Source organism: Anthonomus grandis, chromosome 8 (genome assembly GCF_022605725.1).
Source record: "Anthonomus grandis grandis chromosome 8, icAntGran1.3, whole genome shotgun sequence".
Taxonomy (NCBI): domain Eukaryota; kingdom Metazoa; phylum Arthropoda; class Insecta; order Coleoptera; family Curculionidae; genus Anthonomus; species Anthonomus grandis.
In genome coordinates, this window is record NC_065553.1 from 24,805,287 (window position 1) to 24,949,465 (window position 144,179).

At 30.5% G+C, this 144,179-nt stretch overlaps 1 protein-coding gene across 1 annotated transcript; it reads left to right on the forward strand.

Annotated features, from left to right (window-relative positions):
* The first annotated feature begins 4,301 nt into the window (after positions 1 to 4,301).
* LOC126739193 (homeobox protein caupolican) lies at positions 4,302 to 108,739 on the forward strand. The gene is made up of 7 exons (XM_050444756.1): positions 4,302 to 5,014; positions 32,642 to 32,846; positions 38,416 to 38,531; positions 66,707 to 66,816; positions 95,194 to 95,350; positions 102,093 to 102,625; positions 104,867 to 108,739. Exons 1-7 carry the CDS (start codon positions 4,976 to 4,978, stop codon positions 105,195 to 105,197), a joined length of 1,491 nt encoding a protein of 496 aa, XP_050300713.1. The 5' UTR covers positions 4,302 to 4,975; the 3' UTR covers positions 105,198 to 108,739.
* The last annotated feature ends 35,440 nt before the right edge of the window (positions 108,740 to 144,179 follow it).

A 144,179-nucleotide genomic window follows, 5' to 3' on the forward strand; every position in this document is an offset into this window, starting at 1 on the left:
TGGCATCTATGTCAGGTCAATGTTTCAGTGCGAAATTGCAAATATTAATGGTAATAATGTAAACTTTGAATTTATACTCCCAAATGTTAAAATTGGTATACACAATATTGCAATACTTATAATATACAGACCCCCTAAATCGAAAGCGTTTGAATTTATAAATTTCCTGGAAGTTGTCCCACATCTTTTAGTGACCTATGATTATTCAGTACTTCTCCGAGATCTGAATATTGAGGGCATCATCAGACCTATCTGAATACAAGAAACTGCACAGTGACTCACACTAACATAAATAAAAATAAAATAAAATAAGTTTACACCATCGCGTGTATCGTTATTGACAATTTGTTGAGTCAATGATAAAGTTAATGATAAAGTCAATGATAAATTTTTCGGATCCTCCCGAGTCCAGAATTTTTTTCTGGATTTGAAACTAACACACTAACGTCTCGTTCATATTATATACATCACTAAAACAATAACAAATTCATACATTAATATAGGAAACAATGACAGCTAAATTATTCTAACTAGAATGCTTTATCAAGATTATTAAAAAGGTAAATACTTTTTAAATACTTTTTATATAAGATACTTAAGGCGTTGTTCTTAAATTTGTCTTACTATGTGTTGGTGTGATAGTTTACTAATAATAAAACAACAAAAATCCGAGCACTAGTAATAGTAACAACAATAAAAAAATGTGCAGAAATCATTTGCAACGGTCCGGAATAATCATTGTATTCTTGAACTTATTCAAGAACCCGGGCGACAAGCCTAATTTTTAATTATCTCTGGAAAATTAAAATCTTGTAAACATTTTTACATTTATTACCATTCATACTTACATTTTACATTCATAGCCATTGTTTCTTAATTTTGACATGTTATCTTAATATTCCAAGATTTTCTAACTGAAATCTAACCAAAAAATATCGGAAATGTATTGAATATTCAAGATATGATAACAAGAATATGATACAAAAGTTAATGTTTTGTGAAATTTTAAAATAAATTTATATCATATCTTAAAAGATTATGCTAAAAATTCATATATTGAGTAAAAGGAAAATAATAAATACATACAATTTTTTTATAAAATGTAGATCCCAGTATGTGTTTTATATCTATGATATACATATTTAGGTTTAAAATTAAAAAAATATGCAATTAGATAAAATAATTAACAAAAATTTTATTAAAACTTTTATGGATCCATCACGAAATTCAAGACAATTTGGAAAACGATGATACCTCGAAAACTGTAACACTTGATATAAAACTATATAGGGTTAAATATGTTTAAAATGATGTCACCTATCGCCCCTATCTTATATACGTCGGTGAACCAAACACCCTATATAGATAATTGGGTTAGATGAAATAACAGAGATCCAGACATCTGAATTTTGCGCGCTGAATCTCCAATACAATAATTTTTTAGAGTAGAATTCAAATTAGCCGTAGTGTTGTGTTTTTCGACAAAACCAAATGACGTTAATGAAAATGAGGTCGGAAATTTTAAAAATACGGAGGATATAGAAAGCTTTACAGATTCATATATCGTATATGAAAGCTTAAATTCAGAAGATTCCTATGATAGTGATCCCAGCTATCAATTAGAGTATGAAAATGTCGATATAGAAAATGCTGGTGAAAGAAGATCTAATAGAGTAAATAAAGGAAAGCACATAGCAAACCTAACAGAATCTCAAAAACTAGAGCCTAAAAACTTCAAAGGAGCTCTGAAAAGGAGTGACAGTAAAAATTGGAGTCAGGCTATGGAAAAAGAAATTACGTTATTGAAAACCAGTGAAATCTATGAAAACTGACCGGATATATTGGTAAATGTTACCATATTAAGTCAGTACAATAAAAATCCAAAAAAAGTAGATTGGAATCAAGCATTAAGATACTTGTTAAGGTACTTAAAGAAAAATAAATATAAAAAAAAATATGTTAGAACAAGAGGGAAACGATAGTATATTATATATTTATCCAGTATATTTATGCATATCATTAAGTTTTAAATAGAAAAACAAAAATTCTACTGTGTGATTCGCTGGTCCTATCACAGCTTAATTATTACGATGCAGTGTATGGTCCATGTTTGAGAACTGCTGAAGAGAGAAGAATTCAGAAACTTCAAAATGCGTGCCTTAGATTAATATATGGCATAAGGAAGCGCAACCCCATAAAATACAAGCTTAAGGAAATCAGATGGTTGACTATGCACAACAGAAGGATTTTTCACGCATCTTCATAATTTTTTAAAATAATTAATTTAAAATCTCCACGTTACTTATATAATAAAATAACATTTCACACATATGTTCACAATATTATTGCCCGGTATAAAGGAAGGCTAACACCTCAGCTTCACTCAACCGAAACTTATGAAAGATCATTTTCTTATCAAATTTCAAAATTATAAATAGCTGCCAATTTAATACCGAAAACATTTTTAGCTTAATTTCTTTAAAAAAATACATTTCTAAGAAACTACTGCAGGCACAATAAGGCATAATTTAGTGGGTGTTTTGTTTTTTTTACTTTCTTTTCTGTATTCCGATGATAATAACAAAAACAATTAATGCAATAGACTAAATATTATGATATACAAACATATAACAGACTGTATATTTTGCTTTATGATGAGTTTTGTTTGTGGGGTGGAATTTGTTTCTTTTTCCTTGTGTAGGCGTAATATGCTATCACATTTTCTTTTTTTTTTGCAGGTTGATGTTTTCTTTATAATTTATAGCGTTTATATTATTCCTATTTTGAAACTAAGTATAGTATAGATAATTAGGTTAGATGGAAGAACAGGCATTAAGATATCTAAATCTTTGTGAGTTTAATCTCGCCTTTCAACCGTGAACTTTGTAATTGTATTTTTCTCCTAAATAAAAAAGACCTTTATTATTATTATTATTATTATTATTTTTATTAATATTATTATTTTTATTATTATTATTATTATTATTAATATTATATGGTTATGCGGATGCTGGTGACTGGGTAGAAGACTAAAGGGATAGAATTTCACATAGCGGGTATATATCTATGTTGGGGTTGCATCAACTGAAGCGGAATATGCTATGGCTAAAAGATGTCAAAAAGCAATTTGGTTAAAGCAGGTAATAAGAGTATTTAGGGATTTAGAGCTGGAAATAATAATTATGTTCGAAGATAATCAAAGCTGTCTAAAATTTTTGCAAACCACAAATTTAGTAATCGGACATTGAGACAAAGTATCATTTCGTAAAGAAATTGCACAAAAACGGTGTTGTTAATTTTAAGCATTGTCCAACTGAACATATGATAGCTGATATGCTGACTAGGCCACTAAGGAGAGTTAAGTTAGAATACTTGAGTTCTAAGGGGGGTCTGTTTGACTTGTTAAAAAAATAATTTTATTGGCGAGGGGATGTTAGAATGAAATATTCAACAATAACTACTTTTAACTTGCTTAAATAAATAGTCTTCATGCGGCGTTGAAAAAAATAAACATAATAAATATTAGTTAAGGGTTCGGAGGGGTTTTACCTAAAGTAAAGCGTAAGCGTTTTTATATGTGTGTGATCCTGTGTTTCTTTGTTTTTAATGAGTTTATAACGCAGAGTACACATTATAATATTAAATTCTTATTTTTTATTATATTTATGACTTTTATTATCTCCTATTGCAAACACTTTAAACTACCAATTTGTGTAATTGTAATTTTTTTCCTAAATAAAAATTACAGTAACTAATTTAAAACTATTACATATTTAAATTATATTTTCAATTACAATAAAATAAATATAAGACAGCGTGCATCGTAAATCCAAAGGTTATGCCAAAACTTGCAGATCTATTAAATTCACAAATATGTAGCTATATGAATGCAGCGCCGCGACGCGTGTCCTAGCGTCGGTCGTGTCATCCCAAAAAGTCCGTTCGCTCAGCGATCGACAGCGACGGCAGCAGCGCGTCACCGAAGCCCAAACAACGAAAAGAGAGTCGACAGCTCGACGCGAAACGAAAACCAAGAACAAAACGAAAGCAGCGTGACAGCGACGGATACGTGTAGATGTGCGAGCTGACGCTTCGCTCTTCTTTCACTTTGAATTCGTATCTAACCATCCTTGTTCGCCATTGGGGCGCCACGAATAGGCGTGCCCCAGAGCAGTCTATCAATCGTCCCCGCGTGAGCGGTGGGGGATCAGAAAAATCCGCCCAAAAAGAAGTAGGGTTAGAATTTTTCGTACGGTAGTGGGGGCAATGAAACCGTAAGGGGAGTACGAGGCAAAAATGTGCTGTCGGGTTCAGCCAGTAGTCTCGTAAGACTTTTCTTGTTGTCGTGTGTACAACCCCGCTGCCGTCGCCGCATCGCGCGTTTTTCTATCGGGGCGCATCCACGACGCAATTTGTCCCGTCGAGTTAAAAGAATCCTACGACATCGGTTGTAGTAGTCAGCGAGCACCGAAGGCAAAAACAGGCGTTCGTTTAACCGCACGTCCTCGAATCTACAGTCTGTCCCTCTCTCTCCCTTCTTCCCCCCTTTGAATTTTACGAGAGAGACGAAAACGTCGACCCCCCCATAGCGGTGGTGGTGGTGGGTGGAGTCCGCGGCAATCATCGGTGGCAAAAATTTGCGGTTAGACGAAAGAACTAAGCTACCGGCGGTAATTTACCTGACGATCGGCTTCTGAATTTTACATCGGTCGCGACATAACATCATTTTAACGAACACACGTGAATTTTTTTTCTCAGCTCGAGATTTTCGAGGCTTTTAGTGACTTAAGTCGTATACAGTGTGGACCTTTTGGTGCTTGCTTAAGTCAGTTGACAATTTCTATGGTTTTCCTCTGTACAGTAAACTTACCAGTTCGGTTTTGAATTTGCAACCAATAGAAAGACAGTGTTGTGCGCGGTATTGCCATGTTTTACGGTGAAAACGGGCATTAAAGTAGTCGGAGGCTGGGACACTATGTCCCAGTTTGGATTTAGAGCTTCGCCTAGTACACAGGTAAGAAAATTTCACCAAGAAACGGATGTTTTTCCTAATAAAAGGAAAATCGTAACATACACTATAAGATTATGCACTAATTTAAAAACTCCAAACATAAGAAGCCTATAGAAAACTTCAATTATTATAATAAAAATATTAAAAATAATTAACATGCCTTTATTGAAAGAATTACATATTCTAGGTACTATTTATTAGATTAATGAGTTGTAAAAATCGTACCAGTAAAATTTGAAAAAAAAGAAAACCGGTCAAAAATTACCAAATAAAGTTACTCCTAATGCATAATTTTAATGGAAGCAACACTTTGAAAAACAAAAGATGTTATTAAAAAAATATATATTTTCTCTTTTATAATTGAACTATATAGAGAACCTATTACAACTTTTCATATTCAAATTATAGAGAATAGAAACTCATAGTTTGAATGAGCATAAAACAGTTAAAAACTTAAACATTATTAGTAATGTCTTAATTTACACTACAATAACTATTGGTCTTAATATTCTTATAAATAAAAATAAATATAAAAAATTATAGGAAAAGCATATTTTTTTAATAGCATATTAAATATAAATGACTTTTCTTTTAAGAGAGAAAACGAGTAGTTTAATTTATCGCTGAAAAAACCTGACAAAAAAAATTGCATTATTTAAATAAATACAGTACTTACCACAGATGCCAAATACTTAAAATTCATTTTATACTGGAATTTGTCTTTTTATAGCTACAAATCTAATAAGTTTCGTCTTAATGGGATTAAATCCACTTAAAACTATATTGCTTTCCTCGACATTTCTGCTTATAATACATCATTATCAGATCTCTACAATAACAAATTTCGTTTGTCGCATTTTTTCCTGTACATATTTCACAATAGTGCAATTATTTATAGGATAGAATTATTTATAAATCTAACTTAAATTATAAAAATAAGGTCTTTATTATTATTGTTATATTTGTTATTTATTATTTAAATTAAAATCCTATTACTCGTGTTAAAATTTACCAAGAATACAAAATTGTGAGCACCTTTTTGTATATCTTCTAATTCTGTATATAATTACATATAAACATTTTGGTCTTTTTATATTCTTTTCCTTATTATTTTATTTTTTTGGCATTGCCAAATTATAAATCAATACTTCTTACAAGAAACATTTTTGGTTCCTGAAGATAGACTTTTATAGATCGAAACCATTATTTAAAACAAAATCCACCACACTTTTACCGCTTTAATAACAAAAAAGAAATACACGTTATATCTCTTTATATTATGCATTTGTTCACTATAAAAATACACACAATTTTAAAATAAAAATTATTATTGCTTTTTTCTAAAAGTTGTTAACATATGCCTTACTTTATACCTGCGTTAATTTTTTTAACAAAATATAATCAATTTTTACAATTATTTTAAGGGCATTCCTGTGAGACTGAATAGTTAGTTTAGGAATTATGGCTTTATAGGAGAAGTCTACAGCAAATACTTACAAGAACTATTGAAGCGTTTTCTTGAAAAGAAAAAGGCTTATTATCAACAATTTATTATCCCAGAACATAAGGAGGCTATACGAAACTTCAATTATATTAATATTAAGCAACATGGATATTCTTTTTAATTTTTTCCTTTTAACGTTAATTAAATAATAAAAATGATTCTTTAATATATACAAATAATTTGTTTGTATAAACAGCTTTTGTTTTATTTTAATTTTTAGCTTTTATTTCATGAAAATTGTCAAATAAAATTTTTCATGCATAACTTAAATGGATACGTTACTGTGAAAAATACGTAATTTAAAAAAATATATTTTTTTTTCTTTTTTTTATGATTACAAATTTTAGACAGCTTGAAATAGGTGCTAAGAAAAATTTAAAGGTATGAAGCTTTTTAGTTTTTTTCGTAAGTATTGGATCCATAACTTAAATGGGTAAGACACAATCAAAGGTAAAATCAGACGTCTTTAAATAATTCCTGAGAATAAAAATTTATATATTTTCTTAGGAGCATAGTAAAACTCATTTTTTTTTTCTTTGAGAGACAAAAAAAGAGCAATTTTAATTTTCTTTTCCGAGAGAGGATAAACAGATGCAGACAAGTTATGTTAAAGTTACATCTATAAATCGTGCACAACAAAAGCGGATATGACACTAAAAAAATAAAGGAAACTTACCGAAAACATAAAAAATATGCTTTAATATAATAAGCATAATTTTAATAGATACGACACTTTTAAAACTTATAAAATTTCCCTATAAGCTCTTTATTTAGTATTCTGCAATTTTTTGATCTTAAATCTTCAGTATTTTTTTTATAAAGAAAATAATTTAAAAAAAATAGCCAGTTTCATTACAAAACAAAATCATAATTTAATTTTAGCTACACTCACCTGACAAATAATATAAATTCACTTTATATGATGAATTTTGTTTTAATAGTGTACAGTCTTTTCCTTAAAGTGTCAACTTTTTGTATAAAATTACTTACAAACCACTTCCGATTCTTTTATTTTTTTCCGTATCAATTACCCTTTTTGGCTTTATAAAATTACAAACCATAGTTTCTTACAAGGAACTAATTCTGTTTCTAAGAATAGACTATTATAGATCAACCCAACCCATCCCAACCCAACTTTTGATCCAGACGTCATATCTCCTTAAATTGTGCATTTATTTATTCTAAAAATACACACACAGTTCAAATAATATATTTACTTTTACTTACACTTAGTTTCCTAAACTAAATTAAATAATTTTTTCTAAAAAAATTAAAAAAAGCAAAAAAACAATACACGATTCTACCCTTGACTTAAATCATATAATGTTGTTTTCTTGCATTTTTCATTTTTATTAGTGAATGCGCAGGCCATGAAGTTATTCGTTTTTAATTTTAATATACATTAGCTTTATATAATAAGTGTTCGTAAAGGTTATTATTCCTGTTTCTTTCTTACAGTAGATCTGATGAGGCCTAGTAGATAGAAACACGTGTAATCCTTTAACCTTATATTCCAATATATTTGAGACCCGTGCCTTGGAGTATGATTTTTTAGTATTTAATTTAAGGCGGTCTCTTTGAGAAGAAAAAAATAACTATTTCTTGGAGATAAATTTAATGAATACAACACTTGTAATTTGACAAAGCAAAAAAACAGGATAATTAATATAGAAAAAAGATATTAGAATAGCAAAAGTTTCATTTAAGTTGGTCTTTATATATAATTGTTAATATATTAATATATAGATCAAAATTTCTATATAAATATAATATAAAAATTAAGAAATATGCAAAAAAGTTCCCACTGGCTCAAATTTGTTGTATTGGTGTTCTTGATAAATTTTAATAGTATATTAATAGATGTACAGGAAAAATATATTACACAGAAATATCGTTATTCTAGAGATCTGATAATGGCCAAATTTTCTCTTTTAATAAATAATTAAGAAATAGAGAGAACTTATTAAAAATATTTTCGTACCTATTAGGCGCTTAATTTAAATAAGCATGAAACAATCAAGGATTAATGAAGGCATTATTGAAGTATTCATTTATTTATTCTTTGAAAATTTTTTTCTTGTACATAATAAATCTAAAATATATAAGAATCATTTAACAGTATTAACATATTTAAATTTTATACTTTTATTCCATGATGGTTTTGCAATAAAACACCAGAAAAAACCAGTAAAATAAAATTATTCTTAGTGCAGAACTGAAGTAGATGCGATACTATGAAAAATAAGTCATGCCATTAAAAAAATACATATACAATATAATATAATATACAAGATAATTTTAAGCCATATAATTTTTTTTTAAAGCAGAGTAAAGAAATATTTTTCCACCTATGAGAGAGAGGGAGTAATTTTAGTTTTATTTCAAAGATAGGATAAATAGATGGAAAGAAAAAGTGTAAGAAATTAAATTTACACGCACATATTTTATTGACATCAATAATAATATGACCTAACAATAATTAATATGACACTAAAAATAATAAGGAAAACCTGCCAATAATGCCTTAAGATAAAATGCATAATTTAAATTGATATGACACTTTCAAAACTAAAACTATAATAGTCAGTTTTTATAGCTATATATATGAAGCTTTCAATTTTTTTTTTGTAACTATAAAATGCATAACTTAAATGGGTATGACAATTATAATCAAAAATAAATTAAGACGTTTATTAGTTTATTTGATATATCTATAAAATTGAATTTCATAAAAAGTATATATTTTTTTTCAAAGAAAATCAATTTTGATTTTCTGATTAAAGAGATGATAAATAGATAAATAAAAATAGTATTAATGTGTGCAAAATTAATTAAATGTATACGTACATACTTTGTATAAAAAAAATTATGTGACCCTTAAAAATAAAAAAAACCTTCCAAAAATTTACTATGACAAGATGCATAAGTAAAGCTTTTTTTGTGTGAGAGATCACAACAGATAGCAATTTTAATATTTTTTTAAAAATATTATGAACTAAATAGATAAAAAGAAAGTGTTCAAACTTACCAAAATAAATATTTATCCCATGCATAGATTATGACAAAAGATAGAACAAAATTGAATATGAGCCCTAGAAAAATTTGAAAAATTACCAAAAATATTTAAAAAAGTGTCTCAATATATTTTGCGTAATTTTAATAGATGCAACACTTTTAACTTTTAACAAGTTTACTTTTACAGTTTTTACTCGTGAATTTTCCTTATATTTTTTGTTTTTTAATATGCCGCATTTTTTTATTTTTATAATATTTTTCTCAAAAAAATAAACATAACATTTTATTAAAATATACTTTTATACAAAATATTTTCGTTAAGTAACAAGTTGTGTTAAAGCATAACTTTTTTATAGAAAACTTATAAAAATGCCCAGTTTTACTGCCAAAATAATGTTTTTCTAATGCAATAGCCATATCTGATAAATAATAGAATTTTTTTTAGGTTTGTCTTTTATTAGCCAAAAGTCTAATACTAATGGGATTAAATCCTCTCTAATTACATTACTTCAGCCAATGTTTCTGCTTATATGCCAACATTAGATCTCTATAATAATAAAATTTGTTTATGGTATTTAGGTTCTTGTATATTAGTTAATTTTCTATTAATGTTCATCAAAAACACGCAATTCTAAAAAAGTTTTTTTTTTATATTTCTGTTTTTGCATAGTAATATTCAATACAAACTTTAAATTACTTAAAAATGTATTAGAAAGTGTATACAAGGATAATATGATTAACTTAAATGGAGCTTTTATTATTTTTACATTTTATTTCTTTATCTTCTAATAATATGTATTTATTACCTTGATTTTTAGCTTTGTCAAATAACAAACCAATGCTTCTTATAAAAATTGTTGCTTCTTATTTTTTTTCCTGAGGATAGACTAATATAAACCATATTTAAAAAAATATATCCAGCCCACTTCCACCGCTTTAATTCTAAAAGAGTATTATGCGCCATACCTATTTAAATTATGCATGTAGTTACTCCAAAAATACAAAAATATTCTAAATAAAATTAATTGTTCCTATGATAATAATTTTTTACATACGCCTCGTTAACGAAACAATATTAACTGAATTTTTCAAATATTTATAACGCATTTTCATTAGAATATATAGCTAATTTTATAGAAATATTCTATAATGATAACTTAAGAATACATGAAGGAACTTTCTTTAAAAAACTAGAATTTTTCCTCAAAAATGAAAGGAGTAATTAACACTTTTAGATATCACTAATTTAGAATCCTACAACGTAAGTGGCCTATAGGAAACTTTATAATTATTATATTTATGATTATTAAAAATAAGCAAAATGAATTTCCGCTAAAATTTATTTAATTAATGATAACGTTTAAAAATAAATTAACAGTATAAATTATTTTATTTATTTAATTCTTATTTAAATTATATACTTTTATTTTATAATAGTCATATACAATTTATTGAAATAAGCGCTGTTAAGTTTGTATAATTTAAAAAAAATTAAAGAAAACTAATCAAAAATTTCCAAAGGAAATTAATCCTAATAATTTTAGTAATATAGTGGTATACATTTAAATTAGTATACATTTTCTCTCATAATTAAAAAATACAGAGACGCAAAAAAGTGTTTAGAAAAAGCAAAGATATAAAATTTTTTATTTTTTTTTTTCACAAATATATTATGCATAACTTAAATGAGTATGACACAATCATAGATAAAATAGGACGTTTTTAAATTATGAGCTTATTAAATAATCGTAAAGTATTTTTTTTTACATAATAAAAAATAATGTTTGAGTGAAAAAGAGAAAAAAAGGAGCTATTTTGCTTTTCTTTTAAAAGGGGTAAATAATTAACACCAAACCTAATTAACAGTTACATAATTTGCATAACAAAAATTAATGACACTAAAAACATTAAGAAAACCTTGAAAATTGTCTCAATATAATATGCATAATTTTAGTCGATATAAGACTTTAGAAACTTAAACAAAGCAAGTTTAACTATATAAACTCTTAAATTTTTCTTATAAACTCTTTTGTATTTTTGTTGTAACATTTTTTGTTTAATTTTTAATAAAAAAATAACCCTTATATCTTTTTAAATTATGCATTTTTACAAAAATAATACTTTTGGTATAGATAATATATGTAGGGCATAAACTTTTTCTAGGAAGATATTAAAAATATTCAGTTATATTAGCAAAATAGAGTTTTTTTGATGTAATTATAGCCGCACTTGCCAAATAATAAAACTTCATTTAATTATATCATCAATAAATTTCTGGGTGAGGGTAGATTTTTTTGAATGTACAAACTTTATTTTATTTAATAAGATATTAGAAATTATATGCAAGCTTAATACGACCAACCTAAATGAAACTTTTACTATTTGCTAATATAGAGCGAAACCTTACTTAAAGAAGAGAATTTAAGTCATAAGAAAGGAACCTAAAATAATACATTTATTTATGGAATATTGTGTCTATTTGTGAAATAGTTGTATTATATTATTATCATTGTGATTTTTTAATAGTAAAATGTTTTTAGTATGTGTGTTTGGTAAATAATTTGATCATTTAGACAATATTTAGGCGTTTATTAAAATCATAGTGTTTTTGTAAAATTTTAGGAAAATTTTCTTCTCATGCACCTTTGGCATGATTTTTTTAATTAAGTTTTATATCAATTTTTTGGTTAAAAAATTGTATATACAATAGTATAAACTAGGTCAAAATTACATAAAAAACTAAATTCCTATAATTTATATCCAAAACTGATTAAAAGTAAATAATCGTATGTATATTTTTGTCAAATTCTTGTACGATAGTCATTAAATAAACTATTCTATACTTTTTTTATAGTAAAATTTATTATAAAAATACCTATAGGATATTATATTCCATAATACTTAGATTTTAAAAACAAAATTAATAAAAATTTAATGCCGCATAAAAAGAGCAATAGACAAATAAACCATTCAAGTATTAAGGAAAATAGCAGTTTTCAATTAAGTTTTATATATCCCTTTATACTGCATTTATTAAGGGTTATTTAATAATAACAACCAAAATATCAAAAAATATAAGTTTACTTTACAATCGAATTTGACTAGAAACTCCTCTCAGGTAATCAAAAATTGCCAAAAAAAATAACAAAAATAATACTAATATACTCTTAAAATAAAACTAACTAAAAAAAATCAAAGTTACAATTACTAATCAAAAAAAATTCAGAGTTTTTAATAATATAAATATATATACCTAATACTTAATTAGGTACTTAATTAACTAATTTAGAATATTTTGAGTTATCGGTTTTTTCAATTTGCAAATAACTTTTAAACCCTACATAATTAACAGCAATTAAATAAAAAAATTAAATGTTAATTGATACAATCTAAAAAAATAAAAATTAAATAATATTTTCGGTTTTAAATGTCTATATTTTTGTATGTGTATGTATAATTAATTATCTCTTAATTTAAATGCATTTTTATAACTTTGCAAAATTTTATATTTTTCTTTCTAATTTTATATTTAATTTAAATAAATATTATACAGGATTTCTGCTTCTTTTCTCAATTTAATATAATACAAAGACTCTAAGTTAATTTTCAAATATTTTAAATATGACCAGAGATTTGCTAAAACATTTGCATAAATTTTACGAATTATACCTAAATAATTTTTATTTGTAATTTAATCATCCGGTCGGCAAAACCTGCATGTATATACTTACAAGATAAGGAAATAAACAAAACACCTTCATTCGCAAATAAGTTGCTTATTTCCTTTTTGTATTAAATTACAAATATGAATAAAATGTTGCACGTTTACATTGTTTTAAACTAAAATTTAATAGTTGGCATTTCAGTATCCGGGCAAATAAAAGAATTTAATAAATAATATTAACAACAAACAAACCTCAAGACAATCAATCTAATAACTTGCAGCCACATCACTTAATAATCCAGGGGGGCGGCACTAAACTAGTCAAAGATAATAAAGCGATTTTATGGACAATATTCCGCCTATTATGAAAGGATTTTTATGACGAATTTATGATCCATTTCCAGATTACGGCGGTATTAAAACAGATTTTTTTTTTGGGTAAATATGGGACATACGTTTAGCAGGGTTAAAGTTGTGTGTGTGTGCCAGTTTTATGATAGGCTGTACGCTTAACGCGGTTCTTTTTATGGATTTTGATACGCATTAAGAATTATTATATCCAGAAGATTCCTATAAAGAAATCAGTGAAAGCTTTGAATCTTTTAGAAAACATAAAGGATCTTCTGAATCTTCATGATTGCCAACTCGTAAACCCAGTCTAGCCTTAAGGATTATTAAATATGTAATTCCTGGACATATTTTTTAGGATCTTCCAGAAATGTTAATCAAGAATCGAAGGAAAAACTAAGATAAGGATTCTCATTAAAAGAAAAGAGTCTTCCTTAGATTTTAAAGTATAGACATCACGTATCTTTAAATTATGCATCAAATTGGAACAAAATTGAGTATATTTTACATACACCATTAGTCCATTTCACTGCTATAAAAAATTGGTGTTTACTAAATAATTAACGGTTAAACAGCAATTACCATTAGGGTAATTCAAACACGTGTTAATTTATAGAAAATATAATTGCACATAAGTGGTTATCGAACATTTATAATTAACTAAACGCTCATTATTGTTAATAACTATTACATCTTCAAAAGTAAAAACTATTTATGTGTTTCTATTTTTAATTACTATACCGATTATTAATGTTATCATTAAGGCGACTTGTGTGTTCGTTAATTGTTTAAACAATAATAGTTTTATTTAAAAAAAAAAAGCTACGTTTCTTTGTATGTGTTGAATGATAAACTTGACATAGCGAGAAGGCGATTTATTAGGATTTTAGTGGAGGGCATATTCACTTATAAATTTGTTAACAAATTAACCTTTAATTTAAACAAATTTGTCAGAAATGCTTAAAAACTCATAACAAGATGAAAATGCAATGAAAAGCTCTAAAAGAATAATAATTTATTTGATCAAGATCCCTAGTTTACATGTAAATATACAAATGATTCCTGCTCATCTATATGCTCGCTTAGCAATACCCAGATCAGGATTGTTTAATAGATAATATAATTAATAATATCTGGAAGAACAAAGGCAATTGAACACCCAAGTCGACGTCAATTATTATTAATAATTCTTGTAAGTATTTGTTATAGATTTTTTCTATAAAATTAATTATTGGATTATACCACCCCCAAGAAAGTTGTTATGATAATGTGAAAAATTATGATAATAACACAGATGTTAAATGAGGCCTATAACAATTTTTATAATAAATAAACACAAATAATTTTTATTTTAAAACACATTATTTTATCGTTAAAAAAAACAAATATAATAAAAACTATAATGAATTTTTCTTAACAATTAAGTTTTCAGAATAAACTTTCTTGCTAATCTTATAAAACAATCCTATTATTTTTGGTTTTTTTCTCATATTTTTTACCTTTTTTGAATTTTTAACTTAAGAAACATTCTAGGCTTTTACAGGCATCGTTTTGTTCATCTTCTCCGTCTTCTTCTTGTTTGCTTTAGGACTTTGTAAAAATCCTTATTTCTTAGTGGAATCCCTTTTCTTCTTCTCCTCATCCCTAATTTCTATCTTTCTTCTCCTTCTTTCTTCTAATATGTCTATCTCGAATTAGTTCTCACCAGTTTCCCTCTTTACCTTCCACTGCTTTAAAAAATGTCAAAACTGAACATCTGATCTGGTTTCGTAATAAAAGTGGCATCCAGAATTTGCATACGAATTGACCTAGACACAATCTATACTTTCGTAATTTTCCACCAAAGTGAAAATCCGGATCCTAAAATATACCTCGATGGCCATTTAACTTTACTTCGCACAGCATGCGGAACCTGGACAGTTCTATTTGAGAAAGTGACATGAAGACTCCTTACCATTATAACCATTTTTAATACCCTTCTTCATCATCTCTTGAGCAAATGTCTACATTCTATCATCTCTGTCCTATCTGCGGTACGTCCGATATGTTGCTCTCGATCTGGAACTTAGGAACTGGAGTTTTAGGATCACCGGTTTCTTAGTATATGTTCCTAGGTAAAATGCAACTTTAAAGGCTTCTGAAAGCTGTTTAGGTCTGCTTATACAACCGCAAAAACTTCTTAAAATAATATTTTTTTATGAATATTTTAGGTACGAAATCCGAATCATGTTCACTTAAGTTATGCCTTATTTTTGTTTCATTTACGAACAGAAATGTGTCCTATTAAATATACTTGCTATTATAAATTTACTTCTCATTTATCTTGTAAATTTCTTGCAAGTGATATTTTCCTGCTTTATTTATTTCTAATATTTTTGGAACTTTTTAGTTGGTGTTTTTGTAGCTTATTGAAAAACCCTGAGGGTCTAAAAGCCCTTTTAATAGCACTTTAAAAATTAACTAAGACAATGAGCTATTAAGGATATTTAATACCAATCATCAATAGAGCCATATAGAGTTATGCATAATTTTTCGACTCAAATATTAGATTCCAAAAAACACTTCTTAATCTTGTAACTTTACTTTTAAATAGATAAATATTAAAACTGGATACATTTCCTTAAAACCATTAAAATCTTTATACTTCTCCCATAAGAATTATAACATAAATCACCCATTCCGCAACATTAACCTTACGTTTAGAGACATCGTTTCGCCAAAAGGTAAACGGCTCATTACAACCTAATACGGTGTCATTCTTGAGCGATTTTCCATAGTAGGGAACGATATAAAATTTATCAAGTAGCAAACACTCAACTTTGTTACCGTGTTAACACGCCCATACGAGTCGAAAGTATTACATAAATGTTTACATGCTTGTAAATATCGTGGAAAAAAATTGGGGGTTATAACACATAATCCGTATTTAATAAATGTATTTATAATCTACCGATGCCTGTATATCGTTTTAGTTTAAGGGTGTGATTTACGCTTTTCACTCCCCACTCATTATCTATATAATATATATAGTATTCTCGCTAAAATCTTGCTTTCGCATTACTGGCAATTTTCCCTGATTTTCTACCCTAAACGGGGTTGACATAAGGACCACCGTTTCCTAAACTGAGCAGTTTTCACGGTGGCTGCTTTCAGTTCGTTCTTCCGTTAAATCAGATTATTTATTTAGTTTACTCTTGCGAATATTTTGGGGGGAGACGGCAGCCATTATTAAAAACGAATTTGACATTTTTATTTAGATTTATTCGAATTTATACGCTTTTAGAATTGATTTAGACTTCAGTGGTGTAGCATAAAAGTTACAAGGTTTGCAACGTAAGAAACGTACATAGTTTGTAAAATTACACGAAAGTTACATATTATCTCTCAATTTTTTTATTTGTTTGCTCAAACTTTATTGTGTATTGCTTTGTTACAAATTTACTTTAAGTGCATATTGAATAGATATGAAAAAAATACTCATTAGGAGAAAAACAAATATTATATCAATATTATATTAAGATATGCATGGTGCTGATTCAGGAATTTTGGTCACTCGAATTTATGACGGTTTTATCAGTCCAATTTATTGAATTTTTAAATATTTTTGTATTGGATTAAATAATTATTGGTTGTCTGTTACTTTTGTCAAAGCTTACTTCTTGTACGACAGTGAATGAAATATAAAGAAGAACCAAGGTAAGGAAAAACAGAAAAAAGCTAAGAAAATATTTATATGAAAAAATCCCATTTTTACAAATATTTATTCAAGATATACATGATTCTTTGCATGCATTTAATTAATTTTTTAAGCATTTTTCAATCAAATATGTCTTTATTTTGTGGCTCATTAATGTACTTCCAACTGCATAGAAAAGAAGACTTAACGTGTGATACTCAGCAGAAAAAATCTAAAAAAGACTTACAAGGCAAATCTGATTTTTAAAAATTGAAAAATATTGAAATTGTATCCACTTGAATTATGCATAGCTCTGACTTTAGATTCTTATTCTTGTCATAATGTATTGTTTTCTTTTCGAACTTTTTCAACTGTTACTACTAAATTTATTAATTTTTTTTATGATTTTTAAATGTAGTAGAGCCTTGATAGTCCGGACATGCGTTACTCCGGATGCTTCAGTAGTCACGAATTTTGCCGCTATTATGTACATTATAGTCCGGATTCGCTCGTACGCGATAATGCGGATCGCGCTGTTTTCAGCCGTTTTGCAGGCTTTGACAAGTTTAAATTGATTGGTAGTTTGCAAAAGTTTAGTTTTTAACGTTACATAGGTATTACAGTCGACACTTATTGCTTCCTGGTCTTCCTACACCAATTCTGGGGAATATGGCTCCAAGACAAAAGCATAAAACATTATCTTTAAAACAAAAGCTTGATATACTGAACAGAGTAGAACGTGGTGTGAGTGGAAAAGCCTTAGCTAGTGAATACAATGTAGGCACATCCACAATTTCGGCTATTAAAAGGAACAAATTGAGCATTAAAAGGTATGTGCCGAGGTTTATAAAGACGTTTTATTTTTACTAATGTTTTGTATTTTATTTTTAGTTTTATTAGTGGTTGTAATAGCGTACCACAAGCTAGGAAAACACTAAGAAAACCTGAACATCGCAGAATGGAAAAGTGATTGTTCGAATGGTTTTGCAGGCAACGTTCCAGACACATTCCCATATCATATGAAATTTTAGCAGCTAATGGATGTTTATGGAAATGAGAATTTTGCAGCCAGTCGAGGTTGGATCGTAAATTTCAGAAAAAGACATGGTCTGAGAGCTTTAAAAATTTGTGGTTTAAAATTATCCAATGACGAAACTGCTGTTAATGAATCAGCGTTGTACTGGAAAATGTTACCGAAAAAAAACAATTGTTCGTTCTTAAGAAAAGACAGCACCGAGACGAAAAATAAGTAAGGAGCGGGTTACTTTCCTGGCATGTGTAAATGGAGATGGCTCTCACAAATTGAGAATTCTCGTCATTGGAAAAGCAAAAAATCCCAGAGCATTTAAAAATGTACCCATACCCGTAGAGTACAAAAATTCCTGCAATGCTTGGATGACATCTGCAATATTTAAAGAGTGGTTTCATAATTCGTTTATTAGGCAAGTAAAAGAGTATTTAAGAAGCCAAAATCTAACTGAACGTGCTCTTTTAATTATTGACAATGCCTCAAGCCATGGATCGCCAGAAGAACTGAGAAGTGAGGATTGCAATTTCCAAACAATCTTTCTTCCGCCAAATTGCACAGCATTGCTGCAACCCATGGATTAAAATAAAACGCCATAAGGTTGACTAAAATGATTTACCGTAAGAGCCTTTTGGCGCACATTTCATCGCAAAATGAAGAAAATGTTATCTAGGTATTAAAGACCTTACTGTAGAGGTTTTACAAAAATGTTGGGAAAAAGTAATTCCAAAAGGAACGGTTTTTGGTAATGATTTAGAATACGAAGCCGATGATCTGATTTCGCTAAAGCAATTACAGGAAAAGCTACTAGCCTTAACGGATGTTTCGGCTATGCTCCAAACACTAACTGAAAATGAGATAAATCCTAATGAAGTGAATAACTGGATTGAAAATGATAACAACTTGGTATTAGATGAGATAGAAAGCAACAAAATGCATTATAGCAGCAGCGAAGAATGTGAAGATGATGACGAAAATCAAGGGAGAGAGAAAGGAGTCAAAAATGATGAAGCAGTGAAGGCTTCAATTTATGCTTAAAGTGGGCTGAAGAAAATCGAGTGCCATTACATGATATTCTTGTTCTTCAAAGACTTAAAGAAATGGCTTTTATGAAAAACCAAGAAAAAGTAAAGCAAGCAAAAATTACAGACAGTTTTTCTTGTTTATTACATATTTGTAGGCAATTTTTTAGTTATATACATATAATATTCCCTAATAAAAAACATATATGCATGTAAAAAGACATCATGTTTCAGTAATCCGAATTTTTTGTTAATCCGGATCACCGTCGTTTTTATTAGCCCGGACTAGCGAGGCTTTACTGTAATTTTTAAATAAGATAATTATTACTTTGTCATTTATTACTTACATAAAGACCTTTTTTAGACCTTTAATAAATTAAATTTAAAAAGATTTAATAATCGATCTTTAAAGATAATAATAAATATAATAACATCTATCGAAAGAATTCAAAGGAAATAACATCTAGAAGAAAAATTATGTTTTTGCAAATTAAAAGTAATGTAATCATACCTCTTTAATTTATGTTTATTGAACTTTTTAAATATTTATTATCGTTTCAATATATCGATTTTAGAGTATTTTTTAATTATATTATTATATTGTCATTTAAACATACATATCAAACAGTAGGATAGAAAAATAGACTAATTATAAAGAAAAGCATCAGAGAATGTCAAGCAAATTACTTTTTTTGACGAAAAATGCGATTTTTACAAATTAGAAAATAATAAAATCTTTTCCATTTACGTTATGCATATTTCTGCCCTAAAAATCCTTACTATCGTTTCACTTTGTTTCTTGTATTTAAATTTGTCTGAATGTCTCAAAATAAAAGTGAAGAAATAATTTAGAGAATCTTCATTCAAAAACAACAAAAAATCCATCTTATAGAAATAAAAAATAATTAAATCATATCCGTTTAAATTATGCATAGCTCTGATTTAAAATGCTTGTTATCGTTCTAATTTTTTTTGTTGTATTTTTTAATAAATTTCTTTATCGTCGTGAAAGCTTATTTCTTATACGCCATTGAATGGGATATAAGAAAGACTCAAGGTGCGAAATACCAGAAAAAAAAAACAAATTACATCTACAAGGAAAAATCATACTTTTACAAATTAAAAAAAATATTACAATTTTATTCACTTAAGAAATACCTGTTATTTCTTTTAAATATTTGATATCGTTCTATTTTATTAATGTTTTAAGTCTTTTTTTTAGTTAAATTTGTTATTATTTTATCGCTCAATAATACACGTCCAATAGGGTAGAAGAGAAGACTAAATGTTGCATGTAATGATAAATGTACAATAACTCACAAATACAACTTTTGCAAGTAAATCAGATTTTACCAATTAAAAAATAATAATACTGTATCCACTTAAGCTGTGAATGGTTTTATCTCAAGACCTTTGTTCTTGTCCTAACGTATTTGTTTCTTTCCTGAAACTGAAAAATAACAATATTTAAATCATGTCCATTTAAGTTATGCATGGTACTGACTTAGGATTCTTGTTATCATACTAATTTATAAATATCTTAAATATTTTTCAATTGGAAATCATTCTTCTTATATTAACCGTTAGCCGTTAAATGGAATATAAGGAAGACGTAAGGTTAATAGTGTCAGAAAAAAAGGGAAATTACATTTACAAAAAAAAAATCCCACTTCTACAAATTAAAAAATTTTATGCAATTTTATTCACTTAATTATGATAAATATGACATTATGACTTAAGATTAAGAAGGATAAAAATTTTTCGGGGAAATCAATGGTTTTTTGAGAAAAACCTTATTTTCTGATTTTTGCCCTTTAAGTTCTTAATAACTTTGTTGCTTTTAAATCTGGTATTGTAAATTAAAGATTAGTGTACAACCTATAAAACACAGTACACGTTCTTATAGAATAGTTCCTTGACAAATTATTGACTTTAAATTTTTAGTCGTTCTAGTAGCCATATGTCTTCTTTGGTAAATGACAACCAATGGATTTTTCAACTGTTACTACTTTCAAGTTCAATAATGCATATCTAGTACAGCACCCAATAAAATAAAGAACAATACTCAATTTAAGAAAACACAGTAAATAATCTTAAAAAAAAAACCTTTTATAACAAAAAATTTAATTAAAATAATTTGCTACTTTGTTTTTCTTTTAATGCAGTATCCATCAAAATAAAAGTGAAAATTCAATATGGGGAAACTTAGTAAGGAAGCTCAAAAATTTACTTTATACCCCAAAAATTTAATATCCCTATTATTGTCCCCTTTTATTGACTTCTTCAGGATTTTTTGAATAAGTTTGTAATTACTTAATTGTAATTACAAACTTATTCAAAAATTTGTATATATTATAATTACTAGCATTCATCAACACATACCCAATAGGAAAAAAGACACTCAATTTGAGGTTAAAACAATTACTGTTTACTATGAAATATCCTCTTTACAAATTAAAAATTTAATAGTATCCCTTTAAGTTATGCATGGTACGAGTATTTTTTATTTAATTTTGTTACATTTTTGTCGTTTATTATTTTCTTAAAATTTTACTTTTAAAACAGCATTAAATAGAGTAAAAAAACAGCAAAAAAACTCAAAAAATAAACCTAAAAGTTATACATCATACTGATGGAAAAACTGCTTTTTCTAACCTTATTAATTTTCTTTTTTTTCTTAGTTGTATAAAGTATTTCCTACTTGTATAAAAAATATATAGTAAATAGTAGTTAATAAATTTAATAATTTTTTTAAATTTCATGTACAGGTATGCACAAATAATATATCGACTGATAACCAATACCCATGCAAATTAATTAAATAAATTTATTGCGAACGCTGTAAACATTTATTCCGCGTTCTCATATACTCCCGAATACAAAAAAAAACAAAAAGTGCACGCGCATAAAACCGTAAAATAAATCAATTATTTGCAAAATAGAACAAAACGGACCCCTCTCATATAAATTCCTGTATTTATATTATATTTGCGCATTTTCCCGGCAATGTTTATGATCGTAAATAAATTTTATTTTTATTCGCGTTTTTCTATGCGAACAAAATATAATTTGGCCCGTCAAATACAAATTCATTTAAAATAAAATATTATATCGTTATCCTGTACGTGTTGTCACAGGATAGACGGGACCGCTTTTTATTCGATATATTATATGTTTTTGACATGCGCTTAAAATTTTTATATATTTATTTTTTTTCTGTTATTAAATTTTATATATATGGCCGCTGTAATATTAAATCCCAAACAAATTGGTAGTTTTTTTGTTTTGAATTTTATTAAAATTTTGTCGTTAAAGCTTTTAAGCTTTTTTAATTTAGAAGTTTTATAGTTTGTTTATTATTGAAACTAAACGAATTAAATATTAAAAAAAGCAATCACTTCTAATTGTATTTGATTATATGATTTTTTATAAAATACGATTAAAATGTCAATGTATTCTGAGATTTTTAAATGATTAGTCTGTTTTTTCCTTGAATGATGCTCTTAGCTTAAAAAATATAAATAATATGCATAACTCTTAGGTTGATTCCTTGAGTTTCGTTACTGTTTTTCGTTAATCTAAATTATATTTTTACTTGATTTTCTTTTATTTAGTCTTCTCTCCAATTAGATGTTGTATTTGTATGGCATTAATGAAAGCCAAGTAATTAGAAATAACCATAATCAAAAAATCTTTAAAAAGTCAATACACAAGAATGATATTAAGGTTTCTTAATCTTAACTTAAGGTGATATGATTTATATATACAGGGTGTCCTAAAAGTCAACGATAATAATGAAGGGGCTGATGGAGCAACTCATAAGTACCCAGAAAAATATAAAATGACCTTAGTAAAAAATCAATGGTTTTCGAGATATTGGCACTTTAGTGGAAGTCACCAAAATCCTACTCTTGAATCAGATTTTCGATTGTCACGCCTTAAAAATAGATATTATTTAGAATCTCTTTTTAGCTATGCAACACTGAATAGCCATTTTACTGATCAAAGACAAATATTAAACTAAACGGCCAAAAAATTTAATAAGATAAAAATAAGGATGTTAAGCTAAAACTATGAAGAATTTAAATCAATACCTTTACTCTCAATTCATTTACACTGATTCATCAAATTAAGTATTGTTTTTCATTCTATTGGTTGCTATACTAGATGCATAATAATAAATAAGGAAGTCGTGATAGTTAAGTAATTCAGAAAAGAAAATAATACATTAGAACGATATCTTTATGACTGTCGATCATTTGTAATTTGCCGGAGAAAATGTCCACCAGAACAACTGAAAAATTAAAAAAGGTATTAATTTGTTTAGAAAGTATTCTTTAAGAAAGTGTAGTCTAATATAGTATTTTATTAGAAACTGTATTCAATATTATTCTTTACACGGTTTTATTTTATACGAAAGGAACTATAAAAATTTGACAATATTTTAAGTCGTGGACAAAAATTAGCAAATTAAATTTTTCTTAAAAACCATTGATTACCCCAAGAATTTCTTACCCTAATCTTAAGTCATAATTATATCTTTATTATTTGTGTCTTATCTCATGATTTTTTCCTTATAGAAGTTTTTTTTAAGTTTCTTCACATTTAGTTTCCTTTTCTATCCTATTGGAAGTAAATTTAATAAATAAGCGACAAATTAATTGAACTATATCACAGATTTAAGAAAACATACATATTATTTTAATTTTTAAATTTGTATTTTAAGAATATTTTTAAAATTGTAAAAATAGGATTTTTCGTTGTAGCTGTTAATCCTCTTCATCTGGTTTTCTTCTCACCGTAAGTCATTCTTATAATCCATTTAATGACGTATAAGAAATAAGCTTTGACGTAAATAAACCTAATACTATTAAAAGTAATAAATGACAAAGTTTTAACCAATTTAACCCAAACATCTTATTATTACAAGAATCCTAAATTAGCTCTATGCATAATTTAAATGGTTATTGTTTTATTATTTTTTAAGTTGCAAATGTTTTTTTTTTCTAATAGAAATTTTCTTGAGTTATTCTACTGTTTTTCATCAAATTGAATATTGTCTTTTAATCTATTGGAAACTGTATAAGATGACTTTTATTTTGACTCTTAGCTGATATATTAGACGCCAGTACTAATTTTGTGTATTTATTAATATTCCTTTTAGCCTCAGTTATTATTTTTTAAAGTTTCTAATTTTCCAGTACACAAATTTATTGTAGTTTTTAAAGACAACTAAACTAGTTTTTCTTTTGCATTCTTGAAATATTTATAATAATTTTTTATATGTATAAATGTAACTTTTGAAAAGATATTTAAACATATAATCTTGTTTATTAAACCCCTGGAATATTGGATGTTAATTTTTTTTTGCAAACACCTTTGTAGTATAATTTTTTAGGGACATTTACGGTTTTTGTCTTGGCTCTCAAATCTTTAATATACTAGATTCTGTTACTATTTTTTTAAAATTTTATATTATTTCTTGAAGCCTCATTTACTATTTATTTTATGTCCTTATTTTCTGGATTTGTTGGGTTTTTTAAGGATATATAAAGTTATAGTTTTTATATTTGCTTCTCAATCCTTATAATATAAGGCCTCACCTTTTTTTCATGTGTATATCTTACTTAAAGCTTAAAACTTTTTAGGCTTAAACTTTTTAAAGGACTTTTAGTATTCGCTCTCATTTCTTTCGTTTCTTAAGATCTGGAATATTGGATGCCATTGCAATTTTTTTTAACGTGTAAGAACTTCTTGAAGTCCAAAACTTTAAAGGATATTTAGACTTTTAGTCTTGGCTCTCAAATTTTTCATATTATGGATGCCAGTACTAATTTTGTGTATTTATTAATATTCCTTAGAGGCTCATTTCGTTATATTCTAGACCAAAATTTTACTGTGTTTTTAAAAATATTAAAAACTATAGTCTTAGCTCTTAAAATCTTGGAACATTGGATGCTAATAATACTTGTTTTATGTGCAAATCCTTTTTAAAGCTTAATGTTTCAAATGATACTTCAGACTTTTAGTATTTTCCAAAAAGAAAGAAATGCAGTGACAGGTTGCTAAACGATTGTCCTTTGTTGACTGCATTTACAAATACATGTAAGAAAAATTGCTTTACAAAATTAGACTAAGAACAAAGGCATTAGTTTAGGAACTGCAACTCATCCTGTAAAAAAGACATATTTTTGTGAACCAAAACAACTTAGAAGGCTTTTTTTTTGCATTTCTTCTTGATCTTTCAATCCCTAAAATATTCAAGTCAAGACCAATATTTGTAATTATAAAGTCTTTTAATATTACAAGCAAATTCTTTACGGATTTTTAATCTTGGCCCTTAAGTCCCTAGAAATTAAATTTCAATAGACTTAATATGAAAAGATGCCAAAATCTCATACAAACAATAAACTTGTTAATCTAACAAAAAAAGTGATTTTTCACGCATTTATATAAATCAGCACGCCTCCTCTTGCCACTCATCCCCTTAGGGCATCCAAAATGCCTTTTTCGCTTTCTCTCCTCTCTCGCTCTTCTCGGGAAATTTATACCGATTTAATATTTATTTTGATGGGTTTAACTCGGCGTCACAAACACCCTAAAAATAGGGGTTGAAACCATCTGCCTCTCTGCGTCGTTCGTTATATTTAATACCTTTTAAAAGAGAGTATGTCTTTTTCGCTGCTGCCACTCACGCTTTTGTATTATTTTGACGTAGAAAACAATCTGTGATGCGCTGCTATTGGTTGGAATTAAGTCTATAAGAAAGATGAGTGTTAATTACGTAAATCCTCACTCCTAAATATCTTCTCCTCTACAGATTCTTATAAGAATATTCTTAATAAGTTCCATGAACAATCATATCACATGCCAACCAGAAGAATTTTACACAATATCTATAAATAAATTATTGAAATTCCATTTCTCATATAAAACCGTTAAATAATCAATTCCTTGAGAATGGTATCATTCCCAATAGCAGCATGCGAGGAGCAAACCGCGACTCATCTTTTATTCATGTACGAACGTATTAAAATAAAACAAAACAACAACGTTCGAAATCTCTGTTTGAGCACTGCAGTTATATATATACATACGTGTATATATATATCGAGTATATATAAAACATTAACCTGTCAACTGGCAGTCATAAATAACGTACTGAAAATAAAAATCCTCGCCAAGTCGATTGGTAATTAATTTTTTAATTCGACGGTAATGCTTGTTAATTGTTTATTTATACGTTTAAGGATTTAATTAATACGGTTTTGTTGGTGTGTGTCGAGTCGTTTGTTCTTGAGACGTGAAGTAGACTGTACGGATTGATTGATACATGGTTTTTTTTTCATTGGATGTTTGCTACAATTTTACTTATTTTCTTAGTGTTTAAGCACTAATAGAAAATAATTAAATATGGGTTATTAAAGGCCGAGTTTTTTTTTTAAGAGGGCATATTTGTTTGCTATAAGATGCTTTGATGGTAAAAAAGCTATAATCCTCGGTTTTTAATTACTCTTATTTTAAAGTTTTTTTTAAAATTTTTTATTCATTTTGAAGCTTTGTTATATTTTTTAAATGAAGAATTCACTATTTATTGAAAAAATGAGTCATATCCATTTAAGTTATGCACAACATAGAGGTAAAATCAATTTTATGGTAATTGGAAAATGAGAAACAAGTAAATTGGTTGCCAAAATAAAATACCATGAATTTATAATAAATAGTCAGATTGGATAAAAGCATTGGATTTTTGTCGAGCTTAAGATACAAACTTTCTTCACAAACAAAGAATTTGATTTTTAATAGCTTAATAAGACCACATTTTGACTACTGTGGGTCACTACTTTATTTCGTAAAGAAAGAAATAATATAAACTAGTTGCAAGCAGTGCCAAATAGAGCTGTGCGAAATATTTTAAAATTTAGTAAATACGAACCAAAAACAAGTATGTTAAAACCTTTAAATTAGCTCGATATAGAGCAAAGACTTATATAAGTATCAAGTTCTTTTATTTATTAATAAAATAGAGCATGGTCTTCTACCTCTATCTTTGAAGCAGTTCCTAAAAAGAAATATTTAAATTTATATTAATCCATTAAGGCAACAACACATTTTTTATGTAAATACTATAACAAGGTCTTTAAGCTCTTTTGGTCTCTTCGACAAGGGTCTGTCATTGTTTAATATGTTGCCAAATGACCCAATGTTAAGATAATATCTTAAAAATGAAAAAAATACGTCATTAAATTTATATTAATTATTAACTTTGTTGCAATACACATCTGTAGACATTTATTATTGTTAATATTTAGGATTCATTAGTTTCTTTGTGTAGGCTTTACTATGCTAAGTTTGTTAGTTTTAACTAGAAGTTTTTATGATTGATTTTTATGAATTGAAATTCTCTGAAACTCATATCATAATTTACCTAGGCCTTAAGATATTAGAATATAAGCAACTATTAAAATTTAAATTGATTTTGTGTAGAAACCTTTTAGTATTTTTTTAATGTTTTATAAGTTAAGGTTTGGTTTAATTTAGAACGAATTTTCTTGCTATCAACTTTTTTTATTAATTTTTTTTAAATGAATATTTACATTAAAAAATACATAGAGTTTCTCACACATTAATCGCAGTGTATTATAATTTAATAATTTATGTTCCTCTGAATTACTTATTTATTTTGGTGTCCTATAAGGAGTCTTAAGTACTCTACTATTCTGAATATTGCCTCGATTGTCTAGTCGAGGAAGTCTGGAAAAATTGTGTAGTTCCAATAGTCTCTTGCTCTATATTTCCAAAACCAACGTTTTGAACATTAAGTGCGACTTAGGTCTAATATCTTTGAATAATAAAACAATGATTTTAGGCCTGTAAATTGATGATTCTTTAAATATTCAGAGCCACATAATTTAGCTAAATAGGAAACTCTTTTCTAATTGCTATGCTTCGTATCATATCATTCAACCTGGAATTGGTAGTGACACGTATTGCATATTTCTCTCTAATTAAATCACATCTTCGTTACCGTATTCCATTCTGGGGACCCTGTTTAAAATGCTTGTTTTCTTATTACTATTGTTTCATTCAGTATTCTTATTACAAAAACGGGCACTACGTGAGATGTAATGCATATGTAATGCTAAAATGCGATAGTTGTATAGACTAATATTCCTTATTATAATTCAGGAGACTGTGTCCCTTCTTCACAGACAGATCAGAATTCTTAAAATTCAAAACATATTATTCCTTGCAGGAATATTTTAATGACTTTCTCAAATAGCTAATAGGTTTAAATGCACGTATGCAGCTTGTTTTGTAATTTTGTTTGAATGTTTTCTGTGTTAATTGGTTAAACTTTTATATGTTCCATATTAGTTTGAATTAATTTTACTGTCTATTATTTTATATGCAACTTAAAAGTAAAAAAAAAGTGACTGTGCATTACATATTGACTAACTTAGAAATTAAGATCTAAGGTTTTTACACTACATTATTTTGATATTTACAAATACAGCAACTTTTTGACTTTGACTTTGAATTAATTAATTATTTGTAATTTTATTTATAGTCTTTTTATTATACCCGATAATAGAGTACATAACAATTAGGAAAAACAAATAAAAGATCTAGAAAAACTATTTAATAACAAAATAATAAATTGTCTATGGATTAACAGATAAGAAAACTATATCCATTTAAGTTATGCACAAGTATCTATACAATTAATAAGATTGATAGCCCATTTTTGGAATGAAATATTTTTCTCGTCTACAGTAATAGGCGAAAATAATCTCAGGTTATATATTTTAGAAAATTTGAAAGGTTTGATAAGTCTTCAGTATCCAGTAAAATCTTGGGACTTAATATATAATTTTCAATTTGCTCCTATACAAAGTTGAGAGTGACACTCGGAATAGGTTTGAATATAAATAAGAAAAGCTTTCTTTTTTCATAATGAGTTAGTTCCTTGGCGACAAAGGTAATAAACGTATTTTTGTAGTGAAAGAGGTTTCTTACAAAAAAAATAATTAAAAAGCCAAGTCTAGTAAATAAAAAATGCAAAAAAATCTTTCATTTAAAAATTTTCTATTAATTTTTGTGGTTTTTGAAATATGATTTTTCTCTTAATTCCCTTTCAAACGAATTAATTTTTATAGAGTTAATGTTTTTTACTTATGAATGGTCAATTGTAAAAGATAACTACAAAATTACTAACAAGATCAATATTTTTTTGTTTCTAAGTTAATAAGGCAAAAAATCCAATAAAATCACTACTGTGATAAATATTTTTGTGATTTCAAGAAATTCAATAAAAACCACTATTTTAGCGATTCCACCACGAATCCTGAATAAACTCTTAAAAATTAATAATTACCGCAAAAAGACACACTAAAGTACACCCTTAATATTTACACCTCACCCGACCAATACCTCCCCACCCCACGAAACGACCCATTTATAAATTCCATAAAAACCGACACCATTATACTCGAATTACCTTCCACCCCTGGGGCACATAAGGGTGGTCCCTATACTAAATCGGTCCGCCACCTTTTGTTTGCGCCACGTAAGCCTATTAAACGCATCAAAAGCATATAAGTGAGAACCCGGCGATTTTGTTTGCCGAAGGTATTAGGAGATTTACACAACTGTAACCTAAGTTGACAGATGTATGTATATGTGTATATAGTCGGGTGGAAGAAAAAGGAATAAAATATGATTTGTTTAGGATTTTTGGTTGTATGGGAATAACCGGATTTGGTCGAACTGGTATTGTATGATGGTTTGGTATGAGTGGCTTGGGTAAGGACTTCTGGGCCTTTGAGAGCTAAGGTATTTTGCAGATGATACAACTCTTATAAGAATTAAGTCTTATCCAGTTAAATCCTGGGATGTTAGTTAAGCAATATTTTAGGATTTATGTCCTCAGGCAATCTTTTAAGAGGAATTTGTTTGTCTTTAATTCTTTAGATTAGTTTCTAGAGTTTCTTTAGAAGAACTCTACCATCACTATTTCTTTTAATTTTTTTTTTGTATTAGTATTTTTTAGTTCAAGAAATTATTCTTTTATTAATTTTGTCTAGACTTCTTACATTATTCTTTGTTAGATTCTTTTATATTTGTAAAAGAATTACGATTACTAACAAATTATGCATATTTCTTATGCCTTGACTTTTGTATTCCTCACTTATTGGATTCCAAGACTTTTCTTTAAGTTCCCTTTCTACTAACTACAAATTTATTATATTTGACTCTTGACTTGAGTGCCAAGACAATTTTTCATCTTTATTCTACTTTAGAATTTCATTTTCTATTTATTGGATTTTCTATTTCTATGGACTTCAAACTTATCGTGTTTTTTAACATTACGAGTATTTAAACGAATAGTATGGATTTTAAAACTCTTGGTATATTGGATGCCAAATATTTTTTGACTCAAATTTTTTTTAAAGGATATAGATTTTTAAGTTCTGGCTCTTTAATTTTCGATGTATTAGATGCCAATTTTATTTTTGTTGCATTTATGTTATATTCCTTGGATCTCGTTTATTATAAATTAGATTTCCTAATTCTCTAGTGTAGAAATTATTTCTTTTTTTATATTTAAATTTATAGTATCGGCCTTTTAACAATTATTCATGTTGATTTATTAATATTAATCTCTATGATGATTTAAACGGAAATCGGAAAGAACGATTTTTTTTCTTATAGGCATGTTCAAATATTTCAATATTTTGACATGCAATATGAAGTTTTTTGGCATGAACCCTGTAGAAAAGTATGTTGAACTCATCTGTGATTTTATTGGTTCACTCACTAAGAATAGGTCTGGGTTTTTTCCCTTCTCAGTCCGTTTAATAAAAACTAATCTCAACAGTGATTTCCGGCATGAAACATAAACTTAAGTTGTTTCTATTAACTTGGGTATAACAAAATATATATCTTGGCAGTGATTTCTTAAAGGTTATAGATGAGAACCTTTTACACGTATGTAAGACTTACAAGCAAACAAGAATATTTATTTCAAAAGTAATTTCATTGTGTCTGTTAACTTATTAACTTGAAAATAATAAAATATTGTCAGTGATTTTGTAGTGTTGAATTACGAAAAATGTACGATTGTAGATTTTTTTATTTTTTATAACTGTAAAAAAATATTTTTTTGCCTATTGGACTACACAAACACAAATATTGATCTCGTCATTTTGTTGATTCATCTACTCAAAATAAGTTTACGATTTTTCTCTTACCGGTGTGAAGACATTTAAGTATTATTCTCAAGAGTAATTTTTAAGGAGGTTTCGGCACAGAACTTGTCAAGAAGATATTTCTATTTTCAACTCTTAATGACTTGTATATAATTAAATATTTATCATGACTTTGATGTGATAAAGCTCATAAATAAGAAGTTTTACGAAAACATAAAGTATTCTTCTCGCCTATCTAAATATTAATCTTAACAGTGATTTTAAGTATTTTCAGCGCGAAACTAGTGGAAACATTGTTCCAATTAATGATCTTTTATTATTGACTAAAATATTGATCTCGGTATTTAATAATGAGGTTTTATATCGTGCAAAACTTAAAAGTGAGTTATTAATTTAAAAAACCTCAAAAATACTTATTACATTAATGTTTTTCTAGTTAACCCACGTAGAACCTTAACATTCTTATTAAATTACTTTTTCTTTTTTATGAGAGCTTGGAAAAATGATAATGTTATAATCCTAACAGTGATTTTCAACTTGTTTTTATTGTTAATGTTCTTATATGTTCACATGAATAAAAAATATTTGTTCCGTTAATAATTTGAAGAAATAAGTGAGATCAGTTGAATTTCTGAAAAATCTGTTTTCTCTTGTAAGTATTCGCAATAATGAAGTATTTATCTTTGTTGTGATTTCTAAGGTTTTTCAGCATGGAAATTTTAAAGCAAATTGTTCTTGTTTTAATTTACTTGGTTATATTACAATTTTAAAAAATTTACACAGTAGGGATTTTTAGGATTCAATAACGTAAAATTCGTAATAATATTTAGTACTTCTTCGCCCATCAAAAAAATCGTGATCTTAGCAGTGATTTTTAGTATTCAGCAACATCGAATTAGTAAGAATTAATTGTTTATCTTAAAGGCTTTCAAGTTTAAAATATTTATTACAAAAGTGATTTTTGAGGTTTTTTTTGCATAACTACATAGAAAATAATATTTTTTTAGAAATTTAATGATATTTATTACAGCAGTGATTTTAAGGTTTTAAAAAAGATTAATAAAACTGGTAGCGAATCTCCTTGAAATACATTAATTTTACACTAACCAATCTCGTTGTTTTATGGATTTTTTCTAAAAAAAAAACTGATTTTCCTTTCCAGAGCGCGGTTTCGTCTGGCCCGTCACAGACATCCCCACCACCCAGCGGCATGGCCGTGACGTCATCGGCCCCGACCGCCGCCGGCACACCGCCCGCGTCTGCGCAACGGTGTTGCGATACCGGACGTCCCATTTTCACCGACCCGATTACCGGCCAGACCGTTTGTTCTTGCCAGTACGAATTACTTGGATACCAACGATTAGCTGGTAAGTTTTATAATATATATAACCATTATTTATTTCTCTATTTACTTCTCTATTAACAGACAGGCGCAGTTGTCCAATTGCTGAATGGCATATACAAGGAAAAATAGTCTTAGGATTAATAGTCTAGAAAGTACTTACCTAAACTAACAAAAGCGGTAGAACGAATAAGCGATGAATGTTTGCTTGCGATCTTGGAAAACTAAAAATTAGCGGGCATACTAAATTTCACATTATTATTGCATGTACAAAAATGTATAAAGAAAATGTATAAACTGTCTTTGTAAAGTCTCTATCCATGTTATATATACTTGAAAAAAAGGAGTCCAATTAATAGTGTCATACTTTAATATGAGTCTAACTCAGGAATTATACAATGTTAATAACGGAGAAGCTTTGGTAAAACCTACAGAGGGTTTTAATCAAATAATAAATTCTATTTTTTTATAGCTCTTAGAATATAGCTAGACAAATTATTTCTAGATGGTAATTTGCTAGCAAGGGTCACACTTAGATCTATGATAGTATTAACACATTTAAGTTTAGAGTTCAAGAGATGCAGGATATGTTAAGGTAGCTTAACACTTTTTCTTGAATTTTTTTTTGATGGCATTTATCTAAATTAATAAAGAGCCTATTATTGCTGTAATATAATCAAAAAATATATTTAAGTCGTTTTGCAACTGGATGTTCTTCCACGTGTTTTAAAAAATTATTTAGGAGTAAGGGATCGAGATGTGGGTCTTGAGGTACTCCTGATGTAAAATCCATGTCTTTAGATCTTATGCCATTAATTCCACACCCAGCAACAGTTATAGCTCTTAATTTGGGAATTTTCAACGACAATAAAGTTTTTTTCTAAATTTGAAATAATATTCATGGCAAAAATTAAAAGAATTCTTAAAAGTTTAAAAAACGTAGGAGGTGGTAAGATTCGAATATCGAAACAGGTTCTATGTGATGTCGCCTATAGTATTGGTGATCGTCTCTTAGATGTGATTAATACATCTCTTAGTACTCGCATCTTTCCTGAATCATGGAAGTTATCAACAGTAATTCCTGTTCCCAAGGTGTCAAACACAAAAAAATCACGATCAGTTTCGACCAATAAACACAGTACCCATTTATGAAAAATTGCTAGAATCATGTGCAGCAAAGGAGGAGCTTCTTGATTTTTACACTAAGAATAAATTGATAACACCAAATCAATCAGGTTTTCGGGACTCTCACTCATCTGAGTCCGTTATTGTTGGTTTGAATAATAATTTTCTTAGGACCATTGATACTAGTGAAATAGTTTTGACGGTTTTCCTAGATTTTAGAAGAGCCTTTGAAACTATGGATCTAGATATTTTGATTAATAAGTTGAAACAGTTAGGATTTAAGGGCAGTGTTTAAAACTGGTTAAAATGCTATTTGTGTAATAGGGCCCAATGCGTAAAATATAAAAATGTTATGTCAAAAATTCTTAATGTTGCATATGCTGTTCCCCATGGAACAGTCTTAGGTGGACTATTGTTCATTCTTTATATCAACGATATGGTACATGCAATAAAAAAGTGTAAAATGAGTTTATTTGCAGATGACACTATTTTGTATATAATAGGAAGGAACCTACATCAGATGCAAGCAAACATGAGTGGTGATCTTTGTAATTTATTCGAATAGCTCTGTATAAATAAATTAAGCTTAATTACAGACAAGTCTAAATTTTGACATGTGCGGATTATTGTGAATGGGGACAAAATTTTATATTAAAAAAGAGATTAAGTATCTAGGAGTGATTTTAGATGCTCACCTAAATTTCCAAGCCCATGCAGACTACATTGTAAGATAATTTTTGAAAAAAGTAGGATTTCTGACACGAATCTGTAAAAATGTTTCTAACCGAACAGCTTTTTAAAAAGCCATATTGATTATGATCAATTGTAACTTTAATGTCAAAGAAAAGCTGTTTGAAAATAAGCAGTTCAAACGATATGGATCTGTAATTGCAAATATTTATTTTTTCGACAGATTTTTGTACTGGAGCGATTTCAGCAATTTTTCAAGTTTTAGAGTAAGTATGTGTGCCTATCAAAATACATCTATTATATATGATAAAAAGGCGTCGATTAAAGTTTGGATATAGTTCTAAAGATAAGGCAAGGAGTCCGCCAGGACCAGGATCTTTAATTAAGGCTAGTTGAGATAAAGCCTTTATTCTGCTAATATAAGAAATAATTGATTCTTCTTAAAAAGCATAATGGATACTTCGATTCGTTTACATACATTTTCGAATGTTATTTAGCAATCTATTATTTATGGTGGTATAATCAGCTTATTAAAATTGTATTTTCTCATAAGAATTACATTCACAACAAGATTTCTGACTAAATTCAGGTTTATTGTGATGTCTATTGGCATGTGATAAAGGTCCTTAGTTACAAGTAAAATAATACACTTATTTATCTAAATTTTATGCGGCAGGAACAGTACTAGGTCCAGAATCTTAGTTCTTTGATTTTTGACAGAATTAAACTGTATAAGTTTATTACAAGTTACAAAATTGACAAAATGCTGACCAATGGGATCAAGACAGCAGTTTGTTTCTATTATGGTTTTGAATGCGGTTGATATTAGGTAGAAAAAAATCTCTTGTCCAAACTTAAGGAAAATTTTATTTAAACTCATATCTTTGTCTCGTTTTCTATAAATTCCAGATACTTGAAATAATTTCTGATTAATTCCAGGATACAAAGCCATGTTTTATTACTTTAAGGTATTTGAAGTACTTTCTTATTTTAATTCCAGATTGTTTCAGCCTATCTAACCTACTACCTCTTCCAGGCAATGTAAGTCATTACTTGAATATCTGGAATAAGTGAGAAATGGAATTATTTAATAAAAACTTCTACTATATGCAGTTATTACGAAATTTATTTAGAAGGTTGAAAATGTCTAAAAGAAATATAAAGTAACTTTAAGTCCTTCGAATAGTCAGAAGTTTTATCTAAATGCCCGTAATAACAGAGAAATTGCCTAAAGAGCCTAAAACTAATAAGAAATATTATTTAAATTAAATTCTAATATCTTATTTAAATTAAATTTTAATGTTTTTTATAAATTCCTCGTAAAAAACGCTATTTGCAGATTATCCAGGTACTATTAATAAAATTAAACCATGATATATTAAAAATAAGGGAAAAGGATGAATTGTCATTAACTCTCTAGAATTAGTCACAAATTTATTTAAATTGCCTGTAATAAAGGAGAAGTTACTAAAAGAGCTTAAAATTAATGAGAAATTTCAATAAAACCCAAGTCTTTAAAGTTTCCTATGAATTTCAGGCACTTAAAACTATTTCTTATAAATTCCAGGCTGTTATAGCCATTTACAATTTCTTTCAGGCAGGTGGAGTCTTCATTCGTATGTGAGACTTCATTCGGTGCAGAATTCTTTCAACGACTCGAATAAGTAAACAAATAAGTAAAGTTCTTTCAACAACTCGAATAAGTCAGTTGCCTGAAATACATAAGAAAATACGTCAAATTATTGGAATAAGTTAATAAAAACTTTACTTATATGCAACTGTTAAGAAATTCGATTAGATGGTTTCAAGTGACTTTGACTTTGACTCCCTGGAATTTAATCCAAATGCCTGCAATAAGAAAGAAATAAACTTAAAGGACCTACAATTAACGAAAAATTAATTTAAGCTCAATTATTTTTTTATGAATTCCAGGCACTTTACAAATCATTTTTCAATAATTCCAGGCATACGAAGTCATGCCACATTTCCTTCAGGCATTTGAAATAATTTGTTATTTTAATTCCAGGTTGTTAAAGCTATCTACAATTTCTTCCAGATAGTTGAAGTCGTTCATCGAAGTCGAAAATGGTATCACTTGCCTGGAATAAATTAGAAATTTTATGAAATGCCTGGAATAAAAGAAGAAATACTTAAACTATATGCAATTGTTAAAAATTTCGATTAAAAGATCTAATATATTTGAAAGAAATAAGAAGTAACTTTAATTCCATGAAACTAGTCAGAAATTTAATCCAAATGCTTGTAATAAGAGGGAAATTACTTAAAGAGCCTACAATTAATGAAAAAATTTATTTGAACTCAATTCTTGGAGGTTTCCTATGAATTCCAGGGACTTGAAACTATTTCTTCATAATTCCTGGCATAGAAAGCGAGGTTTTATTTCTTTCAGGCATTTGAAGCCGTTTCTTTAACGTCAAGCTATTTTTTTGAAGTTTGGCAATAATATTTTCTGTTTAAGTACAAAAAGCAATTTATTTAGTTATGGTAGCATGAGGCGGAATATTTACAACTTTAATAATAAGTTTTCTATATACTTCCAACATCACATGACCCATAAGACATCTATTACACAACTAGTATCACACCATTTAGACAGACAAACAATTTGTAAAAAAACATTACGAATAGTAATCACTACTTCGCCATCATCCTATCACCCACCAATGGATCTCTATCAAGCCGGAAAAACGTTATAGATGGGCAGAAACAGTTCAAATATGAGCACTTCAGTGAGTTATGCAATGAGAGTCATATGGATTAATAGAAGGCAGCAGATCTTAGTTCTTAGCTCTCTAGTATTTTCATAGTAAAAAAATCACTTTTCATAAAGTTTAGATAAGATACCTTCATTTTGAATATGAACAGGCCAAGCTGTGTCATCCTTTTTAATAAATATTCTTAATTCTTAAATTCAACAGAATTTATATTTAGATGTTTGTCAGATATCGCGGGATTTTTTGAAAAGCATCTTATAAATTGGTGATAAGTGCTCATTCACAAAAATAGTTGCATCCTGTCCAAACTACGAGTCTTTTGTGCTTTAGCCTGGATTTCTACGTGCTTAAGCAGCAATAAGAGACTGGTTTCTCAAAATAGGAGAACTAAACTTGACAATAATACTTTTTAGTTGAGTGATTCTAGAGTGAATTTGTAAAAAACGAGCAACACGGTGACGTGTAACAATATCATTATTATTTACAGAAATATTGAATGTAAGGGAAATTTTTTTATAACATTTTATGAATTCCTATAATTTCCACTCTATATTGTTGGGCAGCTGTTGATTCAGAAACTCTATTTCGGTATGCTCATGAGTACAGTTCTTCTGGACTTTGTTTTATGTCTATAACTGTCTTAAACTCTATGGAAATTTTCTAGATAAGCATTAAAGTCGTCAATTTTATCACAACAAAATTTCACAGAATAAGACAAATTAACTTGCTCGGTCTTTAGACTGGTGACTTCGTTCACTAAAGTGACAAAATTTGACAAAAGACCGCATTTAACGTAAAATCTTTGCATTTTTAAAAATGTTTTTCATGCAAACTTCATAAATTTTCTTATTAAATCTCCCCTTCTCTTGCTTCCATCCTGTATTTCCTCACTTTTTTATTCATTATTTCTCGAGACCAACCAACCCTCAAGTAATTAGTCGAAAAAAAAATAAATTCTTCAAGATTGAAAGGATATATAATAATTATTTATCGTTTTTTTTAGTAATATAGTTGCATAATTATTTTCTTGATCAATTGTTTCAGGTGCTGGAGTAGCTGGCTTACCAGCCCTAAGTATGTATAGTGCCCCTTACCCCGAAGGTATGGCCGCTTACTTTCCGGCCCTAGGGGCTGACCAAGCCCCATTTTACACCTCAACGGTAAGTTATAACTATAATGAACCATTATAAATACTATAGTAGAGTATTACCTTAAAAGCATTTACGTAACTATTAAAACAGTCGTGCCGTTATCAATGAAAACAACAATAATAATTGTAAAACATTTTCAAATGGTGTTACTTAAAAAGCACTTACATTCAATAAAGTGCGGGTATCGCTAACAGCAGTTTATAGATAATAAAAGTTGTCATTAAAATGACAGATATACGAGTCTGGTAGCACGTTTGCTACAAAGTAATAATATATCTTTTAGATAGCCGGGGCAATTTAGTGGCGGTAGTAGAGAGTCTTAGTCTGCTATTTATTGCATTAGAAATATTATTAATGGTATCAATGCTTTTGCCATTTTTTACGGAATGTTGTTAAAAAGTGAACTTGTTAAGTGCTAAAGGAATAAATATTCTTATTCAGGGCAGACAATAGTGCGGTTTGCCCCGACTCAACTCAGCCATCACGTGTTTCTTTGATTGTTTATAGGCTCATAAGTTCTAATTAAAATTTCACAAGAAGTTAATACACATATAAACTATTGGCAACTAAAAATGCAAATAGTACAATAACTGATTAAACATCAATTAGTTTGACTATGTCTTTTGGAGACTTTGACTTTTCAGGCCAACATTACACTTCTACAGAGGGGCCGCCTAAATTAATTTACTTATTTTTGACTTTAATATAGCGGCCTGGCATTTTTTTTTAATCTGCACTCAAGATTTATGTTGGGTACTATACAGGTTTTTGGCCTGAGCCCAACATTGTTTTTAATGTATATTAATTGAGCCCACAAAGATCTTTCTTCAGATTAGTTCTCTCTTAGACCCTCTGATTTTTTTCTTTATATAAGGTGATTAAATATTGGCTGCAGTTGCTGATGATGAAACAATTAAAGGTCAAAAGAATCCCAACAAAATTTCCGATAGTTAAGTTCATAGGAATATTAATCCTTTAAGAGAAATTTCATAAGATTTAGAGAAGATGATTCACTCTGAAGCTTTTTGGAAATATTCCTTGGGGAATAGCCATTAAGTTAAGTTAATTTTTACTAACCCTTTGGCAGAATAAACTTTCTTATTCTGATGGTTAAACTAGATGGTACAAACTGTTTTGCACCTTCTATAATAATTTAATTTGTACATGATAGTAAGTGGTGCAGTTTATCTCAATCCAACTTAATTATACTTTGCGAGTAAAACGTTTTCATGCTAAAAGATCGTAAATTAAATGCAATTAAGACTCGTATTGAGAACAGCCAGTAGTTCAGTTTGTCCGTAGCCAACTATCTTGCATTCGTGAAACTTTTTGCTTGGTAGTCTTGTGACTGAAGGATCACAAGTTACTTAGAATTTTACTGCGAGTTAATGCAGATATCGAGAATATAAAGTTAGGAAAAAGTTTTCCATGATAGCTTTCATGTAGTTTTTTTGTTAAAGGATCGCAAGATAACAATTAAGTATAATGCATTTTGCAATTTTTGTTAAATGCTAAACCATTAAGGAATTTCAGGGCAGAAGATTGAGTTTGTCCTAGCCCAATTCAGCCGTCATATATTTCCTTGATAGCTCATAAGTTAATACGCACGTAAACTGCTTATTAGTGGTGCAGTTTGTCTGACCCCAACCCAATTATCCTATGCTAGTAAAAAGTTGTTAGTGAGAGTTACAAGACACATATTAAAAACAGAAAGTAGTCCAGTTTTTTTAACCCAACCCTATTATTCTTTTCTAATAAAAAGTTTTTTCTTGTTAGTTTTCCTGCTAGAGCATCGCAAGTTAAGTTAAAATTATACAGGCAGTTTTTACTAATATTGATACAGTAATGCAGTTTGTCCGAACCCAACTATCCTGTATTGGTAAAAAGTTTTTCTTTGATAATTGTTATGCTAAAGGTATCAAAAGTTAATAACAAACTTACTGGAAATTAACGCATAACATCAATATGCGATGAAAGGGAGCTGTGCAGTTTGTCCCCGCCTAACGAAATATGTTGTATTATGAAAATAATTATTTTTTAACGTAAATCAAAATTTTATGGGCAGTTTTTACTCATTTGTTGGATTTCTTATACCTAGGATCTAATCTTAGACCTTAAAGTGAGAAGTCAGTTTAAAGAAAAAATATGCTTTTTGCAACCCACTGAACCCAAAATTTTGAACCACTAACTAGAAAAGATCAAACATGCTGTTTGCAACTCACTAGACCAAAAACCTTAATACTTTTAAAATTATAGCTTAGATTACCTGGGACCCTCAACAGCAATTGTAGAGAATGCTTTGCTGAATATCATGCTTGTTGTTTCATTTTTCTGAGATCCAGGACTTTAAAGTTCAAACATGATCTTTGCAACCCACTTCATCAAAAACCCCCTTTTTCTTTGATATTCTTTTGTGACCTGGTGAAATACACTCAATTCCGTAGATCAAATAAAAATATTTTTCCAGACAATTATTGAAGTTAGACCCCGATGTTCTACTATGTCAGCTGATTTCAACTGTTTGCAAGAAATAAAACTAGATTCTCTTAGACAGTTGATTGGGGATCTGATATTCTTCTATGAGCTACTGGAATGCACTCAACTGCTTGAAAGAAATAAAAATATTTGTCCAGTAAGAACACGATGCTCTAAGTCAGCTGATAGAACAATGTCAACTGTTTAGAAAGAACATACTTCTAGACAGTTGCGTTACACTGTAATACTCTTTTTTTTTATTGAATAATTTTATAGTTCATAATAGCTAGTTATTTGGGTTGAAGGTCTTGAGAGAAATAACTTTTTACCTTAGTGCAAATTGTCTTATTCCAACCCAACTATTTTATGCTAGTCAAAGGTTTTTCTTTGGCAGATTTCGTGCTAAAGCATCGCAAGTTAAATTAGAATATTTTAAGCAGCTTTTACTCATTTTAAGACAGTAATGTAATTTGTCAGAACCCAACTATCTTGCCTTTATATAAAGTTTTTCCTTAATAAGTTTGATGCTAAAGGATCAAAAAGTTAATTACAATCTTTCTGGTAATGAACGCCTAACATTAATACATAATGAAAGGAAGCTGTACTGTTCGTCTGAGCCCAAGCATTTGATCAGCATTTTGACAATAGTCATTAGTGCACTCGTCAGCGGGTCTCAATTGTTCGAAAGAAATAACAGTATTTTTCGGTTAAATAGGGATCTTGAGACCTAGGATTTGATTTTAGACCTTAAAATGGGAGGTCTATTTAAAGAACAGACATGCTTTATGCAACCCACAGAATCAAAACCTTCATATCTCTAAAACTAAGACTAGGATTGCCTGGGACACTTAACAACATTTGTCGAGAATGCTTTCCTGAATATGATGCTTATTGTTTCATGAAATTTCTCTTATTTATTTTTGAGATCTGAGGACTTTAAAGGTCAAAGATGCTTTTTGTAACCTGCTTTTTAAAAACCCTACTTAATTAAAAATCCCATTTTTTCTTGATATTTTTCTATGAGCTATTAAAATGCACTCAACTGCCTGGACGAAATTAAAATACTCTTACGAGCAATTGAGTTAGAATCTGTTTCGCTATAAACTCTATATCAGCTGGTATAATACCATCAACTGCCTGAAAGAAATAAAAATATTAGTCTAGACAGTTGAGTAGGTAACCTAATACTCTAAGTCACCTAGTAGAACAAAGTCAACTGAACAAAAATAGGAAAATAGTCCCAGACTTTTGATTAGAACTGGGTAATTTATGTTAGCTGGAAAATTTTTCAACTGCCTGGCAGAATAAATACTTTCTAAAACTTTATTTGGGTTAGAACCTAGTAATCTCTGTATTTTAGTGAAGAATTGTATAGTCCATTTTAGTTAATAATTTTAATTAATTAAAATCAATAAATAATTTTATATTTCTTCGTGTTTGAGGTCTTGAGAGAAATAAGTCTTTCCTTATCTTACTTTACCTTATGGAATTACTAGATAAGCTTAATCCAACCATCTGTTTATAAAAAGTTTTTACTTGATAATTTTGATGCTAAAAAATGGCAAGTAAATTAGAATTTTAATCGAATTTAAGACATGCATTCGAAATAAAAAATTGTGCAATTTGTCCTGACCCAACCTTGCTAGTTAAACGTGTTTCCTTGCTAGGTTTTCGAGTTAAATAAGAATTTAAAATAGTTGCTTATATTAAGACAGGCAGCAGTTTATTCCAAATCAATCCAATTAACCTATGCTAGCTAAAAGTTTTTCATGTCAAAGCATTGCAAGTTAAGTTAGAATTTGATAGGCAGTTATTATTCTTATTACGGACAACAAGTAGTGCAGCTTGGTCCAGACTAAACCCAATTATCTTTTGTTTGTAAAATGATAGTATATGGGTACAGTATCACAAGTTAGTTAGAATCTTACTGGTACTTAACGTATCTATTGACAATAGGAAGTTTTGCAACTATCTTGTGGTTGTTATAAACTTTTGCTTTATAATTTTGATGCTGAAGAATTACAATCTTACTTGGAATTAAGTTGTGCAATTTGTCCTAACCCAAGCCAATTATCCTATGCAAATAAAAAGTTTTTCCTAGGTAGTTCTCATGCTAAAGTATCGGAAGGTAAACTAGAATTTTAAAAGTTATTACTCATTTTGAAGACAGGCAATAGATAGTGCAGTTTGTCCCAATCCAACCTAATTATCTTATGCTATTTGAAATTGGTAGCTTTCGTTATAAGCAGCTATTACTTATATTAAGGACAGTCAGTAGTGCAGTTTACCCTAACCCGACTTAGCCCAAATATGTGGTGTATGGCAGTAGTATCACAAGTTAATTAGAACCTTAGGAAAAAAAAAAGGAAGTTATGCAGTTTGTCCCAGCCCAACTAACTATGTTGTATCAAGGTAAATTTTTTTAAATAAATTATAGGCAGATACTTATATTAATAACAGCGAGTAGTGCAGTTTGTCCCTATCTATCTCAACTATCTTCTAGTAGTAAAAAATGTTTTCTTCATAATTTTGATGCTGAAGAATCGCAAATTAATTAGTGTTATTAGGTGTTTTTTTTTTACAAATTTATTTTATATTTATACATTTCTTTCTACAATATTGTTATGCTAATAATATTAATAAGGTTCTTATGTAAGGTAGCATACTCTGTGTTTAAGACCCTACCAAATATTTTAACATTTGCACAGCAATATACTATTTACCTATATTTTTAACAAAAATAAGGAAAAATAATTAAATTTTACTCAAATACAATTAATACAAAGGAAAAAAGTAGAATAGAGACCAGAACAAAAGCCGTATAAGCAGGACTATCAAAACCAAAGGCGAATCTAGCTTATCACGGTGTAAAAGAGTAAATAATTTAAATATACCTGTTTTTACAATTTTTTTATTAATTTGGCGTTTTACATCAGAAAGGGATTATAAAATTCGGGAGCAAGGTAACAAATATTTTTATGCAAATGAGATTTTATAAACAATGGAGTGAGACAGCAGTGCAGTTTGTCCTAACCCGATTCACCATCTTGATCGTTTATGGCCAAATGACCACAAGAAAACTAGAACCTTACTGTGAGTGAAAGTTGTGCAGTTTGTCCCAACCTATTTCAATTATCTTGTGTTAGTAAATGGCTTTCCCTTAGAAGTTTTAAAACTAATAAATTGCAAGGCTATAAGGATTTTAAAGACAATAATGCTCTTGACCGAAATATAAAATAGCGCTTGCAACTTAAGAGCTCACTCACTGGAGTTAGATGTAATTTTTCAAAAAAGTAAATTTATTTCTTATTCCAGGCAGGACTCTTAAGTATTTAAGGCATTTTTCAAAATTTTCCGGCAGTTCTTAATAATTTTTTTGGATTTGTGCCATTGCCTGGTTAACAGAACTCAGAAATGAACAAAAGTCTATTTTCGTCAGAATAATCTAATGGTAAAATGTTAAAAACGAAACGCTCTAAAAAAACCTTTGAACGTTTCTATTAGGAAATTTCGAAAAATTCTTACTCTATGCCATTCTGACAAGTATTTGATCAATTTTTGCCTTTTTGAGATTTCGTTGCATCACTTTTTTCTTGGTTTCACTGTTTCGCATGCATGAAACAAATTTTATGCTTAGATGCCTAATTCAGTGGCGGAATGCCAATCCTTGCATCAAAAAAAATTACCAGTTGTTTCATCTAAATGATCTAACTTTAACCTAATTTTTAGGAACAAGCCTAGTGTGGTCTTTGTTACCTCCTCTCTTTCCTTTGCTAAGAAATCTCCTTAAACTGTAATTTCTTAATTCAGGTAATATTTAAAGCTTTTTTTAATATTATCTAGAAGCATTATTACTGTTTCTCAAAATTTTCGAAAAGTCATCTATTTCCTAATTTTTCAAGGCATTTATAGTGTCTTTATTATCATTGCTTTCAGGTATTTAAAGTTATATAGCTTTGGTTTTTTTTAAGGAAATTAAATTATTTTTTATTCTAAGCAGTATTTAAACAATTTTTTGGAAATTCTTAAGGCACATTAGTTAGGCAGTTAAGGCCATTTTCAGTCTCATCCAGGAAATTGTAATAAAATTTTTCCAGGCACTTAAAATCCTATTGAGCAATTTTCTAGACAGCAAATTTAATTTCTTCCAGAAAAGTTTTGTAGTTAGATTTTTTATTATTCTTCCATGCTAAAACCATCACATATTAAAGAGCTAATGGTTAAAATCACTCCTTATTTGTTTTTCCTTACTAACTCAACCTAAAGCTTTAGAACTTTGAACTTTGCCTCTATAGCATAGAGCATTAAAGCCTAAAACAGTCTTAGGTTTAAATCATCCTAATTTAATTATTTTATTATTTTAACATATATACCTAATCCGTACCTGTGAAACCTACCTACTTCCATTTTTCTAACATACTAGTAATGAGAACTGAAACAATAGTCGCATTTAAATATTAAAACCGTAAGAAAAATCTAAATATTATATTTCTCTTAACTGACCTACGGTTTTTTTTTTGAAGGAGAACAATGGAAGTATCGTGTAAACGGAGGTGTCTCTAACGATTCTCGACTACTGTATTTTAATTAAACATGCTAGACAATTAGTTAATTGCCTACAATGGGTTTTAATTGCTTTGTTTAAGAGCATTGAGATGTTTTTGTTATAAATCTGCTTTCAATCATTCAAGAGAAAATATTAAGAGATCAAGTTTCTTTAAAAAAAAAAAGAAGGTTCTTTGTTATTGACCTTTTGATGATAAAAAAAAAATCTGGAGGCAGCCAGTGTATCGCAATGATAAATTCTGCTTACCTTGAAATTGCCATTAATAATATTGTTTTAGATAGATTCATGTAACGCAAAGGACAGCCTGCAGTGGAAAGTGCTAAAGCTCTCTTTAAGTTATTTCTTTTTGAGCGATTTAAAAGAAGTTGACATAATTTCTTGGTTCACATAGGTGATTTTTACATATTCTTCGTAATTTTTTCAGGCATTTTTGTTTTTTTAACAGTTATTATGATTGTTTTTTTCATTTTTCTTACAATAGGCATTCCTATTTTTTAATTATTTCTTTATTTTGTACAGGCAATTAAGGTCAATTTTTTTAAAGATATTCGTAACCACTTAGTATTTCTTCTAGAAATCAGTTAAATTTAGGCGGTTTTTTTAATAAATATTTACAAGCAACCAACGACATGAATTAATACTTTTTTATTGGTGTAAATTTTCTGTGTTATTTTACGAATTTCCAATTTTCTCAGATAGTTAAGGCAATTTTTGGAAAATCAGTTGACTTAGACAGGCAGCTCTTTGATTATTTCTCACATGCAATTATACTCTTCTATTTTCTTTTCCAGGCATTTGGTGATAACCAATATTTTTTTCAGGTAACTGAAGTAATTTCCTATTTCTTCCAAGCAATTCTTGCTATTTTTTATCTTATATCTAAAATCAGGTTTAAGATAGTTATTTTATAAGTTTTAAAGTGATTTATCAACACGTAGCACGTAAATTAATTAGATTCTTACTAGGAGTTGAGACACGAATTAAAAACAGAAAGTAGTGCAGTTTATCACAAGCCAAACCAATTATCCTTTTTTAGTAAGAAGCTTTTGCTTGACTAAATGATCGCAAGTTGAATTAAAATTTTGTAGGCCTCCTATGAAGGACAGCCAGTAGCGCAGTTTGCCTACACCCAACTCAAATATCTAGTTTCTTTAAAAATATTTTTCCTTTTTAGTCTACTGGATGGTAATGCATATATATGGAGAATAGAAATTGGTGCAGTTTGTCCCAACCCATTCATAAAGGAAAGTTACATATTTTTTTCATTTTTCCAGATATTTCCTTTACTTAGAACTCCCTGGAATAAAGGCAAATCTTTCCAGGCAGTTCCTGATTTTTTGTATTTATTTTTCGTTTTTGACTTAACCAGAATTTGTTTATATGTTATAGTGCTTTGGATAGCTAGTGGTACAATTTGTCCCAATCCAAAAATCTTGTGTTTTAAATTTTTTATTTATTTTTTAATAATTTTGCCGCTAAAAGATCGCAATATAATAAGAATCTTACTGAGAGTTAAGACATAAATTAAAAGTAGAAAGTAGTGTAGTTTGTCACAACCCAAACCAGTTATCCTTCTCTAGTTAAAAGTTTTTACTTAATAGTTTTCTGGGTAAAGGATCGTAAATGAAATTAAAATGTTATAGGTCTCCTATGAAGGATAGCCAGTAGTGCAGTTTGTCTGCTCCCGACCTAAATATCTAGTTTTTATCAGTTTTTTTATAGTTTTTCTCATTTTTGACTTAACCAGAATTTCTTTATATTTTGTAGTGCTTTAAAGAAATTTGTTTTTTTTTTCAAGTTATTAACAATATTTTTCACTTTATTTAATTCATGCTTGCAAAACAATTGTTTTCCTCTTCCGTGCACTTACAGGTATAAGCTAAAGTGTTCGGAATTATAGTTCTAATAATTTCTTATTTATTTCTGCTAAGAAAAGCGTCTTAGTAACATAATAAAATTACAGTGGGTGTAGACAATCTACACTATCTTGTGTACTTCATTGCCTAGTAAGCTTAGAAAGGTCTCTAAATGCCTGAAAAAAAATCAATAAGTGAAACTCAAAATTAAGTCAACTCTTTCAAAAACATTTGTAAAATTCCTTAAATATTCGAATATATAAAATTATTTGGTCAATTACTATATAATTAATACTTATATTGACGACAGCTAGTAGTGCAGTTTGTCCCAACCCAACCACCTTGTGGTCGTATTTTTTTTGGTAATTTTGTATTTGAAGGATCGCAAATTAATTAGAATTTTATAGGCCTTCTATGAAGGACAGCTAATAGTGCAGTTTATCTGTATCCAACCCAAATATCTAGTTTTGTAAAATAAATTATTTATTGAATAGAAGATTGTGCAGTTTGTCTCAAATCGTTCGTACAGAGGAAATAAAATTATTTTTGTACTTCTTATATGTATCTTGTGTACTGCGTACTCCCTGGAATAAAAGGAAATATTTTCAGGTAGTTGATTGAGTTTTTTTTTCTATTTATTTAAATTTTTAGCATAACCAGAATTTGTTTATTTCTTGTAGTGTTTTGACGTAATTTGGTGCTTTTTCCACATAATTGACAATATTTTTTTTAGTTTATTGAAGCATTTAGAATAATTGTTTACCTCTTCCAGGCATTTATATGTATTTTCCAAAATGCTTGAAATTGCAGTTGAAGTAACTTGATATTTATTTAGCCAAGAAAAGCGACTTACAAATATGAGAAGGTTAGAGTTGATGTGGACAATCTGCATGATCCTATGTATTTCATTGCCCGAAAAACATAAAAATGTCTTCAAATGCCTAAAAAAAATCACTAAGTAAAACCAAAAATTAACTGCTTTGAAAACAGCTGTGAAATTAGTAAAATATTCAAATGTAGAAAAATATTTATTCAATTACTATACAGTTAATAGTCATATTGAGGACAGCTAGTGGCGCAGTTTGTCCTAACCCAACCATCTTGTGTTCGTAAGTTTTTTTTTTTATAATTTTGGAGCTGAGAGATCTCAAATTTATTAGAATTTTACTGGAAGTAAAGACATAAATTAAAAAAATTAAGTAGTACAGTTTGTCGCAACCCAAACTTGTTCTAGTAAAAAGTTTTTGTTTGATATTTTTCTGGCTAAAGGATCGCAAGTTAAATTAGAATTTTCTAGGTCTCCTTTGAAGGGTAGCCAGTAGTGCAGTTTGTCTACACCCAACCCAAATATCTAGTTTTTGTGAACATAGTTTTCCTTTTTAGTCAACTAGGAGTTAATGCATATAAGGGTGACCACGGTAACTTTGGTAAAAATTGTAGGGTAGATAGGGACGCCATAGGCAAGTATTTTGAGCATAGGAACCCATGACCCGAAAAGCCCCTTATTCGGAGATGGGGCTGTTTTAAAATTGGACTCTTTGCGGCAGGTGGGTAGGCAACCCAACGTACACGAAAAGTTTTTTTTTACTTTTTCTGAATACCATGTATAGTTTGTCAAATGTCAGGTTGACTTTGAAATCGCCTATTTGGCGGTTAAAGAAGTAATCGCAGTAATCCGCACAGACCGCACTAGTCGGATCTGTCAGAAATGTTGTGAATTGAGCGGTTGTTTTAAAATTGAAATTTTTGCGCCAGATGGGAAAGCAATAAGGCAATCCTGGCAACCTATCGTAAACGAGCCACAAATTAAACGCTTTAGTTTAAAAACAAAAAGATGTAATAATTGCAATAAAGCTCTCCACAAAAAATATCGGAGATAACTCATAAAACTAAAATTATTAAAGTAAAAGTAGTCTTAAATTAACAGGATTAAAATAAAACGAAGAAAATAAAACAAAAACAAAGTGATGGACAGGGGCACTACAACAGATGCTCGAAGTGCTGCCCGTTCTCCTGGATGCATTTATCGATCCGTTGGTGCCATGAAGTTCGCATTCGAGCCAAAACAGGAAGGAGAGCGAAAAAACGAAGGAGACCTCGGTGGCTACGCTATAGGACCCCCACGTCCTATCCAATGATTGGGAAAAATTTCATCTAAATAGTCCCGGATCGGCCTTGGCCAGTGCGCAGGACAACCATCGTGCTGCCACCACATGTTATTAATAATCTGTAGGGGCAAATCTTCAAAATATTCCTGTAACTGGCCTTGGAGAAATATCAAATAATTTTCTGCATTCAAGCCGGCGGGTAGAACGTATGGACCAAGCAAGTGGTCGCCGATAATGCTGGCCCAAACATTAACAAAAAACTTCTTTTGATATCCTCGGACATGCATGTGGGTTCTCTTCCGATTAGAAGTGGTTATTGTGGGCGTTGAACATACCTTCTCTAGAAAAGCCCTTTTCGTCGGTGGAACAAACGTACCGCAGGAAATCAGGATTTTCCCCAATGCGTTGGTTTAACCACTGGCAGTAGTGAAGGCGCCGAGGGGAACCGTCAGGAAAGAGAAGTTGAACTTTCTTCAATTTAAATGGGTGTAAATTGTTGTTGTGAAAGATATTCCATACCGTCCCGTGGCTGCAACCCACTTCGGAAGCGACCTGACGAATGCTATTTTGGGGATTGTCGGCAATACGTGCCATTACAGCATTTTCAAGTCCATCACGTGCTAGACGCAGTCGTCCTCGCTCCTGCTGTACCTAATTAACAGTCCCGTATGAAGGACTTACAATAAATTTATACAAAAAAAATACTTTTAAAGAACAAGACTTACTTGAAATGATCCCGTTTCCCGTAGTGTGCGGTCGACATTTACAAACACGCTGCGGTGTACCTGGTCACGCTGTGGAAATCGCTGAGCGTACAAGCGCTGAGCCGCCAATGCATTGCTGCCTGTAGCTCTTAAACTAGATGCACATACACAACATTTAGTGGAAAGTTAGCCGGTTCATCGTCTACTTTTTCTTATACAAACGTGCAAGAAACAGATTTTTTTTCCTGTCAGTCAGGTTGAAGTTTCCCTCAAAAATTTATCGTTGTCATTGACAAAAAAAATACATGGTATTCAGAAAACTTAAAAAAAACTTTTCGTGTACGTTGGGTTGCCTACCCACCTGCCGCGAAGGGTCCAATTTTAAAACAGCCTCATCTCCGAATGAGGGCTTTTCCGGACATTGGTTCCTATGCTCAAAATACTTGCCTATGGAGCCCCTACCTACCCTATAATTTTTGCCAAAATTACCGTGGTCACCCTGTATATTGAGGATAGAAATTGGTATAGTTTATCCCAACCCGTTCATACAGGGAACTGAAATAATTTGTTTAGTTATTCAGTTCTTCCTTACTTCGAACTCCCTAGAATAAAGGCAAATATTTCCAGGCAGTTAATGATTTTTTGTATTTATTTTTCATTTTTGACTTAGCCAGAATTTGTTACTTTTTCTAGGTAGTTGACGATATTTTTAACTTTATTTTATTTATATATTTAAAATAATTGTTTAGCTCTTCCAAGCACTTATATGTATTTCCCAAAATGCTTGGAATTGCAGTTGAAATAATTATTTCTTTCGAGAAAAGCGTCCTACTAACATAAGAAGGTTAGAGTGGGTGTGGACAATCTGCACCATCTTATGTGCTTTATTGACTTAAAAATTTAGAAATGTTTTTTAATGCCTGAAAAGAAATCAATAAGTGAAACCAAAAATGACGTCAACTGCTTCAAAAACAGCTGTGAAATTCGTCAAATATTTAAATATATAAAAATATTTAGTCAATTACTATTTAGTTAATACTCGTATTGGGGACAGTTAGTGGTGCATTTTGTCCCAACCCAACCACCTTGTGTTCATAAAATTTTAATTTTTTGTTAATTTTATAGCTGAAGATTCGCCAATTAATTAGAATCGTACTGGCAATTAAAATACGAATTAAAGACAGAAAATCGTGCAGTTTGTCAGAACTCGAACCAATTATCTTTTTCTAGTAAGAAGTTTTTGCTTGGTAGTTTTCTCGCTAAAGGATTACAAGTTTTTATAAACAGCTTTTATTTCTACGAAGGACAGCCAGTAGTGCAGTTTGTCTCCACCCCATCCAAATATCTAGTTTTTTTAAAAATATTTTTCCTTTATAGTTTACTGGGTGTTAATCCATATATTGAGTATAAAAAGTGCTGCAGTTTGTCGTAACTCGTTTATACAGTGAACTAAAATAATTTGTCCACTACTTCCAGGTACTTTGTGTACTTAAAATTCCCTGAAATAAACGCAAATACTTTTAGACAGTTAATGATTTTTTTGTATTCATTTTTCATTTTTGACTTAACCAGAATTTGTTCATTTCTTGTATTGCTTTGACGTTATTTGTTACTTTTTTCAGACAGTTAGGAATATTTTTTACTTTATTGAAGAATTTAAAATAACTTTTTACCTCTTCCAGGCATTTACAGATATTTCCTAAAGTACTTGAAATTGCAGTTTAAATAAATTCTTATTTATTAATGTCAAGAAAAGAGTCTTACTAACATAATAAAGTTAGATTGGGTGTGTAAAATTTGCATTATCTTATGTACTTCATTGCCTAAAAAAAGGACAAGTAGTGAAATTAATAATGACGTCAACTACTGAAATTCGTGTTATACTTCCTAAAAACATTAAGACATGACTGTAATGTTCTTTAAAGGAAATAGTTGTTTAAAAACGAAAGTGGAAGTCATGTACCTGAGTGAAACATAAAATAGTTTAAAAGACTTTTACAAAAATAAAAAGTTAAAAAAATAGCAATGAAATAATAAATTGAAATTATTTTTAATATAAAAAAGTGCGTAACATCAATATCTAAAATAAAAAAGACAGAATTAAATTCTTACGGAAAGTGTGCCTCTGTATTTTCTCCCTTACATGGTAAGTCCATTACTGGTGATCAAAGAAAACCAAGGAAACAAGTGAACCTTTCTAACCATATACGCGGTCTCGAACACGCAACATTTGAATATGAATAAGAATAAATTTGAAAAAATTAACAGAGAAACGACCGCATGGGATCCGACACTTGAGCAAAAAACACATGTATTGTATAAAAGAAAGCTATAGGCATTATAAAAAAATGAGTATATTGTGGTTTAGTTGAGTAAAATTAATTAATATTATGTAGCTGGGGATAATTTATTAATTAATTAATTTTATTATTTTATATTGGGTCGAAAAAACATAAACTTATGCTGTTTAAAGTAGATTATGTAAGGAACAGATGTTTCAGTTTATAAAGAAGGAAAAAAAAGTTTTTTTTCGGTTTCCAGATCTTCACTCGGTTTTCAGAAAATCCATGAATTTTCGTCAAACTTTAAAAAAAAAACTCTGGTGTATCATCGGAATAATTTATTATTCAATTCTGGATCTTCCTGACCCAGTGACTCAAAATCCGTGCAAAAATTGAAAAATCTGTTTAAATATCACTTGCAAAAATTCAATATAAACTGGAATGCCTGGGAAATGTAGCAAGGATAGTTTACATGGATATTTCTTTGTGACTTATTGAATAATAAAATTTCTAGTAAAGTTAAAGAATCATGTTACAGATTTTCAAATTTCTTTCTACCTTTTTGGTTTCTACGGCTTTTTAGTACAATCACAATCTGAAATATCCTATATTTCAAGCTTCTGATATACCCAGATTTAAACCAACTAATTGCCAAAATTCAAACTTGATAAATCACTATAGTATTCTTCCATGTTTTAACTCGACAAAACAAAAATCTACCTGTCAAACGAAAGTTATAAGTATTGAATTCCCGAACAATACGAGTGATTAATGCATTACCTAAGCTAATGAAGTTAAACAAGCCGTAGCTACGCTAAAGTCCTGATTTATTATCTGCCGTTGAGCATAAAACATTTTGTTTGTAAGAGTTTTAAAAGATCGTGTCTCGCCGTCTTAGCGTGGGCGATTTCTACAACGCATTGTATGATTTAAATTTGAATTTTAGATGTTTTAATTATGCCAACACGTTTGTGGTTAATAATATCTGAGAAAAAGGGATCTAAAAAGGAAGTGGAAATTTATAAGGTATTTTTTAAAAGAGTGAATTCTTAGTAAGAGCTGCAAATTCTATATTTTGTTAATTATTGAAAAGCTTTTGGGAGTAATTCTATTTTAATTTTTTATGGCCAACTTAGAAACATGCGTATATTACAGACAGTGATTATATTTCCTCAAGGTGTTGTTGCCGAATATTGAGCCGTATAACTTAAACTCTTAAAAATAAACGAAAAAATTTAATGAATATTCAATAAATAAGTTTCCCAATAGATAGATAGGGTACAATGGACCCAATCTTAGCCTCCTTGCTCTCCAGATTTAACGCCTTACGATTTTTTTCTGTGAAGCTATTTGAAAGAGTTGGTGTATAGTGTAGGAGCAGTAAATACTTCGATTTAATTTGTGAATATCAGGATTTTATTTTCGATTTATTTTAGCGTGTCATAGATCTGCCGAGTAATTTTTGTAAGAACGTAACCATTTAACTTGTAAGGATTTCTTTAAAAATATTTCTGTGAGTGTGAAGTAACTCTCTTATTATGCAACTTTTATATAGTCGAGATTTAGTATATAAGCTTCTTTTAACAAGTTCTACACGATGTTAAAATAAAAGACTCAACTTTCAAAACACTTTGTATAATTAGTAGACTTTATTAAGGGATTTTCTGTACAAAGAAATCAAGGTATTCAGAGAAAAATATCATATAGGAAAACTAAGCATAATAAAATTGCTTAGAAGGGTTTAAGGTTTAAGGCTTTTTCTAGTTATTTAGGGTTATTTTTTTTATTTAAATTTTTTATAATATTTTTTGCAAATAATTTCATTTTTACTCTAACAGTTAAAAATATTCTTTAAGTAATTTAAGAATAATAAAAATACCTGGCTATAGAATTCTATAATTAATAAGGAATAATTTTCTTTGCGTGGAGTAATTAACATATAACCTAAGTTTAAGCAAAAAAAAATTATATTGGAAAAAAATTGTGTATTCAGAAAAATTATTACGTAGAAAATCATATCGGAAAATTTACAATCATTGCTAAAAAGCCCATCAAGATTTAATCATTAAAGGCATTTAAGATCCCTGGAATTTCTTTCATCAATTAATTTTATTTCTTTTAAATCTTTTAGGTAATTTAGAAAACTGCCTTCTCAACTCTATAATTAAATAAATAAATAAATAAATAATGGCTTTATTTGTACTTTTCAATAGTGTACATAGGCGAAGTCTAGCCAAAGGCTAATCTACTTAACCTATTTAAAAAAAGTAAGCAAAATTATTTTAGATAGCACAACAGAAAGAAAAAAATTAACATTTGTAATGGTAACACTAATATTAATATAAAAATAAACAGATATACACCCATTGGTCCATAAAAATCAAAAAAATATAAAATAGGAAATACCTACTGACAATTTAGCTATTTTGTTTTGTTAAAAAATGCAGCTTTAGTTTTTTCTTGAAACCCGCTACTGACATTTCTTTTATAGGATTCGGAACAAGGTCATTGTAAATTGCCACAGCATTATACAGAAAACTACGACGAAAGAAGGCTGTTTAATATCTAGGAATTGACAACTTATTTATAAATCTTAGATTTGCTTCATGTAAATTTTTCCAAAAAGTAAGTTTTTTGCGGAGGTAGGGAGGAGTAGACGACGCTAGCAGTCTATGCACAAAAACCGCCAATTGCAAAGAGAATAGATTTTCCACACGCAGCCAACTAAGTTCACATAGCCTTGCAGAGACTCTATCATACTTTCTCAGTCCATAAATAAATCTGCAGCATTGATTTTGCAGCTTTTGCAAACGGTACGCAGTGATTTTGTCTAAACATGGAAAAAAAATAATATTGCAGTAATTCATAATAGGTAATACTAAAGACTCACCCAGTTTTTTCCTTACCTTAAAATTAATTATATTTCTGTCTGCATATAATGGCTTTAAAGAATAGTATGACTTTTTAATAACATTAGAAACGTGTAACTTAAAGCGCAATTCATCATCCAAAAGCAATACAAGATTTTTTGCATATTCAACCATACTTAGCTGATTACCTCCCACAAAAAGCTTTAAACCGTCCAATGCTATTCTTTTTTTGTTCTTAGAAGTAAAGCACATAACACAACACTTTGAAGGATTGAGTTTTAAATTATTTTGAGAGGAAAAGAGGGAAATTCTAGAAAGATCGTCGTTTATTTTATTTGATGCCTCCAATACAGATTCAGCTTTAAAAGAATGATACATTTGCATATCATCCGCGAACCCCTGGATCTGGCAGTATTTCACAACTTTAAACAAACAGAAACATACATCAGAAATAAGAGAGGTCCCAAAACAGATCCCTGAGGTACTTCAGATGTTATATATTTGATATTTGAAAAAGTCTGATCTGCCAAGACCACCATTTGCCTTCTGTTGGATAACTAGGATTTAAAAAACATTTGGGAAACATTATCAAAGCCATAATAAGCCAATTTTGCCAAAAGCAAATGATGATCCAATGTGTCAAATGCTTTGGAAAAATCAAGCATTATAAGTGCTGTGCTGAGTCACCTTTATCCATTGCAGAAATTATCTCTTGGGTAACGTTTAGTAAGACAGACGTCGTGCTATGTTGTTTTCTAAATCCAGATTGCTTATGCGGAATAATATTATTGGAGGTGAGAAAGTCATAAATTTGCGGCTGTATAAACTTTTCCAAAACTTTAGCGATGACCGGGATAATTGAAATTGGTCTAAGGTCGCTGAAATTAGTTGGATTATTAATTTTAGCCAAAGGTGTTAAGAGAGAAATTTTCCACATACCCGGGAAATACCCAGCTTCTAGGCAACAGTTTATAATATGTGGAGATAGCTTTGGAATAGAGTGTTGCAAAATTAACGCTGATATTGAATCACAACCGTGTGCATTTGATTTTAGGCTTAAGACTATTTTAGAAATTTCCTCAACGTTGGCTAATCGAAATGAAAAATTTGGATCATGCTTAAACTGTTTGTTCTGAAAATTAGCAACTTCTTCGAGGCAACTACGTAACAGGCTATAAATTAAAGCAAAATAGTCATAATTTTATTTGGATCTCGGAGATTTAAAGAATAGAACGATTAGAGACATTTTTTAGACTTAGATTATTAATAGCTCTCCATAACTGTTTACTATCTCTGATGATCCGACAAAATTGCAGATAATTTCTTTTTTCTCGCCTAATCTTTCCCACCACAAGATTACGCATCTGTCTATAATATGCCCAATCAGTCAAATTTTTAGATGTTTTAAAACTTGATAATGCCTTATTTTTTTCTTTTATAAAAAGCTGCACATTTGCAGTTATCCACGGGGTATAAGGCTTAGAAATTTTTGACGTCGCAAAGGGTGCATGTCTATCAAATAATGAGCTAAATTACTAGTAAGATACTGAATTTTTTCATCTAGATTATTAATATCTACAAGAGATTATTAAGATCTGCAAGAGGAGCTCTAGATATATTTAGAATGCAAAAGCGTATCATTCGTTGTTTATTGGGCATGACCTATAGAACTTCCTGTAGACCTTACTTCTGCAAACTAAAAATACTCACCCTTCCCTCCTTATACTTTTCTTCCTTGGTGTTATTTGTGAAGAGACACAATCATTTGTTTGTTAAGAATAGGGCAATGTACGCTGAGGATGTGAATATGATTACACGACATAGAAGCGATCTCCGCATTCCATTGCATAATTCAGCTTACTATGAAAGAGGTTCTCATTATATGGCCATCAGGGCTTATAGAATGCTACCTGCTGATATTAGAAGCATTGAATCTACAGTTTACAATTTAAAAAAGCTGTTTACCACTGGTTGCAGATTAAATGTTTTTATAATTTTACTTTTGGATAATAATTTTAACTTGTGTTAGATATTTAGAATATTTATTTTAAATTTTGTTATTTTGTTTATATAAGTATATTGCCTCTATGAATTCTAGATAAGAAAAATTAATGTACACTATGGGAGCTAGATCCTCCTTTGTATGACGTTGCTTTGTCGTCCTGTATACGATTTTGTTGGCAAATGAAGGATATTATTATTATTATTATTATTATTATTATTATTATTATTATTATTATTATAATATAGTACACATTATCCCACACAATTTTATTCAGGTCCTTATAAAAATCATTTTTATTAAAATGTTTAAAATTACGATAGAGTTTCGTTTTTATCTCCCTACTCCGTGCCGCAATCTCGATACTGCAGAATATAGCTTGATGGTCACTAATTAGATCAGCGTTAAGTACTGCTGTACTTGTAACATTTGAGGGTTTATTAAAATAGATAACATCAATGAGTGTTTGTGCCATAGCAGAAATACGAGTAGGCTCATTTATTAACTGAGTAAAATCATAAGCTGTAAGACAATCAAGTAAAATATTATTTGTAAAATGATTAACATTAACATCACCCAGGATGATGATATTCTCATACTGTAGACATGCATGTGATAATATATCATCAAAATATTTAACACAAGGCCCTAAATCTGACCTTGGCGGTCTATAGACTGTTCCAACAAGAAAAATTGTTTTGACTGTATTTACTTTAATAAAAAAACACTCTAAATCATCAGGAAAGTCAATGTCAGCAAAAACTAAAGAGCTTTCAAAAATCTGTCGTACATAGACAGCCACGCCCCCACCCCTACCAAGTCTATTCTTTTAACCTGTAAACAGTGATCGGACATTTAGATGCTCAAAATTAACATTTTTAACCGTATTAGCTTCCATATCAGTTTACCAAAAATACACAGCAGACCAACAAATTATAACAAAATAAAAGAAAAACAAATCAAATTAAAAAAAAAAGGAAAAAAACTTCTAAATTAGGTTTACAAAGGTAGGTAACAAATTATTTTTATTGCATGGGCTAAGTAGTTAATTCAAAACAGTAGCATTTAGGAAAAATATCGTATCCGTCTTAAGAGAAAATTAACGAATTAAAAAATTTAAAAAACTGGGCTTTGGTCAGAAAAAAATATATTTAAAAATTAACAATAATTGCTAAAAAATTCATTAAGATTTTTCAAGCATTTAAAACCTTTACTTTTAATTAATTTTTTTCTATGATTTTCTTTAATTATTTTGTCCAAATATTTAATTTTCACAGTTGGTAATTCTTTTTTAATTCGGTTGGTAATTTAAAAAATAATAAATTTTGTTGACTTCAATAAATAAGACCCAAAATAGTATATGAGAAAAATATCTAAAATTAAAAGGAATGTGTGTATACAGAAAAAATTGTATATGGAATATTAAGGACAATTGCTAGGACCCTCATAAGACCTGATGATTAATTTTTTACGGGCATTTATTTGCTTACTTACTTTTTATTTGAACGTTGTTTTCTAAGCAATTTTCTACTTTTTTCCAGGCAATTGATATAAGTTGTTTATTTCTTCCAGGTTCTTATTTTATTATTTTTTATGAGTATTTGTTACATATTTTTAATTGCGTATTTTAAATTCAATTTTCCCATTTATTTTTTTATAAAAAGTTGTTATAACTTTCGTTTTGCTTCTTTTTCACTAATTTTATGTCAAGATTATTTAAAAAAATTCCGAATCGGTGAGGTCATGCTTCATTTGTTTGAGTTTCATTTAGAAATTTAAATTAAAAGTAAACGCAAAAATAAGTTTTTCCTGTTTAGTTGTCGAGGTAAAACCTGAGTTAAGTTACAAAAATATACAATCCTCTAGAAAATAGATACAATTGCTATTAAATTATTTTATTTTATTTTCGAAAATTCTTACATTTTTATTATTGAATTAAATATTCCAGGTAGTCAATATAACTTTTTTACTTTAAAAAATTATTCCAGGCATTTTGTCTCTAATGTTTTTTTCATGCTGTTAAAGCTATTATTTAGTTTATATAATAAAAAGTAATTTTGTCTGAAATATATTCAATAAGGCCTAAAATACTTTAAAACATATGTGCAAAATTGCAAGAAATTTGGATACTCAAAAGAAAATATCACAATAAATTGTTACAGGATTAATTACGCTTTAGACGGGATCTGGAGAATCCTATTCATTTGGTTAAAATATTTAAAAATGACTTTGTTCTAAATTTTTATTTCAAAACAAACGTACGAGTACCTGCTGACTGAGACACCCACCATAATTACAATTGCCTTCGACTCTTAATGGAATTCGCCAATATTTTTCATTGAACCACTATCAATATTATCATTATTTTAATTCTTTGTTATAGTTTACAATATGCTGTGCATGGAGAAGATTTCACGGCAATTGAATTGGTCTACCGGTTTACTAAAGCGGACACCAGTGGCGCCGCGTGTCGAATTATTACGATTTGGCCCGTATTTATACTTTCTACAAGGCACTCTATGGTTTGCTTATTAGTGATCTACGTATGGGTTTTGGTTGGGCCCATAGCAGCTAAGTCCATAAAGTAACAAGCGAAGTTCTTCAATCTCCGGTCTTGCGCCCAGACGTCTTTTGGTCTACTACTTAAGCAGTTCCGCGACGCATTTGGGGGGTCTTTCCAGCTCCTGCGTCTGTCAAAGGTGAATCGTGCTGTCCGCTGTGACGGAGAGAGATTAATGGTGTAGTGAAATAAATCTAGTATCATCTCTCTCCGCCAGCACATTTTTATCTAAATTAATACTAAAAACTAAAATTCATTAGTGTTTCTTCATTTTCAACCAAATATTTTTTGAAGCAGGATGGTTTTTGGTGGTTTGATGCCTCTCGAAACTTCGTAAGTTGTTTTCACCATTGGTGACATTTTATTTGGTGTTCCATGTTTCCATTGAGAAATCTCTCTTAGTGATTAATGGGACAACAAACTCAAGTTTTGGCCAATAATAACGACGCTTCAATCGTTCGTATGTCTTCATGACACCACCATGACCAGCCAAAGGTTGATCATGATTTTCTTCCAAAATCATACGTCTTCGATCCTTGGGTATTACTTCCTTCCAGAAATCTTCATCATCTCGAAGAGACGGGTAAGAACACTTCACTTACTTGTAAAGTAAATTTCCTTTAATTCGCCATTGGGGATAATTATATATTTAATTATGGATTCTATACGACCTGATTGAAAACTCTTCGATACCACTTATCTGCAACTTCTGGTTCCTGGCTTACAGTTAATTTAGCAATCTCTGGCACAGCTCTCCTGAGAACATCCGGCACAACATGATCTTGGCCCTTTCTAGGAATAACCTCAAAATCGAATTGTTGCAACCGTAATACCCATCTGGCAAGCCTTCCTGTTTGTTCCTTCAGACTATGAATCCATTTCAGACTATGATGATCTGTTATCACTTTAAAGGAGTATCCCTCTAAGTAGGGTCGTAATTTCTCGCAAGCATAAATAATGGCCAACAGTTCTCTCTCTGTGGTGGAAAAATTCTTCTCTGCTTTAGACAGAGATCGAGATATGTAACAGATAACATGTTCACCATCATCAAACTCTTGAGATAATACAGCACCGATCCTATACGTTGAGGTATCAGTCTGACCCAAAAAGGGTTTAGAGAAATCAGGACAAGTAAGTACAGGTAACATTCTGGGATCCTTGTTGATTGATCACTTGTTGTGTTTACAAAGAAGAGCGGTAAGGGGAGAAATAACGTTAATAAGATCGGTGCTGTATTATCTCAAGAGTTTGCTATTATTTATGCTTGCGAGAAATTACGACCCTACTTAGAGGATCGGAAAATTGAGAATTATTGCTGAAAAATCCATCAAGGTTCAATAATTAGAAACATTTTTCTATTTGAGGTTTTTTTTTTTAATTTAATTTTTCGAAATTATTTTTTTTCTGTTTTCCCAGGTACTTAATTTGCAAATACTTTCTAGCCTTATTCTTTTGGTGATTCCATTAAGTTTTTATGGATTTAATTTAAGTTAGCTAAAAGTTAAAAACTACTGATCAAAGACATTTTAAATAGTTAGCACCGAAATTATATAATATTATATCAAATTCATACAAGATAAATAACATTTTAAATGTTAAATTAGACAGTAAATTAAGTAGACAGATGTGAGAATGTTTCAGGATTTGGTGAATAATATTTAAGGTAGAAACAGCGGAAATAATATTAATTCTTTATTGTTTTTATATTTTACGAATCGAACCGTAAGTTTTATCATTTTCTAATTTTAAAACTTTAAAGCGTGTTTATTTTATGTATTTATTTATTGAAAAATATTCTATATTCTGTATTTAATTACGTCATTTGAGAAAATATATCTTAAACTATAATTATGCCAACCATATAAAATTTATTCATCGGTTTGATGCTGATTATTTGGTTGCAGTCCTCAGAAAGGCATTAATCACATATTACAGATTTCTATTAAATTAATACACTACCAGAAAAGATTATTAGAACCTAACCCTAAATCTTGAAATATCTAGTACATCTAAAACAATAAATAGGAGAACGTGTTAAAATAACTAGAGGTTTGTGAAGTTATAGCAGTCGGGTATCCATTAGATGCTGCTTATTTGACCGCCGTATCCTACTTTTTTATCATGTACTTTTTTCCTGTTCTTTTGTGACATCTTATAGGCATTTATTGCATATTTCCAGTTTTTATTTAAAAAATAATTATTCCAAATGTACCTTTAATATTGACTTTATTTAGGTCATAATTATTTTAATTTTCTAATTAATTTAAAAGTTTTAATAAGAAATTTAAACTCAAGGCAATCGTCTATATGTATATATATTTCTTATTTTTGACTTTCGACTCCTAAAATTAAATAATTATTCACAAGCAATCTGAGATAATTTAAGAAATTATTGAAAAAAAGTCATAAATGTATAAGAAAAATTAAAAACGAAGAGTAACATTTTTAAAAAACCCTGTAAAAAAGGGCTGTGAATGTTTCCGCAATATGAGCAACCCTGTATTAAATTATATAAGAAAAGTATACAGCATAAGTAAAACAGTATGTTAATAATTATCCATATGAAACTCTTATGGGTGTCGAGTAATAAAGTGAAGAAATATGAGCGATTACAGCTGCTAATTGCCCGACGGGAGTCAATTATAAAAAAAAGTAAAAGTATGCGAACTATGTAGAACACCGTGTTATTTGGGAATTTTAATTGACCGACACAGGTTTTATTCGCGTATTAGTTTGTATTGACAAGATGTTGCACAAACAGGTTATACGATTATTTATTTCTATGTCGGTCAAATTGTTTTTTTTTACTTGTTAATGATTCTGTCTGCCTTTTAAAGAATCCAAATTAAGGTTAAACTTAATTTTCATAAATATTTTAAGATACTGGGTGTCCTAGGATATCATGTGAGCGATTCGGTACCTCATAATTTTGCTTTATATTTTTCTCGAATACACTTATTTTATGTAGAATCTAAGAATCTATATATGAGGATGCTTTATTGCATTAGTTGTTACAAAAAGAACATTTTCCCCAAGCCATTGTTGCGTCTACAGTGAGGGACAAAAGTATTGGTACACCATAATTTTATAAAGTAATTTATTAATGTTTACTAAATTTATGTAACCCAATAATAACTATCTAATTAAAAACATATAAAACATTTAGTACAATAATAATAATGAAAAATAAAACAGATTTCCTTAAGCATAATGAGAGCATAACAAAAAAATAAAAATTACATTCTATTTAAAATGGACATAACTATTGGCACACCAAATAAAAATAAAATTTAATTTCAGTTCTAATATTTTGTAGGACCTCCTTTTCTTTTTATGATATGAGTGAGCCTCTTTTTCATTGAATGGACCAGCTTTTGCATATAGGAAGGCTCAAAACTATTCCATTCTTGCAGCAAAACACGTTTAAGCTCTTCCTTACTGGAAATATGGTGTTTTCCTATTCGTTTTCCTAGCTCACTCCAAAGATTTTCGATCGGGTTGACATCTAAAGATTGAGGAGGTGTATTTAAAGTATGAGGGACATTAAACGCAATCCACTGCTTGACTATATAGGCTGTATATTTCGGATCGTTGTCCTGTTAAAAGTAATAATCATTTGCCAAATTAAGTTTTTCCGCACTAGCTCTTAGGTTTTTTTTTTAGAATATTTAAGTATACATTTTTGTCCATAATAACATTTATAAAAACCAGATTTTCGACCCCTCCCGATGACATACAGCCCCTTACTAGTTCACTACCACCACCATGTTTCACAGTCTTATGCAGATTTTGTGCATCTTGTTCACAATTGGGCTTCCTCCACACAGTCGCTTTCCCATCTGAAAGAAAAATGTTGAATTTACTTTCATCAGAGAATATTACTTTGTCTCAAAATGTATTATTTTGATGAAAGTGTGCATTCGCAAATTCAAGACGCTTTTTTTGGTTAACCTTATTAATAAATGGTTTATTTCGAGCTACTCTGGCACTATATCCAGCCCTATGAAGAACTCTTCGTACTGTTTTTGAGCTCACGTTGATGCTATCTACTTCTGTCAATATAGCCGCAATTTTAAAAGCGCTAACCTAAAGAAATATTTTACTTCATATAAACATTCTCTTAAAGAATGTAAAAAAACTGCTTCAAAATTCTCACATACAAGGCACCTATTTTTAAACACTTTGTAAACATGTTTGCCAATACTTTTGTCCATGGGATTTTTGATAGAATTTTAATATGGGTTCTTTTGTAAAGCCTTAATTTATTAAATTTGTATTAAATATTAAGAAACGAATGCTTTTGGGTATACACTTTAAATTAAAAAAATATTTAAATGTAATAGGTCTAGTAGCTTAAGAGGACAGATACGAATTTTAATAAAAATCAATATATAAGAGAACCTATATGACATAAAAAAGAGAGAAAACTAAAATGCACAAGTTAGCCGAAAGATAAAAACTATTAATTAAAGAGATTTTAAATAGTTAGAATGGAAATTTAATAGTTAGAATGGAATTTAATTTTTATATTATTTTTTTTGTTTTAACGAATAATATGTCAGCGAATAATAATGTTATTACAATAAATTAAGTTATTTGAGCAAATATATACTAAACTTTATTTATGTTGTCTACACTGGACCTGAGTATTAAGCTAAAACGCCTAGAAGTTTATAATATCAATATAATAAAATATAAATAAATTATATTATATAAAAGTTTTCATCGGTTTGAAGCTGCTTACGTGACGGCCGTCTTTTATTTGATTATTTTTGATGAAATTAATTATTAATGAAAATTAAAAAACAATAAATAGGAGAATCCACAAAAATAACTAGAGGTTTCTAAGTTAAAGCAATAAAATCTGGAATTACTTTTATGAAAACAAAAATCAATAAGTAGAGGAGCGTACCAATATAACTGAGTTGCTGCTTATTTGACCGCTGTCTTAATGTGCAATAAATTAATTTTTTTTTATCGCATATGTATCTTAGATTATGAAAAAAAATTTAATGTATAAGCAAATATTATTAGAACTTAACCTTAAGTCCTTAAATTACCCAGTACATTTAAGAAAATAAATAGGAGAAATTTCAACAAACTACTTTTAAAAGATTGTATTAAAAGATTCAAAGATTTTGCAAATTTATAGCAATAAACCGAACGTATTTTTAAAAAATATAAATTAATTAATAAATAGGAAGCGTACGAATTGCTGAATGGATCGTGCTCGAATAAGTAATAAATATATATAAGTAAATCAAAAAAGTAGTCGTTTTTTATTTCTATGTATATTGTAATATTATTAATAATAATTATTATTAATATTATGTCATGCGTCTAAACCTTTTGTATAATTTATAGATAGTTTATTTAATTCCTTATTCTTTTCTCGTTAATTATTTGCATATTTTATTATATTTGACGCAGCGACCTTGACGAAGAGTATTTGAGAAGTTAAAAAGTCAATAAGAAAACTAATTTTTTCATGTATTACAAGTAGTTTCCTGGAAAACAACTATCAATAGGCTTTCTCTCTTTGCACCTCGAATTACTGTCATCTAATAATAATAAAAAAAATATGCATTTTATGGGATGTTTGTGGAAAATTGATCAAAAAAGCCTTTCTTGTCCAACATTAAATAGGTTCATAGTTCATAATATTTCAAAGCATATTTTAATTGGAAAGAACAAGGAATATGCCCCTTTTTTAAAAACAAAAACTGGACGAAAATTGACCTTTCACCCACATTTTCATGCTCTAGTACTATTTTTTTAGGTTATTGGTTAAAATCCATAAAAAGTCTGTTAGTTAAGGATATTTTTGGTTAAAAAATTATGATATATGTATATGTAATTTTTTTTAAATTTTCGTCGAAAAAATTACAGAATTGACCTTTGTTACCCATTATTTTCCTAATGATAGTTATACAACTTTTGAGGTTACTTTAATAAATCTAAAAAAAACTGTCAGAAAAAAGATGATAAATCACGCTTTATTTAAGAAATTATTATTGGTTTAATTAGAAATCTAATTAGAGAAACATGATCTTGTGTATGCTACTTCAGGCTATAACTAAAAACCTGTAAAACCTAGAATTTTGGTTAATAGTCTAAGAATATCATAGGAAAATGACAAGAAAGTGACTTCTTTAAAAAAAATCTTAAAAGATATTCACATAGGCCTTTCTCGATTATGACCACTTTGTTCTAGGTTTGTGCTAAAAATATCAGAATCTAGTCAATCTTTAGTAACTATTACATTTGTCATAATTGTAATAAAGAAAATTAAATATTTACGTGTTATTGAAAAAAAAACCTAGAAAAAATTATGAAATTTGCCTTATTTTATTCACATCTGCATGGTCTTATTTATACCTCTTGTATAGAATACAAAAAAAATAAGATACTAAAGACATTTTCACTAAGAAATTTATTATAAAAAAAAATTAAGATTTTCCTGGAAAATGTAACCAAATATGGTATACCATACACCTCTATGATCCTAATATATGGAATATACCTCTTTGGGCTATTAGTAGACATTTATAAGATCCAGAAAAATGGATTAATTATAATAATATTAATTGAAAAAAATTGACGGCTTTTAGGCTTTATTTTAAATTGAAGTAAAACTGTAATAAATAAATCGTTTAATATATCTGTATAAATTAAATAAAAAGAATGTAGACTTTAAAAAACAATTTTCTTCTATAAACCCGTATTACAATTAATTCCAAACCCTTATTTTACTTTTCAGGCTGCAGGGTTAGACCTTAAGGAAAACCTAGCGGCAGGAGCTGCAGGTTGGCCCTACCCTTCTGTCTACCACCCTTACGATACCGCTTTCGCCGGCTATCCCTTTAACGGGTAAGTTTACTTTATAATTTATCATTCAAAATCACCGAACACTATACACACGCTAATCTATACCCATAATAGCCGGGGTATTTTATTCGAACTTGTGGCCACGTGATCGGAAGTCATAAATACTGCGGGTTTTTTATGGCGTACTGCTTGAAATTTGTCAACTATAAATATTACACTTTATGGTTCGATTGTTTTTTAACACAGAAGTATATTAAAAAATAAATATAGTGAAACACTTAGTAGTCCATATATTATGTTTCAATGGAGTCTAAGATAACCTTTAGATTAGCCCTCTTTTAAGAATTTATAAAGCAATTTACTGATTTATTATTTTCAATTAGTTGCTAGTAATTCGAGCGATAAACATTAACGTGTTTAGACTTAAGGATAAATAAATCTTATGGCGGCCAAACATCTGTCGAAAGCGGACTGTAAAGGATATTATGTGATATGCTACACCGATAAATAAATAGTGAATCGAGCTTAAGAAATTATTTTTTTCTCTTTTCGGTTTTTTAAAAAAATATTCTTTTTTACTTTATAAAACTTTGTTACATTTTTTAGATTTTGTTTTTAATTCAAGAATTATTTTAAAATTAGGTTCTTTAATTTTGCAAAAATTTTATTATTGCTTTTGCAAGTTCCTTTATTTTTAGTAAATTTTTTTCTATAACTAAATTCATATTTTGATATATTTTTGGTTAGATAATTGATAAAAATCATAGTTTTCTTAAATAACATATATTAATTCATTGTTTGCATTTTAATATTTTATCGATTTATTCTTAAATTTAATTTATGAATTTTTTCATTTTAAAATTGAAGACTCTTTAAAAATTTACTAGTCTGCTTTTTTCAATATTTTATATCTTTTAATTCATCTTCCGAATTTACACTTCTTCTTCAGCTATCTTAAAATTTTAATTATTTCAATTGTGTTGTTTTTTAAACTGATCTTATTAATATTGATAATAACTTAATTTAGCACAGTATATATAATAAGAAAAATCTTTTAAAATTTGTAAATTTTCCTAAATTCAAATTTATGAGAAAAATATATATTTCCTAAATATTTTTTTTATAAAGTTTAATTGAAATGAAAATGAGAAGAAAATTAAATATATAGTTGTTATACAATACAGTTATAGTGGCATGATAAAAAAATTTTAATAGATATGTTAAGATACATAAAATAAAGACTTAAGTGATACAATTAGAAAATAAAACGTAAGCTTTAAGATTAAAAGGTAAGATTGATTTAAAATTGATTCATTAAAATTAGAGAGCCTTCTTTTTAGAATTTAATTATTTCTGTATTTTGCAAACATTTTTTTTATTTTAGTATAAAATAATATTCCAAAATAAAGCATTTTTTAATTAAAATGTCTATTTTTTTAAATCTTAGTAATTTTTTGAACTAAAATTTTTGTTTATGACTTTTAAAATTATTGGTTTGCGTAATAAAAAAAAATAAAAAGAATAAGTTTCTATTTTCCCCACTGGCTGTCAACTTCTGTTGAATAATACATCAGATTATATAGTTATAATTGAAACGGCGACCTCTGGGAGTGAAGTGCCATTATTCCCATTTACACTCATCGCGAAAAGGGGGATCAGCTCCCCACAGGGATTAGAGCTATACGGGATCCGCTGCTGCTACTGCCTGGGATCTTTATGCCGGACTAACTTTTAATAAAGATTTGGTTTAAATTAGGTTTTATCTGCTAAGAGTGCTTTTAATAAGTAGCGGGGAGTTAAAAGGGATTTTTGGAGCTAGAGTTGGGTATTTCAAAAATTTATTTAAATATTTCTTCAGCTCAGCAAAATTAGCAAAAAGAAAAAGGTACAAACTAATTTTCTTATAACTTTAAGGTTTATTTTTTTGTAATTTTTTACTTATTTTATTAACGATTTAGCAACACCATTTTTATTTTCTATAATCAATACGAAATCTTGAAAATTTAGTTTTCTTAATATCAACTTCTCTTTTATGAATAATAAAAATTCCTTTTCATTAAAGAGACTAGTTTCATAACCATTAAAATTATGCATTTTTTAAAAGTCCAGGCTCATGCAGACCGATTCTTTTTTGGAAAAAGGTAAAATATGACTATGATGTATTTTTTGTGCCTTTTTATTTTATATGTTGTTTTGCATATTAATGTAATATTGCTAAAACTCAATTTTTCCTATGGCTTCTTCTTCTTGTTCTTCTTCTTAAGGTGCCATCTCTATCAATAAAGGTTGGCAACAATTTCGGCTAAATTGTTTATTTCAATTCCATCACGATGTTCGAAGTATAAATTAAATAACATTGGGGACAAAATACAGTCCTGTCGGACACCTTTTTGTTCAGTTGCTGGTCCAGTTACTTTTACTACTGCTGTCTGATCCCATTACAATTTGTTGACAATTGCAATGTCGTTTCTATTTACGCTCCCTAATTCTAATATCCCTAAGAGTTCAACATAATCTACTCTATCGAACTGTTGGTAATCTATAAAACCTTCTTTCCTTTGCTAGTCTCTATACTTTTGAAACGAGACGTTTAGGCCAAACACTGCTTCTCAGGTTCCCAGTCCCTCTTGAAACCGAAACTGTGACTTGCTAATATCCTGTTCGCACTTTTTAAATATCCTCGTATGGATGATTTTGACGAACAACTTGAGCTGACTCGTTAAGCCATAAGTCTATATTCATCGCATTTCTTTGCATTTGTCTTTTTTAAGATCACAGGAAACTCTCAGGAAATCTTGCCTGTGGATTAAATTCTGTTAAAAAGAACAATCAGTGTATCTATATTTTTTCTTCTAAAAGTGTCATTATCTCTATGTGCACTTGGTCTAATCCAGAAGATTTTTTGTTTTTGCGGTTCTTTATTGCATTTATAACTTGTGAGGTAAGAAGTAAGGCAGTTCCAGGCTCTTGAATAACTGCTCTATATATGATTTTCAATGTGTGTTGAGATCCTTGGTATCTCCAACAGCCATGTTAATATCGTCAAGCAAGGCACATATGTTAGATTTTTTGTTTCTTTCTACCACTGCTTTTATCTTTTTATACATAGCCAACAGATCATATTATTCATTCACTGTCCTTTGACTTTTCTAACTTTTCTCTGGATGTCTCTGTTAATTTATCTGTGTCCTTATTTTTATTTCTTTCATCATTTGCAGTATGTCATCCGTCATCATATTATACGATATAAACGGCGTTTGTAAAGCAGTGTAGAAGGCCAGGAGAGAAAACTATACTAAGTTTAATCCCGAGACAAACAATCTTAATAACGCTCCAAAAAAATTAAATTAAATTATTTTCCATATATATTTCTGTATTTGATTTAAGATGCATTAAATTCATAATATTAAATCTTAAGAAACACTCTACAAATTACACTTTGATTATTTTAATATTTCCTTATAAACCATCCGCTATATATGAAATAAAACGTTTTAATGAACAAATGAAAACTCCTTTACTATTCTTAAAAACATTAAAAAAAAAGTCGTAACATAGCCATTTAAATTATGCATTGATACTAAATACTAATTTTTTTTCAAATAATTTTTACTTTAATCGGGAAGATAGTTTTTTGTAATAAATAAAATGCCCATTTTGTGTCAAAAGTAATGCATATCATTAAGATAATTAAATAATAAACATCATCGGATTTTAAAATATATTTATATTAAAAATAGTACCCGATTTAAAAAGTCTGTATAAAGGCCAAGTTCGTAATTAAAGGACTAAAACTACCAATAAATTTTAATAAACTTACTATTACTTGGTTTCACTGATTACAAACATAAATATTAAAATAGCCCAGAGGGTGATGTCATGTTATAACTTATATTAAAACTAGCTACTTTTATATACAATTAAGGTAGAAAGGTTCCTTCAGAAGAACAGCAGTGAACTATGTCTGAGAAAGTGATAATAGTCCAAGATATACTTAATAAATGTAAGCTACATAGGTGCTTGTATTTACAATGTAATACCTGTTAAAAACAAAAATAACTGAAACAATAATAAAGACGTTTTTTTACTTAATAGATAACTTAATATGAGCTTTTTAAAAATTAAGAAAAAGCCATCTTATTATCAATATGTTTGACTAATGTCATAAAGTAACGGGAACAATTAATTGATATATTTACCTACCACAATAAAGCTCTCTCTTATTAATCATCAGTACAAATACTATTTGTATTTAGACATTTGTTGGTATTAAGGGAGGTGTGGGTTCAGTTGATATATGTATATATTGCTTTTACCTCAGGCATATATAATTTCTTTAATATAATTAAAAAACAAGTAACTTTCGATTTTAGTTTGTTCTTTAATACGATCATAATCAGGCGATTTTATTCCCTTAATTATTTTCAGAAGGTCCAACACCTTTCAACACACATGCAGCACCTTAGTATACCATTCAGGTTTAATGCTTTCTTTTTACAAAAAATTAAATTCTTCTTTCACTTTGACACATTACAGTCTAGATAAGAACATTTCAGTACATAAGCTTCAGATCTGTAAGTGACAAAATCTTGTCCTTGGTACAGACTTTGAGAAACGACTGCCTTGTAACAAAGTATCTTCCTTAATAATCATTTACTCTACTTATAAAAATCAACTTCCCTAATTTAATAATTTTACTTTATTAAATGCCATGTATATCTAAAAATTAATACCAGAAACTAAGAAAAAGGTTCTTTATTAACAATTAATAAAAAAAGTTAGAATACATTCGCTTTAGTTATGCATTTAAAAATCATTTTCAATAATTTATAAAAGAAAAACTTATTTTTTTTTTAATTTAAATCTTAACGATGACTAACATGTGTGTGTTGAAACATTGGTAGTTTCAACAAAATATAAGTTATTACACGTTTTTTTACGGAAAAACATATGTTTATTATAAAGAAGCAGTAGACTGACTGATATTTATTTGCAATTTTAAAAAATTGCAAATAAATATCTCTCATTTTACACTGTTTATACTTTTTAAATGTAATAACAATGCCTAGACAATGCAGTAAGTAGATAACCACATCAGGAATGACATTTTGGAGAAAGTGTCTCTATATTCGTATTAACATGCCTATAGAGCCAGTAGATCTACAGAAACCCTAGTATATCAACTTATAAAAATCATCGATAAAAGCCTTAATGATAAAAAGATAGATAGTAATCTGCGCCTTTCTAGATATATCTGGATCATGAGAACTAGAGGAGAGAAATTGGAACAAAATCATAATTTAATGGATTTGTCAAATGCTTGCCACACATAATGCTAAGACAACTGTGGGTGAACAGATCACAAGGATCAGAACTCATCGTGGCACGCCACAAGAAGTGGTAATCCTACACTTACTATAGAGTCTAGTAGTCGATGAGCTACTTCAAATATTGACAAACCATGGAATGACCTGCATAGGATATGCTGATGATATCGTCATTACAGTCAAAGGCAGGTACGATGCATGACCTCATACAAAGAAGCCTAAGCATTATGAAAAAATGGTGTACATCAGTAAGGGTAAGAATCGATTTGGCGAAAATTACTATGGTACCATCCACTCGTAAATTCAAATCATTAGAGATATCTACCTGAACGTACAATATGTGCTTACATCGAATGAAGTAAAATATGTGGCAGTGTTCAGACAAGAGACCATAGCAGCACTGACCTCATATGTCATCAGTTCTAAAATAGTAAGAGACTGTTTAGGGAAACTTAATGAGCTCGGAAAGAAAAATAAGTTATAATATTTTGAACGTCTGGCCACACAGGCATGCAGAATAACGAAGAAGCCAATATTTTGAAAAGAATGTCTTCCGGCCTGTGGGACTGGAACCTTTCTGCGGCATAGACAAGAGTACTTAGCTATATGACGTTTTCAAAAATGAAGAAACACCTCTAAAAACGTCTTTGGGATGATCATTCGTAGTTGAGATAATCCAAAATGTTTCTTAGAGCGATTGACCCAAAAAAATCTAAAGCTCTAGTAAGTTTAACTACAACTAAATTAAGTATTCTTTCAGGTTTTTAAACATTAGATATTGACACCTTCAAGAACACCGCAGGAAATTAAAACTACAACAGATAAGTGAATACAGATTCAGCGAGGAGAAGGAAGATACCCCAGTACATTTACAAGTATTTTTATGCAAAAATTACCGTTGCTGAAAATCGTAACAATTACTATTGTATAAAGTAATTTAACTTGAGACTAACATAAAGCAGTAATTAGAAAGGAGCACACAATAGATTATAAGACACAGTGTAACGTATTGCAAAATACTTCTTCTTGAAAAAGTATGGATTCCTATTTTATTTTTAAATTTCCTAATAATAAATAAAGTGTTATCGTATCCTTTAAAGTTATGCACTAATACAACACTGTTATATAAATTAAAGATTTTTGCTCAATCATTTGCTAATTAGGTTTCATAGAAATGTTCTGGCACCAAGAGTATATAACATTTCAAGTACATGCAAAGATGTTCGATGTGAAATAAGAAAATATTTACTAAAACAGTAAATATTACATTAACGATGACGTAACCAAGGAACAAGTTTAACAAAGGGCGCGTTTTCATTTTCCCGGAGCGCTATAATTTAACCGTGTCCCCATTGGAAGGCAACGACGCGAAAGCAATTCGTTCGAGGGCTGATTCCCTCCTTTTCCCTCCCGCGTGCACAACTCGTGATGCCGAATTTTCGGAATTAGCAATCTCTATGGTAACACCGCATCGAATCGCGCTTAAATCTCGATTGGGAAGGGTTGATGGAAGTTATTATTTCCGCCGCCGGGATTTTGATTTAATGAAGACATTCTCGATTTTGATGGCTGTTTGATTAAGCCGTATTTTTGGGATGGGAGCGGTGGGAAGGGGGGAAAATCTGATAGAGGTATTATTTTGGGGGGACGCTATATTAATGAGAGCATTTAAACTTGAACAATATATCGTAAGAACTAAAATTGTTCTGTACTTTTGTCATCAAAAGAATTACTTTTTTTAGCACAAGTACAAAGCTTTGGGCTTGCATCAAAATACCCTTTAATTAAAGCATGCGCTTCATCTGTAGCGAATATAGTAACAGAAGTAAGAAGTAAACTATTCTAGCAATAACTAAAGAATAAAAGGTAGTAGAACCCTGGTAGCAAAACATGGAAAATTTTAGTCGTAAGTAATATTTTTTTGATATCTTAACCTATCTTGGGCTCAGGAAATTAAGTAAGTCGTAATAAGATTATACTCGTCGTAAAAAAAAGAAGAAAATTATAATAAGTTAAACAAAAATTGAAAAATGAGGTGCGGGAAAAATGCGAGACAAACAAGAAAAATTTATGTTTTACCGATTTTTTGGGCTTTTTTATCCATAAGAATAAATATGTCCACAATATTATGTATTTTATATTTTAGTTTAATATACAAGAATATTTAGGTACTAAAAATTAAATTTTAAAACTATTGCAATAATGAATAAAATATGCGAGGCAGTAGAATTTGGAAAAAACTGTTAGAATTAGGATTTACTTTTTTAAGGGTATTGATTATTATAATACTACGATGTTTCGATTAAAAAAATTTAAATTTTGCAAAAACCATTTCTACCTATTTTTTGGCATTAGAAACTACTTAAAATTTAATTTAAAAAGTCCCACGTAATAAAAGTAATAAATTTTTAATTTAAATCATTTTATTGCTAATTCAATAAAGTATTGTTGAGTTTTTTTCCAGTTGCTTAAATAAGGCCTTTGAAATATTTTTGTTTTCCACTTCAATTTTTCTCCAAAGAATAAATGGTAAAGAAACTCTACGCCTCATCTGTAGCGAGCATACTTATGTTTGAAAAAATTATATTTTAGGACTAATTAGTCAATAATTAAAAAAATGAGAGATATAAAATAGAAATTAAAAAAAAAGCAAAATTTTATTTTTTGTAAATTGTTTTGACATTTTTACTAACTTCAGACCTTAACAGAATTGTTATCTATATTAAATAGAAAAAACAGGACTTAACCACAAATATGCACCGTTTTAAAATTTTAACCTAGTTAGCAAGTTACGCTCATATGAATTTGCTCCGTTTTTAATGCACCGTACTTCGATTTTGTAATCTGGATAAGAGATTTGGAAACGCTGATTCAACCCTGTCACTTGTCAAAAAAACTTTATCAAAATATTCAAACAACTTTAAGTCAATTACTCGCAATATTTGTAAGAAAAATATATTTTTTTTCTAATGTAATTTAACTTTTAAATTTTCTAATTAACTTTCAAAATAAAAATTGATAATAAGAACACCTAACTTCTCGCCGGCAGAAAATAATAAATAAAAAAGAGTCCTAAATAATAATTGTCTTGAAGTATGCTAAAATATTGTAGGATAAAAAACATAAACTGAATGTGACTTCCTTAAGAGTCTAACAAAAACAGTTAAAATTAAAAAAAATCGTGTCAGAAGTTGTGATTACATCAAATGTTCCTCAGTATAAACATCTCTCTGTGTTTCCTTTTAATTCTTTTACCAGTGTTATTAAATTTGACTTTTCTGCCACATCATTTCTGATTTTTGCAGATGACGTAAAAATGTTTAGAACCATAGAGTTACCTTTAGAAGTTTCTGCAAAATGATCTTAATGGCTTTTTGCGGTGCAATGAAAGTAGATTAATTTTGAATACTTATAAATGTAGAATAATATTCTTCAGTTGTAAAAAGCATCAATTTACTTTTAGTTTGGTTTGGTGCTTTTTCATAGAACAATGTCATTATGAGTTTTTTTTTGAACCGTATAGGGACTTATAGGAAAAATTTCTGTATTTTAATTTAAAAAAATGGTTTTTCCAAGGAAATTCCAAACAAAAATGTTTTGGCCTCTAATAACCTGGATGAGGGGCAATAAATCCATGAGATTCCTTATGTAAACTTCTTATTCTCGTATGTTCTTCCAATAAACAGAATTTATTTAATTATAAGTCGTTTTTCGAGAATGAACTCTGAGTTTCCTATCTTGCCTCTCAGGATCTTATTCATGTCCACGAATCTCAGCTTCAATTAGAATCTCCTTAGAAAAGTTTAAATATTTTGCAAGAAAATTCTTTATTTAATTAAAAAAAGGATAAAATGTGCTAACACCTTTACACCTAATCTACAAACATTGAATCAGAGCTGATATCTCCAAGTTCTTTGGATTTTGATAACTCCTGGTAAGACTGCAGAAAACCATCAAAATTCTGAAGTGAAATTCTTGCTCTATCAGTAGTTCCAATTCATGACTACGAATTCCTAAAATTCTATCCATGCTTACAAATATCACCTGCAGTTCGATAATTTTTATAGAAAACTTAAATATTCTGTAAGAAAATTCTTCATTAAATTAGGCAAAAAAAAAGACAAGCTCAAACTCTTTAGATCTAGTTCAAGACGTAAAACCAAGATGACTTATTACTATTTCCAAGTTCTTTGGCCTCTAATAACTCTAGGTGAGGCTACAGAAATCTAGGATCTTTATGTAAACTTCTGAATGATGCCGGTAACTCAGAATCTACTTAAGCTTTACATCTTGCTTCAAAACTTAAAGTAAAAGGTAATAAAAATATACAAAATAATAAAATGCCTGAAATAAGATAAAAATTGGCCTCAATTGCCTAAACTAAGGTTTCAACTGCCTGGAAGAAAGAAAAAAAGAATTTTAATGCTCTAGAAAATCATGCTTTTTGCAGTTCCATTTACAAATAAGACTATTTCAATGTTTAGTGATATTAGTAATATATTTAATAGTAAATATACTTCAAATCTGCTGATAATACTGCGAATCTATTATCACGAGGACTGCTATCTTAAGATCTCTTTGCAATGGTCCTTAGCTAAAGTAGTAAAATTAATATCAGGTACATTATTGTAAGAATAAATCAGGAACCTCGAGCATCCATGAGACAAGGACACTTTACTGGCTTTTTCATATCTCTTTTAAGCTCTGATCAATGATATATCTGATGTAAGATGTCTTTAGATTTTGGTCCTAAGAGTACTGAATTTTTGATTTTATTTTTTTTACACCTGAAAATTGCAACATATCCAAGATATCCAGGAATTCTTTATAATTCAGCTGGTTTCATTCGGATATTCCACTGTTTTTGCTTAGGTGCAATTTTCCAATTTATGAAATTCATTAACGAATTAATCGGTTGTGACATTGAATTATGAGGTTCTGTCTTGTCATATGTAAGCCAACATAGAACTTGCAGGAAATGGTTTTAATTTGTTTACTCGAAAACCTTAGATCATACCAAAAAAAGGCAAGAAATCAAATTTACTTTAAACTAAAGTTAAAATTTGAACACTGCAATTTGAGACACACGCGATACTGGCGTTAAAAAAAAGTCTTGAATTAAAATATATGTAACTGGAGGAGAACCAGCACTCACATATATAGTTCTTCATAAAGTAGTACTATCACAGATTCTGAACAAGAATACAGTTAAAGGATTCCATTCTGGTTTGACATAGATAATATAAATAGCCAGCTACAATCTACTTTCGTTAGCAAAATATTAAACTCCTCATCATTTCTACGCGGAAATATATAATTGACGATGAATAACCATAGACTACAGCCTCAAATAAAAATCTCAATAAAAGCAAAGAATAAAACAAAAAAAAACTTTATAATTATAATTCTATAAATAAATACCAAAGCAATTAGGTCTTTATTCACAAAGCAATAAAACACAACTTTATCTTAAACTCAAAAAAAATTTGGTTTGAAATTCATCTTCTGGTGCGATTCAACTCTGTTTTTTGATACAATGTAGAATCAAATGAATAAACCACAATGGTGCACCACACATTTTCGAATTACGCTAATCGAGATTAGGTTCATATGGTGCATATGGACATTTTGGCTGTATTACTACGGGACAAAGCTAAAATCAGAAAAAGGAGAAAACTCGTCTTTTCTTTACTATTTTTTCGTGATTTATAAGCCTTTTATTTAAAATCATTCAAAGTCTTTTAATATTTTATTTTTATTTTGCCCAGCAATTTTCAATTTTATCAATATTTTTAAGACCTTAACTTATTTATCGCTATAACTACGCGATTAAGAATTTTTACTAGCATTCAAATTTTTTTTAGTACAATACATCCTTCATGCTTAAGCGTTTTGAAATTGTCACTTATAGATCGAAACTTAATCCGGTATTAACAGATTGAGTTGACTTTTTCATAAACAGCCGTCAGACAGCTCTTTTTAATATTAACGATCCCCAGAGCGTGGAAATCAGTCGCATCTGTTGCCCGGGGCTTGTCAAAATTGTCACTTGTTTTTTTCTGGTTTACGCTTCTTTATAGGGGAAGAGAGAGAGAGGGTTGATCGACTTACGATACTTATAATTTTTATTAAATTAAAACCAATCTATGCGAAGTATTTGATCATAGAAAAGAACTTACTTAATCTAGTTTCTATGTCTTTGTAATAGAATACAGGAGGGTCTCACAGTTACTTAACAGTTTATGTTAAGTCTTGAATGGTTTTCTTTTTTAATTAATATTCATCACGGAAGATGTACAAAGCGGAAGAAGTACGTCACGTTTAGGAGTCGGTAACCCATATTTCCTGTGCCTATGTGGAAATTTAATTTATTTTATATTGGCGAGACAAGGAGGTAACAAGTATAACATATTATTTTTTAAGAAATTATAATTAGTAAAGATTTTTTTAATCTGCAATGCATAACTTTAATGGTGGCGATGCCCAATTTTGTTTAAAATTTCCTAAAAATTATTTTTTTATATGTGATAAAAATACTGTTAATACACAAAAAATATGTTTTTGACATCATATCCATTTAACTTATGCACATCAAAGTTCACAATCGTTGAATCACGGTTTACCGTGGGACTTTATGTATTTATTCAAACAAATAAATAAAGTAATTTTATTTCTAAGTTGTTATTTTATTTCCTACACCTCATAACTATGTAAATAGTTTGAAGAAGCTTACCTATGTATATATAATTAGATTACAACGATATCCCGCAAATGACAATGACAAAATCAATAATACAGTCTCTGCTCACTTATAAGGATTATTCTAAATTAGAAAAATTTATATTAAAGCCAAATATGAATTGAAAAATAGGCAATAAATTTCCCGGTTAAGCGACCTTCTCATTAAAATCGTGCCACGATAATAGCGAGGTAAATCCAAAATGTATGCAGTACCTGAGTCCGTATAATCCCCCGGACTAGAGCTGATGCTTGTTCGGACATCAATCAAAGGTGCAATAACAGTAAATCTGCATACAAACATACACAAGTACCAGAGGATCGAATGTGAATTTTCCCAATAAGTCGTGAGTTTACGGTATATACTGGTAATTTGACGGCCGCTTGTTTATGGCCTTTTATGATTTAAGTACGCACTTTATGATGTACAGGGTTTATTATAAGACATCTTTATTTAAGTTAACACCCGAAACAATGAACTTAATAATAATTCATAATTCAACATTGAAAAATCTCATTTATTTTTCGCTCACCCACTTCAGATCCAGTGATTGATCCTTATCCCGAGATCTCCACGGGATATTCCCCAAGTGCGGTAAAGTCCGTTACTTAGGACAGTATATCATTTATTATTTAAGCGATAATGGACTTACACTCCTCTTGTATTAGGGTGCCAAAGATGTGGGAAATTGTGAGGTTTTCCCAGTAGATTGATACTATGTATTTATAGTAGCAGTTAATACTTTTATGGAGATTTTTGTGATTTGGACAATTAATAATATTAAATGACTTTATTAGTACTAAACAAGGCTACATAGGTAGAGTTTACCCATAGGCTCTCCTTTACCTAAGATAAACATTATATGAACTTAGAAACTGTACTTAGGACCTAAAAAAATTGAGAACGATAAACAAAAAAAAAAGATATTTAAAAGCAAACAATTTATCAATACATTTAATTGATTATTGAAACAATATTCTCTACATTTTTAATGAAATTTACTTTCTTCCAAAAGCTTTATACTTGCAGGAATCTTGACTTAAATAATGTTAGGATTGTATAAAAAACTACTCCTAATATATGTTAATTAGTACCGAGGAATACTTAGCCTAACTCTAAAAATCTGACGTTTACATTATTTACTTTATCTCTACATGCCAGTTTTTTTAACTCAAAGAGTGAAGATCTAAGATAACTCTATAGACAAGAGCATTGAGGTTACACTGAAATAAATTTTCTATTTGGATTTGTATTCCAATTCATCCAATTTAATCATATTTTCTAAGGTTAAATATAAATCTGCAATATAAATTTTGAAATTTTTGCAATCTACAAGTCGGAAACTTGAAGAGCAAACTCTAATTATCTAGACTGCCTCCTAGAAATTAATTTGTATAAATCTGAGTTCTAATTAAAATTAAGAAGTTCGGATGTATTACAAGAAAATTCTTCACTCAATTCGTATAAGGATGAGAAAATCTCAAGCTCTGTACACCTAGTCCAGAACGTCAAATCAAGGCGATTTCTTTGGCCTTTAATAACTCTTGGTGACGCTCAAAAAATGCATCAAGATCCTTGTGTGATCTTCTGATTCTTGTCAGTACCTCCAATCGGCCGAATTCATTCATTAATCAGTTGTTTTACTGAAAGTGAAAGTTTCCTAGATTACCTCCTAGTTCATCGACTCAGATTTCCTATGATAATTTTTAAGCTTCAGATAAGTCAATTCAGCAATTAATTTAAATTAATGCCCTGACATTCCAAGAACTGATTAAATTGTCATAGATATGATTCTATAAAATTGATTCATCGTAAGAATTTACAATAAATTTCGAGATTCTAGCTCATTTTTCTTCTTGGAATTGATGAATCGATCGTCATAATTGTGAATATAAATTAACTTTTATTCTGAATTGATTTATATTATTATAAACATAATCTTTTATTTGAGAATTGATTAAATTATCATGGACCTTTGAAATAATTATCGGGTATATAATAAAAACCGTAATCTTGTAGGAATTGATTAAAGCATGATTACACATCATTAAAGCAGAAATTATGGTTTAAATTATCCAGAAGTATCGATAAAATCATTATCATTGTGATTTTGAAGATTCTTTATTTTGCATCAACAGTAATATTAAATATTTGTTCTTGTATACAAGCCATGAACTGATCAGAAACTGAAGAAATTACTAGAAATCTGTCCTTTAAATTCTGGAATTGATTATGGTGATTATTATAATAATTCAGATGAAATAATCAACATTTCATCACATCAGAATCAATAAAATCAATCAAATAGACCAAACATTTATTTTCATTGTGATTCTCAGGGGTCATCAACATAATCATTTAATTGTTATGATTCAATTTAACTTAATTCAAAAATTTGTTTATTTGGATTTCAAAATATCATGTATGCGCACGAATATCAGATCCAGTTTTCCTGTGAGAAGTTTGAATATTCTACTAAAAAATTATTTATTTAAATCATAAAGGTATGAGATGAATTGAAGCTCTTTAGACTTAATCCAAGAAAACCTCTTGCTATTTTCAAGTTACTTGGTCTCTGATAACTGATAATGAGTGAAGCTCCAAAAATTTATAAGGATTCTTTATAAACTTTTAATTCATGTCAATCCTTTGACCTCTGGAAACTTTCTGTAAAATTCCCCAAAGATCCAGCATGAGTCTTATAAAGGTGTTTCAGAGTTTGGTTCTAAGATTACCTAACCCTTGATTTTCTTTTTCTTACTAATGATTTAGGACTTGAAATAGAACTGAAGATTCCAACATATTCAGATATTTTCAGAATTTAGCTGGGCTTAATAAAATTATACTAATCGTTATTCGATCACTCATCATCATTAATAATGAGTTTCTGTCTCATGCTCTTATTACTGAAAATTATTACGATTCCGATTGATTTTATTTTACGATTCCGTAATAATTTTCTTTTAGTATTGCGGATATTCTGCAAGCAAGCTCTTCATTTTCATGTAAACTGACCTAGAACTTGTTCAAAAACTAAGCGTTTCTCGTTATATGTTTATAAAGAAAATTGGGGCTTATTTTTGAATACAAAAAAATAAAATAAAATTATGTTTGAATACAGCAATTTGGGACGTCTTGTATATTTAATATCATAGTTATTAAATTTATGCATCTATAAAATATTTTAACGCAAATATAAAGCTTTCACATAGAATTTTATGTTTTTTTGGCGTTATATACAATATAACTTAGCAATTTCTTAAAAAATAATCATTTAATGCTATATGGAGCAAATAACATTTAATAATTTACACCTTTATCACAGGCTAATCATTCATAATTTTTTTAGATTTCAAATTAATCCAGCCCCTTTAACCGGCGATTCTGAACCCTATCAAACTCACATTAAATCAATAAATATATTTTTTTAAATCTGCATAATCCGATTTTAATACGACATCGCGTTAACATATAAAGGGACCTCTGCCCACTTGTCTCAATCCATCATGGCGTGTATTGATACCTTTTTGTTTAAAACACATGCAAAACTGGTCGGGGCTTATTCGAGCTGAAAACCCTGAGAGCCAGCTGTTGTCGCACATTAGAATGTTGATGATGCAGAATACTCAGGTAAAACAAAAAAAGACGGAATAAGTTGAATCGCGTTGTTTCTAATTAAAAAATTGTATTTTTTTCTTGTATATCCCTAAAAAATATAGCAAGCTTTTATTTAATATAGAAAGTTGAATCGCAATGAAAATTATGCATTTACAAGACGTTTTAAAATAAGCCTAAGTCTTTTTAAAATATTTCTTGACAATTTTATACTTGTGTCAAAAAGTGAACCTTTTGATGGTTAAAGTACAGAACATTTCTAGTGTTTTTAAGGATTTTTTAAATTTTAAGACTCTCTTTTCTCTTGTATCTCCAAAAATATGGCAAACGTCAAAAAATCAATATATAAAATAGTGTCATAACCATTAAAATTATGCATTAACAAGATATTTTGAGGCTTTTAACCTAAAGCTTTTTAAAATACATTTTGACAATTTCATTTTTGTAATAAAGAGTTAATCTTTTGATAATTAAAGTACGTAATATTATTATTAATTTAATTTATCCTATATCCCTAATAATGAAGCATGCTTTTACAAAATATAAATATTCGGGTAAAATGTTTTTTTTCTTTTTCTCTATTTTTTTTTTGGGTTCTACCTCCCCTGATTTTTTAACTATTTCTAAAGTAATCTGAAAAAACAATTCTTTTTTCTTTAATATAGTTACTGTAGCTAAGATGACCAATTTTATTCAGTTTTTTTTTAATTTTTTATTCTCATAGGTTTACACTCAGAAAAGAACTCATACATTTAGTATTTTATTAGCATTACAAACATTTTAATTAAAAATCGATTTTTAGTTATATTTAGTTAATATCGAATTGTTTTGCCTCTCATTGCTAGAATATCACTCAGATGTTCATGAAGGGCAGAATTTTATTATGATTTATTTTGATTATTGGACCTAAAGTGGGTTTATTTGCCACAAAATAGGTTTTAGGGAAATTTTTGTTACTTAATTATACTCTCTGCCCGTGAAGTGCCTAATGGTATGATCTCTCACAGGAAGACCCTAATAAAGTATGCAGAAAATTATTTGATTGTAAATATAGGCAAATGTTCTTTCACGGGTCCTAAATATACCTAAATATTAACCGAATTTGTTGAAATATTTTCATTGATTTTTTTTTCTTATTTGTATTATATTGATCAAAATGCCAAAAAATAAGTTTAAAATCAATTTTATTCTCACCAATTCTACCACTTTTTATGCCAAAATTAACCCAAAATACCCCTTTTTTTTCACATAATTATACTTCCTTTAAGAAATAAAAATAAATCATTATTTCATTATGACTGCCGTTTGGTGTACTAATTGGATTCAAATTAACGGCAGCAGCCACTTAATGGAAAAAAGCTTAATTACAACAAATAGAATACAACTAACAGACCGAACATTATTGTGTGTTACTAAATCTATAAGGCCATAAATAATATAATTATAAAGTTAGCTCTACGGCCGCTATATATATGCATAGTTTTTTTAAAGTAAAAACTGTTGCAAAACATACATCAGACGTTATTAAGTTCTCACGAAGGGGATCAGTGTCTAATTAAAACTAAATAAAAGATGAGTTTACGTGTGATAAATTAAGGTTTAAACACGACTCGAGGGAAAACATTAGAAAAATGCCCGTTTTAGTCAAAACATAATATATTATGGAATTTATTTAGAAAAGAGAGTGTTTGAGAAAGACTTAAGTTCATAGTGGGCTCTCATGCAAATCCAATATTACAATATATAAATAATCAAATCGTAATTGTCTATATACTGTTTTAAATTTATGGTAGTTAATAAATATTAATACTTTCTTTAATCCTTAATAAATTATAATTTGCGAACTATTATTTAAACTAATTTAGTACTAATAGCTTCAACTGACCACTATATAGTAATTTTTCCATGTCGAGTTCTTAAACAGGTGACCGACATTTTAACTATTGCTCTTTAAAATAAGGCAATTTTTACTGTTAATTTAATAAACGAGTCGTATTTAAATTAAGTCAGGTCCTGTAAATGTGTACAGTTTTAAGCACCTATATCGCAATAAATAATCGATAAACAACTGCCGTCGCGTTAGTCAAATACAATATTTATGCTCGTTGTTATGCAACCTGACAAATCGGAAGTGTCGGTCGTTTCCTTCTTCGATTCGGTCAATAGACCTCTTCGACTGGCAGATGGCATCTTTTGGCCGTTATATTTTAATCAAAAAATATTCCGTCTATTGTTTTCTGAAGTTATGTTGTGCAAGAAAACACTAAAGAGTCCAATCAATCATTGTTATGCAGTTTTCTTTGAGCTCGGGCCGACACTGGGCGTTCTTCCAACTTTCTGGCTAATTAACCCTGGTTTATTTTCGAAAACATTGGTAGAACACAATGGAGGACAGTAGTACAGCTTATGAATGATTGTACACCACGGGAAGCACCACGTAATTTATTTCGTTTTATACTTGTGTGGATTACTTAAAAGGGGTTTCTGTTTATTAATGTTTTGCTCTTAATTTAATTTTTTTCCAGTTAGTTTAAACTTTTTCTGTCCTGAATGTTTGGCTAATGTTTCTAAATAGATCTCAGTTTGGGTTGCCGTAAAAACTTATTTAACTCCTATTAAAATTTTTAAAATCTACAAAAAAAAAACGCTCGCATAGTACCTCTCCAAAAAAATCGAAAAAAAGCATCAAAGACAACCTCTTTCGTATAGACTACTGTAATTAGTCTTTTGAATAATGCCGCCGCCGATGATGACATTGTTCATCTATTTCTGTGAACCTTCAATTTTTCATTTAGTTTACAAAACACGTAAGTTCGTTCAAGCAGACAATAATATCTTACACCTGTGCAGTTTAGCGTTTCTTTTTTTCGAAATTAGTATCAGCTGGGCTCATGTTTATTGTCGCTTTCAATTCGTATCTGTCTAAGTGGTGCATGCGGTTTTTGATTGGTGAAAATAAGCAGGGCAGTATTTAGTATCGTAGCCATTTAAGTTATGCATCTGCAAAATTATTGACACTCGCAAAACTTAAAAAAATTGGTAATTATTAAATCGATTCTTATATATGTTGCTCTATTTCGGACACAAAAGTCATGGAAATTCATACAAAATGCTATATAGATGCATTGTTGGATTTCTGATAGAAGCCCAGGCGTATAAGCTAAATAGATACACAGAACCGTATTTTTTTTCAATATTATATATAAGATGACTATTGGGTCCATTATGCATTCGCAAAACAAACTTTATAGGCAACAGTTCCTGGATTTTTGATAAAATACCCGATTTGCTTTACTGAAATCATAGAAAAACTTGAGGAAGTTAATAAATCGTTTAGTAATAATATTACCAATAGTTTGGCTCTTAGATATCCAAGTGAATTTGAATATAGTGACCTATCTATGGTGGTATTATTTTATCTGTATAAGTAAAGTCTTGCCTTTAAAAATCTTGTGGGATATCTATAGAGAATTTACCTCTACTTTCTTAAAATCTAATTTTTCAATGAATCTGAACTTGGGTTAGATGTAACTAGTTTCCGGGGGCAGATATCTAGAAGTTGCCAATTCATTTTTTTTTAAATAATTCATTTGAATTGCTTATTATCTCTAATTAAATTGCATAGCAGTTTTATTATTAACCAAAACTTTTTAATTTATTGTCAATAGTTGTTTTATTATGGATGTTAGCATCTTTGGGAGAAGATTAAAACTCTTTCGAGTTTTTTTATTTTTATGGTTAATATTGATCGAATCGAGCAAATAAATGCACTGTTTTCAATACATAGGCCAAAATTGTACTTATTTCTCAAATATTTAGAGAGGTGACTTAGAAGCCATTTAAGTTATGCATCCGAAGAACAATTTTTCTTTGCAAGTCCAAAACATCGTGAATTTATCAATTTTTAAATTGCTTACCTGAGATCAAAAATTAATAGAAACCCAGATTCCTGATCCAGACTACTTTAGGTTTTTTTATAGGTATCCAGATCTATATCCCAAAGCATTTTTAAAATAAATAATATATATCTATAGTTTCCATTGGATCTCTGCTAAAAGTATTTAGGCCTCTTATGCCATATAGATACCCAGAAGCTTATTCGGTTTTCCAACATTATATATAAGATCACCATCATTGTATGCATTTTAGTTATGTAAAACAAATTTTACTGGCAAAAGTCCAGATGCAGTTCCATAGAAATAGTTGAAGAGGTATCTGAGTCGTTTAATTATATTACCCAGAACCAGTTTGGCTTTCAGACATAGAAGTGAATCAAAATAAACGCCACCTATGAGTGGCGTTCTTCTTTGATCTGTCCAAGGCATTCAATTTTGTAGACTGTCGAATATTACTCTCTAAACTTGAAAGTTGTAGCTTTAGGATAGGCAAATCACTAATTATTTTAGTGATATAATTTAGAACCTAAGTTGACATTCTTTTAGCTGCAGACATAGGTGATAATTTGAGTTTGGTGTTGTTGGTCTTTACCAAGGCCTTCGATATCCTGGCCATGGATAAAATAGATCCTATATTTTTAATCATTTTTACTGCTGATATGTCGGAGTACTTTCGTGATATAAACAGTCATATAGATACGCTAATGATATATAGATTCAGCTTTCTTTGGCTAGGTCCAATGCAACTGAAGCAGCTAGAAGACTTAATGAATATTTGGAGTGAGTTTTTAAAAATTCTTTTAATCATTGGCTGAAATTGAGTCCTAAAAAGTCAGTTATAATCGACTTTGGACCAGATAAATATCGGGCATTTTAAAATTTGGTAATAATAATACACGCTGTAATATCCCGGTTGTTAATAAATATAAAAAACTTACGTGTGATTTTTAATACCCAGCTTAGATTCCCAAGTCATGTATCTAAGATTCTTGAAAATGCTTACTATAATCTTCGCAATATTTACGAGAGTCAATAAGTTCTTAACTTTAAGGTAAAAAAAGGTTCTCTGCAAAGCACTGGTTTTGTCATTTTAACTATTGTAACTTTGGTATTGTGCTTGCCTAGATGTATTTACTAAAAATCAACTTTAAAAAGTTCAGTTCTTATTTACGTTGCCGCCATGATTATGTCAACGATAAACTCTCTGAACTGAAATGTTATAATTCATTATTTATTATTTTTATTTAATGTAAAATAAAACAACTGCTTCTGTGGAGTAGAGCTTTGTAAATTTAAAACTTGTTTTCTTTATGAACTATTTAATTTTTTTTGTGTATTATTTTAAAGTTTTGCAAAGTAAAACTTATTATTTTAGCCAATATTATGAGAAAACGGATGATCTGAAAAATAGTGATAATTTTTTAAATCTGAGCAAATTTCGCACTGTTGGGTTTATCTGTGATGTAACTAGTTTCCAGGCATATATCCAGAAGCTGCAGATTCGTCAATTAAGACAATTTTTATCTGTCATAGTGATTGAATCCATATAAAGGCCAGAACTGTACTTACTTCTCAAATATTAAGATGATGGATTGAGAAGCCATTTAAGTTATGCATCCTAAAATAATTTTTACAAGCAAAGCTCCGAAAAAGTCGTAATTTTATTAATTTTTATGTAAGTGTCTATTTGAAATAGAAAATTGTCAAAAATCATATACCTCCTGTAAAATTTAAAATAATTTATAAGAATTGGCGAAAGGGTTGGGTACATTTCAAATCTACGGGTTTCACGACTATATAAAAATACATCAAAACACAAATAAAATCATCCATTCTGATATAGTTCCATATGCTATGTATGCTCAAAAGTAAAACTATAAATAACTGTGGAATAAAATTGGTTAGTACTTTACCAAATAACACTTATAGCTTTTTTCTTAAATCAAATTTAAATAGGCTTACAGCGCAATGAATCAGTCAACAAAACAATGATTCTGATTTTAAAACAAAATGGTTTATCAATCTTACAAATACTACTTTTCTTAGTAAGGCACAATGATTGTTGACTTTGCGTAATAAGTTTAATTTTTCTTATAAAATAATATTAGTATTCGTTAAATACCTCGAAAATAGATTTTATCAGATCAAAACACCTATTTATAACTAAATAAAAATCCTATAGTCAGTACACAGAATGAAATAGACAAAATCTTAAATAAACTTATTCCGTCATCAGATCTAAAAAAAGAAGAGGGAAAAAATTTAATATTGGTATTTCTCCAACACTATTATTGCTTACCAAAACTTCATAAGCAAGATGCTCCATTGAGACCCATAATAAACTTTATCGGTTTCTCAACTTATTAATTAACATAGTTTTTAGCCAGTTTAATTAATGGTGCTTTTAAGGGAGATAATCACTATACACACACAAAATTTCTTTGAAGTCGCCTACTGCAAGTAGGAACAAAATTATCAATAAATTGAAGAAAAAGAAATGGTAATGTATTTACGCGACAATGATGAATTGCACATGATGCAAAAGTGAAAAGTCACTAGTTTACCATAATATTCTGTTGAAACCTCGTATGGACGTCACTGGTGATAATTAATAAAACCTTTTACCCTTAAATGATTAAATTACCTTTAATGATTAAAAGAAGTAAACAAAATTTTATAAAGGTATCTAAGAGCTAAAAAAAATTTTTTTTTCTTATTCCTAAATTCTAAAAACGCCCTAAAACTAAAAAATTGAAAAGCCTTTAAAAATATGTCATTATTTTTAAAGAATTCACCCCTCGTATCATTAGAACTCAATGAATAAACACCCTGTATACAAACGTATAAAACAAAGCTTCTGGAAAGTTTTAGCTTTTATATATAAAGTTACCGTGTTTCGTCTATCCGGTCATAGCAAAAGCTCTCCGAAAATCGCGGCGTTCTATTATCCGGGCGAATATAGCAAACGTGTCGTTGTGTGAGGCCAAAACGAAACCAATAAAACAAGTTTACATAATAGAGTAGATGTGTGCATCGGGTAGAAAAGTACCCGGGAATGAATATAATTGCTAATTCATTGCGGCGGCCGCCGTTTCAATTGCCATTTTGGATCGCCATCCAGTCGAGCCGGCTATAACGCTTGAATTTTAGGCGTTTCTGTTAAACTGGACGGGGGTAGGGCGTTTATGGAATAATAGATGGCCCGCACGTTTTATTCCCTTATTATTTTATTTATTTCGGGATATTTTCGGGTTTTAGTTGGTTTTTATAGAGGTTGTTTGTCAATTACCTCCGTTCTAAATAACTCTTAACTATATTTAAATCAAAGATCATCACCTGTATCATATTATTAAATAGCGTGCTTAAACTTTATCTGATATAAAACTAAGCAGAAAACTGCCTCTTAGTCCCTTCATGCATAACTTTTTAAAGAACTTTTAATAATCTTTAAACAGCATATAAAATACATGATGGATGGATGCATAATTTAAATGGATATAACGCCAATAAAAACGCAATTGTTAGCTGTGGATTGTATTGATTAGTAATTATTTACTACTGATTAGTAACTATCGAGCAGTAGCCCGGTGAGCAACGTGCTTTTGTGATTAAATCGTACTACAAAAATATTAACTGCTTAGACGCTATCTAATCTGTAGAGCACAGTTTAAAACGTTCAACTCGAAAGCAAGCTCAGACATTAAACATATTAATATGAAAATATAAATATGGTATTTATTCTCCCAGTTTTTACACTATTTTATTCGTATTCTGTAGTTAAAGTTGATTCGTAGTATTTATTTAGGGTTCTACTTACGTTTACGTTTACGTCAAGCCCTTGCTTGAACCAAGAACCCGAACAAGAGAAAACATGATGCAGTTTCTTATTGGTGCATCCTTTGAACGAATTGCTATAGACGTAGCAGAACCCTTTCCTACTAGTAGCTCCAAAATCCGATATCCTCTTATTGCAATGGATAACTTTTGGTAAAAGGCCCGAGGTTTATCCAATTCCAAACCAAGAAGCAGGGACAGTAGCTGAACTGTTGTTCCAGGACTGGATTTTTCGATTTGGTGTCCCCAGAAAGATATATTCAGACCAAGAAAGAAATTTTGAGTTGAAAGATTTAACCGCACATTTGAAATCTATTAGGATAATATATAGCAAACCAACTAGGATACCTGTATACAACCATTCCTATTGGCATATCGTTCTTTTATTCACTGTCAACTGGAAAAAGCCCATAATTTGTATACTTGCTTGCCTTGACTGTCAGTTTTCTCCTAAAATTATTGGTCTTTTTCGGCAAAAACAATGAAAAAATTCTAAATATTTTTAAAGTGTTCCATCGGGCTTTAAAAAGGATTTTCATTTTATTCAGTTTTAATTGTTTAGTCAGTTTTGACCCTGAAAACAAATAAACAACAGTCAAGGTGAGTTATGTAAGTGGTTTCCGAATTTCGTTACAATATGAAAGACTTTTTTACTTTGAATATTGCACAAAGATCTCAATTTTCATACATAAAATTTAACATTCCACAAAACCACCAAGCACTAAAACCAACAGACATCCCAAATCGTCTACGTTTTGCTGAAACTTTCCTTGAGGATGAGATCGATATTCACAATTTGTGGATGTCTGACGAGGCGCACTTCCATTTATGCGACTACATCAACAAATTTATCATTACTGAAGTTAACAAAATCCGTAAGAAACTATTGACGAAATTGCTTATATATCGGTTAATATGTTACATAGGGTAAGTAGAAGTCTATTTTTGAAGTGCAGTGGCTATAATATAGCGGGTTGGGAAGGACTTTCCTCCACAAATGAAAATGCTAATATTTTGTCACGAGTTATGCATTTCGATGACTTTACTCATCATCTTACACTACATAGGTATAGTATGTTTCCCACTCCCAAGAGCTAACTTGTATTTATGGTCATTTAAAATTAGTTGTATTGATTAATAATCATTTGCAAGTCGCACACGCTTACTTACTTTAACTGTAATCCTGTTTGTCGGCCATTAGTACCGTGTCATCAGCATATCCTATGCTGCTGATGGTTTCCCCATTTATTTTGATGTTATCTGAAATATTATTTAGAACGGATTTTAACAGCTCATCCCTAAAATCATTAAAAATGACAAATGACACTATGCATCTCTGTCGCACTCCTTTACAAACAAACTTCTATATCAGCAGGTTTAGTATTCTTTGTTTGTATTTCTGCTATTTGATGCCAATAAAGTTTCCTTGTGAATTGAATACCTGTTCTATCGATTCTCACGTGCAAAAGGAAATTTAGGAGACCTATATATGGAACTCAATCGAATGTTCTTTTGGCCTCAACAAAGCCCTGGTTCATGCGTTTTTGACTCTAAAGAAATTTTAGGCTAAACTGTGCTTCATGAGTGCCCATGCCTCTCCTGAATCTGTTTTCTTAAGATCACCTATTCTGAGAAGGATTTTTAGGTTGCTTATCAGACTAACCAACGTAAAGTCATTGTATTGATTACGATTTGGCTTTTTAGGAATGGAAATTAATTTAGACTCTTGCCATTTACCTTTCAGTTAATATCAATTTTGTAACTTTTGGATAAATAGTATTAAGTTCTAGGCTCCTTTTATTCTTTAGTTGGCTAAAAGCACGTTCAAGCTTACATTTAATTTCGGTAGGACCTTCGTTATTATTTCTAGTAAGTAGCACTAAACTGGCAAATAAATATCGGATGTAATTTTCCCATATGACTATCTTCTTGGAGATGTCTTTTGTTTTTGGTTAATATCAATCAGTTCATATAGCGCTTGTCAGTTCATATGGTGATTTGCTAGAGATATTTTCTTCATTTTTTTATTTAGGTTGGAATTGAGTCTTCCAGTGTCCCACACCTTTCTCTCATCCAGTCCTATTTTACTTTTGATAATAAGTTTCTTCAATAACAAAAAATCTTCTAAAAATAATCTGTTTTGCATCTAGCAAATATCCTTATCTCTATTTTTATACTCAAGTTCCAATTTTAAGATTTTCCAACTGAAATACGATGCCTATGATATTATGATTTGCTCAAAAATAAGACACAATAAATATTAATCTATTTACGCCATTGTTATGCCTCACTAACATTAAAATTATCATAACGAAAAAATCCGTGCTATACCAAATGGTAAACAACTTAATTAAAACGGTTTACACTGGCCATTGACAACAACAGAAACCATTCATAAACGCTTTTAGGATTGTCAATTAATGATTATCCAATTGAAAATATGCATCGCAATAAGCATTGATATTAATTACGCAATTTATTGCCTGTTTATTAAATTGCGAATGGGGTTTTCGTAAAGGAGATGCCGCACACGACGAAGATTTTATGGGATGTTTTTTTAGGGAAAAAAGACAGTAGATGGGGTAGTAAATATAATTTTAATTGAATAGTGGTCAAAAATAAAATGTACCGGCTTTTTTTAATAGAAAACCCATAGTTTATTTATTATGAAGATAACCTTACTAGTATTTTTTCCAGAAATCCCTAGTTTCTGTCTTCATACACTTTGAACTATAACCCACTAGTAACTTTTTATAGAAACCCCTAGTTTGTTTTATGATGTACTTATATATTTTAAGTATAAAATTAAGAGAACCTTGCTAGTGAATTTTTAAGAAACCTATAGTTTTTTCCTTCATACACTTGGAACTATAACCCACTAGTCATTTTTTTAGAAACCCCTAGTTTCTTTCTTCATACACTTTGAATTATGGTCAGTATATGTGTAACTTGTTTACAAATCTCTGATTTGGTTATGCATACACTTTCATATTTGAGGTACGAACTACCTCTAGTTACATCTTCAGAAATTTTCAGTTTGTTTCTCGATATATTTCTTAACTGGTTTGTGTATTTTTATATTTTGCAGGAATTTGAAGTTCTCTCGTTCACGTTGAAATAATTATGTAAAATAAACCTTTATGTTAAATAAAAATACACTATTTAGTTTATTTTTATTTAACGTATTACGAAAGTTTATTTAAACTTTCTCACATGTTTGGGAGTCAAGGGATTTTTATATGGTAGCTTTGAACAATATTCTAGAGATGTTAAGCAATTTTAATTTTATTTAGGATATTATTAAAATATTCAGAAATTTAAAATATTTTATTTATTTTAAATATCTATATATTTTCTTAAATATTATCTTGATACTTTTGGAGTAATTTTAACTATTCTTACAGGCATTTAAAGCCATCAGTAATTTTTTACATATTAAGTCAATTACCAGTTCTTCCAGGCATTTAAGAAATTTTCTTACACCTCTCTATTTTTGGAATAATTTTCAATTTTATTCGAAGCATATGATTTCTGTTTAAATTCCTTCCTGAAATTTAAAGCCTTTTTTTCTAGATTATAGAAGAACTTCGAGAACTTCTTGGGTCATTAGATCTACTCCATATAAAATCCAGATATTTCTATTAAATTTTAATTTCCATCAAGTTGAATAGTGGCTTCCAGGAATTTTAGGTAAATTTTTTACTGGCTAACTTTGGGCATTTAGAAACATCATTTACTTTTTCCAGGCATTAGAACTCAATTTCGAGTCATTTTTAGCATTTTTTTTGTTCTCGGGTATTTCAAATCTGTTTATATTGTTTTTGGCATTTGAAGCCATTTCTGTCAGCTCTGGAGTTATTAAGATATTTCTTAAGTCTATGGTAGCTACCAATAATTGTTTTTTATTCCAGTTATTTGTAGACATACAAATAAATGATCATCAGCAAAGGAGACATAAATGGACGCCGACGGAATTTAAATTAAACGTGTTTAACAATATTGCTATCTTGAGACCATATTAAATAATAATGGATAACTTTGGTATAACTCTTGTAAACTTGCATAGAGAGCCTGTAATAATTTGGTTTGAGAAGAATTTATAGTATTTTATTTAATTTTATTTCTGGTTCTTCTAAGTGGGATGATATTTGTATTGAGTACAGTTAGGCATTTAGATCTTCTTTGAACTATGGTATTTATGTACCTTTCCGAATTATTTAGTATTCCAAATTCTCTGGAATAGCTTTTAAGGCTTGCTTGGAGAGCCTGATATCATATTTCAACTAATTTAAGGACAACATGGATGGTTCTACAGAGCTTTTTATCACTCTTAACTTAATATTCCCGACTTTCTTAAATAACTAAAAACTGAAATTATTTCTAATTGATCTTACGTTTTTATTAATTTTTTCACTGGTGCCATGGTATTTTAAATGAGCACAGTTGGACATTAAGATCAACTATATTAACTATGACAACTACTTGACTACCTGAAAGTATGAATATACTATATGATAAATACTACGCAACATAAACAGAATGCCTAATTAATTAGTTTTAATTATAATAAAGGAAATTAAATTACAGGAAATTATTGGACGTAAAACGCAATTTTGGAAAAATGTTGAAAATCTATTCAATTGACTTCTAACCTAAGAGACTGTTCCCACAGGGTTAAAAATTCAAAGATACCCTATAAAAAATTAAAATTTATATCACTAATTAAATTTTGTGTACTTTTCAGATAATTTATGACGCAAACTCAGCGTTTAAACCACTTTTAAACAAAAAAATCACCTGAAATGCATAGACGCGATAATAATTCAGTCGCTGACTGGCGACAAGCGTTAACAAAAAAAATTACAAAAAAAAACCAGCCCTGATCGCTGCCAGTTTCCCATTGAAACTCGCGAATTTAAACAATGCAAATCCGTTATTTGGCGCGCGGATAAAATAACGGAGAGTTTTTCCAAATATACGTAACGTAACGTAATTTTTTCTGTTACAGATACGGCATGGACCTTAATGGTGCTAGAAGGAAAAATGCAACCAGGGAAACAACCAGTACCCTTAAGGCGTGGCTGAACGAACACAAGAAAAACCCTTATCCCACAAAGGGAGAGAAAATCATGTTGGCCATCATCACCAAAATGACTTTAACCCAGGTAAATATTGAGGAAAGAGTAATTTGACTTTGATTTCAGCAGCATAGTTCAAACGTTTAAGATCGGTTTCCACATAAAAAATTATTTTAAATAGCTCCGATCTATTGCGGCTTTAAATCACAGGAAATAATAAATATAAAATTATTTCTTGTGACCTTAATTTGTCAGCTTGCCTATTTTTTTTGTTGGATATAGATCAGGAAAAAACTACTTCAGACGATCCTATAATAGGTACAAAGATTTTTAGGATTTTTAAGCTCTAGATTTTTGAATTTTTGTAACCATTAACTTAAAGGGATGAATTAGGATAATAGCTGTGAGACAATAGTCTTTTAAGCAGCTAATCTTCCTATCAAATATTTATAGAGGAAGGCAAAAGCAAAACATTGATAAGCTTTATGTTGCTATAAATTGTTAGGATAATATACCTGGGAACTTATATAAGGCAGGAGATTATGATATAACCAAGTTCCTTTTTATAATTTTGCTATTTAGACAGAATTTCTATTTTTTCCAAATCAAACGGAAGCTTTTCAAAGTACTCAGCAATAGCGGTTTTAGTAATTCATACTATTAATAAGTACACGAGGTTTTGTACTTCTTTTATGTTCAGAAAATCTAGCTTTTAAATATCTTGAAGTTTGACAGAATAGCTATATGGTAAATAGCATCGCAATTAGATTATGAAATTTTATAGGTTGTATTACTTTCTAAATCTCTTAGTGTATTTGCTTTTAATTCTAAAAGAACCGTTTGCTAATATTTTTATTAATAATATTATCGTTATTAACTTCTCTTGCAGTGTTTTCAGTAAGATTTAAAAATACATTTTTTTCAACTGTATTGTATTGGTTTTTGATAGTCGAACGGCCTCATAGTTGCAGTGCTCTATTTTTCAAATTTATTATTTTATTGGTTTTTTGTTTAAAGTAGTAATTGGAGTTACTACTTATACATCACAATAGATACGCGGTTTGCACCAGTAGACCTACTGTTTATGATCGTTAGATATAGGTCACTATCTTGGTTTTTCCTTCAAGCAATTTGTCTAGTCTGTTTTTAAATATATTTTTATTTTTTGCACTCACAACAAGTTCTGGAAGAGAGTTTCATTCACTAACAACTATGCTTTTTTTTTGTTAAGTTGAGTAGCTTTAATCTATACTTCTATGATATGTCTCTAGTTTTAATAGGAATTCTAGTCACTCTTCTATGGACTCTTTCCAAGAACTGTATGGCTTTGACATAGTAGGAATTTTAAATTATATGCAGTACTCAAACTTTGGTCTGATAAATGAAATATAAGTTTTTTTTTAGAAAACTTAAGATGCAAAATACTCTCCTTGTAACTATATTATAAATATACTCCTATGTAAGTATATTATAAAATTAACTTTTTTCAGCATTTGGGCGATATATGTTTCCCATTTTAGGTTTTTTGTCAAAACACATTTCAAGTCTCTTTAATCATTTACAACTGATATGTCAGTATTGTTAATGTCATAAATAATTTGTGGGTTGCCTGTTTCTAAATTATGCAGAATAGTGCATTTATGAGTGTTAAGTTTCATAAGCCAGTTTTGCGTTCTACGGTTCCTATATCGACTGAGAATTTATCAAACTCAGTCAATGGATAGCCGTCAACCTTCCTGTCATCTGAAAAAGCTTGGCTATTAGTTTGCAAGTTTTTATCTACATCCGTAATATAAACAGTGAATAGCACGGGTCCAAGGACTAAACCCTGAACAACGCCATTGAATACTGCCTTTAGTTTTGAAAGCTGTTCACTTTGACCGTTCTCTATAAATGTCAATATTTGCCCTCTTATTTTAGCTAAATGATTCTACTTATAAAAGAAACTGCCTAAGATCAAAAGTTTTTTCGTAGTCTAACAAAGCGCATCAATTGGTTGTTCCTTGTGTAGTGCTTGTGTCCAGTCATTTAGGTAGTTTGTAGCTGTGGCTGAAGGCATGTCCTCAGTAATAATTTGGTTTTTGAAGAACAAATGATGTTAAGGCCATTGTCTTGATTTTTCCTTAAATTCTTCTATGCGAGTATATTAAATTGATGGTTCAAATTTAGGCTTGTTCTCACTGCAAATTTCTAACAAGTTTGAAACTGTTTTCAAACCATTCTTGATGCGCATGCGTAAAATATTACAACTTCTGATCGATTTGAAACAGTCTGTCTGAAGATCAAATACGGTTTGAGTGAAGTATAATTAAAAAAAAAGATCAGGAAAATTAACCTCACTTTTTTATGCCAGTGAGAAATGGGAAAATATATAAACCATAAAGAAAAAACAAATTTCTTACAATACAACCTTAAAATAGATGTATATTATTAATAGAGTTTAAATTTGTGTAATTGTTTGCTTCTTCGGGGCTTACTCTAAAATGACCGAGAAATTCTATTCTGTTAAATTAAGATACAGTTTCATCTAAATAGTTACGATTTTTGGGCCTTATTCGTTCTTCAAGTAAATCTTCTAAGCCTGTGTCGGAATCTGAAATTTTAATAATTCAGGTTTCTTTGACGATTCAAAATCTCAATTCCTTAATGTGTATTTTTAATTTCTAAAGCCGCGTCCAGATCTGTACCACGTCGCGCAACCGTACCACGTCGCGAACCAATTTGGACGTCGAAACGAACGCCGTCGCGAACTTAAAAAGTGTTGCAGCTCGGCGCTCGTCGCGATCCAGGGCGAGTCGGTTTTCTGACGAAACATCAAAGGATTGGTACGCGACGACGCCAAGCAAGTCTGGACGGGAAACGAATGACGAGACCTTACGACACGATTAGTTTCTTTATTTTAGTATTATTTTGGCTATCGGCAGGTGTCATGGAGTGGACTGACGAGCGTATATCTCTTTTAATTGCGTTCTATAGGCATCATGAATGTTTATGGATAAAGCGTAATGAATATAAATATACGCAGCAGCAGCAACATCCATTCTGAACGCTAAATTAACTACTGACAAAAATTAAAATATCAGTAAAATGGATCGCACAAACGCTTGCAATGCGAGGTGCGAAGCGTTGTTCGGTACGGCGTAGGTGAACGTGGGTTTTCTGCTCGCATCGTGGTACGCGACGTGGTACGGTTGCGCGACGTGGTACAGATCTGGACGCGGCTTTACAATTTAAGATACAATTTTACAGCGAATATCAGGGATTATACAAAACGACAAAACACAAAAAACAATTTAGAGGTTATTTTCATATTCAGAAAATCGGCGTTGATTGGCTACATGACTTTTCTGACACTTTGCTTGATATATATCCAAAAACAAGCCTGACTATCAGAAATTTGTGTAAGAAAATCAAACTTTTGATTTGAAACCGATCAGAAAATTCTGTGCGAACGCATTTTACTCTATTGGGCATGTTCATTTTTTCGAAAACTTGTTTCTTACTGCTGTGAAAACAAATCTTTTGTTGCCTTATTGGTGTACATACGCTGTTAGCCAATTTAAAGGTATGTTTCCACTTTAACTTCCACTCCACTAATTTTATAGAGAAGAATGGGAAAGTTTTTTAGTGTTTCAGCAGTGTATACTATTTAAAATTAGTTTACTAGGAGTGCAGCTTGGATTTGTGACAACATTCTTAATGTCTTTTAGATTCATACTAGACAGATTAAGTTTATCTAATTTTTGTTCATTTTGTTTTGTATAGTGTAGGATCTTTATACCGGATAATATGGTTTAAGAATCAATAATATTAACAAAGACTATGTACGATAAACTATGTGGGTGTATATGCAGTCTTATCACTTTAGTGTAATGTCTCTCTTTATTGAAACCTTTTGGTTTTTATGCTTAATAGTTAAAAATTGTGTTAAATGCTAGTTTTTTTTTTAATTTTAGATGCGATTTACACGTTAATAATCAATTCTTCAAAATAATTAATCTTATCAAAACTACCTAAATTAGATTAAAGGAAACTTAGAAGAGAAGAAGATGGTAATATGCAACCCCGTTTCGTTATTCTTAAGTAATTGTTTTGTTTTTGTTATATAAAAAAAATTAAGAATTAACCTAAAAATTTCCTATAGCAGAAAACACTAAGAGCATTATCTTTTGAGTTGGCATTTTTGCTGAAAGGGTTTTCGGGATTACCAGATGAGTCGGAAACGACACTGATGTCATATCTTCAGATTAGTCTTTTCTTTTTGATTTACTTATTGTAGGTCTTTGTTCTCAGAGTAATATCAACAGCAAAATTATTTGTGATAATGAGTTTCAACTGGCAATAAAAGTGCAATCGGCCTGTGCAAGAGCTGCAATACGATTCCGTGGAAATAGAACAAAATTATTATAAAAATTTTATTATTTGACATAAAATTATATATGGGGAAGGAATAAGCAACATGGATATACATGTGTAACATATAACTGTCATTGTTGACCGTCTTTTAGCTGCAGTTAATTCCAATGACTTAATTATTGGAATTAACTGTTCATGCCAATGGTGTGAGGAATTTCATGAGCGATCAAGAGACCAGTTTCGTTCACATTAAAAACTCGATCGGCCGTGAATTTAAGCTTTTCGTATTGGTTTACCATAATATCAAAGAGCTTATTAACGAATACCCTGTTGAAACCTTTAGCTGTCAAAATTAAAGTACCCGTATATTTGTTACGTTACGCCACTGGTTCATCCATTCGACCGTTCCCAAATTTTAGCTGACGAAGAACTATAAGAAAAACGTTTTTGTGCTTGTGTGTGAACTTTTAAATAATCAGATTTAACTGTACCGCCTAAGTCGCAAGATCGACTCAATTTTGTATTCATATTTTTTTGAAACAGTTTTTATATTTTAACATATTAAATTTTTTATTGAAAAAAAGGAAACATTCTTTTATTCATTTCAAAACTTATTTGCATTCAAAGCTTGTCCTAGTCACGACTTAAAAAAATGCCTAGTCATGGTTCTCCTTCAGCACCAAATGGATGCTTTAGATTACTAACTGATTTTATATCTTTACGAGTTAGTTCGCGGTAATTAAAAGTAAATATTGAATCAACTGTTCTTTTAGGTAATCTGCAAGATAGGCTTTCTTCCTTACCTTTTTTTAACTGCTTTCTTGGCAGAATAGTTCGTTCGGTTAACCAAACATTGTAATGTTGTTTTACGCATACTAAAATATTCAACAACCTTTTTGAGTTCCATTGTTTTGTCACATACGCAACAATTGCACTATTAATTGCTTGCTTTTTTCAAATTTTATGACTGGACGCTCCTGTCGAACGACTTTTCGTCGGTGCTATTAAAAGTATTTGCTTCATACTCGGAAGCCTATATAGCAAACCATGTGTTATATTGTAAGAACATTGTAAACACTGAGAAACCAGCTGATTCCCTGTAATCCCGTAATGACAGAAGTGGTACAACGCACGACGTCTCGGTGATTAGCGAGAATCTTCCGGAACAGCGTGCTGCCAAATATACAGTGCTTTTCTTTGAAGTCCCCCCCCCATTTATTTTTTGAACGGGTCAAAAAAAATTTTTGAAACTTGGCATAAGTAAATTGTCAAAAAAATTAAAAGTAAATAATTTAAAATTAATAAAAAATTAAATATTAAAAGTACTCAATAAAACCTTTTAAATGATGTAACACAAGATTTCTATTTAATGCATTTATTCAAGATGGCGCTTATGTGTTATTTTGACATTTAGAACTGTCGTTTTTATGTCAAAATAAAATAGTGACGCATTTATTTTCGTACACTGATTTTTACCTATTCAAAAATCATAAAAATGTAAAACGTTAAAATAAAAAAAAATACTTTTTTATTAGGCTGCCATTTTGAAACGAGTTAAGATGTGGGTCTAATATTTCAGGGTTATAAAGTACTGATTGAGACCTTTAAAATGAGGTACCACACGACCCCCCTTTCTATTTAAAATTTTTTCTCAAGATGTCGCCCAGCCGCCATCTTGGAATTTACAACTACCTAGTTTACAGTGAAAAATAGTATCTATAGACCAATTTACGTATGCCAAGTTTCAAAAAATTTTTTTGACCCGTTCAAAAAATAAATGGGGGGGGGGACTTCAAAGAAAAGCACTGTATAAGGAGCTGTATCGCCAAGAGTTGTCAGTTGTCAGTTCAGTCGGAATATTGAGGCCATGTTTAAATGGTTGTAAATAAAAACAGTAAAAATAAATATCTTTAGTAGTCGGGAGTGATCGTGTTTTCGTAGTGAAGTGTGTAAATAAATAACTTCACTATTTTTGAATGTTGTAACTCATACCTAACGGATAAGAAAAACGCTATAGTACTGTTAGCCAGAGAGATCCATATAAAAACAATACATGGTTTAAGAAAAAATTAGGTTATAATTCAAAACTTATTAATACGGATATTTTATTGACAAAGCAATACAAACAAATGTATTTACTTACTTGCCACTAAATGAAACTACTTTTATGGGACAAAACACTGTTCAATATGTCCACCTTCTCTCCTACTTTTAATTGAGCATTAACTTGTACTGTGTATGGAAATTTAACCTTTAAACTATGCCAGAATAAATGATTTTATTTCTGTTTTTGAGTCCTTAGTAGGATCTGATAGAAATATAAAAATCGATCAAAATATATAAATCGATCGTCTGAAGTCGTCTTTTTTTACTCATATCCAACAATGAAATAAAGCAAGAAAATTATAAATATCTTCCTTCTCTTGCTAATAGGATATATCCTTAAAATTTTAAACGAAAATCTTTATTGCAGGTATCCACGTGGTTCGCAAACGCCCGAAGACGACTCAAAAAAGAGAACAAAATGACCTGGGAACCCAGAAACCGAGTCGAAGACGACGACAATAACAACGACGACGACGATCAAGACCACAAAAGTACCGACGGCAAAGACATTTTAGACTCCAAAGATTCCGGTACTGCCTCGAGTGAGGACGGCGATCGGCAGCCTCACTCGCGCCTCGCCCCCGATACTCCTTCGGAGTGGAGCGAGTCACGACCAGATAGCGGTCCAGACAGTCCGGAGATCTACGAACGACCGCCTCATCCCGCTTTTTTGCCCCCCAGATCATCGGGTAGTCCTCCGCAGATAAGTCAGAGTGTACCCACGAAACCGCGGATTTGGAGTTTGGCGGATATGGCCTCCAAGGAGTCTACCGACGGTAGCACGGGGTCTTCGCCTGGTGGGATGTACGCCAGCCGATTGATGGGTCCACTTACGAGTAGTAGATTGCCACCACCTGGATTACATACTGCTCCGTATGCTAGACCTCATGATTTTTATCGGTGAGTAGAGTTTTCCTCGCATACATTAAAATATTCTCTAATAACACCTTTTTAACAAATATTTTAGAAGCACATTAGCCCTCTACTGGCGTAGTGGTTTTTTATGACGTTTACTGTGTACTAGGGTCTCATGGACCCCAATTTTTATTTGGTTTAAAAAAATGACTTTTAAGAAATATTTCTTAAAATTGCTTTTTATTATATATTATAATTAACTTAAACCTATGCATTACGGCTTTTATTAATTTTTAATTAAATAGTAAAAAAAATGATTAAAAGAAAATTATTTTTTATTAAAATTTTTTTTTCGACAATCACAGGATATGACAGAAAAAAGTTTTAAAGAACTTTTAAAGAAAAAATATTTATTTATTTATCAGTTATATTAGCCTTAATCAGGGATCAAATAAGTAAAATAAATGAATAAATTAATAATTTTTTTATGCAAAACTGCAACGGATACATTTAATTTTTTTTTAAAACATAATTCTTGCAAACATTTGATCTGCAGTCGCCACATGGGTCGATGCCGTTCGATGTATGAAATTTTTGTTGTTTTTTTGTCATTTTTCCGATCTCCTCCTTTTCTGATTCTGTAAGTGCTCCTGCTTTTCTGGGGGAATAAGCTTAATAAAAATGTACCCTTAATGGGCACATTTTCGATCCAAGGCATCCACGTCGCCTTTTGTTTTATTATAGAATAAAATCATTTTAGGTTTACTTCCTTCATCCTTACCTTACTTTCAGTGTGGTGTATTGATGATACTAGAACAACTGCTTTCCCTGTTTTCATCACAAAGGAAACTATAGTGGTTGGTAAAACCATAAATAGACGATCCTTCTGCTCTTTGAAAATTTAAAAGAAACTCTTTGGGTATCTGCTTTTAATTTTTTTAGCGTGCCTATATAGGTGAGCTTTCATGACCTAAATTGATGAAAACTTATTATCTGCTATGACATGCAGTTTAAATTCGCAATCACACAATTGAGTCTTAGCAATAACTGTGTTAGAAAAGCCTTGGCTATTCTTACCACTATCCTTTATAAAAGTAGTGGGTGCGTCATTTTTTATGATTTTATCAGCATTTATCAGTATTTAAATCAGCATTTTTTCTATATATGCTAATTCCCCCATTGAATAACATTTTTGGCAATTATTGTCTACAAAGTTTTTGAATATCTAGGATACTGATGCATCATTAGTTTCTCTGTCTCGTGCATTGTCAAACCTAAAATAAAAAAATGCGGCTTTTAACATTATTTACAATATAATTTAGTCAGCCAACCTTAGACAAGTAAGCAATATAAACACTAGTTTCAAGGACCTAAATGCACCTAAATATATCTCGTTGGGTCCCGTCCATTGCAAAGATTTCTCTGAGGTCCTTGCCATTTGACTTGAAGAAAACAGAGTAATATAGTGTAGCAAGTAATGCCCTAAATTCTTTCTTTCTCAACTCTCTGAGTTCAGTCCTATCAGAATCAGTAAATTCTATCTGGAATAATAATATTTTTTAATTTGTACATCAAATTATTTCATTTTTATCTCTTCAGTGAAAAGAGACCTCCATATTATATCTCTCTATCTCTTCGCGATATCAGCGACATCTCTACATTTTGCACTACATACCGGGTTGTGTTTTTTAATTCTTATACTTAAATTTGGATTAGCAGGAACTGCACTCCACTTTTATTGATTATTACCATAATAAAACCCTTTGATTTACAATTTCTGTAATTTCTGTAATTTTCCTCCTTGAAAACTGTCTAGTTTTCACCGCTTGTCTGCAATGCAGTCTTATCCTCCTGTTCGCTCTTTTCAGAATCGGAATTGTGGTCCCTCTCCGGGAAAAAATCATTATCTTGATAATCACTTAACTCACTTTCATCTTCGGTAAACTATTGTGTTAAGGTTTCTTCAGAACTACCGTCACCGTAGCGCACATTTTTGAACTGCCCAGCCATTGTAGCGTTGTGGTGCTACACAGACCCCAACACAACTATGCCGGTCGCTTGTCAAAGTAATACTGGCGCAAAAAATTTACGAATCTAACAGATGTTTACTGATACGCTTACTTTAAGGCGAGGCCGCGTCATCTACCTACGTCTATTACGCTACATCTAATTTAATTTACGCATGTAAAGTAATTGTAAAATATGTTGAGGGTCTTCTAGACCTTAAGACGCCAGTTGAGGGTTAAACTTTTAACGTTTCTAAACAATTTTCCTTATTTGTTTCAGAAGTCTATATGGTCCAGCAGCGGCCCAACACCTGGCCGCCTCCCAAGGCGACTCCAACCTCCTAGAAACTTACCAAAGAACCCTCGCCGCCCAACAGAGCGCCATTAAAACAAGTTTGGCCAGCTCGGGTAGCAGTTCACTTGCAGTCAGTTCTTCCAACCTGACGGCCACATCATCCTCTGGTGACCTGGGGGTAAGTCGACCCCACGGTCTTCCCTTGGGACTTACCACGCATCCGAGCAGCCGAATGTCGCCGAGTTCCACCACGAGTTCTTTAAGTTCCACGGGTGCGGACAGTCCGATCAAACCGATCGCCCTTAATAAGGTTTGATGTATAGTGGCTACTTAAGTAATTTCGGAAGAGTTTTTTTCTTGCTGTTGTTGTTTCTTGATTTGTTGTTGATCTACCTCTTTTTGTCTGTGTTTTTTTTTCTGTCTTGGTTTTTTTTGGGTGTTGATGGGGAAGTGCGCGTGAAAGGAATATAGTTTTTGGTAAGTGTTGATTTGGTTTTAAATATTAAGGCAATTTATACTAGAGTTAGTCCAGTTATATTAAGAATTATATTTAGTATTACCCGTTAAACGGCAGTAAGATGGTATATTTAGTGTGAATTTGTTCCAATTAAAGTTTGAAATCTCAAGCAGAGCATTGAGCACTCTACAAATTTTAATTAAGTCTTAAGCGGCCTAGGTAAAAGGTTTGGAAATATCGATCATTTTACATACTGGAAGCTAAGGATAAGAAAGAAGGACGGATCACTTTTAAGTTCAAAATTTAAAAAACTGTGCAGAATACTCTGACAAGATAAATAACATGATACTTAAATAAATATTATCTATAAATTGTATCCAGGGCATAGGGCAGTTCAAGCAAAAAATATCGATTTTTTGGACTAACTATGTAGTGGCTATAAGAACATTAGAGGAGTAACCATAATTGGAGTAACGTCACTTTAAAATTTTTAATATAAAAAACTAATACAATAATACAATATTATTAATATTATCCCTTACACATTTTTAGGATTTCAAGTTTATGCCAGTTTTAATAAGTAGTGGAGTCCAAAAGTAATGTCTAGTCTTTAAAGTGATCACCCACTTCAATATCCAAAATTTAACAACACTAATTTGAATATTCTTCCTAAACAAGAAAATGATATCATATAAATTTTGTGAAAGGCATAAGCCAGTCTAGGCTAGCCTTTTGCAAATATTGGGCACTGCATACAGTGGAGTTAAAGTACAAGACTTTACCTTCATTGTTGACTACTTATTGACTACTTATTGCAAAGTTTAAAATCTAAGAACTTGTTTGGAATATTATTACCAATTAATTGAAAAGTACGACATTTAGAAAATTATTTCATACAAATTTTGCTGAAGGCATTGGCCAGTTCAGTAGTGTAGTAGTGGAGTCCAAGGACAATTTCTAGTGTTTAAGGTTTCACCTATTTTGAAATCCAAAATCTAAAGAACTAATAAGAATATAGTATATTACATTATTATTCTGTATCAATTGTGTTAAAAGTATAAACCAACTTGGATAAAACATTCACAAATAATGGTCTTTTTTTTTCATCTATTGGAGTCTAAGAACAATGCCTAATCTTTAAAGTGACCACCCATTTCAAAATCCAAAATCTAAAGAGCTAATGGGAATATTCTTACCAAGTAAAATTGGATATTTAAAAAAGTATTTTGTATAAATTATGTGAATGGCATAAATCAGTTTAGGGAAGAGTTTTAGGAATAGTGGTCTTTTTAAGTAGCAGAGTTCAAGAACAATGCCTAGTCTTTAAGGTGACCACCCACTTAAAAATCGAAAATCTAAAGAACTAATGGAAATATTCTTACTAAATAAAACCATGATATTTAAAAGAGTAATCTGAACGAATTATCTCAAAGATCTAAGCTAGTTTAAATAAACATTCTAGAATTATTAATCTTTTTAAGTAGCGGAGTCTAAAGACAATGTTTAGTCTAAACGAATGGAATAAACTTAATGGAATATTCTTACAAAATAAAAACATTTGAAAGGTCATTCTGTATAAGCTTTGTAAAAGGTAAAAGCCAGTTTAGGCAAAAATGTCGAAAATATTTATCTTTTTAAGTATTGGACTCCAGGGACAATATCTAGTCTTTAAGGTGACCACCCACTTGAAAATTGAAAATTCAAAGAACTAATGAAAATTCTTTTACTAAATAAAGACATGATATTTAAAAGAGTAATCTATAGGAATTATGTTAAAGGTATAAGTTAGCTTCGTCTTTTTAAGTAGTGGAGTCCAAGGACCATGTATAGGAATTTAGGTGACCACCTACTTCAAAATCCAAAATCTAAAGAAATAATAGGAACATTCTTAATAAATAAAGACATTATATTAACAGGAATATATTGTATAAATTTTGTTAAGGTTTTAAACCAGTTTAGGCAAAAAATTTGAAAATATTGGACTTCTTGAGTAGTGGATTCAAAGAACAATAGTCTTTAAGATAACCGCTAATTTTAAAGTTTAAAACGGAAACAACTGCTGAGAATATTCTGATCAGGTAAAAAGTAGCCTGCCTAAAAATAATATGGTTTAGGTATCACATCACTGTATTTAAAAATTGCTAAATATTTGAAGAACAAATAGAAATATCAACATGAAACAAAAAACAAGAAATATTTAGAAGACTATTCCTTAAAGTCTTCTTTAAAGCTTATATAAGACTGCGTAATATTTTTAAAACTATCTCAGAGGAAAAATATCTAAGCAAAAAAAGGTTTACCTATTTAAGACAATTTGCTGCCGTTTAATGTGTAATTAAATATGTAAAAATTCCTAATTCCACAGTGTTGCCAGGTTATACGAATTTTCATAATTAAACACTAAAATTTTCTTAAAGAGGAAAGCACGTCCTTCACTCGTACTTTTCGTCCAATCACCCAAAACCATAAATCCTTATTTACTTCTAATTTAAATGGATAAGACCAATATGGACAATACTAACCTAAAATTTTAAATAAGTTCAATTTGGACGCCTTATGTATTAATGTTTTTTTTTGTTTAAATATGCTTACATACTTGTGATCTATTATACATATACCAATTTATTATGTACAATAACTGATTTATGTTGGTCATTACGGTCACAAGTACGTCCTGCTGTACCTAACAAGCTGTATATACCAATTTTTATGTACTATATGTGATATATCTATTATTTATATCTTTAAATTATGTTCCTTAGAATCTTTTAAAATAACTTTCATTAGGCGCCCTTAGACTGTGTATAAAAAGCTGGATGTGGCCGTCTTGAGATTTTTTTAGGGTTTTTCGAATCTTGCTTTTTTTAATTAATTAGAACATTAATTTTTTTTTGAAATTGTGGATTTTTATAAACAGTGCAATAAGAACGACTTTTTGAATTTATCGAAAAAGTTTAATTAAAAATTTCAGGATTGTCTACAGCTTTGATGTAAAAAATGCTTTTTGACCCAAATATGTGTTGGCAATGGATATTTTTGTTCAATTCTTCAAACTATTATGCCAAATGTTGTCAGCCAAGTAAATAATATTTAAAAACATAATATAAATATCTATGGCCAATTACATCCTCCCCCAATATGTAAATATACGTGAAAAAACTGTCCGAGCAGTATAAAAAAAATTGTATTTTGTATTATTGTATTTATGTAAATGTAACTAATCTTAAATTCTTAGCTGTAGCTAATATTATAAATAAAATAACGTGTTATACAAAAAAAAAGACGCTATAACTATATTATAGATATCGTGTAATAAAACTCATACTAAGCGTAGCTGAAATAAAATTTTCCCGTTGTAAAAAAAATTAATTTTGTCTTAAAAATAAATTTTGGTTTTTGACTTTTTGTTTAATAAAACACGAAATAGATGTTGAATATGTTCTTTAAACTGTTTTAGGTTGTAAACATATCGAATAGTTGTTTAAAAAAAGGTACAGTCGTGTGTAAAATAATGCTGATGCAATAAATATATCGAATATTATTACAAAAATAATGTTGCTGTTTTATTTATTAGTTTTTTAAAGGACCTGACTGATTTAGAGAGACCATTTACTAAGGTAAGTAATTTAAAATATAAAATATAAAAGTAAATGTATATAGCTAATAACGCAAGTAAGTAAATTAGTTTTCTAGATCGATATAGTATATGTATATGTTTAAAATAAAAAGAGATGTTATCCATTCATTCTAGTTAATATATAGGATAAAAATTAATTCTAGAATGCCTCCATCTTCGCGTTAAAATTAGATGAGAATTGCATAACAGTTTTTTAAAAGAAATTAGATTCTCTGTATCTTTGTATTAATAAAAATAACTATAGGATTATTAGTAACTTCGGTATTAAACCACTTGCGTACAATCGTCCTCTGAAAAGAATAATTTCGTGCAAAATTTAAATAAAAATATTTTTGAAATTTTAAAGTCACAACTATACAGTGTGTCCCAAATTGGGTGTACATGTATGGGTATCTTGGAAACTATAAGAGATAGAAAATTGGTTGAATGGGGAAAGTTGTAGGGCGATTAATTACCAATTTAGTGCCGCTTTCAGAACGATTTTATCTTTTTCCAATTTTGAAATATTTGGAAAAAATCAAAAAGTTTCATTTTTGAAAAAGGCTGTATTTTTTTTACTTCAACGTGTTTTTAAAATCTGTAAAAACATTATTAGGATATTTTTTTAAGGACAACGCATATCTAAATTCAGTTTTTGTTTTTGACGTTTTGATTCTGAGATTCCCTCCTCAACTTCTTTTTTCTTATGGCGGCCATTTTGCTTTTTTGCTAAATTAAAAAGATCTTTTTTGTCCCTTTAAAATGATGTATAACACTTTATGCAAATATATTATGTTTACGTCAAAAAATTAAATAGTTTATTTTCGCTGAGTTGGCCATGGTTTTTATTGGCATTTTGTCGTACACACAATTATTATTAACTTACTAACTTGCTAACTTATACTTTTACGTAATTTCTAAATAAAATGATTAACTATATGTAACAATAATATTAAATAAAACTATTCAAAATGACGGCCATTTTTGTTAACACATTTTTCACATTTCTTTAAAACACTTCTAGTTACCTTGCGCAGGGTGATTTTATTTATATTATTTTAGACATTCTGAATCCCGTCCTCTAGTTGTTCGAGAGTCGCAGGAGGTTTAAACTCGTAACCTCTATAAAGATCCAGGGGTGTAATATCCTAGCCAATTTAAAGCACCACGGTTCGCAATAAGTTTATTGTTAAATGCTTACGTTAACAAGTTTTGAACGTCCTGAGTTATTATATGTGGGACACCCCAGCCTGTTGAAACCACACATCACTCCGTATTTATTCTTCAGTTATTATAGCTATAACGGTAGGTTATATCTGCTCCTTCAAAAGATCAAGAAGAGATAAATATCTTTGACTTGTCAGTGTTTGGTTATAAATAAAGGACCCAATAAGGATTATCTAAAAACAATTATAGCATTTTACTTAAAAATAATTTTGTGGAGTGGGTAATTAACTTAGCTTACATACCACACCATACATTAAATCCAAATCTTACTTGTAGCCTTACGTTCAGCCTCTTCATGAGGATTCTCAGTAGCCCAAAAATGACGATTATGTTTGTTGAATACTCCGCATTTGCTAAAAAACGTCTCGTCGGTCCAAATAATTTTCCTGCTGAAATTAGGTATTTCTTGACATTGCCTTATAAACCAGTTTAAAAATTCTAATCGTCTTGGGTACCCAAGTAACATTTTCTCAAGCAGTTGGTTTTTAAAGTTGCCTTTTAGCCGCACCAAGGTTCTGCAATAGTCATTGGCTTGCTTGATGGAACTATTTAGGTTAAAGTTTGTGCTAATAGGAACTAGGAACCTTAGGTAAATTAAAAATCTTATTAGTGTCATCAATAACGTTGTTATGGACATAAACGAGAGCTTGATGCCCTTGATGGTTTTAAGATAATAAGGTTTTGGAGAGGTTATATTTTAGCATTAATTTGGCAATCAAAATTCCAATATAGAACGATTTTAGCATTAAAATTACCTATTCAGAACCATATGGTCTTGAATCAATTGCCTAACTATTTGGCACTTTATACGGCCTATTCCGGAAAATATAGCATTTTTTAACACCTAAACGACTTGCTAGAAGTCATATGGATAATAAGATAACTTTATGGGATAAGGTTTAACCAACTAGTCACAAAAAATACAAATGCGGACCGTCGCGATTATTAAATCCTATGTCATTTATTCTTAGAATACAGGGATGTCTTGGTACAAAATTGTAAGAAGTGGTAATTTTAAAAGAAAAGTGAAGCGAAATTTCCAACGAATTACAACTGGTCAGGTAAATATGACAAATAAACTATTGACAATATAAATAATGCCAATAGATCCTACTAACTGCCTAAAAGCCATTTATTGGAATTCGCCCAGACTTTGCCAGCTAATTGGTTATTAAAAGTGGCCTATAGGTCCTGGAAGATGCTAGTTAGCCCTGTTTTAGCTTTTTTTTAAACACACTGGCATTTTTTTAAGCCTTTTGTCCTACGACATAGATTTTGATACTTACTTAAGTTATTATAGCAGCTTAAAAGCATACCCTGCTAGGCCTCCATTTTAAAGAAAAATGTAATTCTTCCATTTTTAAAAGCTATTCAAATACAGGCAAAAATAATGTAATACGTAAACAATTTAGTTAATATATAAAGACACTGGAGCATTTAAGTACATATTATCACTAAAGCATCTCAAAAATAAAAATATATTAATTTTTAATTTTTTTATTGGCACTGAATAATGTTTAATTTGTAAGATATCAAAGGCACGCGTGTTTTACAGTTAAATTACACCCAACTTTTTCAAGAAACTGGTGTGCGCAATGAAAATCGGTCATCTATTCCAGTATAATATATTTTTTTCTAAAATAAAGTCATACTTACTGAAAATGTCGCCATTGCTTTTTATTTTGGCGTTGTCTTATTTTTACCCTGGCTGTATCATATTTAAAACTAAAAGGTCAGATTTTTAAACCTTGGTGTCTCTGAAATACCATATTTAAAACTAAATAGCAACATTTTAATACTTCAATATGTATCTGAAATGCCAAAAGCCGGCGAACAGGCCAAACTATATAACCACCTAAAAGTCTAAAAGGACTTTGCTACAGGGTTGTAAACAGGTAGGCGTAAAAGCTTTCAGGTTCTACACAGGTTACTTTTAGGCATTTTCAGCTTCGATAAAGGTTATTTCTATTAGCTATATAGGTTCTGTGATATGCGATCTGGTTTCAAATTGACCAGGGCCTATTGGCAACGACAACCTCTTTAAGGCTGGGCCTTTTTTTACTACAGGAGGTTATGCGGGCTAATAAATAACGTTGTTTGTGCTTAATAACATAATCAATAATTTTTCTTAAACAGGTTCTAGGAGTTATTTATAACCTTTTTAGAACCTAAATTGTTACTTGGGTAGTCTGTATCCTTGAACAAAAGTAGACTTTTATGGACGATATTTTTTTAAGGACTCTTTGAATGGTAGTCCTTGGTATATTCATATTAGTTGCAGCTTTTGTCGATCAAGTCAATGTTTTCGGGTTCGCATTAAAATAGTCTAAAATGTTTTTGTCGCGAGCTTCATTGTCCCTTTAATATGTTTCTGGCGTTGGTATTTCAAAACTTCTATGAGTTCTAAGGTTCATGGCAAGCCTAGTGAATAGTCTTGGACCTGGCTGCTGTCTCTCAGGATACAGTTCCAAATATCTGGCGATTGCAAAATTTCCATTCCTATTACATGTAATATAACATTCCAATATGTCAAATTTTTCTTCAGTGGTATATCGCATGGCGATTTTTGGAAATTACAATTTTAAACAAAACTCACTAAATACAAACGAAAAGAACTAGATACAAAAAAACTATTTAACACTAACAAAAAAAATAAATGAACGAGATAAGAACTATTAAACAAGATAACAAGTTAAATCAAATAAATAATATTTTGCAGAATTGTCAGTAAATGACTCTAAATCATTTAACAATAATAATTGTTTATACGGCAAATTGCCTCCGTAGTAATGACCTCCGCATTCATGGCGAACTCCGCGAAAAATGAACTTTGTAACTTTTTGACATAAGAATGAAATATTTTTATAAAGTTTTATACGTCATTTTAAAGGGACATAAAGACCTTTTTAATTTAGCAAAAAAACAAAATGGCCACCATAAGAAAAAAAGAAGTTGAGGATGGAATCTCAGAACCAAAACGTCGAAAACAAAAACTGAATTCAGGTATGCGTTATCCTTAAAAAGTTGTCCTAATAATGTTTTTACAGATTTTAAAAATACTTTGAAAAAAAAACAGCCCCTTTTCAAAAATGCAACTTTTTGATTTTTTCTAAATATTTCAAAATCGGAAAAAGATAAAATCGTTCTGAAAGCGGCATATAATTGGTAACTAAATGCCTTAAAACTTTCCCTATTTAACCAACTTTCCATCTCTTATAGTTTCCAAGATACTCATACATGTACACCCAATTTGGGCCACACTGTATAACAGTTTTTTATATTTACTGTAAAACTAAAACTTTTTTTTCCTTCAAAGGATATAAATCACAAAAAGGTGCTTTTATCATAGGACTTATTATGACTAATACATTGCCTATTGAAAATAGATTAGAACACAACTAGAATAGACAATCTATTTTAATTTAATTTGGTAGTGCACATTAAAAGTTAGGTAATATTTAAATGACAAGACAAAGGAAAAGAAAATAATTCTGGATATCAATGTTTTAATAATTCTCTTGAATCTGGTAGGTACTTCAAAAAAGTCAACATTAGACGAATGCTGGTTCATGTCGTGGTTCATCTTGTGAGCAATTATTTAAACCCGTAGTTGGTTCTGTATAAGAGGTATAAAAGAAACTAGTTTCACAAGTATATTATTAAATAAAAATAAGTATAATATCATCGCTTTGGTTGTGAACTGTTTTAATCCACATACACTAAAACTGAAGTTAGCGCGCTTTTAAAAAAGATTAGTAGAAGTCTTCTTCTCTAAAATATTCTTAAAGAGACCAAATTTATAACAAATTTGTGAAATTTTTTATTTATGTATCATACTATTTATGTGGATGGTTTTAGTTTAGGATTATAAACTTTATTTTAGGTTATAGGTGGCTTAGCTCCATTCACTCCAACAAATTTAGTACTTCCATCATATTATTTTAAGGTGTGAAAAGGTCTAACTGTTTAATGTCTAAAATGATGATTACTCGGCAATCTCTTAAAATAATTTTGTGATAAATATTATTAATACAGAAAGTATAAAATAACACCAATTCAAACTGCCAGTCTTCGTCCATTTCGGATTCAACTTGTACCTCATCAGCGGTTCTTAATGCCTCATAAAATCCGTGATCGGCAGAATTTACGGAGTTAGATTCGCATAACTTCCCTAAATTCGCATTTAGGAAAGATGCACCATTTCAAAGCTTCACTGAAAATCAAAATGTGGTAATTTTACAGCAAATTTAGTAGGTCATATGTTGCCAAGAAGCATAAGAAGTGGTGAACTTATTTTAGTGCTGTAAATTTAAAATATCTGTAAAAAGTGAATTTTTTGTTTTGTAATTTTACTGCGGTATTCTGTAAAATGTAAGCAATAATTATAGTTATTTTTAAGCAATATTATTAAAGATTTACTGTAAACTTGTACTTTTACAATGGTTTTAATGCAAATTCAACGATTATATCCGTAAAAATTCTATAAAAAAGGTTAAGCATTTCTCAGAGACCCTGTAAATTTACTATAATATTTTTGGTTAAAAAATGCTGGTATGTATTCTGTGTTTTTATTTTAAATTTAGATATATTATAATTTTGCTGTAATATATCTTAAATAAAATTCGTTTAAAAATTGTGGGATTATCCCAAACTAAAAGCTTATATGAAAAAATAAAAAGATATTTCCTTATACATTTATTTAAACATATCTTAACACAACAAATTTATTTTGAAGTGACACAAAGGATAAAAGATAAACTAAACGGAATTAACCTTAAAATATTAGAATTTATTAAGCTATAAACACTTAACATGCTTACATCCAGGAAAAATAATATGGGCCCCTTATTGTGTTTGCTTTTTGAACTACATGTTTTGTTAAAGTAATGTTTAAACGCTTAATTTCACTAAGTTTATTTTTAATGGTACATATACTAAACGAATATAAACAAAACATCCATATTAATACAAATTTTAATATAATTCCAAAACTTATGCGATTCCATATTTCTTGACTTTCAGGTTTGATGTTTTTAAAAAAAAGAAAAAACCGTAAGCTTTTAAAAAGATATATATATTTACAGCCTGTACTTACGTCAAATTGATAACAAAAGGTCGACAAATCTTCTTTAAAGTAATTTGCCAGTATCCTCAGTGACTGCAGCACGATTTCGTCCTGATCTTCGTCAAAAATGGTAAAATTCTTATACTTAGCTTTTTAGGTCAGGTTTGGAAAATGCCAAAATATGACTTTTTTAGTAAAAAACACAGGCCATTTTTTTTAATACTCTCAATTGTAGGCGGATCAGTATTTGTTAGAAAACCTTTTTGTTTGTTTCTTCTAAAAAATCTTTAAACTTAGTGTGGTCCAATACTATTAATAATTACTTTCGAATTACTAGCATAATTTTCTATTAGTGGTTTCCACGTTAATGCAGATCACCCAGCATTTCTATTAATGAGTTTTGTTTTGTGAATTTTTTGCAAGAATATTTGGTTTAATTAATTCATATATCAATTTCGATCTTGCATTTGGCTTACTAAGACGCATGCTGCCTAACATTCGACTTTACAGGTACCTGTGTTGTTATAATAATGTAAGCAAGGAATTTTAACCGTATTTCCGCCGGATATATTCGAGCCGGGTTTTTTAACCATATGGATTAATTTTTATGCAAAATGACTATATCGACAGTAAACAAGCTGTGAATTTCCTAGTATCATTTAGGTTAATTTAATAAATATAGTATATTCACATTCTGAAATGGTAAATTTGCTTTAGTTATAACATATAATACTGCTTTTTTTAAAGCAAATAACCGTTATTATTATCGCATCTTACTTAGAGTACCGACTAGCGACTTGATAGAGTTTTAAAGAAAAAGTTCTGGCAAACTTGATGTTCTATATATCCTGCAGTATGTTTATAAACCAATATATACTTTCTGCGCCTACCCTTCTTTTGTCAATACAACAGACATATAAGCAAATCCCAAAGAATGAATGCTTCTTTAGGATTCGCTTAATATGTCTAGCAATAAAGTTCCACCTTAACTCTTCGGTTTTTATATTATAACAATTGTTAAAAATGTTATGTCGCATGTCATTTAAAAAAAAAACATTACAATTATAATGATATCTACATTTTACCTCTGCTACTGTTTTTGCTCCTTTAAGTTTTCCTTTCTGTGCCTGATATTCTTTTATCTCCATTCTTAAAGTTCTTTGTACATTTCTAGTCCATTTTGATGCATCACGTTTTCATTTCCTTGTTAGTTTTTTCTTCTCTACAGTTTGGGTAGCAACCAAAGTTTTCAAATTCAAAATAAATTTATTTATCATTAAAATTACAAACATAATTATCAATTCACAATAGATAAACCATTATGATAAATAGGACCATGCCTCGATTACGAAACCGTTAGTATAAATGCAAACCTGTGTAGCAAGGCCTTAAAAAAAAGAATAATAAATAAAAAATAAAGAATATTAGTAACTATTAACATTGCTAATATAAGTACTTTTCTTGATACAAATTTATGATAATACAGCTTTTCTTTTTTTAACAGTAAAAGAAATACCAGTGGGACGTAGGTAGACAGGATAAGGTAGACAAGATTTTTGAAAATTTGTGTTTCTATGCTGTGGGACTCTAAATAAATTTATAAATCTAGTGTTATACATATAAAGATAATTCTTAAAATTATTTACTTAATATAGAGGCTCTCCAGTTTTATAATGTAAGAAATATGCCGAATAAGGATCACGTCTCGGATCACGTGCATATAGCCTGGCTTGGTACCGTCGTTAAATCTTAAATTGTAATTAAAATAGTTATTTTTTTTTAAAGTTGGGTTTTATTTTTCTATATTTCTGACATCAGAAGTGGGATTATACGCTTGCGCGCCGTGTTAGTTTATTTAAAAACTAAAAAAAAAACTTTGTGTGTGAAAATGCCGCGTTACGAGGAAGACTATGAGCGCCGCGAATATCGAGAACGCGAATCTCGGCGTGACGAAAGAGCTCTGGTACGTCATTGTCGTCGAGGCTCAAGCCGCTCTCTCTTCTAGTAGAGAAGGCGTTGGGTCGAGGGCGGAAGACGATAGGGTGGCTCGCGGAAAACGTTCTCGAAGAGACGGTCAGCCTCAGCAGCATGATAGACATCACCGCTCTAGGAGCAGCCCTAGAAGGTACTCCTCATCTGAAACATCTTTGAGTGCTTTGGCTGAAAGCATCTCGAAAATGGGTGAGACCGTAGTGGCTGGAATTGACAGGTTGTTGGTAAGCCGAAGAGGTGGAGTACCAAGATTTTATCAGTTGAAGAGGAACCGCTGGATGTGACAGCTATCTGAGCGGAAATGTTAAGACGCCGAGAATCATCAGGCTGAGCAAAAACGCCGATATGACTCCAAGAAGATTCCTGGATATCAGTATGTGGAGGGTGATTTAGTGCTGTTGCGACTTACAGCGTCTCCAAATACTGTGACCAGCAGGAAATTCTTGCCCAAGTGGCGAAGACCTTACAGGATCAGTAAAGTCCTGGAGCATGATCGGTATGAAGTGACCGACATACCTGGAGCTGTACGATCACGCATTCCGTATAAGGGCGTGGCAGGGTTGGAAAATATGAAACCCTGGATAAGATTCGGTATTGAATCTTAGAGTAGGTATTGGCGCGGTTGCAGAGCTCTGTGGGGGGGTCATCTGCAGGTGTAATTATTGTAATTCCTGGTACTTTTGGCTCCCCGGTTCAGGTGGGCCAAAGGCAGGTGGTTAAAATTCCTGGTTACTTTTGGTCTTCCCTGGTGCGCCTTTAACATACTAGCGCTAGTGTTCTTTTGTTATTATTAGATTTAAGTACCTAACCTTTTAATATTTGGTATTGGCCTTTGTTTTACCCCATTTATTTTTTTTTCTTTAAATACTTAACCCTGTATATGCATACACCGTGTTACCCAAATTTAATGTTTTCTTAGGTATTAGGTTTCACGGGATGTTCGACTCCATGACTGCTAAGCTGTTGATTTTCTCAGTTTGTTTTTATAAAATTTTGTTTTCTTTAATGCCTGTTTTATTTTAATGCTTATACGTATTTCTTTTCCTTAGCAAAGTCGACTTGGATCGAAATGAATTTTAGGCGTGAGGACACGCCACGCCAGTCAGGAAAGGCCGTGTAAGAAATATGCCTGGCTTGGTACCGTCGTCATCGTGGTCCAGGTCAACGGTATATTATGAAAGGGAATATCGATCTCAGCATAATTTGGGAAAAGGAAATACACGCGGGCATTGAAGGGAAGGACAGATTGGCTTTGACTATTGAAAGTTTAAGTCGATCCTGGTGACTTTTATATTTTGTTTGCTTTTGTTCATTTTATTTTTAAATCTTAAATTGTAATTAAAATAGTTGGGTTTTATTTTTCTATATTTCTGACAATAAATATGTTATAAATAAAGGTGTACATATGGCATTTTTCATATTCAAAATAAAATTGTTATTTAAATAGGGAGTAATATGATTCCCAAATGTTATTTTGAATGCGAAACGCATACAGAAGTTTTAAAGTTTATGTATAGAGTAAGCAGTTGTTTCAGTCAAGAAATCAGAATACAAAACATTACAGTAATCGTAATCGAGCAAAGAGAGAACTAGTGAATTAGATAAATATTATTTAATATTAGATAGTAAATAGTTTTTTTAACCATATAGTTTTTTTAGGCATATATATGCAATTTTAGGTTTATTCTTGACATTTGGTGAGGCCATTAAATAAACTTTATTCTTTGTTTATGTGCAATGAGGCAGCTTAAAGTCACTTAGTAAGCGAATGTTAGAAAAACACCCGGTAGGTTGATCAAAATTTATTTAAATTGGTACATAACAGTTGAATATGGCAAAAGTTGCACTGATATAGCAAAAGTTGCATTTCTTATGGCAAACCTTGCATTTCTTGTCGTAAAAGTTGCGTTTCTTATAACGAAAGTTGCACTATTATAGCGAAAGTCGCATTGATTATAGCAAAAGTTGCACTGATATAGCAAAATTTGCATTTGTTATGGCAAAAGTTACATTGCTATAGCAAAAGTTGAATTTCTTATGCCCAAACTAGTGTCATTTTAATAGTAAAAGTTGTATTTGGTTATGGTTAAAATAGTGTTTAATTATGGCAAAAGTTGCATATCCTGATAACTAAAGATGAAACTCAGTAAACATAATTATATGACTTATTTGTTTTTTTTGTTTTGATAATACAGGTTTCATTATTAGATATATTAGAGTAAGAGAATGCGTTTTATTTCTAGTTGAAGGATTCAATATTGGAAATAAGATATAAGAAAAGTATTTGTGTACTAGAAAACTTAAGATAAATATTTAGGGTAATTTCGTTGATACATATAATATGTATAATTAAGATCTGAGTATAGACCTATTTGTCAGGATAGCCGAGTGTTATATTTATTGAATTTATATGTTCATGCCTAAGCAAAACACTCTTCTCAAGTGGACCGGCTAATTCTAAGAACCAATAAATAAGAGTCTGTTTGTTTGTAGAGATCATATTACAGTGATGAGCCTTTTGAATAGGCATGGTAGGTAGTTTTTTAGGCAATCAAGAAAAGTGAAATTAACGTGAAAGTAAGTTAATGCTAAGATTCTGTTTTGTACCAATTAAAATAAATATAATTTTAATCAACCTACCGGGTGTTTTTCTTACACAAATTTCACAATAAAGCAGTTCTTCGAATAGTTGCATAGCACTCAAATGAGGAAAGAGGAGCAAAATACGCCGTTTCTAAAATGTACTGTTTTGGCTTGAAGCCATCAAGACAAATGGTTATTTAATAGAAGGATTTGAGATAAGTTACTTAGTTTTAAGGCTCATATTATATATCCCACCACCATTCAAAATTGAATTGCTACTGGAAAACTTGTCGTTCAGGTAAATTTTGTAGTATTAAAGGTGCAGTTTGCTATGAGAAAAATTTGATGTAAGCCAAGTCTTATTCAGCACAATTATGCTGCAATAAGAATATGAGGTCTTAACAAAAATGGTATCAAGCTTGGTAAGGAATCCTCTCTTATTTAGTAGACTAACTGGTCTAAAGAGGCTCCTGTAAGTTTTTTGCTACTATTCTGGCAGCTTCAGTGGTATACCGGATATACCCAATTATTTGCATAATAAAAGCGTGTAAATCGTATCCATCAAGTTTATGCCAAATTAGGAATAAATTATGTAATCTTGATGACTCACCATAACAAACAGCTTCTTAAATATAATTTTTTGACTGGCTCAAACCAGTCTCTTTCTCTCTTAAATTTTAGATAAGTATCCGATGTTCACGAATATAACCCGAAACGAAAGGAAAATAAATAGTGCGTCGAACGTTTTGTGGCGGCCGTGAAATTGCGGCCCAATTAGCCGGGTGAGAGATACTTTACGAGCCGTCACAAATTCCAAATCTGCCGACGACGCTCGACGCTTATTTTCTTCGTATTTTTCTTCGCTGTGTGACGCCGAACGACGTAGGACTAAATTAAGCCACATCAAGCTTAATACTTGTTATGTGGATTTTACTTTGGTTTGATTTGGTTGTCAAATTTGATTATAGTTAAGGCAGGTGATATATTAACGTTTCTTAATCTTCTCAAGTGGCAGCTAAAAAAAAATATGTTTTAGGAATAAGTTTTGTGAAATATCCTAGGGTAAATATATATGTAAATTATTAGCAAACATAAAGTAACTATATTGATGGTTGTTAGCATAACTGAATCAAGGGGACCGACCCTTTTTATTGACCCTATAACCTTAATATATACTCTCTTCTTTAAGTGAAGTTTCTATTTTTTCTTCAGTACTGCCTTTTCACATATTTCCAGAAGCTATTTCGAGGCACCAACAAAATTTGTGCCACAGTCTGAATGTAAATATCTCACTCTGCCACGACGTGCCATAAATCGCCGAAGAGCAGCAAGAAAGGCTTGCGAGGAGAGATCGAAAACTACCTCCATATGAATGATCTTAGTAGAACAACAGACAAATAAGGAAATGTAGGCTTTCTGAAATTTAGCACCTCGGGCTCTTACAAGAGTTATGGAAAACGAGCCTGCAAAGTCAACAGACGTGCACAAAAACGGTTTGATTTGCGTGACTTTATAAGAGGGTAAGTCTCCCATTTTAAAAAATATAGGGGTTGGTTTCATCCTAAAGCATTTTAGGGATTTGCAAATAATGCTCCTTATATCCCTTTTTCCCTCACGCTGGCAATTACAAAAAAAAAAACAAACAAAAAATTTGTTTTTTGTTGCTTGTTAAAGCTCTTGATTATAAAATTTGTTACTTCATGTAAAGCATTTTCTGTTAATTCACTTGTTTAAAAGTTATATGGGTGCTGCGATAATGTTTCACTTCAATCCAAGAAGCTACAAAGCCTAGCAACAATAGCCTTCTCCACGAATTTACTTTACTTAAAACACTAGTAACAGCAATTGGCCCGTAATTATTGATACTTGTTTTGTCATCATTTTTAATAGCATAATAATATTTAAAGTTTTAACTATCTGAGGAAAGGAGCCAGAGCCAAGGATGGATATGGTCATGTGAATAATAGATTTCGTGAGACTAGTATAATTCATTTTTAAAAGATTTGCCCTAATAACATCATGCCCAGTTGGTTTCGAGTCTTTTATAAAGCGAGTTTATGATAAGCGTCACCTGTACTTTTGTCTTGGAGGCACCTTTGCATCACCCTGCACTGGAAATTGATTTTACTGTCTCAGGCCAACGTGTCCATAATTTTCAGCTTAATAAAAACTTATCTCATTCTTTTAATTTTAGAAAGGCCAACTTCCATCTCCTTTATGACTCGATCCTTGAAGCTGACTGGTCTACTGTGTATTTATTCTCTAACCTTAATGATGCATGTGGAGCCCTATATGATATATTAAATGGCATATTTGCCGCACACATTCCTCTTAAGCAGCAACGTAAAAAAAAATTTCCAAATTATTATTCTTGAGAGTTGATTAAGAACATTTATAGGAAGAAAAAGGCTTTTAAGGACCTTAAAATGTACAATTCTCCATTCTTTCAAAATAAATTCAATTCTCTTAGACGCCTTATCAAATTACAAATACGCAATGAATATAAGTTGTATATATCAAACACCGAAAGGAATATTTCTTTGGACCCATCTAGCTTTTGGAATTTTATTGGTTCTAAGAAGGCTGGCACCAGGATTCCTGGTATGATGAGGCTACCCGATGACGTGGTAATTAAAGACCCACAAGTCATAGTTGATGCTTTTGCACTGTTCTTTGGTGAGGCATTTATACAATCACATTTCATTAACCATTCGTCGACGTTTGATAATGTACCCCACTTTGACATTTCCAATGTTGATGCTTTCCAGATTATTTTGGCTAGTAAAAAACTCAAAAATAAGTTAACATCTGGTGTAGACGGTGTACCTAGCTTCTTGGTTAAAGATTGCATTGGTGTCCTGGCTGATCCGCTGACCTACATTTTCAACTTAATACTCTCAACAGAACAAATTCCTGAAATTTGGAAGACTGTTAAAATAATACCTATTTTAAAAGCTGGACTCTGAGAAAAAGACTCTGATCAAATCTTGAACTACAGGCCAATCTCATTACTCTGTAACTTCTCAAAAATTTTCGAAATTATCCTGAATCGGTCGATATTTAGTCACGCAAAAGCACTCATGATCTATCCGATCAAAGCCTTTGATCGGATAGATCACTATATTTTGCTGCATAAATTAACTCAGTATGGTTTTTCAGGGAGATTATTTAATTTATTTCATTCCTACTTGATTGGTAGATCTCAATATGTGGAATATGAGGGCTTTAAATCGAAACTTTTTAATGTAACGTCGGGTGTGCCACAGATCCTCTCTGTAAAATTCCTGCATGGGTTATTGAATGGATTCATTGATAGTCCTGTACTTATTTCTGGTGTACGTTTCATGGTGCCTAGGCTAGGTATCCCCTAACATTCTTTCTGCCAAGGTCTCATACTAACATCCTGTTGAAATCGCCACTATATACAATATGCGCTATATTTAATCGGATCTGTCACATGTGCGATATAAATTTCTCTACTGCTCATGCGATTGTCGATATCTTAGTGGATCTTTACTCTTGGGATTAAGACCCATGTGTTTAAGTTATAGTTAGTAGGTATATTGCAGTCAATTTAATTTAATTTAATTTAATTTAATTTTGTTGAATATGTGATTGTCTTGTTAAACTTTTATAATTGGGTTTTTATATCATATTAATAGTTATTTATTCTAATTTTTTGGATAGCTTTTGAGATTGTGACTTTACTTTACTTTTTTCTTTTCTTTTCATTCTTTTAGGTTTGTTTGTGTGTATTTTTTTAACTATATTTTTCATTGTTTTGCAACTGTTTCCTGTTATTGGGCAGGTTGCCTGTTGGAAATAAAGGCTTATTATTATTATTATTTACGGGCTTAAAAAATGCTATTTTTTTGTTTTCCACATTTAGAATCTATTTTTGTCCTTTTTTCAGATTTAAGTTTTTCTGTCACTTCTAAGCGGTTTTTTAAATGGTAAGTTATTTTAGATTTATTTGAAATTGTCGAAGTCAATAATTTTAGCTCTATTTCATGAAAATCCAAGTTAAACTGCCTTGAACAAAATAAAAATTGAATATTCAGGAAACGATTTTTTTTGTTGGAAAATTTATCTTTGTATAAGAGATATCACTTGTAATAAAAAAAATATTATTTTACGTTATGATTACGTTAAATCACACACCATTAAGTCAGAAGTCTTTAAAAGTGTCGATCAAAAAAGAAAATACCATTCACAGTCAAAAAAAAAAAACGACTTTCCATTTAATTTTTGAGAAGGACATTGTTTTCAATTATAAAAAATTTCTCACCCAAATGCTAGCCTTTCTTTGCCCTAAAGAACTTTTACACTACTAACATTTATCACCAATTTCATTTTTGAAAAAAGAGTCAATGTATAAAGTCCTTTGGCTACTTTAATTACTGTATTTTTTCCTTGCTTTCCGATAACAAAGCAAACTTCTTTCTTATAGGAATGTCCAACAAACTAAACTCTCCACGGAGCCCTTTTACACGTAATTTTAAAATACGTAAATTATACTTCACATACCATAAATCATAGGCGAGGTACTTCAAAAGATAAGTAAGAGTCATTTAGTCAGACAGAGTGTCAAAACACGTAAAAAACCGAACTAATTATAACCATATGTGCGCTCGCGACTGTTCGGTTTTCAACAGATGTAGTCAAATCTTATTTATTGCTCTTTTTGCAGGGTAAAATAAACTTTTATTACAAAAAGAGAAAGTTACAATAGAAAACTCTTATAGAATGTATAAAATATTATATTTGCAATTCTTAATACCGAATTTGCCTGTAATATACACAAACGATTTTATGATATTTATATTTTCACTCAAGAGCATAATAAAATATGTTAATAAAGATTTTCTTTCAAATATATAAAATTTAAATTGATTAGAAATCGGTATATATTGTCATATTTATTATATTAAAATGATAGGCAAAATTTATCATTTTTTGATCAATGAAGACTGCATATATCTAATTCCTTATTTCATTATTTGCAGGTTTTATAGCTTTAATTTAGTTCTATGAATCATATTAAAGATGGTTTTTTGTTAATCTATCCGGAACGCATAGTTGTAATCTTTTGAAATTTTCAACGTTTACTATTGGTTTTATTAATAACTGATATTGCAACCATTTTTGCCAAAATGTATACAGCGTCGTGTAAAATAAGTGGTCGGTAAAGTTTAAATTGTTAAAACTTTTTTTTTAGCAACTCCGTGATAATTTTGGTATAACATTTTTACATAAAAAAGGTGCTCTTGTCTAATTTCGATAGGAGCTTCCGTTTTCGAAAAAGTTAGATGTAAATGTTTTGCAAAAAGAACGCGTAAGTTATTTTGGTAACAGTTAATAAAATTAAAAAGCTTCTTAAAAAGCCGTTGGGGATAAGCATGACCTAAGGCTATCACAAATACTTTATTTAAGATCAAAAATTGTTTAGGAATGTTTAATTGTTATTGAATAAGTAAAAAAAAGGAACAATTAATTTATTACGTAAAAAAAAACATAAAAATACCAAACAAAAAAGCACAAATTACAACAAATGTTCAAAGTGATTTCCATTTTGCTGAAGTACACAATCTTGCCCTACGCGTTATTGCGCGAGTACCTCTTAAAACAAAAAAATGTATTTCTCTTTATTTCATTAACAGCCCAATTAATCCTTTGCATCAGTTGTTCACGGGTATTTATCTCCACGGCATATACCAACTCATTTAAATGTCCCCATAAATAATAATCTAACGAAGTTAAATCTGGAGATCGAGGAGGCCAATTTATAGGACCACCTCGACCAATCCAACGTTCAGGAAAATGGTTATTTATCCACTCACGCACATTGCGACCAAAATGAACAGGCGTCTTGTTGAAAAATCATGTTTTGGCGTAAGATAAGAGGAACTTCTTCCAGAAGCTCCACAAGATTATTTTCCAGCATATGAAGATAATTCTCCAAAGTTAGCCAATTGGGTAATTCTATCGGGCCAATAAGTTGGTCCCTGATTAATCCCGCCCACAAATTTACCGAAAACCTTCTTTGAAAATTACTACGCCTTATGGCTCTTGGATTTTGATTTGCCCAAAAATGCATATTATGCATGTTAAATGAACCATTTCGTGTGAAAGTGGCTTCGTCCGTCCATAAAATGGAAGGAGTTAAGTTTGGATTATTAATTACCCATTGACAAAATTGGATCCTCAACGGAAAATCGTCTGGCTCTAAATCTTGGATCCGCTGGTAATGAAACGAATGTAACCCTTGGGATCTTAGCATTCTTTTAATCTAATAAAAATTAAATTACTATCGTAACAATAAGTAATTTTTTTAATTACTTACTTTAGAGCGAGGGATATGTGTGGCTCTTGACACATTTCTTATACTTGCCCCCAGATTTTCTTCAAAAACATTTAAAACATTTTCTAAATTATAATCTTCTTGTGGTTCTTTGAAGCTCTTTGAAAACTTCCGTTATTGCATAAATTTCGGTGAGTGTTTATAAAAACCTGACGATCTGAAACATGTCTTTATTCTATCACGGACAGCTGCTAAAGAACTGCCATTACACAAACCATAAACAAAATGCATGTCAGCTAACTCTTGATTTGTAAATCTATCCTTAATTTTTGAAAAATAAATCACAAAAAAGAACTAATTTACTTTGCCCAAGCAAATTTAAAATATGTGAAATATCAACAAAACGTTAAACAAAATTTACCAAATAAACTAATTGTCAACAAACACAGCCAAATTGTTATTTCACAAGATGTTATTTGTAATTACTTTTTGAATTACCAATTCATGATTTATTAATAATTGATTTTTTCGAAAACGGAAGCTCCTATCGAAATTAGACGAGAGCATCTTTTTTATGTAAAAATGTTTGTTCTTTTCAATTCTAATACCAAAATTATGGCGGAGTTGATAGAAAAAAAGTTGTAACAATTTAAACTTTACCGACTACTTATTTTACACGACCCTGTATACATTTTGGCAAAAATGGTTGCAATATCGGTTTTTAATAAAACCAATAATAAATGTTAAAAATTTCAAAAGATTACAACTAGGCGTTCCGGATATATTAACAATAGTAAAATATTGCGATGTAATTTCGGGACACCCTGTATTTTGTATAACTAGAACATATCAATATATGAAACTAGAACAAAAAAAATTGCCAAAGCTTTAAAAATACAACTTTAACTTTTTTATAGAATATTATAAAAATTACATAAATTTTCTCTATCAAATGAGGGTACTGTCAAAAAAAAAGCACACAAAAAAGGTGGATGCTTAATTAATTGAATGAAAGAAAAAAATAAAATTTGAAATTTATTTTCTTTACATTAAATTTTATTTCTTATAAAATTGGTATCTAAAATGCTTTTATATTGTAAACTAGTGGCGTTAAAATTACACGAAACTAGATTTTGTGGCTATAAAATGTATTGGAGCATACACGAGCTAATGAAAAAAAAGTAAGAAAAAATGTAAAAAAAGCAAAATAAAAACTAATTTTTTTAGCTCAACAAAACTGTTTGCATGCCTTTTTACCTAAAAAAGTAATAACTCCAAAAATCATATTTTTTTATAAAACATTTAAGAATATCAAAAAAAAATATATATGCATTAAAAATACAATTTTAATATTTTTATAAAATATTTTGCGAATAACATTTGTTTGTTTTTTGGAAGGTAAGCAGTGTAAAAAAACAGTCAATACAAACAGATTATTAAGAAAAACGTTAATCGAGATTGTGATATTAATTCAATTTCTTATTTATTTTTTTGGCTTTTTTTAATTATAAAGTATAAATGCTATTTTAGGTTGTTTAGAAAAATATAAAACAAAAACAAAGAATATATTAAGAAGCAATACATAAATTGTTAAATTTAAAATTTTGTAATAAATTTTAAAAAATTTTTTGATTTAGTTAATTGATTTAAAACCAAAAACCTCGAGGGATCGTGCTAATCAATAAAAATATATTATTAAAGAAGTTAGTTTGTTAAAGAAGCAAAATATCTCAAAAATTAGTAAACTTAGCCGTTTGGCTTGCATATCTTTTTTTCTGTAAAAAATTAATTCCTGTTATTACTTAAAACGTTGAAAGGCTAGAAGTAGCATGCCATGGAACTATATCATACAAATTTGTTACTTATTTTGACAAACATAAAACAATACTAGTGTTCCACCTTAATAAGATATAATTTTTTTTCAATAAACTATGATAAGATACTCTTTAATGAAGGCGATATTTAACGTTAAATAAATGTACATAATGTATTTTAGAGAAAAACGTAGTGACACGGCAACGCCGCCATTATTAATACCACTAGTACAAGGAATTACTATCAGTGACGTCGTCAGCAAATATATACATGATAAATATTTATAATAAAATAAATAATAATAATAGAGTATGCTTTAAACAAAAGTAATATTACAGCCTATAAACTATTTATGTGTTTTTTTAACGCAGTTTATTTTTATGTAAATTAAATATTTTATAGATTTCTTAATAATGCATGTTGTAAGATAAAAACTTTTAATATTTTCCATAATTTTATTGTATTAAAGAAATATTACTTTTCCATTTCTTTTTTTCATCACATCCGATAATGCCATGTAATGACTCCCAAAAAATAGCACTAGACTCATTTGCTCAATTTTTTTATAAATCATACACTAACACATCCTAACAGAAGATAACTAAAATTAACCACTCACATTCTAATACTATTAACATCACATTTTTTACAGAAAATGAAGTACCAAGAGCTTTAAAATCAGTTAAGCCTTAAGCTTAAAAGCGATTTTACAGATCCCAAATCGTACCGACCTATCAGCCTTACCAGCTTTATGCTGAAGGCGATGGAGAGGCTGATTGATCGGTACCTTAAGGAAACATCCTGGTCAATAAACCACTGCATGTGCACCAATACGCCTATCAGGCGGGCAAATCCACGGACCTGGCCCTACACCACCTCGTGAGGAAGGTGGAGGGTCCTCTGGGTAGTGGCAAGGCCTATCTGGGTGCGTTTCTAGACATTGAAGGGGCGTTGGACAACACCCCTTTTGCATTAATCTTCCAAGCACTTGAGAGCCGTGGCTCAGAACCCTGTTTGGTTAGCTGGATAAAGGCCATGCTCTCGAAACGTCATGTATCTGGCCAGCTCAACAACGAGATTGTCGAAACGTTGGTGGCTAGGGGCTGCCCGCAGGAAGGAGTATTGTCCCCTACTTTGTGGTGCCTTGTGGTCGACAGCCTGATAAATCTTTTAAACAATGCTGGCATATACACATAGGCCTACGCTGATGATCTGGTAATCCTTTGCACAGGGTGAGACGCCGTCTCAATGCGGGGCCCTATGATGAGAGCCCTGCGTATGGTGGACATATGGTGCCTTTCGGGGGGTCTCAGGATTAACCCCAAAAAAGCAGAGCTCCTACTATTCACGAGGAGACGTAACTTTGGCACGCCCCCTGTTATATCTCTAGGTGGCGTGCAGCTGCATTACTCCAGGACAGTTCAATTTCTGGGAATCAAGTTAGATCCCAAACTCTCCTGGCACGATCATGCAGACACTAGAATGAAGATGGCCACCTGCGCGCTATGGGCCTGCAGGCGGGCTTTCGGCAATACGTCTCCTAAGATCCTCCACTGGATCTACTCGCGCATTGTGCGACCTGTTCTCACATACGGGGCTATCGTTTGGTAGCCATGTACGGAGAAAGCGAAAGTTCGTGCTCAACTGGACAGAGTCCAACGTCTTGCATGTATCAGCATAACGGGTTCCATGCGGACGGCGCCAACTAGAGCGCTTGAGACTCTGCTGAGCCTTCCGCCTCTGGACCTTTTTGGGCAATTCGAGGCAATGAGGACTGCGTTCCAGCTATACGGCCTCGGCGAACTACGTGCTAGCGAGACGGGTCACGCAAAAATTTGGTCACGGGCCATACAGGAATGTCCTCTCCTTCTGGGGCAGTGAGTGCATAGCTCCAGTGACTGTGGACTGCGAGGAATTCGTGATGCACTTTGCAGGCAAAGAGGAGTGGCAGCATTCCAACAGACCTACATTGCTAAAAAGGGGGTAAATCTGGTACACCACAAATGGCTCCAGAATGAATAACAGAGCTGGATCAGGGCTTTGTGGTAGGATCCTACATACCAGTAGGGCATACTCGCTAGGGAAGCACGCCACTTTCTTCCAGGCCTCTACAGTATTCGCTGTATTAAAATGCGGACAGAAAATCCAAAGTTGCGGACACCCCAATACAGTCGTATCAATATGCTCGGACAGCAAAGCTGCCATTAAGGCTATCACAGCCACAAAGGTAAGCTCTAAGCTTGTACTAGAGTGCATCAAAGTCCTGAAAAAACTGGTACAGGTTGGCTGCAGGGTCCAGCTCGTCTGGATACCGAATAAGGAAGCGGACTCTCTTGCCAGACTGGGATCCGCGAATGTGCCGATGGGGCCGGAACCCATAGTTGGTATCGCCAAATGCGTTACCGTCGCGTCAATGAAGGGTCTGCTGGACATGTGGACCCACCGAAGATGGACCGAGTCCCCTGGTATGAGACAGGCCAAAGCGCTGTCTGACCAAAAATCTACTACGCCTAAAAAGATGCGAAATTCGGCTAGTGACAGGTCTTTTAACCGGTCACTGGCACTTAAGAAGCCATCTCCATACTATCGGTATTGCGGACAACCCGAAATGCCGATGGTGCTGTGAGGAGGATGAAACCGTTGATCATGTAGTCGGGGAGTGCCCAGCACTCACGTGCGCCAGGTTCAAATACTTGGGTAAGACTTTCAGTGTACCGAGTGACTTTAAGTCCTTCAGACCAGAGAGCCTTATCGGTTTCTCTATGGCCGTTGGGAAGTTTTTGAGCGGGTCCTTTATTCAGTATTATACTTTCCTAGAAAATATCTTATAGGCACTAGACAGCATGGCTTCATAAAGGCCACTACTACTAATCTTATTAAGATCACAGAATCTATAAATAATGCTCCTCAAGTTAATGTAGTCTATACAGATTTCTCGAAAGCTTTCGACCGTCTTGACCATTCCATTCTTACATCAAATCTTTCTGACTAATTTGGTTTTTTATCTCGCTTAACTTCTCTTATCTCTTCTTATCTTACTAAACGTCCTCAATATAAAAAAAAAATAGTAGCTCTTTTAGGCGTACCACAAGGCTCCATACTGGGACCTTTACTTTTCAACTCATTTATTGACACCAGTTCAACGGACCTGGAAGTCAATAGCTTATTATGCTGTGATGATAAAAAATTATACTGTAGAATTGATTCTATTGAGAACTGCATTAAACTCCAAGCAGCCTTTAACTCAGTGAATGAATGGTGCAAGAATAACAACTTGCCTCTAAATACTGTGTGGTTTCCTAAAAAAAGAACTGTGTTACTTACCAGTACAAAATTGATAAGGTGACAGTACCAAGAATAACTCACTTTAAAAACATTTTTGATAGTTCACTTTCATTTAATTTTCATATCAAAGATATCATAAGAAGAAGTTATAAAATGCTGGGTTTTGTTTTTAGGACCTCTCCATTCTTTAAGAATATCTCTAGCATTAAACTCCTGTACTTTACCTATGTTCGGTCAATTTTGGGATATTCTTTCCAAGTCTGGTCGCCATACTATTGATTCTTGAAAATATACAGCGAAAATTTCTTAAATTCCTTTGGCTTAAGTGCGAAAGAGTGTACCCGGAAATTGGCTTTTCACATGATCATTTGCTTGATAGATTATAGGAAAAATCCGTACAGGAAAGAAGGGATTCGGCAGATCTGCAGTTCTTATATAAATTAATTAATGGTTTAATTGACTCGCCACAGATCTTGCAACTTCTAAATTTACACACTCCTTGGCTGCCAGCTCGCAATCCTCAAAGTTTTTACCTTTGAAGACCAAGAACCAACATTACAAATTTGTCGCCTATAAGTAGAGCTTGCAATACATCAATACAGGATTCATCATATTTTATCGATAGCCTGGATCCAAACATGCGTGATTTTACTGTAGCCAAGGTTTTAGTTTCTCTGATATTATTGGTATTTTTTAATTTTTTGTCTTTGTAAAGCGACGGTGGTCAGGAAAATATCAAACAAATCTTAGACCAGTTCACACCAAATAAATAATTTATCTCATTAAGTTTTCTTTTATAACTTTAATACCAACTGACATACAAAAAGTCCTGAGTTAAATTCATTACTTTTATAATATTTCAATATTTTTTGTGACCAAAAACAGTACTTGAAAGCCGTATTAAGCAATCAAACAACCGAACATCATATTATACAAGAGTTTCAAATTAAAAAGGAAAAAACATGAGACAAGCGCTCCCTCGAAAGCGGGGGCGACTCTCGAAACCGTTTGCCATACAATAAGCCATAAATATCGAAGAGATATACGGTCCATAGAAGAAGTTTGGTATCTTCATTATGTCCCATATCGGGACTAAATTGGTCGGGAATGACATTTTCGATGACAACGTCATCATGAGAGCCACACAACGACTGCGCTTGCAGACATGCTTTTTACTTGTTCGATGATGAAAAATTCATGTCTTTCGCAATTTATGCACGGCATCTTTAATTAATCACGTTATTCTTTTGTCGAAAGGAGATGAAGAATTCTCTGTTTTTTTTTGTGCTTCTGATGTCTTTGGGAACCGATGTTACCCGCACTGATGACAAACAACTGAGACGGGACTCGGATGCTTAAGGACACATTTTGTTAATAAATAATTGAAGACCACTGGTCTCTTATCTAGTTTTTATTTTAACCAGGGACGCACGATGTTGCGACTAAAAGGCAAAATTGAAAATGTCCTTATAGACTTCGTTTTGGCTCTCTGTGTATGTAATAGGATGCTTCTTTTATGAAAAATACTCAAAAAAAAAACGTGTAAATTCTTGGTTTTAATATTAATATTAGGTACTCGCTCAAGAAATATAGAAATTGTTGATTTAAAAAATACAAAGGCTTTTCGAATAGTCGGAATTTTTTTTAACTTAAATGCTTTAAAAAAAATGTGAGCTAGCACGTGTCACTAAACCTTTTTTTCTCATACAGTTCGTAGTTTTCTACCGTTATCTCTTTAGACCTATAGAAAAAATGTAAATTTTAAACATATAAAAATTAATTTTCGACAGAAGAAAATATATGCAATCCAAACGTTTATTACATTTACTAGAGGCTTGAAAAACCAATTGCTGTAAAATATAACGAAGTGAAAAATTAGGAAGGTGTTGTCAGGGTAGAAAAAGAACGCCATAGAGAAACCTTAGAGAATGGCTGTCAATAACGTCCAATAAACTGATTACTGATTTATTTGGTCATTTGATACTATAAAACGGGGCGAAATTGATAGATTAATATTTTTGAGATAAAAACTTTCCAATTCACTTTTTAATTTTTTTTTAAATGCTAAATTGTGTGGTTATATGATGGGAGTTATTTGGTAACCCGACACACAAAAAGATGGAGGCATAACAACAAAAAAAATATACTTGGTCGTATCAATCCCACCCACGGAATGGGGCGAGTTTGATACTCCCTTTGAAATTGCGTTAGACTAAGTGTCTTCGAACGGAATAAGTCAATCTCGTCCCGTTTTCGATTTGGCTCACTAGATTTTTCTGTATGAAATGTCTTATCGATGGGGCGAAATTGATATATCGGGTAACCATTGATACCATCGCAACCCTTTTTCTTTAAATGATATTTATTTATTTAAAAGCATGAGAGCCAAACAAAATTAGTAATAGGTTCTTTTAGTTATCTTATAGTTAGTTATAAAAAAATAAATGAACATAACAATGTTTTATTAAGTAAGTTCGTATAGGTATTTTATTTTTATGAAGTAATGTTAACAAAATAGTAATTTAGTAGGTAACTTAAAATAAAAATTACAGCTCTTTAACATCCACTGTAGCGGGCAATTCATATTCGTTGCCATTAAGCCTAACAGAGTCTGGTATAACTGCTATTATATCAGCTTCGGGGATTGTACTAAGGTCATTTTCCACCAACTTAAATTTAGATCGTTCGGGATTTGTAGACTTAAAACCAACTACATTGACTTCAGTATCTAAAAATTGCGTTAGAATCTTACAGACATATTTGAAGCACGTTGACTTTCTTTTTCCAGCAAAAAACTTGACAAGAACGAATGTTTTGGGCTTCAACTAATCTTTATCATTTTGTATATACTCTATTTCCTGTAAACTTTTATCAACAACCTCTTCCCTCTCTTTAGCCTCTATCGTAATATGCTCTAGCTCTTCATCTTCACTGTCGCTTGTTTATTCTGAAGCTCTCGTGCTTACACTTTTTCCCATTATAACATTGAGTCTTTGTTTTTTTTGTCTAATCCTTTCCGTATTATCATTAGTTCCATACCTTTTTTATCGCAATAGCTCACCTAGTGTATCGTTGATTTCTTGTTCTGGATTTTGATCTAAATCTGGAATTTTGTCCAAAACTTTATAATGGTTCTTAGAGAATATACCAGTGGCATAAAAACCCTTTATAACATTCCTTTTTACACCAGCTTCTTGACCTCCAGGTTTGTCTTTACTCTGAGACTTAACCATGTCCATTTTTTCTATTGCAGATTTTAATAAAGACGGAAAACCCTCTTTGGCAATTCCGGTAGAATTATGATTTTTAAGTTTATAGGCTGCTAAAACATTTCGCCACGCTACCTTGAATGGTTTGAAAAATGCCACATCGAGAGGTTGGCAAATATGCGTAGAATTTGGTACTAAGCAGACGAATGCTATATTGTTTTCCTCACACTTGGTTAGAATAGATCATTGAAATGGGATGCCATGTTATCGCCAATAAGCACTTTCCTGCCCGCCAAATGTTTGGCATGTGAAAGAAATGACGAGGAAAACCAATCTTCGAATGTTACAGCGTCCATCCAACCGTGTGAAGTTCTGTTAAACCGACAGCCTTGCGAGCAACATGCTTTGGTGCAGCACGGATATCCGCTTATTCCTCTTTCCTTCCAGTTATTATACAGATGTTCACTTTTATATATAACGTACGGTAAAAGAGTTCCATCAGCAGATCCACAAATCATTATAGATGAGCAGCTCTTTGAATAATTGATGACATTTTCGGGATATTTGACTCCTCTTCTATAAATAAGCTTCTTACTTTCGGGGTCGTCACCAACATTTGTTTCATCAAAATCGCATATATTACTGGGAGGAACATTGTTTAAAGTTTCTTCCAAATTATCAAAATAAGTTGACAGTGTTTCTCTGGAAATTTTCGCTCAGGCTTTTTTTATATTTCCGGTGACACGTTACGATACTTGATCTTTATGGCGTTCCAATAAATTAACAGCCCAATCTTTTCCAGGAAGATTATTTGAAAATTGGTATACCTTTTTTTCCCTTTCATCAAGATACTTTTTTCAAGCATCCTTATTTCCAAGAGATCAAGGGGAAAGCCCCAATCTGCGCATTTTAGAGCTGAACTAAGTATAGCTCTTTCTTCAAGCTTTGTGAAAACAGGCTGGCCGCCAGTACTTTTTATGTGTTTGCCACGATACCTATTGTATAGAGTCCCATATGGTATTTTATATCGCTCTGAGGCCTTTTTTATAGAAAGCTCATCGTTACATATTTTTCCAATGGCTTCATTTAATTGTTCATTGGTATAATTTCTATAGTTCCGGGTGCCTGGCTTGCGCTCGTACTTTCGAACCATCTGAAAAGACCAATAAATGATAATTAGTCCGGCCAATGGATAAAGTTTTTCAAAAGTTTGATACCTATCAATGTCGCCTATTATGCAATTAGCACAAAATTAATACAGTTTCAATACTAACCTTTGGGTACTCGAAGTTATACAGTACACAATTTTACATTCGAAAAGTGACTTCAAAAAAATTGCCAAAACACAAGATATTTATTAGTGATTAGGTATGGCGGACGTGACCTCGCGTGGGTTAGTTTACGTACTAACAAATTCTACCGGTGGAACGCTTAGAAATAAGTGGGGGAAGTTGTAACGGTAATGATACGCGCTAGGGAAGTAGGTATCAAACTAGCCCTCCAAAATCACCCCGTTTTACGGTACTACATATACACTAGAATAAAACAAGTCAGGAGAAAGAAACCGATAATCATAAGTAAGTTATTTATAAGAGTAAAACTGATATAAAAAAACCTACTTACACACATCTAAAACTTAGATGTGTTATTATAAGAAATTCTAATCACCACAAAAGTACCAAACAAACAGTACAAAGAAAGTAGAGGCACTGACTAGGTAGGAGTGACCCTCAGCATGTTGCTAAATTCGTTGATATCATAGACGGCAGAACTTATAATAAGCCGTTTTAGTCTATTTATTGTATTGAAGTTATCTATTCGTTTTAACGAAGCAGGCAGTGGATTAAATAAGCTAATTCCCTCATAAAAGGGGGTCTTTTTAAAATAAACTAAAGTTTTTTTTTTTCAAAATTTTGGTAAATAAAGAGCATCCTTACATCTTACATTATATTTATTGAAATCACTTACTTTGGAGAAATGCTCTTGATTTTTAAATATGTATAACAATAATTTAAATATACAGGGTGTCCATTTAATATCGCGGTGATCGATTGCGGCTAAACCGTGAAACGGAAAAAACCTTTAATAGTGGGAATGTTAATTGAGTTAGAGGGACCACTTTTTAAAATTAGCTTGGTTGATACAGGGTGTCCCAAAAAAACGTGATAGATACTTTGAACTTTTTTTTTTATGGAAGTACCTATATTTTATTTCTGAAATGGGAGTCTCATTTTACTCTCTCTTTAACACTAAAATTCTTTTGCTCTAAAATGAGACGTTGCCTAGTTTAATAACTTAGCAATTAAAGCAATTAAAAGCAATTAATAGCAATTTAAAGAAATTTTCACGAAAATCGATGTTTCACTTAAATATTAAAATTTACCACCGACGTTGTTTATCTTTTTGATAAATCTATTTTTATACAGGGTGATCAAAATCGATACTCAAATAATAATATTTTGTTTATTCATCTAGATGCATGTTTCAAATAATTTTGTTAAATTCGTAATTCTTAAATAATATGAACCTTATAATATGAAATAATGTAAATGTTTGTTATAAATAAAAATAAATTCATAAATATTACTGGGTAATTGTGCTAGAGCTAATGAAATTCTAATTCAGCAGAAAAAAGTTATTTTCAATGTAATTTTACGCTATTTTCTTAAATGGAACACCCTATATTTAGTAACGTGTTTTTATTTATTTATTTATTTAGCAGTTTATTTCCAACAGGCAAAGTTACAGCAAAAACCTACAATTAATGTTTTGAAAGTGTAAACAAGTATTAAATTACTATAAATTAAATAACAAAAAGAAAGAAAAATAGGGAAAACTTAAATTACTATAGTAACATCATGTATATATCAAAATGAAAGGAGATGTAAATTAACATTAGAATGAACAAAGAAAGGGATTCATGAAAAAAGGAAGAGAAAAGTAATTATGGTAACTAGATCCTTTATGGAGCATACAAATATGTCACAGGTCGATGATACTGAATTCTTCTCCTCATGGCCAGAGATTGCAGATTAAATCTACCTAACATCAGATTATGATCATGTCCCATAACAGGATATATTCCATCCTCACGAAACATAACATAAGAAACTTTAAAACCCTTCTCTGAACACTCTCGATGTAGCCAACATAGCATTCATAGAAAGGACACCATACCAAGGAACCGTATTCCAGTCTTGATCTAACAAAGGAAAAGTACAATAGTTTTATTGAGTTTGAGTTGTTAAAGAGTGGGCTATTTCGAATGACAAAACCCAGAAGTTTTAACGAGGAAGTTTCTGTCTGTTCAATATGTGGCACAAATGTGAGCCTATCGTCGAATACAACCCCTAGATCTTTAATAGAAGTACTTCTACAGAGGATTTGATTGTCTATATTGTAATTAAACAAAACAGGATCCTTGATTCGGTGAAAGGAGATCACACTGTATTTCGAGATGTTAAAACATAACTGATTTCGAATGCACCACTCCCTAATTAGATCCAAGTTACTCTGTAAGAACAAGCAGTCCAAGATACTATTGATACACCAGAATATTTTCAGATCATCAGCATAAGCTTGTCTAAGGCAGGAAATCAATTCTATAAGATCATTAATATAAAAGATAAAAAGAAGTGGGCCGAGATTGGATCCCTGTGGGATTCCAGAAGTTGAAACAAAAATATTAGATCTGCAACCTTCCACCTCAACAAATTGTAGACGGTCAATAAGGTATGACGAAAGCAACGAAATTAGCCTTTCTGAGAAGTTGAATTGCTTGTTCAATTTTTCCAGCAGAATGCTATGATTTATCTGATCGAAAGCCTTACTGAAATCAGTATACACCACATCAACCTGACTTTCTCTATCGAGAGCTGAAGAAATAAAATGAGTCACATTACAGAGGTTAGTGATGCACGACCTTTTAGGAATACCGTGCTGATCTATAGAGAGTAGTGATTGAACTTGGGGAAGAATTCTGTTATAAACAATAGTCTCAAAAGTTTTGGAAAAATTGCAAAGTATGGAGATAGGTCGGTAGTTGTCGATTCTGTTTATATCGTCTTTTTTGTGAATTGGTATTACTTTAGCACATTTCCAGACGCCTCGAAATTTGCCAGTTTTCAAAATAAGGTTAAAAATATGACATAAAGGCTGACAAAGGACAAACATGCAGTCTTTAGCCACAAAACTTGGAGCACCATCTGGACCGGCTGTCAACTTGTTTTTTAGCCTCCGACTAGCAGCAATAATTTCCTCAGTGGTAATTGATGGAAGAATATCAATGAGGTCTGAGGAATTAGAAGGAGGATAGGTTTCTGCGAGGTTGATTGGATCTTTGTAGGCATTCTGAAAAAGTTTGGCAAAAGCTAGCACAATATTTTCTGTTCCTTGAAAAGAATTACCATTGGCATCGCACATGATAGACGGAAGTGAAGAGTGACCTTTCTTAGCTCTAACAAAAGACCAAAACGATGAGAGATCAGTAACAATGTTCTCCTCGGCTTGGGTCATAAATGAGTTATAGACAATTCCAAATATGTCAACTTTAATTCGTATAAATTCCGATCTATGAAGAGGTACATAATTTTAACACAAAACATATTTTAATTTAAGAGAATTTTGTTCCAGATTTTCTCTTGTTGATCTTATTTTACTTAAAAGATTTTAATAAAAGTATCTTGATTTATTTTGATGAAAAATCCATTTGCAGACATATGCCACAAAATTGTTGGGACTCTCGACGTACTTGGTCCCATTAAACAGATTATGTCCTTAAGAGGATTTCGTGTCATTGCTTTGTGTTATGGCGGCTCTGAAATAGAAATATTATAAATTCTTTAATACTATATTGTACAGTATTATATAGTATACAGTATTATATAGTATACTGTATTGGCAACGTTGTCACGTCGGCGTTGCCAATATATGTTACTACCGGGCAATTAATTTCGATTTAAACTCGAGCAATATTATATATTATCTACATGTAACTATGCACACAAACCATGACTTTGTTTTTGTTTATATAATTTATTTTTCATAATCTTAGGAATTATATGCACAAACAGATGTTTATTCATCTAGATGCATGTTTCAAATAATTTTGTTAAATTCATAATTCTTAAATAATATGAACCTTATAATATGAAATAATGTAAATGTTTGTTATAAATAAAAATTAATACATAAATATTACTGGGTAATTGTGCTAGAGCTAATGAAATTCTAATTTAGCAGAAAAAAGTTATTCGCCTAATGTTTTTTGAACCTAGAATGTCATTGTGCAAAAGATTGTTAACTAAGCTGAACAAATTGACATTTCACTTTTTATCTCAAATTCTGACTGCAGGCCTTATCGTAATACCAGTAGTCTATTATAATTAGAAAAATAATTTTAAAATTAATTTTCTGCAATTTATAGGTTGAAGGAGAAAAAAATTGTTTGGCATAATGGTATTTACTTAATTCAAGAATATTTAAATACTGATTTGTTATGAGTTGCGAAATTGCTGGCAGGCCAATGAGATTATATGTGTAAGTTTCTTTATGTTTTCTAAGACCTGCTAATCAAAAATTTTTTTTTATTTGATGTGAAAAAAAACTCTATTCTCTGCATTTTTTCTTTAGCAGCTATACGTCTATACGTATCTGGGCAAATAACTAAAATTTCACTTTTTTAAATGTACATTACATAAAACTCGTAACGACCCTCAGAGAAGACATAAACACTCTATAAATGGCACAAAAACCATTTCCTGTCCACACAAAACCACGACTGCTACTTTTCTTTGCAGCTCAAGCTGTTAACCATAGTAATTCTTTAATTTATAGGTATCATATTGTGCTTTTAACACCGGTATTTTGACGTTTTGCCACAATAGACGCCCATAAGCTGTTTATATTATAACTCGATTATCTTGATGATATATTATTATGTAATGCGACAGATGGTTGGGTCGAGAAAAAAAAATGCTTAGGTAAAGAATAAAGGGGGTTCTTAGGTGAATTTCCTCTTTTCTCTGCCTTAAGTATGCTACTAGTCAAAAATAGTTCTCTGACAAATTGGGCCTATCATTAAGCGCCTGCAATTCATTAAAACATAAGTTACTTTTTTAAATATAAAAAAAGACAATCATTTAATTAATGATCTTAGGAAGTCAACTTTGGCATTTGCGTTTAATTTTAAATAAACCACCACTATGAATCACCATAAATTAATTTATATTGAAATAATCTACTGACACCGTGCTACCCTTCGAGTTAACATTTTTGACACATATCCAAACAAAGTCCCCTTTTCACATATTCTAATTTAGATTATCGTCGAACCCTGATGAACACATTATAGGCTGCGAAACGCTGATAAGGTCTGGACCAATCAATATGGGACACGCGACCGCGTAAGTGAGGTCTTTATCAATTTTATATTCGGTAACATTTTCATTAAAGAGGGTATATTTTCTGAGGAATTTTAATAAATATTATAAAACGAGAGAAGAAGAACACCGTGAAGGGGGTCACGTGAAAACTAGCCCTAAACAGATGTCACGACCTTTAAAATGGCCCACGCACAACGTTTTTTTCTTTTGTTTTTTGAATATATACTTTAAGATGTAGTGGGTAGATCAAAGATTACCATGTTTCTGACCCCTTTAGACATCTTTGAGACAAAAGAGGAGCTTTTGTTTGACCAGTACCAGTACAGGCCCGTACTGCGAGAACTGTTATTTTATTTATGGTTTTACTGGGATTTATTGCAGATGTTGATTTATTTAAATTCCACATCAATACCAATTTTATTGATTTTTGGTTTTGTATATTTTATTTGTAACTATAGAGAAAAACCCAGGCAAGTGTCATTTTTAGGTCAATTTCGTAATGATGTCAATTAGGAAATACTAGACCTTCATTAGGTCGTTGAGTCTTATGTAGAACTAGAAGCTATAGAGACGAAAAAAAGTGAAGATTACTTCAACTGCTTGGAATAAAATAAATAAATATTCCAAATGACTGACAGACTGGAAATGGTGCTCCAATATCCGGAAAAAATAAAAAAAAATAATTTCAAAGAACTAATAGACGTTAAAAGTTATATACAATTAGTAAAAGACATATAAAATTACTCCAAAGGGCTGAAAGGCGCTTTTTGCCAAAAAATATTTATTAAAGGAAATAAATAAATAAATACAATTGAGTCCGTAAGTTCGAAAACCACACATGTCCAAAATCCGCCTTTCGAGAAAATCAATAAAAACCTTTTAACGCTAAAACTACTTAGCATAGACTATCAGCATGCAAAAATACAACTTGAAAACTAATATCTCAATCATTTTAATCATCATTTTCAGCGTTTGTAGTTTTCCATGAAGTGATGTGGTAATAAAATTCCAATGCTTCACCTTGGGTATAAGTCATTAACTTCTTGATGTCCAGAATTTTTTTTTCAATAATCGGAACAGGTTCTTTATATGCCTTATTATTGGGCAGAGGTGGGCTGTTCCTATGTTCTTTGAGCAATTTAAAAGTTTGGGAGTGTAAACCATCTATATATTCCCACGTTTTAACATATCCTCCTGGATTTGAACTTTCATACAGGAACTGCCTATAGTTTGACACAGCAAACGTTTCCTTCTTAGCGCCGGTACCTCGAGTACTACATGTTTTTTTATAGTAATCAGGCCACCAGTTCTTAAAATTAGTAATATCAGTGTATCGGATCTGCTTCGCAGTAAATGGCTGCTTGTTTCTGGAGGTCAATATTAAGTCTTCATATACTTCTGGAGTGTAAGTTCGATCATGTTTTTTAAAATTCCGTTTTGCACAGCCAAAATCCCGGACAAATTTTGTTAAATCTCTGGGTTGCCTGTAATGCTAAGAGGAAACGAACCATTGTTTGGTTTCGGTTCTGCCCTGCACATCCATCGGAAAATAAATGCAGCTCAGTGATGTATTTATAGAAATTTAAATGATATAAATTACGAGCAATTGCAGGCCGATTTAGTCGAATTGATTCCCTGGCATACTATGTATGATATGAGAGATATAGACTCCAAAGTTGACTTTTTCACGGAGTCATTACATAATATTATGGATGTGCATGCTCCCTTAATTAAAGTTAAAAATAAACCTTACAGTCCATGGATTACGGCTAATATTAGATTAATGCAAAGACTTTGCAATAGGGCATTAAATAAATTTAGAATCACTAAAGAGCGAGAGGACTGGAACATCTATAAGCAGTATAGAAATATAACAACAAGCGCAATAAGAGGAGAGAAAAAAGCTTACCTTGAATATAAGTTTAGTACTTGTAAAAATAAAGAAGTTTGGCAAGAATTGAAAAAAATTGGTGTTTCACAGAAAAATAAAAAACAACTTCCAATTTTTCTACAGAATGTTGAAGAACTTAATACTTTTTTTACGAATGGCAATAATAATAACAATATTGTTGATGCTAATTATGTTAAATATTTTAAAGAACATAGAGTTGTCGCAAATGAATTTAAGTTTAACCTAATAACTCAAGACTTAATCGTAAACATTTTAAAAACTATAAAAAGCAAAGCATTTGGGGTCGATAACTTAAACATAACTTTTATCTTACTTTGTTGCCCTGCTATTATTATTCCATTATGTCATTTAATAAATATTTGTTTAGAGGAAAACTACTTTCCAAAAAAAATGGAAGCAAGCCAATATTATTCCTATACCAAAAATAAAAAATCCAACTGAATTTGGCAATCTTCGATCAGTCTCCGTTCTTTCTGTTTTTTCTAAAGTAATTGAGAAAATTATGGAGCAACAGATATTGGACTATTTAAAGAATAATAATTTGATTCCTGAATATCAATCTGGCTTCCGTAAAGGGTATAGCTGTGCCACCGCGTTGGCTCAAGTGTCTGATGGTATATTTAGAGCCCTTGATAATAGTCAAGCAACCGTATTAATTTTACTAGATTTTACTAAAGCTTTCGATATGGTTAATCATCAGATACTTTTATCAATTTTGCATTATGTGGGATTTTGTGAGTCGGCTGTAACTTTAATATCTTCTTTTTTGTCAGATCGTAAACAGCGGGTGATTTTGAATGATAATGAATCGGGGTTTCTAGACGTAGTCAGCGGTGTTCCGCAGGGTAGCATTTTGGGCCCATTACTCTACACACTTAACACATCTCAGATAACAAAGAAGATAACATATTGTAAACATCATAACTACGCGGACGACACCCAGATCTATTTCTCTTTTAAAGATACTGATGTTTGGCAGGCTAATATAAAAATTAATGAAGACCTTAACAATTTATTTATAGAAAGGCAAAAGTTACTTTTAAAAGTTAATCCCAATAAGTCCACAGCCATTCTTTTTTGTTGTGATAATAAACGAACAAATCTTTTAAATAACTTGCAACTTTACATTAATAATGACAACATAACTTTTAAAAATTCTGCTAAGAATCTTGGACTTTTAATGGATTACAAACTAAGATTTAAGGATCATGTTACTCTTAAAATGAAAAGTGGGTACTCCGCACTAAAAATGATTTTTTCGCAAAGGGATTACCTGAATTTGCCTCTAAGAAAAATGCTTTGTGAAACATTGGTACTATCCCAATTAAATTTTTGTGACACCATCTATGGCCCTTGCCTTGATTCTTCTGACTCATATAGAATACAAAAACTTCAGAATTCCTGTCTTAGGTTTGTATATGGCATAAGAAGGAGAGAACATATTTCACATAAG

Bases quoted from the DNA above. Each gene is read 5' to 3' on its own strand.
- LOC126739193 (XM_050444756.1), top strand. From the start codon at position 4,976: ATGTCCCAGTTTGGATTTAGAGCTTCGCCTAGTACACAG. The intron at 32,847-38,415 runs GTAAGTTTTATA...CAATTGTTTCAG, and splicing joins TGGATACCAACGATTAGCTG to GTGCTGGAGTAGCTGGCTTA. The intron at 38,532-66,706 runs GTAAGTTATAAC...TTTACTTTTCAG, and splicing joins CCCCATTTTACACCTCAACG to GCTGCAGGGTTAGACCTTAA.